General features: G+C 40.4%; 2 protein-coding genes across 2 annotated transcripts; one reads left to right on the forward strand and one right to left on the reverse strand.

Moving 5' to 3' along the window:
• Positions 1 to 4924: 4924 nt before the first annotated feature.
• On the reverse strand, positions 4925 to 33843 carry tbl1x (transducin beta like 1 X-linked). The gene is made up of 15 exons (XM_042494581.1): positions 33016 to 33843; positions 17126 to 17231; positions 15328 to 15473; positions 14819 to 15038; positions 12901 to 13033; positions 12588 to 12729; positions 12426 to 12489; positions 12187 to 12284; positions 10801 to 10861; positions 10525 to 10646; positions 10362 to 10436; positions 10139 to 10266; positions 8249 to 8414; positions 8044 to 8145; positions 4925 to 7035 (listed from the first exon to the last, which is right to left on the reverse strand). Exons 2-15 carry the CDS (start codon positions 17181 to 17183, stop codon positions 7009 to 7011), a joined length of 1542 nt encoding a protein of 513 aa, XP_042350515.1. The 5' UTR covers positions 17184 to 17231; positions 33016 to 33843; the 3' UTR covers positions 4925 to 7008.
• Positions 33844 to 49320: 15477 nt separating this feature from the next.
• Positions 49321 to 107822, forward strand: LOC121949032 (anosmin-1). Its single transcript, XM_042494621.1, has 14 exons — positions 49321 to 49555; positions 56363 to 56410; positions 80483 to 80545; positions 80869 to 81091; positions 87176 to 87360; positions 87718 to 87847; positions 91010 to 91215; positions 94041 to 94185; positions 95315 to 95461; positions 99604 to 99692; positions 100849 to 101020; positions 102648 to 102868; positions 103576 to 103717; positions 106626 to 107822. Exons 1-14 carry the CDS (start codon positions 49364 to 49366, stop codon positions 106682 to 106684), a joined length of 2022 nt encoding a protein of 673 aa, XP_042350555.1. The 5' UTR covers positions 49321 to 49363; the 3' UTR covers positions 106685 to 107822.
• Positions 107823 to 124747: the final 16925 nt, after the last annotated feature.

Genomic DNA, 124747 nt, shown 5'->3' on the forward strand with positions numbered 1-124747 from the left:
AACAAAAGTTGCAAAAAACATCCCAAAACACCATAAAACGGCATGTGGAAACAATGACCCAAAAAGCAAGGCTATAGTAAGGCGAAAATGTCAAAAAATGCCATGTCCCAAAAACAGCTTGAAACAGCTGAAAACTGCATAAAATAGCGTGCTGAGACACGCCATAGCAACAAAAGTTGCAAAAAACGTCCCAAAACACCATAAAACGGCATGTGGAAAAAATGACCCAAAAAGCAAGGCTATAGTAAGGCAAAAATGTCAAAAAATGCCATGTCCAAAAACAGCTTGAAACAGCTGAAAACTGCATAAAATAGCGTACTGAGACACACGCCCTAGCAACAAAAGTTGCAAAAAAACATCCCAAAACACCATAAAACGGCATGTGGAAAAAATGACCCAAAAAGCAAGGCTATAGTAAGGCAAAAATGTCAAAAAATGCCATGTCCCAAAAACAGCTTGAAACAGCTGAAAACTGCATAAAATAGCGTACTGAGACACGCCGTAGCAACAAAAGTTGCAAAAAACGTCCCAAAACACCATAAAACGGCATGTGGAAAAAATGACCCAAAAAGCAAGGCTATAGTAAGGCAAAAATGTCAAAAAATGCCATGTCCCAAAAACAGCTTGAAACAGCTGAAAACTGCATAAAATAGCGTGCTGAAACACGCCCTAGCAACAAAAGTTGCAAAAAACGCCCCAAAACACCATAAAACGGCATGTGGAAAAAATGACCCAAAAAGCAAGGCTATAGTAAGGCAAAAATGTCAAAAAATGCCATGTCCCAAAAACAGCTTGAAACAGCTGAAAACTGCATAAAATAGCGTGCTGAAAACACGCCTAGCAACAAAAGTTGCAAAAAACGTCCCAAAACACCATAAAAAACGGCATGTGGAAAAAATGACCCAAAAAGCAAGGCTATAGTAAGGCGAAAATGTCAAAAAATGCCATGTCCCAAAAACAGCTTGAAACAGCTGAAAATTGCATAAAATAGCGTGCTGAGACACGCCATAGCAACAAAAGTTGCAAAAAACGTCCCAAAACACCATAAAACGGCACGTGGAAAAAATGACCCAAAAAGCAAGGCTATAGTAAGGCGAAAATGTCAAAAAATGCCATGTCCTAAAAAACAGCTTGAAACAGCTGAAAACTGCATAAAATAGCGTACTGAGACACGCCCTAGCAACAAAAGTTGCAAAAAACATCCGAAAACACCATAAAACGGCATGTGGAAAAAATGACCCAAAAAGCAAGGCTATAGTAAGGCAAAAATGTCAAAAAATGCCATGTCCCAAAAACAGCTTGAAACAGCTGAAAACTGCATAAAATAGCGTGCTGAAACACGCCCTAGCAACAAAAGTTGCAAAAAACGTCCCAAAACACCATAAACGGCATGTGGAAAAAAATTACCCAAAAAGCAAGGCTATAGTAAGGCGAAAATGTCAAAAAATGCCATGTCCTAAAAACAGCTTGAAACAGCTGAAAACTGCATAAAATAGCGTACTGAGACACGCCCTAGCAACAAAAGTTGCAAAAAACATCCCAAAACACCATAAAACGGCATGTGGAAAAATGACCCAAAAAGCAAGGCTATAGTAAGGCAAAAATGTCAAAAAATGCCATGTCCCAAAAACAGCTTGAAACAGCTGAAAACTGCATAAAATAGCGTACTGAGACACGCCCTAGCTACAAAAGCTGCAAAAAACATCCCAAAACACCATAAAACGGCATGTGGAAAAAAATGACCCAAAAAGCAAGGCTATAGTAAGGCGAAAATGTCAAAAAATGCCATGTCCCAAAAACAGCTTGAAACAGCTGAAAACTGCATAAAATAGCGTGCTGAGACACGCCCTAGCAACAAAAGTTGCAAAAACGTCCCAAAACACCATAAAACGGCATGTGGAAAAAATGACCCAAAAAGCAAGGCTATAGTAAGGCGAAAATGTCAAAAAATGCCATGTCCCAAAAACAACTTGCCAAAAAATTACCCAAAAAGGAAGGCCAAAATTGATTAGGCCGTTTTGTTTCTTTTTCTTTAAAGCACACATGGAAAAACTGGAAGATACTGCATGTTTCATTTTTCATTTTAAACCAAAAACAAAAAAGGGGAAAACAGACCCATTTCCGTTTTTATTGTCAAAATTTCAAAAAAACGAAAAATGAGAATTCAAAAGATACTCAATTTGGTTTCCATAGTAATGCCCTATTGCTTAAATTAATGCAATGAATCGTCAAGCTGATTTTTATTCTTTCTACCAGTAGATGGCAGTATGAGTCTACTTACTGTCAGTGAATTTCTGACTTTCTTATATAGACCAATAATTCAATGTTGTTAAAAGTGATTGATACAGATGTAGTTTATTCAAACAGTTATATACAACATGTATTTACTTTGTAATTTTTGATATTTTTTCACATACTAATATGCAGTATTGGGGAGTAATTAACCAAATGTAATTAAACTATTAATTTCATTTATTTATTTTTGTCCCATTAGCTACAAAATCTACAAAGAATTTGGGGCCTCAGAAGGAGAGGGATGAATTTTATTTTGTATTCTCTAAGCCTGAGAGTCAGCTCACCTGTGGAAAATATCTGTTTGTAGTTTTTAACGATTTTAATCTGAATTTCGCAATTGAGTGCAATTGAAACATTTACACGACTCCATAAATGAGTGGAATTTGTGCTTATAAATATGAAATTACAGTGCCAGTAACAGCGGGCAGCAGCGTTACAACAACAATGTATGTGTGAACACCACATGCATGAAACAAGGAGCAGGTCACTGAATTTGATGTCTCGTGGATACAGAGGCGTCGCAACGGGGTAGGCAAGGTAGGCAGTTGCCTCAGGTCCATATCATGGGGCCGTGGGGGGGGGCCCAAAATGTCTCGAAACACCCCTGCATGGATATGATCACTGTTATCCGTTTTTTCCACATTTGATTTGAGCACAAAATCGGACAATGAAAAATTTGTGGTTTTTCAGGGTTTTTTGGAAAAGGAATACCAAAAATAGTCTAAGCGTCAGTTGGATTAGCTCTGAGTGGTTTAGGTTGTGATACTGAACTTTATTTAAATTTATCCTTATTTTAAAAACTGTTGTCAAAATGTGAGTGTCAAATAGAACATTGGACATGGTATGCCTGTTGGGAGGTTTGGCTCAGTGGGATAGATGGCTGGTTACCATGCATGAAATTGTGAGTTCAAGCCTTACTTGGAACATGTGACTTTCAAAAGTTTTAAATGTATCCAATGTGAACATCCAAAATGATAGAAATAACTGAAGTGTTGCTCAGGGGAAAAGATGGCAGATTTGAGTCTCCTAGATTGGTGGTTTGAGCCTAACAAAGCAACAGTATAAAGCCATGGGTGAATTTAAATGATAATGCCAGAATTGGCAAAGACATACAAGACAAGGACACAATTGTTACAAACAAACAAAATACCATACACATAAATATTAAAACATATCAGTAGTCTCTAATGGAAAAAGTTTGTTAATTACGTGACAGTTTCTAAATTACCTCAGACTTTACTTTGACATTTCTTTAATGATATTCCTTGATTTTGACAGACGCATTTGCCAGTACTGGTTTTACCTGTTTTGGGTCACCTTCACCTGATTTATCATCCAAAACAATATATCAGTCAACTTTATGTGCCTTAATTTTTTCTGCAATATCACAATCAATGTCCAAACTGTATGAATCTACAGCCAAATGAAATTTTATGGCATAAATAAAATAAAATATCCGCTGATATATCTCCCTGCTCTGCTGATAAAAGCGGGTGTTAAAACGCAAAACTCAGTATCAGCAGCGACGTCTGTCGAAAACTCGACTGATATATGAGTCAGGCCAATAAATCAACTATGTTTTTGGCAGGGAAAACTCTGTATTTAGTATGAAAATTCAGGGGATAAAGTGTGTTTTTTTTAACTGTTTTAAGTGTTCATTGCAAGGTACGTCATCGATGACTTACATCAGCAGAGCGGACATATAAATCAACCCATAATTTATTTCATTTATGCCATAAAAGTCAAATGTTACCTGTCCCGGATGAGACTTGAACCAGCCATCTCAGGAACAGTAACATTTTACACTCACTGAACTAATCCTACAGAGGATTGCACTTAATTTCGACATTCCCTTTAGCACATTAGGAAGCCACATCTTTAGAAAACTCATATATACACAGATATATGAGCCGACATTTTCTTTTATTTATAGCATAAAAATCAACTATTAGTTGACTCAGATGAGATATTAACCATCAAAACTTCAAACCTTCCAACTGCCTGATTTAGCCACTGAGCCAAACCTCCAAACACAGACTGTGATTCAACGTTCACTTCAGATCACTATCGCCAGTGACATCTGTTGAGAATTACACGCATTATATCAGCACAGAAGAAGTAATAACTCCATTCACTCCCATAACTCCCAGTAAGTTGTTCCACGCCATTTCATTTCTGTGGTTATTCTTATAAAAAGGATGTGTGGTGTCCTAAATAATTTTGTGGTTTTCCCCTTCTATAATTGCCTTCTCCTCGTCCATGTTGTCTGTACTGACCTCTGAAAACCTCTGACCTGTTGAATCCAGTCCTGGATCCGCACATTGTGACGGTTTGTTGATGTAGTTAAATGAAACTACACGCAGTTTTATTATGAAAATTAACCGGATATTTTAATGTTGTGTCGCTGTCTGACTTCCTGTCTGCTCTGTGCTTAATGCGGCGAGATTGATGCGAAGTGCACTGGCTTGCGTATACAGACTAAAGAGTTTAAACGATTTGTTCTGTCTACCGTGACGGATCGGAGCCGTACCGCACACGGATCTGGTGGAAATTAGGCTGCTCCACCTAAAAAATAAAAAAAACACACCTGAGCTTAGAAAACAGTCAATTAAGGACACAGGCTTCATGGTTTCTGATATCAAAATAGAATGATTTATTTGAGACACTGAATGACTTCAACGTTTTGTCTTGGAAACAGGTGACCGCACCCTGGACCAGGGTGCAAGAGAGATAATAGCCGTCACAGCACTTATTCCATACTGGGCTCCTTAGTGTGCCAAGAATGGCCACCAACCCACAGCCCAATTCTCAGTCTGACACAGACAATAATGGCTCTCAGCAAATGAAAAAGTCAGAAAACAATGAACCACCCATTAACATCCAATTGTGACATTTAAAACAAAACAAACAAACAAACAAAAAAAAAAAACATTGGCCCTTCAACTTCCAGCAAAATCTGATCTTTTGCTGTACCCACCATTACAAAAGTGCACTTCACATTGCTCTAGTAGAAGTTGACTGAAAGGGAAAGGGACCGGAAAAAAAAGGCAAATCAAAGTGGTGGCAAGTTAGTTTTAAGATACTGTCTTTTATATGAGATCCCAGTAGGCAGATGGAGCCACGCTTGTAGAGCACTGATGTCTTTCCATCTACAAGACAGGCATTTAAAATCTGATCAGCCGGCAGCTTTTGGTGGTACTTAAAAAGAAAATCATACCTTCTTTTTAAAAAAAAAAAAATTTCATTTTTTTAGCAACAGCAGGATTTTGCTTGACCTCCACCTTAAGGTCAAAATGTGCTCTGAATTTTCAGTAGATTGTTCAGAGGAAAGTGCCAAAGAGAAACCACGGTAATGAAGCTGTAGTTGCTTTCCCGCTCAGGTCTGCACGATACTCTTAACATTGATTCTGTGATGTCCTGTTCAACATATAAAACAAAAAGTATAGCAGACACCAAGCAGGAGACTGTGCTGACTTTTCTCTCCCATATTGTTGACCAGATAATTCCCTAAATGCCGGTGATGAGGCACATGTTTCCTCCATGGCTTTCAGGGATCAATAGTGGAAAGCAAAGCTGCTTAACACATCTGTGTCAACACCATTTGTGACTCACTGATAAACAACTTGATGCGTTGGATATGACTGGCTCAGATGAAAAAGACTATTAAAAGAAGCTGATGACACATGCACTTCATTTAAAAAGGAACTCTCGTCACGTTTTATGAGCAAAGTCGTGACAGCTCGAGCCATTAATGAGCCCCTACAGGATGGCAATAAAGTGTACTGTATATAAACATATATACACAGTATATAAGTCTGTGTATTAATCTAATTTACATAACTTTACATTCTCAAATTTACATCCAAAAAAGGGAGAAAATTCTCTTTGAAAAACCACACTTTTCACATCTTGTCCCCAAAATGACATTTTTTCTAATCTCGAGTGAATTGAGCAGGTCATTTCAGGAGGTTAGGACTGTTTCTTGGCAGGTTTTCCTTTTGTTGACCTGATGTTAAACGAGAGTTAAGAACTACCTTGTAGCGGCACATTCGATTTTGACTTTCAAAAGTCCATCTGTGGGAAAAAAAAAAGCAAGAAGTACTCTTGAAACAAACTATTCTCCACTGAGAAGAAGTTAAGCACCCTGTCAACGGACAATACCAGTGCTTCAGCATTGATGTTACGTTTATCACGTCCACAGTTAGTTCATTTGGACATGAGGTAACATTTGCTCAGAGGAATTCTAAAACCACAACCTGTCTTTCATAATTTGTTGCCTTTTCCAGCCAAACACGTGTCTCATTAACACTTTTCTCTTTATATAACACTCATCTTTGTTTCCACCCTTACCACCCTATAACAGCTGGACCAGTGGCCCGGAGGGATCGCAGCACTTTCTCATTAGAAACCTTTTAAAACGCGGATGCACCCAGGGAGTTGGATTCAGTCCAGTCTTGGGGATCTCTTAACCAGCTTCCACTATTTTTCCAATAGGCGTATCATAAAACACACGTCAACAAACTGTAAGGTGCACTGAAGTCAGTTGGTGTTGGCTCCTCGGAGGCTGCTGCAGTCATCTGGTTGTACTCCTGTGAGGGGGTTTGTTTTGCTCCACCTTACAGCTCGTCTTGAGCAATGAGAGTGTGTTTGCTGATGTCAGAAGAAGGCAATTTGCTGCACATTCCAGGATTCATCATCAAAGTCTCAAGTCGGCTATTTTCGGAGATCAAGAACACATACCTGAAAGGTAAAGTATTAGGTAGCATTAATAATACATTTGAACCAATGTGTCTTTTTTTCCAGTGTTTCCACACGTTTTTTTTTTTTACCAATGAATTTTCAAAACCTTTTCCTAATATTTGACCTCTTTTCCATGACGTTATTTAAGTGTGTAACATACACTCCCCAGACATTTGCAGACAAGCAAACTATTGGCACTTGCTAATTTTACTTGTTTCACATTTCTGCCGTTAATGAGCTGCACATGCAAATAGACCTGACTGGCACATATGGGTACTTGTCAAGGCTGCTCCCCTTTTTGGAAGTCATATACTTATATTTTGGAGTTTTTATGCATTTATTTGTTGCTCAACAAATGTTTGTTTTGTGAACATGTGTAATAATTGTTTTGCAATGTTGCCTGAACCTGAGGACACGCCATACTTTAATATTTAAGGTTAGTTGCAATCACGTCCCTTCAGACTTCCCCCCTCCAAATAGATGAATGACCTAACGTATATCTCTTCATGTACAGATGTCTGGATCACGACAACTGTCACCAGCATTATTTTACAATTTACCACACTGACAGAGAATACTCAGAAATCTTATGTGCCACAAACCTCAGTGTGAAAGCCTTAACCCGCTACACAACAACTTTTCAGCATTTTCCTGTTTCTCTGCTTGGGGCGTGGCCTTGGTGATGCTGGTCTGTTCTATGTGTATCATGTGACAGTAGTGACATTTCAACGGTCACGCAGTGCAGCACTAGATTCTTCAATTTATTTCAAGTAGGATTTTTATGAAAGTATTTCAAACCAAGTCAATGGACATCTAAACCATTTCTACTCCTGAAAAACAATTTTTCTAATTGCGCAACTAACCCTGTTTTTACTTATTGTTCTGAAAGTACTTGTGATGAGATCTTTCAGTCAATTTCAATTGATGGCAACAAGCCAAAAGAAAAGTGAATAAACAGAGGAGCTGAAAATTGGTGAAAATCACTACTTCATCATCACAATTTCTTACCGAGCCGTCTGATGCGCTGGCACCAACTTTGTCACCGGTGCTGTTCCAGCACACCTCGAAAATACCACCTGTACCTCTGTAGCTGTGTACCAAGGCTCCAGTCTGAAACAACAGTGCAAACAAATTAATGACCATCTCCATCGAGATTTAGCAATCAGAATAAATCCTCTCCCGTTGTTTGGATCAGTATAAATGACAAGCTTACCATGGTGTTCCAAATGTGGACGCACTTATCGAAGGAGCCGCTGGCCAGGTGCTTGCCGTCGGGGCTGAAGGCCACACTGTAGACGGGTTCCTGGTGCTTGGTCAGTGTGTGAATACAAACCCCTCGCTCCACATCCCACAGTCGTACTGTTGAGTCGAAAGAAGCGCTGTGGGTGTGAAAAAGACAAATGGTGGAAAGATGTAATTTGAGAGCAGGAACAAGAATTCCTACAATTATCTTCTAGTGTTTGGCCTTTTATTGTTAATAAGATAAGTCGATCAAAAGGAAATTTACATCACCATTTTGATAATTTATTAATCGCTTTCATTTTTCAAGCAAACGTGATAAACATTTCCAGCTTCTTACATGTGAGAATTTGCTAGTTTTCTTTGTCGCATAATTAAGAAACTTAAGATTTTGGACTGTTGGACAGACAAGAGAGATTTGAAGATGTCACCTTTTTCCCATGCTATAGACTAATTAGCCATAAGATATTCAGCACATTAAATGGTTATGAAAATAATTTTTAGCCGTAACCCTTAATTTGTGTGTATATATATATATAATTACCAAAATGATACCCACACAACTAGGTTATATTGAACCTGAAACTTGCCTTTATATAGCATTCATTATTTCAACAGATTTATGACGGAGTGAATGAACCCCAAAAGATCATAAACAAAAACAAAGGAGCCAATACAGTGTTCCCACACCCTCTTTAACATCAACTTCAAGGACTTTTAGAGGACCTCCAGGCCCTAAAATTCAAGGACCCAACACTGCATGGTTTGAGACATGGATCTAGCAATTAAAAAGAGATATTTGAATGTGTGAGCACTCTCCAACTGTGCTGTGTGAGAGTGTTGGCAGACTAAGTGGTCTCTAACCTTCTCTAATACAGTAAAACAATATATTGTATAAGTTGAGTGACAAAAACAGGCAATTTCTATTCTTGCATAAATAGATAAAGTCAAGCCCTTTCGAAAACCCATATCTGTAAAATTTTCAAAGTCTTGAATTCTTTCTAAAATTTGCAAACTTGAAGAATAACAGGGACCTGTGGCAACCCTCCAATTAACACATGTTTAAAAGCTACAGATAGTTATCATTTGCATTTTTGTTAGCATTAGAGCGTCTTGACCTGAGCAATTTCTTAATGCGAACAAGTAAAATACAAACAAACAAACTTGAAAACATTTAACCCTTCTTTATGGAGAAAAACTGCACAAAAGGGCCTCAGTATGCGTTAAAAAACAAACGTGAATGTCTAAAAAAAGTGAAACTGTGAACATCTGTGAACTGACACACTGTTGAAAGCAAATCATGATCAAAAGTAGGCTGATTTCAATTAGCATATCTTCGCCTCTAAGGTATAAATAGGCTCTTCTGGGTGCCCTTGGCAACAAATGAAAGTGAACTCAGATGGATATTGTGGCGGGAGCAAATTGAAGTCAATTAAAAATGTATTGAACATGAGCTGCTCAACGGTAGCATGTGTTAAAGGTGATCAAGTTCCTTCCCAGTAGCGGTGATAACGGCAGTTTTATTTCCAATGTGAGTTACAGGCAGGTATGCTGGGTTGTCAGTGAAGGCTGTAAATTCCTGCGGTATTTGACCTAGAACATTTACACATGCATGCACATCTGGGTCACAGCGTAGGGCTGTGGGCCACTGACGATAACTAGCACTGGGATTTTGTCTGGAACATGATTCCTTGTGAACGCGATGCTATGACAAGTGTCCGCTTCCCACACACACACAACACAAATGTACACCCCCATTTACACAGTTTGCTCCGAGCACAAAAACTTTTCTTTCAAAACTCAGCATCGTGGGTGGTTGCCCTGTACGGTACTAACTGTGAGCTATGTGTGAAAGATTTCCCACCTGGCGAGCATGATGTTGGAGTTGGGGTTGCTCGTGCCGGGGCCTGTGGGGCTCCACTTAATAGTGTAGATCTCTTTGCTATGAGCCTGGAGGTCATGGACACAGGACTCCTGCTTCATACTCCAAATCTGCGTGTGAGTGGAAACAGCAAAAATGTGACTGAATACAAATCACTGCTCAGGTTTTCTATCTTTTCCTCTTGCAGACTGAGGATTAGTTTTACCTTTAAGGTCATGTCATCGGAGCATGAGGCGAGCAGCATGCCTGATGGATCCCACTTAATGGCATTAACTTCATTCTGCAAAACACAAAACTCGTTAACAATATTGTGGAGGGAGTAAGTATGGTACAAGGTCAGAGGAGCAACACAGAAAAAAGCTGTTCACCGTGTGGCCCTGGAAGGTTTTGAGGGGCCGGTCGCTGCCAAGGCGACATACGTGGATGCACATGTCTGTGCTGCAGGAGGCAAAGGTGGTGTTGTTCTGCCAGTCGACATCCAGTGCTGGGGCTGTGGAACATTTAAATGCACAGGCAGTTAAGTGTTGGGAATGGTTTATGAGCCAACAATACAACCACAACTGAGCAGGAAACGTTTTGCATCCTGTTTATTATCTAAAATAATAAGCTTTTATTGTTATGGATACATAATGAACTCGCTTTACCTGAGTGGAAAGGGAACTGCTGTTTGGCTTCTCCTGTGTGTGCGTCCCAAATGATTGTCGTCTGGAAAATTAAATAGAACATTTCACACCACGGATGCGACATTTCTGAATGAATCATTATACAGAGAAGAACACATTAGAGGTTCTTTAAAATGTTCTTTGAATGACATCTAGGGCTTGAAATAAATTTCACCACATAGGGTACAAAAAATTTCAAAAAACACATATGCATCTAGTGACAGTCATTGTCCATGGTGTGTGTGCTTTTGTAAGATGAATTTCTGTTATCTGTCTGTTCATCTTCCTTGTGACAGTTAATTTTCAAAGAATCATCCACAAAATAAGCTTAACTGCAGTTCCTGTCTGTGTACAAAAACTTAAGCAAGGCTGTAGTATCCCCAGCGTGAGCTTCACGCATCAGAAAACACCATAATCACAAAGGCTCTGAAAATTGTCTCAGCACTTCATCGCGTACTTCTGAATTTCGAAACTAGGCGCCCACTTTGGGAATTGTGCTTTTCAGTTCAACAGGGAAAACTGGCCGTGCAGATTTGCTTGTACAGACATCTCTACAACTGTTCACTGAGACGCTAAAGACAATCAAACGGCCTTAAATTATTAGAAAGAATAGCGACCCCACTGGGGGAAAGAAAAGTCTTTCTGAGAGTTTGCTGTGAAACCTAAAAAACAGCCTTGGGGGCAAGAGTTGTGGTCTGGGGGAAACAGCAGGTAAGAGGTAAACAACATATATAATTACACTACACAAAAGCAATGTTTGGCAGTATGTCTGTGTTTATATAATCTATGTGTTCACTACTGTTGCCTGGCAGTCTACTTTTCCAGTAACATTTGATGACTTCTTGCTTATCCATAAAATCATTTTGTTTGTCAGCCCCTGGCATTTTGAAGCATACTACAGTAAGTGACACGATGAGCATAAATGCCTCTTTGTATGCTTGTAGCTTATAAACCATCTATAGAGGCCCTTGTTGTGGTGTTTCACACAAGTATAAACAGTTTTATGCAGATTCCTTTTTGCTTCACTTATTAACTTGTTAATCAAGTTGTATGAGATTTGGTAACATACTTAAATTATGCTATAATATAACTATATGAAAAATTTAACAATGTAAGTAAGATATATCAAATAATTTTTGCACTTCCTTTCTCTGTATCTGGAGTTTTCACTGAACAGAGGATTGAACGATAACAGTGCAGTTTGTATTGTAGTTTATGGACAAAAGAAAAATTATATGCTACAGATTTACACTTTGGCTGATGGTCACGCAAAGTTCTTTTCAAGCCCTATGACTGGTAAAGAAAAAACACACGAGGATAGTATTATTGTAAGACACAAATCAATGCCTGTGGGCCATTATGAAATACCTTATCTACACCAGCACTGAGAATAGAGTTCCCCTTCTTGTTCCACTTGAGTGCAAATATGGGCCCTTTGTGCTGTCCCAAGGTGCTTGCCAGATTTCCTAATGGATGAGAGCCATATCCATTTCTGTTAGAAATGATCCTTCAAAGAATTGTCACGCAGGTCACATTATTCACAGGAACAATGGCATAAACCTAATGACCGAGGAAACAACACCGTGCTGGAATGATGGAAGACGTACCATCCTTTGTCCATATCCTGGCGAATCCATCATAGGAGCCTGTTGCCAGGAGAGTCCCATCACTCTGTTGGATGGAAAGATAACAGGATTGTTACTTAACTGTCCTCAGCTGTTAACCACATGGTGGAAGTAGAAGATGTGGATGGATGACCAGAAACCTACATTCCAGTCAAGTGAGGTGACGTCTTTGTTGCTGGGGACGTCCTGGCCACCTTCTCGGATACAGTGGCGCAGCACCAGCTGGGTGGAGTTGGAGTTATTGTTCTCGTTCAGGTTCCAGATCCTGGCAGTGGAATCCCCCGAGCTGAATACCAACGCAGCAGGAGAGGGTCAGAAGATTGTTGGAATAGAAGCTGTCAGCGGTGGATCTTATGAGGCCGTATATCTTACAAAATAAAAGCCAAAGCGAGCATACAATATAGTATGACTCATCCAGTGCGCATTAGGATCTGTTTCAGCACAGACAGCGACTCACCCTGAGGCCAGGAGATCGCTGACAGGGTTCCAGGCGCAGATGAACACTTCAGACTCATGGCCTCGGAGCACTGTGGCTTTACTGGCTGGTATCTCCACATCTACATCCATCTCCATGGGCTCACTGTGGTTATCTGAGAGGAGTGAGTGCACACACAGATGGACAGATACACACACATATTTATAAATGCATCTACATATGCATGCAAATACGTGTATGTTCACAGTTATCCGCAGGCAATAAATACCATAAAGAAAATGCTGATAGATGTTCTCTAATAACTGACTACATTTACATGCCCAAAGTATTTTAGTTTTTGCCCTCAAAAAAAGACAATATCACTGCTAAGCTGTTTACAAGTGTGCAACTAAACATAGTTACTGTTTCTGAAGGTAAAGAGCTACATAAAATAACAAGAAGATATCAAAGAAAATCAATAATGTGTTTATGCTTTTGCTAGTTTTTATTTATCTCAGTCTGAAAATACTATAATAGTCAATACTGACCCACTTGGAGCGCACACAGTTTTCAGAGTATAATGTGCACCCAGGATATATGTGAAAGCTTTTAGATCATCTCTTCAATGTGAAAGCCACTGACACATTACTCACAGCCGACTCTTCCTGTTGCCATCCACACCTTCCAATTAAATTCCTTGAGGATGTACTCACACACACACTCCTCCTCTTCCCCTTGTCTAGAACTCCACCTGATCTACACCTCTCTGGTTTCACTCACAGGAGAAGCTAAAGAGCTGCTAATGATATCAAGTTCTGTGAAAAACCACACGGTTGTTTCTGTTTCTCAGTGTAAAACTGTGCGATAATTTAGACATGTCACCCAAAGGAGAAAAAGTGATGATTTGGTAGGTGTAAAAATGCAACTGCTAGGCTGCTTCAGGCTTCAGGGTGAGAAACTTCTGCCTGCAACTGCTTTGAAAAGGTTCCACGTGCAGATTCATACCAGAGTGCAGATGACATTTTTTTTGAAACAATAATGTAGTTGGTGCATGCTCACTTACAAGTCAAAACAGAGAAAACAAGGCAGCACTCAAAATCATAACTCTGCCTTTGCCATAATCATTTTGGTTAAAATAAACTAAACATATTGACTACAAACAAGGATGCTGCAGTGAAACGAGCCATTGTGTTCTGAAATGGAACAAAATGATGGTTCATTTTTGACCTGTTTTGTGCATAAGTTTCTTTACATCATCTAAGATTTCAATGAAAACATTCCTTAGATTCCTCATGAGCAGCAATTCTAGAAATTTACATGGGTGACAGACAGTGTAAAACGTACATAAGAAGAGTACGCAATGATTTGCAGATTTCAGAATACAGTAAGGGAAATAAGTATTCATCACATCAAATTTCTTTTTCATTAAACTTAGTTCAAATGGAGTCATTCACCTGAAGTTTAAACAAGACACTGGTATTAACTTAATCAAACTACACATATAAAGAAATTTTAATATTTCAATACATAAAAACTGCTTGAATTTACGTGGAAAGACGAAGGAAAAAAGTATTAAACCACTAACTGAAATCAATTTAATATACAGAGGTCTTTGCTTGCAATGGCAGCTTTAAGAAACTGTACGAAGTAACTGATCTCACAGTGTTGTCCCTATCCCAACATTTTTGTGGTATGTTGCAGGCATCAAATTCATAAGAGTTTATAGTTAAAAATAACAATTAAGTTCAGTTTGAACATTAAATATGTTGTTTTTGTAGTTTCACAATTGAATATAGGTCAAAGAGGATTTCCAAGACATTGCATTCTGCGTCCACACACAGTGTTCCAGATTTTGCGGATATACTTGTCTGTCCTTTTGTTATTGACTCCCATTTCAGTATATCATTTTTCTATCCTTTCTGAGATAACTGGGATGTCATATTTAGAAGATTAAACATACTCATATTGTGAGTGCCATTCTCCTCCCCATTGACAGTGGCTTCTCCGTTCTTTGGTGCGTTGGACTGGTTTCCAGAGGTTGATGCTGCCATTGCACAGGCTGCCTGCTGCTGGGCTAACTTGTCGCGGAAGGCCTGCTGTCGCGTCTGCACCACATCTGGCATCACTGCGTCAATGAGTGACAGCGACTCGATTGGCCGACCATCGAAGACAGTACCGTCCTGTCATGAAAACAGCAGTTAATAACACATCACGTTGCGATTTGATTTTTGATTTTTGACTTCTCTGGAGTCATGTTTCCTGATAATGAAAAATTTCAAAGGTGAAGAGTGTTTCAGGACTGGTAGACTACTACAAACATTTGTCAGTGTATCTTCCAGCATAAGGATCACTGAAAACGTTAAAAGAATTTGCAGTTAACCTGGAGTGTTGTCATAGGGATCAAAGTCTGTCTTTGTATCATTAAGCAATAGAAAGTCAGTGGGAATAACAGCAGGTCCCTGCACTCACCTCATTGATGCTGATTTCTGCCTCCACATACTGAAGCCCTTTCTGCAGGATGGAGATGAGAGCTGCAGGGGGCACTAGTGTTCCATTGATGTTTGACTGGCTGATGTGGCTCTCAATGCCAAAGGTGAATGCTGAGTGGGAGAAACCTGAAAACAAAACACCATTCACATTCATTAAAGAGAGAGTGCCAAGCACAAGATGTGCACAAACACAACACAAATATTCAGAGAAAAGTCTTGTCTGATCCAAACAAAGCTAACAGTAATTGAATACAGAAGCTGAATGGCATAACAAGTATGACATTTGAGAGTATAATAAGGCATGCAAATGGCAATGTTGACGTCTCAGGGATACTAGTGGCTTGTTTTATGCCAGACGGCTTCAGAAGCAGTCTCAGTAAAACAGTAATAAAACACAGGAGCTGGAATTTTTAATCACCGATCCAAATCCTATTGAAGAGTGAACAGCAGACATCTAAGAAGCAAGGAAATATTCTGGGTACCCACAAGATGTTCATGTTACAGGGGCTGCATGGCCTGTTTAATTCCATCCACCATAAGCAGAGGAAAAATATTTTCAGTTAAGTGACCATGTTTGATCGTGCATAACATAAACAAATGGTAGCATATCATCTAGGGGTGGGGGCAAAAATCAATTCTTAAATGCATCAGGATTCTCTCTTGAAAGATAGTTTTGCGATGCAGAAAAGTAAATTATTGGAAATTTAAAACTCAATTCCCGACATTATGATTGCAATGCCGGGCTGTATGTCCTCAATGCTGAACCAATTGGATAGAGCGACGTAACAGACACATACATGTGTGTTGTTTATGTTCTAAGTTAGGCTTCTTCATGAGTTTTGGTAAGGATAGCTGAGCATGAACAACAACTACACGTAGATATCCGAACTGAAACCCCCTGCCTTAAAAGCTAGCGTATGGAGGTATTCTATGACGTTAAAGGGATAAGGGACCTGGACAGCCGCCACAGCCTATGCAAGCTGTCTGGCATAGCCAGCCCTATCTACAGCTGTGCCAGAGTGGTTTTTACATCTTTCAACCAATCCCAATCATCTAGGGCAGTGCTTAGCTCAGGATGCTGCGACAGTGCACATTTGCAATATGATGTTGGGGGAAACTTGTTTTGGTGGAACATTTGCACATGGTGAGGCAAGATCTGGCATTAATATGGCTAAATCCCCACAAAAAAACACCACAAAAAACATTAAAATGCATTTGAATGTGTAGGTTGCTAGTTCACAAATTGTTGTTGTTTCATGAACAGTGCTAAAACAAAGTGTAGGGATGCATTTGATCTGGCTATGAGAGGCTAGTTTCATATAGTGAAGGACATTTTGAAAAAGGTGACATGCAGAAAGCAGAAGGGGAAGAAAATTCTGTCTGAAATAGATGGCCAATGGCAGGCGTATACCAGCAGTCTACATCCTGTGGCCAAGACTATGTCTTACTGAAATAAATGTATATAAGTTGAAATGTGTGAAATATGTTGGAAGAAATGTGTCAGCTGGAATGTTACATTTGCCATGTGTTACTTCTATTGTTTGCTGTTAATAAGAGATGACATAAGTAAATTCATTTATTTAATTATGGATCGTTACAAATGCACTATGTTGTTTAACATGATAAATGCATTTTCAATGGGCATATAAGATTTGCATAGTTAGTCAAACCCTGCAATACTGAGAAAAAGTAGCAATTAATGTATCAAGCCCAAGAAAATCCATTATTTTTCAGCATTAAATTGTATCAATCGTATTAGCAGATATTAGGAGACAAACCTGATTCTTGGAGATATCTGTAGACCAAGAAGTTCACTTCGTCACTGGTAATACTCATCTTAGACCAAAGACAGGGAGGAGGTATGTTGGAAGGCTGGGCTCACTCCTGAAAATATAAACAAAAACAAAAGTGGAGATTAATATTTAGGTCTGTGATCTTACACGTGGCATATTCTTACGCCATTCTAAAAATATATATATTTTTTTATCATACACCATAAAAACAGATTCCAATTTGGCACACTGCACAAATCTGTCCCAATCCTTGTTTAGCAATGCAAACATGGGCTGACATATTTTATTAGACACACACACACACACACACACACACAGTACAGCCCTGACATCAAGCCTCTACATGCTTACTTTGTCTTGCCCACTGCATGATTCCTTCCTTTGACAATGTCAATAGCTGGGTCACTTGACCTGTGAATTCATGTCTAGTACTGAATGCAAGTATTCCCAACCTCTCCTCTCTGGCCTAATGGGAGTGTCTATATCCATTTGGCTTTCACTGAGAACTGAATGGTGCGTCCCATTAGTGACCCAGCCAACCATCTCAATGGAAAGAGCCCTGATAAAGCAGTAAGGATATTAAATGCCTGTCCACTGCCCATCTAGTGAATTACAGAAGCGAGCAAGAAGCGAATTATCCACAGCAGACACCCTGACCTTCACTACTGAGTTATTTTCAACAAATAGTTGTGTTTAACAGAGCTTGTATTAACATTTCCATTGAGATTGTCTAAAAACTGAAGGGAGCTGGAGAAACAAAAAGGCAATTACATTTTTAATTCCATCGTTGCTTTTGTCCTCAGGCTGATGAACGCTGCAAGAAATACTGTGGAGTTCATGATTTCCCAATGGCTCACACATATGCTTTACGAGAGCAGGGAACATGGAGCAAGAATACTGTTTATACACCCACACACAAAATGTAAACACATAAATGTACAGAACATACATGAAGAACGAGATGGCTCTCTATGTAGGTTACTGTGAGTAACAATGCCCAACAAAAGAATCAAGCTGTGAATGAGTCATGACAAACTACATAACCATGTATAACGACATAACTGTTACTATTTCCTGCTCTCTCACTCGGAGATTTAGGGACAGACATTTTGCTGAGAACACAAAGAGAAATAAAGTGGGGTGGGGGTGGCGGTGTCAGGTATGAAGACTGCAAGGCTGTCCAACTTTCATTCCAAACACTGTCCAGGCCCACTCAAGTTCCCCTTTGGTAGCATAGCAACAAGAGAGATCGAGCAAAATAGACAGAGAATGGTGTTGTCCCAATTACCAGTGGGCATACAGCCAGAGGGGTTGAACATGTTACTCAACATGAATTATTCACTTTCACCTTGGTATATTCTTTCAGATGGAGTCTGCCTTTATTGTACCACAGCAGACATGCAAAGGGCCTGGTTTATTACAACCTCTGCAACTGGTGCAGCCACAAATTAGTCTTTTATATTTCCGAAGACAAAAAGAGCTGCTACTCAAAAGTGCCATGTGGAGTTTTCTTATCAAAAACCAAAGGTTTATTCCTATTTCACTGCTATTCACCAAAACTCAATGTGTGTATTCTAGATGGTTTTCTTTTACATTTTAATTCCTGTATCGTTTGCATTCATGTTTTATAGCTAGCATTGTTCTTTTTGTCTCATCTTGCCTTTGCTGGTGCATTACAGCCACCTGTAAGTCAGTAGCCCTTTTTACAGAAATCCCATGATAGGGCAGCGATGAAGACCCTTCATTACACCACCGTTGCTTTTTTTTAAACAGAACCAAACAATGTCACTGTAATGTCACCCTGGTATTTGATTTTAAGCCTCTTTCACACAAAGTTCCAGGTAAATCACTGGGAATACCTTTCAGGCACCACTAATTATTTTCATTGTTCACACATATAACTCCATTGCAGAATATTCCAGTCTTGTGCCTATTCACACAGTACATGATTTTTTTTTTTATTTTAAACAATTAGATGAAGCAGTACTATGGGACAAGGCCAAACAGTAGATGGTGGTATGCTTTAATCTGGTGAAGCTTTCTGCAGAAACACTTGAGTTTGTTTATGTCCTGGGCTTCTGCTTGTGAATGCCATGGTCACGAAGAATCTTTGTAATTTTCTAGTAAACTACAGTGTCTTTCATGGTCCCAGACAGCTGCCATTCAATTGCGTTCTCTGTGCGGACAGAGAGGAGCTCCCTTGTTTCTGCGTCTGTGGAGTTTCCAGCCATTGATGAACGAAATATGTCTGTGTCAACATTGGTTGTTGTTCACCCTGTCTTGCTGTAAACAAGTCACAGATTAAAATACGTCATCAGCGTCTTTTGTTACAGACATAACTCTTTACGTGTCCTCCCAGTAATATTCCTGCTTTCATTCACAACATAGCTTTATATTCCCTGTAATGCTACAACAAGTAGGTCTTGAGGTGGGAAACTGCCAGTGCAGAACCCCCCCCCCCAAATTGATTCTGGATCTCATTCACACGTGACACCTTCTTGTGAAAATGCTAGAACATTACTTAGAAAGTCTGCATGTGTGAATGAAGCTTTACATAATATGAGAGCATTTTGGAAGCAAACAAAGGTATGATGGGCGTGACGTGAAACAGCACTGGCCTCTGTTGTGACATAACATACACGCTGGCATTGCATGGCAATAACAATCATTAACCATTGCAGTTGATCTCGTCCTCAGCTAGCTTCTGGACCTCAGTGTCTCCCAGTTTTTAGACATTTTCGGTTCCTTTTTTTCTACTTTGACTTAGCTGCTAACAGCTATCAGCTGCTTTTAGAAATCTTTCGGTTGTGGGTCTCAAATAACACGTCTTTAAAACATCACACACAGCTTGTTTAGCTAGCTGCTCATTCTACACGGACGTCAATCATGCCGTTTATGCAGAACAGCGATGCAGAATAACACGAAACATTCCCACCTTGAACAGACAGTGTAAAAAGGGTTAGTAAAACAGTCTTAAACCACCGGCACGGCTGTGTATCCCATGCATTTGAATCCCATGCATGTGCATCCAAGTGTGTGTGCACAAGACAAACAAAACAGGGACTTGCACATATATTAACAGCTTTGTGTTACTGGAGGTCAAAACTTTAAGTTACCCCTGGAGTAAAAAAAACATAGCAACAACTGCAAAATGGCAAAACAGAATCTTCAGAAATCTTACTAAAAACAAGTGAACAGTTGTTTTATTTTAATGTTTTGTACATTTCCATTCTCATTTACATCAACAAACAAAACTTATTTAAAGGCAAATGCTAGATACTTTATTCTGCCATGAAACACAACAACACTAAGCCTGTCTACATTAGCCAATGTGCCCTGATTTGACCACTGCCACTGTGTTTATCTTCAGCTTACATATACGACTCGGGGTAGCCACATCAAAGCAAAGCAGCCGCTGCTCCCAAGGCTGCCTCAGCTACATACCAAACAACTAGAAACGTAATTAACAGGCAGTCTGGAGGGGCTCAGGGCCCGTTGGTGCAGGGCAGCAGCAATAATCCCTCTATCAGATGGGCCCATGATGCCACCATCCATTACAAAACTCCCTGGGCATCCAAGCCTCCTTTGACCAAACAATGTGCCTTCCGGGAAACCAGACAAAATGCTAACCTCTGCTACGGCTCTGAGGTTTATCCACTGAAGTGATAAGTGGAGTCAAAGCGTGATGATATGATCCCTCTGAAAAAAGGAAGACATCACAAAGGAATAAACACCTGCATATAAGGCTGCTACTACAAAAACACTGTTTACCAGCATAGATGTACCATGTAAAAAGTAGGGAATATATACAGTAGAAACAATATAAAACCACACATTCTTGGTTATAGTTCCTGTGATAACGTGTGATGTGTGATAAGAAGCTCCTGGAAATAATGCAGGTAACCTTCAAGTCCAACACATCATCTTTTTCAGGTAGCTCAAGATGCTTTAGAAAAATGAATCACGCCACACAGTGTAAAGGTTCACAGAGAAATCCCACCGCCATTAACACCTTTAACCCATCAAGAAAGCAAATTTAAAGTGTGTTTATGTTGAATGCTGACAGAATTATCAATACATCTGTGGGATAAAAACAGATTACGCATTGCATGCACCAAACTGATGCAATCTCATCAGTGGCAAAACAAGGTGTTATTCACACCTTGTGTATCGGAGTCAAAGACAGATGCATTAATTTAACACACCCAATTGTTAAATGTTTCACGTCTGTCCAGTACCACAGCTGTAACAGTAACATGTCAATTTATACTTAATTTTACCGCGGCCACAAAATTTTTAACAATGGAGCTGCCATGCACACTCTGCACTACATCTTGTTTACCAGCCCAGTTTGTTTTCCTCCCAGCACTGGCTGAAATCAGCACAGCATACAAATCTGTTACTCCTTCTCCTTTTTCTTTGGTAGTCCTTGCACTGTTGTAAAATGTCATTCTTTTAACTAATGGATTAGACAAGTGACTCAATAAACACACATTACAGAAATAAGCAATTGTTCTTGGCGTGACAAAACTCTGTTGAAAAACACTGAGTCTGAACCCAAAGATGACAACATTTAAGTGCAAAAATGGGAGCAATTAACAATTATTGAAGAATTTCTATTAACCCTGATAGGACTATACTCAACTTACAGATTCCTGTAGCTTGTATTATTATTTTCCTCTAATGAATTACAATTGAATAACAGTTCTTTAAAAGCAAATCATACATGCTTGAACATTACCAAATGCAAACAGAGGACAGCAGCAAAGACAGACAATAAATTGGACAGACTAATGGAAACCTGAATAGGTCAATGATGAAAACCCCCGCTGTGTTCATCTGGCTCATTAGAGTTAACTTTCAGATGTTTACGGCGATCTTGCGGCAATTACTCGACAATGTAAACAACACCACCATCACGCCGGGCCCTTGTCTATTCTTGCCTAAAGCTGTGGCCAAAAAGGCCCTCATACTGCAACAACCCATCTACACTGGACACATATCAGCTGTGTCTCACAGTCTTCCATTTTAAGCGCATCTGACAAACCGACTATATGATAATATTGGCACATCATCGATACTGGCAATATTGGCTTTAAAATGAAAAATCTGAATCATGTGGCTGAGTGTAAAAGCAGTGTAGAAACAGGTTTCGAAGATGTGTTGCTTTCACTACACAGGTAGACATAGTTTTGGCTACAACATTAAATGCATTATTTTTTGTAGAAAAAGTCCTTCTGGTATGGTGTAATGATGTTAAGATAAGCTTTCACATTAAGTTTTGAATCTGCAAATATTAAAGGATTCAGATGAATGGCCCAAGAACTGTAACAGCTCTCCTATCAAAGTCTGCAGTTTACCTAGTACAGGGACATTGTGAGGTCTCACTGCCAATAAGAAAGTGTTAACTCATATATGTTAATATATGGTGAGGAACAGAACTTGCTTGCAGCAACTAGTCTGATGGGAGGCGTAACTCGAGTACAGATGTTGAGCTTTTGTTTAACTCAAGGCGTAGACCAAAGGTCATGCTGCGAGCTTTTTAAAATTTTAAAAAGCCAGTCATATAGAATACCAAAGTATTTCTTAATAATCCAACACTGATTCAACTGAGCAATGCTACTACATTGTGTTAGTCATACCAGTGTCTGTATTTTAAAACATCATCACAAAAGAACATCTAATGAAGACATTTGATAATGCACACTAATTAAAACTGTACAAATGTATTAAGAACTGATATAATGGTTGGGCTTATTTGTAAAATATCTGAATTCAAGCCAGGCAATTTATTTTACAATCCAAAGATTACATGACAGCACATTTTAAACAATGTGCAAGTTGGCCATTGATATCATTAAGGCTTTAAAGAAAGGAAGTTCTGTCTGAGGTTTGAGCAAAAACCTTCTATCACAGTACATATTATCCTGTATCACCATAACTGTAGGTTATATATATTATTTCAACACTGTAATTGTTGTTTAAATTCAGTGGTTTAAAATAACTAGGGTGCTTTGTAACTTGATTATTTTCTTCTTTTTTGGAAATCTCCATGTAAAAAAAAAAAAAAGAAAAACTGCCTTACATGTAACAACACGAGTTAACACAAAACACTCAAAAAAGTAAAACTAGATTTTTTTCAAGAATAGAAGCTTTAAGGCTCCTGAGAACAAAAATTTCAAGTGTGACAGGTTTCTGTGTTTACAGTTTCACTCCACTCCTCTGTCTCTGCCCAAATTACATTATCTTGCGAGGCAGTTGGATTCTCAAGATCACAAGATCATGCAAGAATCCAGCCCTGATTTGTTACAAAGCCTGCCTCAAATAGCTCCAAGGGTAGAAACATTATTGCTAAATTTCTAGTGGAGCACCCGTTTCTACCTTCAAATGGCAAATACCAACACTCAACCCTATTTAATTAACATACAAACTTATTTTGTTGATGGCAATATCTAAAAATGAATGTGGCACTTAAAAGATATAAAGAACATGCTGAGAACAGTACTTATTCACTGTAAACAAGAGAAACCCTGAGGCTTTTTCATCATAGCTAAAAGGGTTAATTAAAGCTTTAACCTGATGGGTCTTACAACAAATCTCAAAGACACAACACTGATATTCTCTATATGGATAAAATTTATAATGATGATAGCAAAACTCTTAGATGTGCAAAGAGCTCCTAAAATGGCACTGTAAATAGGGCTTAGCTTTTAAAATCATCAATTCATCACTAAGAGCAAATAAAATGCTTTCTGTTCATAAGCATTAGATGCAAAAAATAATGGAGCGAAGTGAGCTGCACAACCAGCAGTCTCCTCCACATGCAGGTTTTAGAAAAGAATGATGTTGAAAACCGGCATACCAGGGACCCCATTTTCTCCTGAACAGTCACCTCCTGACAGATGTGCAAACAAGACCTGGAAACAGCAGCCATTTTCTCTTGAACTGCTCTGCTGAGTAAAACCCGCCTTTGAAGCTTCTGGTTGGGCTGCAGTCTTGAGGGGGGAGGGGAATGAGAGAGAGATAGAGTGGGGGAGGGGAATCGGAGAGGGGGGAGGGGTGGTGGAATCAGAGCAGGGTGATAAGTAACGATCCCCGCACAGGTAATCACAACAACCATTTGTGCATTATTTTTTGCCTCTCTCAATGAGTCACTTAGCGACATCCAATGTAGGTCGGCAAACGGTGGGGGATGGGAGCCTTCAGTCTCCAGGGGAAACACTTCTCCCACGCCATGAGAGACAACAGTCTGCAGGTTTTCATTCCAACCAAAGACACTACACAATGCCTGGCACTCCTTTAGGTAAAAGGGAAGAAGTCATTGAAGAAGTCAGTGATATTACCTGCTGAGATGATCAGCTGGAGTGAAAACATGCAGACTGACTTTCCACGCACACACACGCACAAGGCTGGCCACCTTTACAACCAGTAGGCCTAATCCACTGGTTCTTTCAGTAGTTAACAGTGAAAAGGTCACCAGGGTAACATATTAGTGGGGGTATTCAGTGCACTACAACTGATACTACAAACATACGCCCCTTCTGCTATCCTCGCAAGAATTACATATCTAAGGTATACGCCTTGATAGATTTGCAGGTTTAGATTTGAATTTTTTTTTTAGAAATAGAGAATTGCACATTCACAGGCACCACCATCAAATGTATTTTCTCCTTGGGGAATGAATGGGGGATGGTGACAGACAGCAAGGATCACTGAGAGGATTCGTCATGATGGCTTTTAATCAACAGCGTCAGGACCTAAGATCCAGCCTCATGCTGAAGCCATTAGCATCAAATAAAAATGACAACTCCCACTTGCCTTTTGGTGTCATTTAGTATTCTCAATAGAAACAAAAGAACATCAGCAGTCTAACATTGTTCAATAGGAGAGAACTCCTGCGTTGTTTGCCTATTGATGTGGACAAATGCATTCACAAATAGACAAAACATACCTATTAATATATCAATGAGTATATGAGTAGGGGTGTGAGAGAAACAGAATTATTACAGCCTGTCTTCCTGGGTAGAATTTCATCTTGTCCTTACATTACATAATCTCATATCATGTTTAATGTGCCAGCTTTGGTTAAAAGATATCACACAATGTAGGAAAAAATCTGACTATCCACCTGACAGCCTTTACAGTAACCAGGTTATTGCAGAGCATGAAAACACTTCAGTTTTCTCTAAATATCCTGGTTTCATATGTGCATGTAAGCACACAAAGAACTGGTCGCTGTAGGGCATGCATGTGTATATGGCTGTGTGGGGGCGGATGGCAAGTAAATACATTGTGCAGAGGAGATTGTGGGACACAATAATCTCTATTGATGCTCAGTGCAGCACATGCATACATACATACTGAAAAAAGTCCATCTCTCCTACAGCTTCGAGACTGAAGCTGAAACCAGCTTCATAGGCACTGTATGTGTTTTTTCTTAGTTCATACTTAGACAATTAATAACAATACTTCATTAAACACTATGCCACTGCATTCAGACAATTTTTACAGGATATTCTGTTGTTACAATTTAACCCACTAAGGATGCTGAATTAACCAGGGCTCCTACGGTATAAGGCAATGTAAATGTGATATTTTTTCAGACTTTTTAATACAACTCAGTATAAAATTTAACACCAATTTTACTGTAACTAAAACTGGGGGGAAAATATTCCATACAGTTTAGGACAATTTTGCCCAGCATTTATTATGAAATAAAACATTACATTTTTGGTCCAGTGAAAAAGTTAGATCTGGATAGACTAGGGAAATACATAGCATTTATTGAGTTTTATGAGTGGAGGAGGGATTCCATAAATTATATTTTTTTAAAAAAACCCATTACCTATTATTTTGACATTTTATGATGCAACTTTGGAAAAAGGAAATTTCCATGTCTTTGCATTTTAAAGCCCTTTGAAAGGCTGATTTAAGACTTTTTCAACCAATTAAGGCCTTGTTTCTAGATTAATGAATTCAATGCCTTTTAAGAATTTTTAAGGCTCCGCAGGAACCCTCTGAGCACAATCTCTTTTATCTAGTAAAATTCACTGTGCAACAATTACAAGTTATTAAAATGAGGTGGCTTCAAATCTAGGCCAGCGCATGCTTTGTGCTTCTATGTTGCATGAACCACAAGTTCCTGTGTATTGCATCTAAAATTGAGAGTAAATGATCCACACATTATGTCAAAAACAAACTGTGTAATCTGTCATCTGGCACTAGTCTTCTGTCTGTGTTGACATATCGTAGATGCAAGCATTGTCTCCACCACTGACAGGAACCGAAACTATCACATCTTTATGGGAACCTACAGTTTGTCTTAACAAGCATTGACGTAAGCAGTTTATTAAGAATTTTATAATTTTTGGCTATCTATTCGGTAGAGTAATGTATATTTCTGTGCTCATTCAATAACACCATGGTCAACACCGAGGCCTCAGCCAGGCAATCCTTTTTTTACAGCAAGATGAGGATTGCACAAATAAGCTGTAAACACAGAGACACACCAGTGTGGGCAATACAAGTGTTGCTATGGTGACCAGAAGATCTTGCTTCTCTGTCAACAGCTGCTCATGCCACCCTAAATACCCCCCACTCTCCTTGAGCTTTACTTCCATCTGACATCAGGGTCAAACAAACAAGGCAGACAACTGAAACACTGATCTTCATTCTAAGCTTTCCCTTCACTGTTTCTTTACCTAACATTTACACAGTGCGACACAGCATTAATACCACACACTAGAGATGTCCCTTCGCAGTGTGTGTGTGCGTCCTCTACACTGCTAAGCTGTTGACTCCACATACAGAATGAATGTTTTGAAATGTTTCCAATTTCTTCCTGTAACCAGAAAGAACTCAGAGTGCACACACCTCTGTTAAGGCTGTTACTTTTGAAACTAAACATGTGGACATTTTTAAATCAGTAAAGGGCTGAGTTAAAACAATTGATTCATCTGATTCAAAACAATCTTCAACTGAATGATCCGATATCGATTAAATAAAATCTTTGATCAATCTGTTAAATATATGCCTTTTCCAATGGATGCGTGAACCCTGAATCCATTAATCTCACCGGTATTAAACAGGCCCTGTGCTAAATTATTTAAGATCGTAGAATTGAAAAGCTCTGGCATTACTGGTTCTTTCATCTGAAACTGTTAGTTTACTTTTTAACATTGTGGTGTAATTATTATCATGCTGCAGCCCGTCCTTCTACCACTGTCTGTGCGTCAGGACTGATCCTCCAAATACACACACATACACCAACATACAAACACTGAGTAGATGCCGCGGTGGAGACAAAAGCCTGTTTTACACAGAAATCACGCTTTAGGGCCACTACAAAGTCCTTCTTAATGCCACCTTTATGTTCTCACACTGAACCAAATGACACTGGCATTGTTTTGCTACAGTTTGTGATTATAGACTGTTTGCCAGCATCGTGGAATCAAAAGAGGCTTGACGGGTGTGACATGTATCACAATAGCATCGGCCTCTAGCGTGACATAAAAGATGTACGTTAGCAGTGCTTTCTTGACAATAACAACAGCATAACACAGCAATAACAATCATTTACTGACTCTGTTATCTGTCCCCCCATTCTGCAATCGTATCCTATGTACAGAATGGTGATGCAACAAGACAGCATAACAGCACAATATTCCCGCCTTAATGGGAAGTGTAAAAGAGGCTACGGTAATGTTGTTTGTAAAGCAGCAGGGTTTTCCACACATTCATTTATTTGTGCTGGCCCTCCACAGTAAAAAATTCTGCTGCAACATATTGATTTTCTTTTTTTGGAGGTGGACCATTCATTGGAAGCACTGTTAAAAAAATGTATGTACAGTTCCGTTATTGTTGCACCACTTTCGGAGCACAGAGCGAAACCTGGGTGCAGACGGAGCAGCAGGACATCAGGCACAGTGGTTGTGAAATTTAACACTTCATTGCTGTAGGTCTTAAAGTTTGCTTTCACTCAACTTTGCAGCACCTGCTCCTCTCATCCGTCAATCCAATTAGCTCTGACTGGGCCAAAGCAAACATAAATTTTAATAATTTTATTTAATAAATGGCACTGGTCCAATCAGGCAAGTGGCTGACTGTATTTACTTGCCAAGCATGTTGGACCCTGTGTTATTTCCATAGGTTTCAATGTTTAAGTTTACAGTACAGTAAATGAAAAAAAAAAATGGACAGATTACTATTCAAAACAAGCATGTGGCCTGTTTTGACCCCTATCCTGAAAGAATCGGAATTTAGCATTGTTAAAATCCACATGATACCCAACCCTAACAGCTATCACTAGCTACCAAAAGCAATACACAAATAACTTACGAGATCTAAGTATGACTTTAGACAGAAATTTGCCGATTTCCATTAAAGTGTGGGTCTAGGATTTACCCTTGGTCTAGAAACTGTCCAATAATTTACAAAATTGCTCGAAATAGTCCAGTTCAAACAAAGACGTTTATGGGTCAGGTTATGCTAGAAAGGGAAATGAAAGGCCATAAAAGACAGGGAGGAGATGCTGTTACTGTTAAAATACAGCCCCTTGAATTTGATAATTAGAGAGTTGTGACAATAATGAGATTATGTACTGACTGAGCAACATTTAACATTTAATAAATGCACTTGTCAGAGCTCTCTGTTGGACAATGTCACAGGAATTTAACTACTGAACATACAATTTTACAACATAATATTTACAGAAGTAGTTAGGTGTCATGGCAAGGGATTTTTATATATATCTGTCCCATTCATTTATTTTCAATACACAATGTTAAGGGACTGCCAGTTGGAGCTCCTCCATTGCATGTATGGACATGAAACCCTCCTGATTAAATCATCTGTACATTATGATGCATAATTATGTTTCAGTAACATTTTTCAGATGCTGCTGTCTTAATGTACACTATTTGTGAGCAGTCTTCACCTTTACTCCACTGCTACACAATCACAAAGTATCTGACAGGGAAAGACAGACTGAGGGACAAAGCAGAACTCCCTTTAGTGAAGACATTTCTCACTCTGGCATGCATGAGCTTGCACAACTTCCTCAACAGTCATCCACCAGCAGTGATGGGGATGAAAACTAGTTAAAATGATCAGCCTACTTCAGAGGCTCACTAGAATTATAATCATAAGATCATGATCTTTTTCTTCAGAACATGTTCGCAATATTAAGATATAGGATTACCTGTTTGTACCTACAGACTGACCTTGTTATACAATGAGTGTTGAACAAGAGTAACCTCATATGACATATGCTCTAAAAAGTGCTTCATCAACAATAATCATCAATCATTAGCTATGATGGGTTCAGACAAAATAGAAACAGAAAGTGATTAGCTGCTAGACACAGTCGAAAACTTAACACACCCTTACAGGCATGTGGCTTCCTCCTACTTGTTTCATTTTGAAAACACACAAGGACAGAGTCAAGGCACAACAGACAAAAGTTCATACAACTATAAACAGAGCCGCCCTAAATCCAAAATAAATCCAAATAAATAACCATAGCCTTGAACTAGCCAGAACTTGTATGGGCGTTATTTCAGAGTAACCACTAGTCTGCCAGTTGGCTGGTAGCCCATGCACACTGTACGACTCTTTTGGAGGGAGAGAATGGCTCACCTCCCCCCATGGCCTATCATAAATAAATACTGCTACAGAAATATTTGGACAGCCCGATACAGAGCTTTGCAGCACCACAAGGCTGACATGGGCTTTCTCAGGGACTTCCTTGCCCTACTTATGAGCAGGAGATACATTTCTGTTTTGAACACACAGTCTAAGACAATGTACGTCGGATAGGCTGTTGCCTCCTCTGTGCTTGAATACAAATCATTATGATTCTTCACATATGAAGGCCATGCTATTGTGTCACAGCAATGAAATCAAAGACAATACACAAATCCTGCCACTGAACAAAACGCAGATAACCAATAACCTGAAGGTCAACATTATCAATTTATGACTTTGTGGACTCAGCATAAAAGTAACTGTTCAAATGGTGTACAAATTGTAAACTAGAAGGGACACAAAGGTTATGAAACACTGAGAAAACTTGCAAATACTCACTCTGTAAAAATTAGCCCATCTTCTAGAGCTATCAATGAGAGGTAGTAATGACTTTAGACACTGACAATGACATATTTAGGGATCAATAAATGGAAATGTGGAACGTAAAGTTTAAACTTGCAATTAAGACATAGTAAAACACCTATTGTTCTTTAAATAGGCAGCACTAAACCTGTTTTTGTAACTACTGCAATTAGGGTTGGCTGCAAGTACTTAACTCTGGTGACAAAACTGGTGGTAGGGCAAAGCAAAAAGGCTAAAATCAGTATCCCAGTGTTAACCGGAGCATTTGAGGTTGAAATAAATGTGGAAATAATAAGCAAAATTACATAAAATAATCAAAATTTAATGTAACACACTATGTCCCACTTTTATGAATCATTTATTTGTACAACAGAATTTGAAAAACAATAACACTGCCTGATTGAACTGTCACTATTTATTTATTTATCTTGACTTAAAAGTCCACATACTAAATTAAACAAATGCTAAACTGCTACCTGTACGATGTGAAAGTGGAACAACTTAGTCATTTTTGGCTCTCTTTTTGGCCCTTTCCCTACTGGACAAAGACACCCCAGTATCACCCACTAGCATCTAGCTTTTGCCTTAAGTGGGAAGGGTTTAAATCAGCATTCACTCCCAAGACAAATGACTCTGCAGTCGTCACAGTTATTTATCAGCTTCAGCTCCAATCGGCAGTGACGGAAACACAACACCAAGGTGGACATGCTAATTTTCGCCCCTTCTCTGGTACAATGGTCAATAATTTCTGCGAATCCTTGACATCTCAGCCCCAATTTCCAAATGTCTCCATGCAAGCAGGATTCAAACATCTTTCAGAATTAGACAGCATCAAGTTTGAAAGAGAGACTCAATAAATGACAAATATAAACTAGAAGTAGTCCGAAAATCTTAACATTTGCACTGGCCTCCATGCTGCGTACTAATGTTTGCTAACCCTGTTTAGCAGTGTGCTTGTGATGTTGAAAGTGACTCGCCAGTAAAGGAAAACGACCCCTAAAAAACACATTTTCATTGACAGACAATGGAAAAGAAGTCTATCACCTATTTAAGTAGGTTTCATATCTACCTTACAACACAAACTCCTCAAACTACTGTTGAGGAAAAGGAAAAACAAAAACTCAATATGAGCTTTGCCTGTGCGACCCTAACGGAACAAATTCTAAGAGGGGACACAGAATGTAAAAAGGAGACACACACAAGCAAAATTAACCTCCACACATTTCTTTTCTTGTTGGAAATACTGCATTCGTGCTAATTTTGGTGGAAAAAGGGTATTAGTTAACGCAAAATAGAGTAAACAAAACGCATCGAGGTATTTTGGATTCCACATCATAGATGTAAAAATATTGGATAAAGGTAACGCTCTGGGAAATGCTTTGACAACAGATCTTAAGTGATATATTGGGTTACAATGTCAACAACGTAACAAAATAACAAAATTTAGAATGAAATTACATGGGTGGAGTTCAAATTTATAAAACACTTAAGTGTTAGTTACGTTTAAGTGTTAGTTACAACCTTGATGAGAAAGTGATGCTCTGTTACATAATCATATTGTTGTTATTGTTCAATATTTATGGACCATGTAAATCTACACAACATGCATGGTGTCTTTGTGGTGATATTAGTAAAGAGCAGTAGTTGTCATCCAGTTTATGACCAATGGCTTACCATTCAAAACACCCAAAAAGGTAGCAGCCAAAATGTCAAATCAAGTAAAGTCACTGTCTTCTCCAGTGCAAGTTCTTTGTTAAATTGCTTTGTTCAGATTTCAGGAGGCAAACAACGCTGACTGATACTGTGAATATACAACAGCCACTAGGTCAAGAAGAAAATGGGAGCATCACTTTGGCATTAATTATTTGGGCCATTGAAGTAGAATCAGGCTAAGACAGCATTCAAACAGCAGTGTGGCTTAGCTGTTATTTTCATCTGAATTCTTCTCATGTTTTGCTTTAATGAAGATAATAAACACTTTGATGCTCAGAGGCTAGCCGAGACATCTTAACTGTGTCTGTACATGCTGTATCTTATTATTTCAACAACTACAGAGAGCAGTCGGGGTTACTAACTGGAAAATAAGAAGAATTTATAGATCCCTAAACTGATTTTATTAAGTGCTCTGTGGATATGAAACCACCATGTCCCCAAGCTTCACATTAAGCAGGGTTTCTTTTGAGAAACTGTGCTTTAATGCAGCTGACACAGTCAGGAAACAGCTCAACACTGTAGTTATACAGTAACATGAATTGTCCCTTGAAAACTGGTGTCTCAGTTGAATGTTTCCCCCCACTTCCCAAGTCTGCATAGCTATATAAATATTCATATTTCAGCTTGAACAAAAACCACTCAAACTGCACTGGTTCAACTTAATGAGGTTGAGGGTTTCCATTGTGTCATTGGGGGCAAAGTAGATATAATTTACCAAATTGGGACAACATTCAACCTCTAAAACTTATTATTTTGCAAAGAAGTCCACAGCTCAGCTTCTAAGGTTTAATGTGAGAGTGAAAAAACACTCTCAGAAAAAGTAGGTTGTTTGGATAACCGAAAGAGAGAAAATTAGAAAGACCCAAGCAGGAATTGCAACACACGTGTGGAGTTAAAGGGTGACTAAGCTATGTGCCGGCTCCTAATCAACGCCATAATCACCAATTTCTGAATGTCATTATCCTCTTCCGCGTATAAACCCCCCCAAACACACACATACACACAATCAGCCTGAATGCAGTGCAGCCTAAACCATGCCACTTTAACTGGCTTACCTTTTATTGTGAGAGTGAACTCGTGGTGTCCGCCGCCACCTCTTCCTCTTCCACAAGGAGAAACCTCCAACTTCAGCAAGCTAGCGACGACTTTCCTCCCATTTTGCTTACCGTCATATTTCAAGTTCCGACCGCTGCTGTGTATGACTCACTGTCGACTAATTTGGTGTGCTAACAAAGCAGTGGACACACTCACAAGTGGCGGTAAAGTTGGAATAAACCCGAGTTTCGTGGCTGGGGCTGCAGGCTAGTTACTCTGTGGAGTTTCACCGTTCACTGAGAACAGCAACGTAAAGAGACAGCAGCAGCAGGCGCTGATCGGCAGCGGGGGAGAGACGTAGACAGAGAGCGGAGAGAGAGAGGGGTGGTGGGGGGTGAAAGCTAACTGACCTTAAACCTGGATATTAAAAACAACACCAAACATTAAGGTTAATTAGTGAACTTACTAACAGTTCATATCGCGTATATCTCGCTGGCTTCACCGGCTAGCTTACGTGCTAAAATAGCAGTTTGTAAACACGAAGAGCTGCCCTTTCAACACTTCCAACGGCTGCGTGCTGTAACCACACAGCTACTGTATGTTTCCTATAGCATAAATATGCAGCTAAAATGGCGCTTTTTTTGAGACCAAAAATACAAACACGGTTGGTCGTTACAATAACACGCTCTCGAAAAACCGAAAGTGTATGGTTACTTTGATATTATGTTTCTAGTACAGGCAGTGTGAGTCTCACAGGCTACAGTCTAGTAGTGTGTTGCCTATCTGGCCTCTGAGCCGCTTCCCCTCCCCCACACTCCACTATTTTTCGCCTGCCCGGTCACACAGCGGTTGATTAATTCTCCTTTCGCCTTGCTCAGTCATTCAGATTTGGAAAGTAAATAACAAGTTGACATCATTACGGCTCTACACTGGTGTGACACATTCCTTTGGTTACCGTACACACTGCAGTATGCGCGCATGAACTATTTCAGCTTCAGCCTCTGTTTTCACCACAGACTGTAGATTCTCACCAACACCTCTTGTGTGTATATCTAACATATGACGCACATACTGTACACATTTCTTATTCGTATTTTTATAAATGTATAAATTTGTGTTGAACCTTCTAGCATTATACATAGGTTATTTTATATTCTGAAATTTCCCATACTAGTTTTATACAGTGTAATGTAGCATAATGCACATATTTTTGTATTTTTACACACGTAACTGACTTAGCACATTATACATATTGTATACTGATGATAATAATAATACTAACAATAATAACTATTTATGTAACGCCTTTAAAAACAGATTTTTACAAAGTGCTTTGAAATAAAAGCAAAGTTGAAATGGGATACATAGACACTGATACAACAGCAGAAAGCCAAACAGTCCTACCGAACACAAGCAAGAAGAAACTAGAGGATTAAACTGAAACCAGAGGACAAATACTGCAAGATGTAGGATGCATAATGTCAATATAAAATAATACAAAGAAATAGACCAAAAATAACAATAACAGAAACAATACAAACAATAAAACCACATATAAAAGGAAATCAATTAGATAAAACACAAATTAAAAGGGTAAAATAGATCAAAAGAAATAAAAACACGGAACAAAAAGACACCACATATAAGAAAGTCTATAAAAATGGGTTTTGATTCTGCCAGCCTTATCTCCTCAGGCAGGTCATTCCATGTTATTCTTAATATTCAGCATATAAGTGTTAAACATTGTAGCATAATGCACATTTTTATACTTACTATTCTGTACATTTACCTACTTCTTATTTTCATACTTATTTCTATTTTCTTCTTTTTTTTAATTTACACATAAACATTGATACATACACAGAAACCAAAATACATTACACATATCTAATTACATCTACATACATGTGGAGTATATTTCACTAACATTAGATCTCATATCTCTGTTTCCCAGGTTTTTGATAATCTCAGAAACTCCCATTTATGTTTATTTAAACTTTTTTCTTCACCTTTCATTATAAAATACTCTTGAAGATAATAATCCTTAAGAATTAAAAAAAAAAAAAAAAAGGTTTTCAATGCCAGCCTTTTTTGAGACTTTACCACATAAATTTTGCCAAGTACTACAATAATGTTCAACAACACATTTTGATCATCTTGAACACTCCAAATAATATTGGAATAATTCCTACTTTCTTATAATACTATCGGCTTTACATCAATGTGACTATAACACATCACGATTTCCTCTCGCATTTTTTATTCTGATTCCGAATTGCAATTTGGTGAACTGTATTCTTTGGTTCCTCGCCAAAAAGTAGGCTATTGTATGTATTATGTGAGCATGTTATGTTGTTGTTATTAAAGGAATACTTCACCCACAAAATGACTGTTTGTACATCAGATAGTCATGCTGTGTTGTCTTGAATTAGTGAAGAAAACTTTGGTTTTCTCACATGCCTCCACAACAAACAAACAGATTTATTGATTGAGTGGGAACCACCTTTAACAACAGCAAATCTATGTCAAAACATCTTTTTATGAGCTCTCACACTATTCTTGCAGTAAAATACGATTCCCATTTATCCAGTTGTATGCTCAGTACAGGGTTGCCACATTACCAATGAATTTTCAAAACGTTCCCATAACTTTTCTATAACATCTGACCTATTTCAGTGGCTTTATTTAATAGGTAAGCAAATAAATGTATGTAGTGAAAAATTGGTTGAGCACCAGTTAAAACTGTCTCGTAAATATGCTGATGTCTTAGATGGTTTTCCCCTTTAATGTTGCTGACCAGAGTAGCTTCCCCATCAAGTGTTTATGTGCAGAGCCGAAGCATCCAGTGCAGCGAGTGTCTGCCTCTCTCGAGCCTTGTATAATATTTGAAGTTCAAAAGCATACATAAGTAAACACACACTTTCCAGGCATTTGTTCATTGCTAACTTTACTTATCTATTAGACATTTCTGCCCCTGACAAGATGCATATGCCAGGGCATATAATCTGATACTAACGCTTCAACAGTTATGCAGCGCAGCCCTAGATTTTAAATTAGTATTAAAAGGAATATATTTTGCGTATCTATAGACATGTTTCGGGATTTTCATTGACCTTTTCTAACCAGCTGTCACAATAATGTAAATTCATATTTTTTTGAGGAAAACAGTGTTTCCAGTTTCATGATGGTGAGAGCCCTGTCAGCACTTCCCAAACACATTCATTATTGCAAAAAAAAACCCAAAACCACAAAAAACAACCTTAGTAGGCCTAATGGATTTTGGCTTTTAAAACGGCATAGATAAGTTTCACTTTTAGTTCAGTTTTAAATGGTAAGGTTTTGGCAAAAATGCTTGCACTTGTGAAAAAGAATACGACTGGATATTAGACTTAGATTACACTGAATGAGTTGTTGTCCCCCAATTAACGAACCAATATGTTCTTCAAACATAGTATAGTATAATCCAAGTGTTGGTAATCCAATCATAAACTCCGTACTTCTCAAAGACATGCATTTTTAAAACCAAACATTTATATCACTTCCACAAATACAGTCTCATGCACGGATGAGTAGTGTGCCTGAGCTGTTTATGCAGAAGTGCTTTAAAAATTTGCGTTTATTAAGCTGTGCCAGAAACCCTCACACTTCTTCTACAGCAAGCAAGAAAAGTTTTCTTCCTGAATTCATTGTAACATGGGGTAAGTAACTCACATACCAATGATCATTTGTAGGGTGAGGTATTTCTTTATTACCTCCTATTGCCAGCACTCACCCCCAGGCCCTTCCATTCATGCTGCAGATATACATTTTTCAAATAGATAAAAAGAAAAAGAAAGAAGATTTTTTTGTAAAGGCTAAGTATATTTTCATAAAACAGCCGAGCACTGTAGTTTTTGGCAAACACCAAAATTTAGTGTATTTCTTTGAGACAGTTTTCAGAAGAGGACTGATATCAGTTTGTGGGACAAATTTTGGCTGTTAAGTCTGTTTGTGACATCAAATGACAATGAGACAAATTTTGAATATCACCAATCCTCATGACTTCCTGCACATGACATTAACACTTTGAAACCTGAGCAAAAAAAATCTTTCTAAAACATAGGTAGAAGGCAATGAGCAATGAAAAAACAATTAAACCAAAAATTAGCAAGACATTAGTAAAACGTACCAGAAAATTACCTAAAAGTCAGTGAAAAAAAAAATAATAATGTAAAAAAAAAAGAAAGAAAAGAAAAAGAAAATTAATGATAAAATAGAAAAAGAATTTAGAAAAAACAAGAAACTAACCTGAACATTAGTAGGGGAAAAACAATGAAAAATAAAGTTTTCAAAAAAGGGAAATGACCTGGAAAAAATGCTGAAAAATATAAAAAAAAATGTTCTTAATTCTTTTCAAATGTGTAATTATGATATTTATAAATATAGCTTTCTAAAGCTAATTTTCTAAATCGCTGCTGTTTTCCTCTTTACATGTTTTTTGCAAGTAATAGCACCAACTTGCAAAGGGTTAAACATATTCTTTAGCATATTTAACATTTGTGCACCTCATGGCTTTGTCCATTGCAGGGCAGGCAGTTATAATCGGGAATGTTAGCTACTGTCTTTTACGCTCTGAATGAGAGACAATGAAAATAAACACACGCCATTCACAGTGGACGTGCAGGTGTCAGTCTGTCTCTGATGTGCAGATGTTGAAAGGCCATATGCTACAAAGACAATCTGTGAGAGCTGTTCTCTGGAGAAATCCATGTTTGATGAGCACAGGAAAATGGATATATGAGATCATCCCCTCAGCGTGCCGAATAACCGTCTGACGTCTGCTTCTTGACAGTAAATTATTATAAAGATTTCAGGGAGGAAGTGAGACATCTCATTTCCAGAAAATGAAAAAAAAAAGTCTTCATTCAAACATCCGGCTCTATTGTCAAATATAACCTGTGTGCATTTTACAACATGCTGTATGTTCCACGCTCAGTCCTTTGTCATTTCACTGTAACGTTCTTCTCTTAAATTTCTGGGTTTGATGGTGATAATTATCAATATATTTTGGACTCGATACTAACATTCCTAACTGAATGTAGTAGTGCATATACGTAAAATGCTTAACCCTTTGAAATCTGTAACAACAACACTTTAGTTATGCTGCTTTCAGACATCTTTCACAAGATCTCACCTGACATCATCCAGGGGAACTCCATGTGCATGAAAAAGGTGCCTTTTGGCGTCAGGTACTTACGAGAAAAGCCCTGAGAGAGTAAGGCTATTTTATGAGTTCGGATTGAGCATGGGCTAAAAGTCACATACTGGGTTAGCAGTATGCGGGTGTTATTTGGATCTATGTAAAAAAAACAGATCCGCCGTAATGAAGCATCTTTGTTGTGGCTCAGTTGCGGATATCTGTATAAAAAAGGATTAGTAAAACAACGAAGCTTGTAAAAAAAATAAAGTTTAAGAAACAAAGATAAAGTGGTAAATTGAAAGCTTTACCTTTACAAACATGGTCTGAAAAGCAGACTGTGTTATACTGCGGCTCTTCCCACTATCAGAATTAACCATCATTTATAAATATGATGCCACAACTCCTTCACTTAATATGACTGCTTCCCCTCACACCAATAAAACACTTTTTTTTTCCGCTAGAAAACAACCATCCCTTGGGATTGTAGAAGTGCTGAGCCACATCCCAACCCAGTCACAGTCGGCTGCAAACTAGCTGAGGTTACAGTCTGAAGAGCAACATCATCTGCAAATAGTAGAGGATGCACTGAAACTATGAAAGTTTGCTGTGCTGTTTTGTAGCTGGCTCCCTCTGAGGAAAAACTGTCCCTACATATTTATTTTAATTTATTTAAATAACCAAATATTCCTGCTTGAATTTCTGCCCCCCTCTCCAACTGTAAACCCTTGGAACTAGGTCTCCTCACACAAATACTCCTAATGTCATGCTTATATTAACTCGATCCAGACATTTGAGCCGACGCTAATAAAAACAGAGACCGGGCCTAAAATTGGTTCATGTATTTTTCTTTCTGTTACATCAGCCTTGTGCCATTTTAAAACTGCATTTGTCAAGCAAGCCTTAGCACTGTGCCATGTGGTTCCTGCCTGCGTGCTCACTACTGCATGAATGCTAAAAAAGTCAAGCTAAATCCCCCCACACTGCCTTCTGCCCCTTCTGCACATCTATTACATGCTTTATGGTAGGCGTGCTTCCTGCCATAGAGCTGGGGCTGACCTCCTAACAAAGAACAGGTTCAATCTGCCTCCCCTCCCCCAACCCGGGAAGCTGATGAGGGTCACATGACCTTTCTAGACAGCACTGAGGAGCAATGGTAATATGTACGGGTGGGGGAAGGGTGCAGCGAGTCACACGACTCTTGTTGTGTCGTTATTAGGCCGAGGAAGCGCGTGGAAAGCCCAGTTTGTAGCAGGGGAATATCCAGTTGGGTATCTATTCCTCATTGTGCTCTGGTGTCCATTGACATATTGGATTTAGTTCCCTAAGCCCTGCTGCTTTATTTACACTGTAAAGAGAATAGGAGCATGGGGGCCGGGCTGTCAGAGGCAGTCTGGAGGAAAAGGCTTCACTATCTGTGTGTATGTGAGAGTGTGTGTGTGTGTGTGTGTGTGTGTGTGCATATGAGCTTGTGGCATTAGAGAGAAAAAGCGAGCCTTGTGTACTCACTGTACAACACCACCCCCACTATCTTCCTCCCCTCCCCTCCCCTTCTGCAACCATCCACACAGGCTAGAAATGCAGGCGGCTCTCTGTGGTACACTGTTATGTCATAGCCTACAGACCTATTTTCCAGACAAAGCAAAGCAGAATAACAGAAAAAAACATCTTTATTTTCAGGTGCAAATGTTTTAAGCAAAGAAAAGTAGCTGTTGACAAAGTGGAGCTCCAATGAACTATACAGCAAAAGAGCTGCAACAAACACGCTGTTTACATATCACACTTGCTCACCGAGTTGAGATTGTTTTCTCAAGAAAATCTGAGTGTTAAAAAAAAAATGTCCCTTTTGGAAATCCCCCCCCCCCCCAACCATAATCAAATTCCTTTGACAGCAGAGGGGGAGGGAGGGAAGGCGGGAAAAGCAGACAGATGTCATAGATTCAAGGGTCGAGGACAGAGGTCAAGGGTTGGTGACCTGGGCATCCAACAGACTTGCCTTCCCCTTCCTCCCCCTCCGGCACAATGGCAGTCATTGACTTTACAATGCTTTTTTCTTACAGTGACATTTAAATCCTTTACTGACACAGTTTTGAGATTTCCGCCTTAGTTGTACGTAGATAGCGCAGTAGCTACATGTTCTTTAGTTTGTCAATGTTATCATCCAAATAAATGGAGAAACATTTCTATAGAATATCAACAGAATGATGCATCGCAGTTTGTTCATGTTAGGAAATAGGCTTATTTGGGTCCTTGTCAAGACTTTGCTGCGATTATTGTACATACAGTATGTATTAGCTTTGCCTAATTTAGCTTAAAGACTGCAAACAGGGAAACAGCAAGCCTAACTATATCTAAAGGTGACAAAATCAGCCGACCTGCTACTCTAAAGCTTATTTATGAATATAAACAACACGTTATAGTATGTACGAAGGTTATGCAATCTCTGTTCCTATGGTGGCAAGTTTACATACATTATTATCACCTAAAACTATAAAATGAAATTATGTTTTGCCGTCTTTTTATCTTTAGTAGTAAGCAGTTACTAGTTGTAAACTGAGAAAAAAAATAAAATACTGTGTCATGGTGGAAGGTGGAATGTTGTCTTGCGTTGTCACTCAGTGCGTGAGTTGACGGCACGAATCAATCAACACATCTTTAGTCCTTATGACAACCATGACATTTAGTTTTGATGGCTCTCTTGCATTACACGAAGCTCAAGTGATGATTGGACCTTCAGGCACTTAAAAAACATATATATATTTTAATTCTGAAAGTTGAGATTATTTTATTCTCTAACATTTACGAACACAGTGGCAAAATGTTGTTTCGATGCACTTTAGCACTACACTGCTGATGTTAAGTTTAAAGATGGAGGCAAATTTTAATTTAATAAATACACCTTGTACCTTGTAAAATGGACAGCGTCCACTGGTTGACCATCAAATGCTCCAAGCCAAGAAATAGACCGCCTCAGAGCCCTGCGTAAAACAGCTAATTTTTGTTTACACATTTCTAGTTTTGTACTAAGCAAAGAAGATATAACGTGTTAGTTAGTGAGCCGTGCGTGTGCTGGTAGACTTGTTTTGTTACCATAGGACAGAGCTGGCTGTTTCCCCTTTTCTCCAGTCTCATTGCTAAAGCTTATAAACGTATAAACAGATGTACAAATCAGTTGTAATCTGTAGATTTTATGCATAATGGAACATCTTCCAGCTAGGTATCACAATGTTTTAATTTAGCGGTTTAATTAAATGGCTCGATGGTGGAGTTGTGTAATAAATCATTGTATTTTTTACACCTAAAATAATTTCATTACCCTATTTTACTGATAATACCACCATTAATTTGCATTATGGTATAATCTGCTAGTAAAGCCTAATGGGCCATGCAAATGTCAGCTCAAAAATTTCCATACAATTTGTTTACCTGACATAACTGCCTAATTTATTTCTTTGATTTCTTTTCTAAGTTCATAATATTTTGTGTTGAGGTACCTCAAAACAAATTTACAGTATAGAAACCTGGCTGGTGAGCTCTGCTAAAAATGTTGGGTGGGGTTAGCTTTCAGTTTACAGCTCCAGGGCGTTATAAAGCATTCCTGCTGTATGATTTCTAGCCAGGAGAATCTCACAGGAGCCGTGATCTCCCAGTGACACTGTATTGTTAGCTTAGAGGCTGGGGGATGGGCATGTCTGCTGTGCAGTGGATCACTGATTTCAGCCTCCTGCTTTGTCACAGCAACATAATGCTGTGTAATGGGCCTCCACTCAGCTAGACATCCACTACTACAATGTGACATGTCACTCGCATAATCACTCTCCTGACCTCCAGGTTCAGGAGATGACATTTGCACAAGGCTGTCGTGGCTCTCGTTGTTCCCTCTGGAAATACGTGATGATGACAACGAGACGCATGGAGATTTACATGTGGCCGAGAATGACAGGGGTTGTATAACAGACAGGAAAGAACAAACTGTGTTATCACACGTCCCGATAAAAGTCACCCATATGGAGAAGTCAAGCACCTCGTGATCTGATATGTATGATAAAATGATTCAGAGAGCATTACCATCTGTTAACATTTCCCTACCAAATTAGGTTATAAAACATGAATATATCCTGCTTCACTATGCAAGAGTTGTGTATGCGTGTAAAAGCATCTGAATGTGCTGGTTTATTTGAGTGCATGTGTGTGAGAGAGAAAGAGACCCAGAGAAAGAGAGATTACATTGAGTTTCAAAATGTGTTCTATTTTCCATCATCTCTGATAATTGTTTGCCTCAGACGAGAGAACAAAATCCCCCTGATAAATTCCCTATTGTTGGGTATTAATGCTGGATCATCTCCTGGAAAATATTGTGAGAAAAAGAGAGTGAGAGAGATAAAGAGAGAGAGGCGTCAAAGTCCTGGTCTGGACCTAAAATTTGTCTGTGGACACATTGCCATCTAGTGGTACAAAAGGGTACACTCCCTATTAAAAATGCATTGAGATCATCCTCATTTGGATACCACGTTTTTTGTCCTCATAATACGAATAAATGAGTTCAAATCAGTGCTGTTTCATAACTCCCCCCTCCTCGTCTCCTCCTCTATTCATTATTTCCAACCTGAAAATAAACACCGGCGCACTTCGTAAAAAGGTGCAGTTATGATCATCCGGGCCTGCTTAACAACCACCGAGGGATACCCAGCTGTCAGTCAACCATCACTGTCTAAACTGAAACCAAAATGTAACTTCAACTCTGAGTGGGTGGTTTATATGTGAATAACAGCTTGTGCAGGTCTATCAACCCCCACCATTGCACAACGCTGCATTGTTTGGGGACGCCGCAAAAGAAGGAAAATATTTCATGCAGGCATCTATTTAGGAGTAGGGCTTTCCAGCCTCATACACAAGATAAATATTTTCACAGGGGATGTCAGAAAATTCTTGTGAATAGACTTTAAATAATCATGAATAGACAAAAGAGTGACTGTACAGCTGAAGGGTTTTATCTTTGAGAAAGCCTCTGTAGAGATATTTTCCACATTTTGTGTATATATATATATATATATGTAGAATGACTGCAACGGCACTTAAATGGCACTTTCTTTGTATCAAGCCCTTACAGCTCATTTAAAGGTACAGTGGCTGAATACGGACAGTGTGCTTTTCTCTGTGGACTGAGAAAATTAATATGAAAATCTGACTTTCTACATTATGGGACCTTTAAGGGTTAGCAGTGTAGAGCATCACAAGCATAAAGGCACGACTCAAAATAAAAGACCAACATCAAGTAATTGACTAATTTAGAGACAATGTAGTCCATCAAATCCAAATAATGAAGCTACTGAGAATCAATATTTGCTCCTCTCTCATCTGCAAGAGATGCTCACATTTCTTTTGAATTACTCTCCCTATGGCTTACATATTAATACTCAGTGGAGAAAAAAATCTGCTGAGGGGATGGAATAATTAAAACGCTTGCAATGCAAATCAACTTGCTCCGATTTTCTCAAATAAAATGACAGGAATAAGATTATGTGTGTGTGTGTGTGTGTGTGTGTGTGTGTGTGTGTGTGTGTGTGTGTGTGTGTGTGTGTGTGTGTGTTTCTTTAATGAACTGTCTTCATTTGAAGCCAGTGTCCTGCCATAACATGTTATTCACTTTGGTAAATGGAACAAAAGAGGATCCAAATTTTAAAATTGATTTCTTTGTGAGTGTGTATGTGTGATTTCTTAACTTGGCATGTGATGAAAGGTGTTCAATCAACCGCCTCATGAGTACTGGCTTGGGAAAAGATTTCAGCATTTTCTGCCGCTCTCTGACACTGGTATCAGTTACAATGATGTCATTGTTTTAGTTTGCTCTTAGAGATAGACCTCATGTTTTTTTTTATTTTGTGTTTGGCTGCTGATTTGCTATGAGCCATTTTCTTTGTATCACTCTGGTAATTTGATATTAAATTATAGCTCATGTAGATTAAACACTGATAATGACAGGGGTGGTGGAATTATACACTCAGTTTTGGCTGTCATCAAATGGAAGATCTTTGAACTCTATGTCTCGTTTATTAGTGGGCGTCAGCAGGTTAAATAAATAAATGTATATGTATATACATACATACAAAGAACATTCTTTTAAAATAAGAAAATTACCTTAAAATTACTAAGAAAAAAAAAATTAAAAAAAGGAAATAACCTAAAGATATTGCTTAAGAATATAATAACTTTGTAACATAATTTTAATACATAACTATGATATTTATGAATATGGTTTTTCCCTAGTGTTAAAAAATATTTTTCTAAATCTGTTAATTTTTTCGTGTAATTTGTGGAGCATTTCTCATCAAGTTGCTGGTTGCTTTTCCCACGTTTTTCAAAGAAATCTCACCGACTTGCTCAGAGGTTAAAAGGTTAGACTGATCTATGCACCTGTTTATTCTGTAAGCCCTTCCTTAACATATTGCTTCTGCTGACGATTAAAACAAAAAACACATAAATGCATTTTGACATTGTTACTGCACTTCCAGTTCATAACCCATGTTGAAATACCGCCTCCATCTGAGCTAATCTCCTTCTCCTTTTGTTTGCTGGTGTTCACAACAAAAGCCGGTGGTCTCCTCTGATCCGGGTGGCCTCTCATCAAAGGTGTGAACTATGAGTCCACCTGCACCTTTAAGGATCAAAGATACTCAAGTGTTTGATCACCATACATCTTCTTTCTCAGGAGCATGCGGGCTGAAAACTGATCCCGCCGTGTTATCCTTTTGAGATACCTTTTGTCAGGTCATGTGATAGAAACCCTCATTTTGGCGGCTCAAGGACTGCAGCCGGTCCTTTGCCACACAGTCCTCTGAATACCAGCTAAAGAGGGAGCGAAGAGGCTGCAGTGTAACTGAGAGTACTCTTGAACAAAGCTAAAAATAATCAGCTCCTGGTTAGCACTGAACCTGGGGATACTGGTTGGCTGTTTTACACTGATGTTGACGGTGCTATTTTGTGCGAAGGAGCAAATTGGGTCTGAAAATAGGGAATGAAATGAAGAGAAAGGCTCCAGCTGAGATAGTGGTTAGTAAAGAATAAGACTGGGAAATTAAAAAGCAATGTTAAACTGCTGGATTATGTTCAATCATTAGTTTAATTTGAGCAATTTTTTCAAAACCAGAAACACTCAATTTGCTTCGCTAAGTGCCACTTTTGAAACCCAAACACAAGGCCAGTCAAAGCAGCCCTGTGCTGGCTGCAAAGCTGCCTACCTCCGACTGGCTTACTCTAACCCAGTGATACTCAACCTGCAGCCCTTGGGCTAAATCTGGCCCGCAATAGGGTGCTGGGTGGCCCACCATACATTTTCCATTTCACAAAATGAAAATGTGAAAGTAAAAATGAACTTATTCACACTAGGATTTTTTTTGTACTTGGAATGTAAATTAGATGTCAGAGTGAACACAAAAGTATTAAAATAAAACTTGATTACAAAAAAAAAAACAGTTCAGATGGAGGATCCCCAAGATATTTAATCATTTATGTGAATTATCGTTTATCAACCCTTTAAAACCTGGAACGACGTCATTTTTCTTGTACTGCGTTCAGATGCCTCTCATAGGCATATAAACCTCTGAAACCTGAAAAAAATGGTTTGATTCATCTCGAAAACACGGGGAAAAAACAACAAAGTTCAACTTGAGGAGAAATGTCCAACAAAATGCAAAAAAACATAGTAAAATGTGACAAAAAATTGCCTGAAATATTATTAGATTTCATGAAAAATTGTCAAGAAAACTATATTTATAATTCTTAGATATTAGATTATTTTTTAAGCACTTTCTTAGTGTAATTAACTTTTTTTTTCTTTATTACTTTTTTAAAACTCAGTCAATTTTCTTAAAACATCCACTAATTATTTTTTCTAATTTCTTGCCAATTTTTGGACGATGTCTTCATAAGTTGCTGATTGCCTTCTTTTTTCTTTTCTTTTCTTGCCTAAGGGGAATAGGGCGGGTCATTCATACCAAATCGCAGGCCAAACTCCACCCTCTGCCAATAAATTGAGTGTTATTATCCTAAAGCAATAACATGGAATCATAAAGACTGGGTGCACCATGCATGAGAAGAGTTGCATGCTTTGTTGTGTACATGTTTTATTGGATCATGAACCAGATCATATACTCGAGGTCTATTTACATAAGTAAACACATGTTGTTAACGGTGACTCACTGTAAATATAGGTTTGGATTAATGCAGTGACGTAAGTGAGATGAAATCCAGTCAGACAAACATTCCCTCTCTAGATAGCTTTCACAATTTGCATAGGCTTTTCCCAGTGAATGAAAGCATGGCGTCGGAGGGGTACGTGTCCCACAGGCTGCAGGAGACATCAGGACCGCACACAGACAGTGTGTTTCCTTCACTGCGCACTATAAAACCCCCCCACCACACATGGCTGTAATAAGCCAACAAATTAAGCCATTATGCTGTTTTTAAGGTACACAGACATCCGTGCTTAAATATTTTAAGAGTGGCAAGGGATCTCTCACCCCAAGTTACATTGTGTGTCTGAGACCACCAGGGAAATGATCGCACATCCATCTTATCATTAGAGAGCTGTGAGATGATTTGAATGATAAATAGCTGCACTTTCGCAAAACTATGACAGGCCAGCGTTCCCATTACAGCGGTCTGCTTACTCTCAGCGAGCAGGACGTTGAGTGTTCATGAATGACATGGGAATTAGCGACTAATGGGAATTTTTCGTTTGACTTCACGATCTCCATCACAGAAATGGCTCCGGATGTGCTAATATGGGCGCATTACAGTTTCAGTGCAGAGGCATGGGTCGAAGTATTTTGGCATAATGCGTAATTGGCCCACGGCAAGATGGCGACTCAAGCCAAATCTAATGATGGTGTGTAAGTGTGTGTTCACTCCCACTCCGCACACAGTTTAAGAGCAACACCTATAAAACTTCATTATGCTGCTGCTGTAATGGGGTTCAGGGAAGTACTCCGTGAGCTGACAAAAGCAGGAGTGTCTTGTAAACCCTCAAGGGAACTTTCTAATTAAATACTCACTCTTTAACTCTAATAAATAGCAAGGATTTCGAGCTTTTCCTATATGTCATATTTTCTCCATACCTCAGGCCAGAAGTTGGGAGTCCAGCTTGAGGAATTTAGTCAGGATGGTTTTAATAGTTTTCCGAGTTGATTTGTTTTTCCAAGCTACTGTTAAACTGGGAGGTGAGAGCTAAAGGGAAAGGGCTTCCCTGGGATGTTGGCAAGCTTCACGAGGCCATATGTGAGGGTTTGATACAGGAAACCTGGCTTTTCCACATCTCTGATGAGTTGTGTCATCAGTAGATGGCAGTAGGGCTAACCCTACCTCCTGCTTAGTAGACAGGTGTGTAGACCGGGTTTTCCACTGTGCATGACGTGTGGGTATATTGTTGGGGCAGTTTTATGGACACACAAGCTGGTATGCTGCCAAATAATGAATAAATACATGAGATGAAGCAAAGAAGGATGGAAATAATATAAAAAAAAAATTATTCAGGCAAAATCTGAATTTTTCCATGTTCCTTGGCCCAAAAATTTGTTTATGGCTCTGTTATATGTCCTTTTTTTACCTTTACACTAAAATTAGTTAGTCAAGTTTCATATTAAAAGGGCACTCTATATGAACACATGATGATCTGTTCTGGAGGGAGCTTTAACTTACAAGTCAGCCCTCAATATGACCTCAATAAGAATTCAGAAAGACGTCTGACGCTTATGTCCAACAGATGTTAGAGTTTGTTTGAATGAAAATCAGGTTGATGATATTTTAAACATCTAGAGATGTAGAATTTCAAATTGTGTTAACGTTAACATTATGACATTTTACAGCGGTATTTTGTTCCACATACCTCACGAAGGAATATTTTTACACTACGTGAAGACGTCATTTAAGTGAGACTTTAAGAAGATGTTGGATTTTGGTTACGACATACCACAACTTATCAAATTCATCTGTCATCAGTCGAATTGACACTGGCATTAGACATTGTCCTTTTGAACAACTTCACAACCTAAATTCAACCAGTTATCAACGTCTGAGTAAGATGTTGGTGGTCCGCTGGACGAGGAAGTCGAATGAAAGATGACATATGCTGGTAAATAGGACAATCATGTTTTGTTTGTTTGTTTGTTTTTTTAAATAGTTAAATCCACTTAATAAGTTTAGTCATTAATTCATTAAACATTAAGCATTCTTGTAACCTGTGGTTATGTATTAAAAAAGATTGTCCAACTTTTCTGCCATGTTTTCCCTGTTCTGTCTGTTTCTTTGATGCCATATTGTTAACAGTTGACATATTTGTGTGCTGGCATGTGTGGAACAGGTATGACTAATCCAGGACTACTGTGACTGACATGGACTTGCTGCATCATCTTTAATATTTTACATGACAAAAATACTGAAAATCGATGTAATATCACATAATGCCAAACAATCACATAAGTCATAATCGTATGGCCCCTGGTAGCCTAAAAACATGCTGGTTTCACTGCTGGTTTTAATTAAAAGTCAATCAATATGATGCCACATCCTAAAACCGTTTCTATTATACCCTTATTATTTTAGGTGCAGCACTCTTATAACCAACACGAGCTAATCAACATGCCACATGTGCCCATACTAGCTATATCAGTTCAATAAACATGATTGTGTTATGTAAAGCGCATTTGTATTAACAATGTAATAACATTTTTGGAGCCTGGCTGTTAATATTTAAAGAGCTGTAGATGTAAAACCTTATTTTCTTCCCATTTTACCTGGTATCCCAAATTGTCTGACTTCACCCTACACCTTTGGATTAAAATATAATAAACATAATCACATATTTCTATGTATAACGCAGCTAATTCCATTACTGATTATATTACAGTTTATGATTGTGATCACGATTTCCATTCACACACCCCTTTCTTCCTCCTTTAAGGTCTCTACTAACAACCTGTCCCTGCTGTGAACAGTGTGCAGGACTATGCAGCAGCAGTCTACCTGCTCTAACGCTCCTCGTGCGTGTCAGTCACCGCGGCATCCTCCAATCGCAGGGCACGTGAGCCCGTGACTCCTCCCCAGTGTATAATTGAAGTTTCTTTAGTTTCTCCGGCGGAGCCTGCACGCAGTATTGTCCGATCCGTGGAGGGATTAAATACACAAACGGCGGGACCATGTTTTTTAGGAGCCTGAACGTGTGTGTGACCCTGTGTTTGTGGATTACGGCGTTAATGAGCCCGGGAAGTGTGTCCGCGAGGAAGCAGGACGACTCTTTCTTCACTGCCAGCATTTACCGAGCAAGATGCGCCTCGAGATGCCTCAGTCTGCACATCACTCGCATCTCCGCTTTTTTCAAGCACTCTCAGGTACGAGCATGTGGTCGCAGACTCAAACTTCTGCTGCAGAAAATCAGAAATAAACGCGGTGTTGTGATATTTAATAATGAATGAATAGTCTTGCCCACATAAGTCAGACCTGTTTCTCTTGAGCCCGTTGTGGGTAGACAGGAGCAGGTCACTAATGGTGCTCAGATACTTTCTTGTGTTTTTTTTTTTCTGTCACCAGAAAGTGTCACCAAAATAAAAAAAAAAAACAAACACCAGTTGCAGATATAAGTACCTATATGAAGGTTTTAAAGTTGCCACATACATATCATATAAAGTGGGGCGCTTTAAAATATATCTCATTAACACATTGCAGTATTTTTAAGACTGGGTGATGATGGACGCCTTTCAGTGGAGCCAGTTTCCATTCATTACTTGCTAATTAGTGGAAAATGAGACTGCCAGTGCAAATGGCATGGACTTAACTCCTCTTATGACTCCATATAGTGTTTCTGCTGCCCACTTATTCAAAAGGCATCTCATGTGAGGAGAAGCACTATATATTCACAGTGAGAATTTTACAGTAGTGTCCCCACACAGCATGTTGTGTTTGAAGCTGCTATAAATTAACCGTATTCTCTGCATGATTTGGTATCAGAAGTTGTTTTTCACCCTCCACTGGACACACTGTTCTCTCCCAGGACTCGAGAGAAAAGGACTGGTCACTGATCCTTCTCCCCTCTGCCCCTTTTCACCAGCTATCTATCTGGTGACCAGCCTTTATACTTACTTCATTTGCATTTGCAAAGCTCTTCTTTCTCAAGGTGCATTAATGAAACCCCAGTTGTAGGGAAACATTGTGGAGCAAGGTAGATTTGTAATTGGGTCTAATGTATCCACAGAGTGTGCTGCTTGTTTCTTTGTTACCAATTAACTTTACTTTGAAAGCACTTATTGATCTGGTTTAGTTCTCAGAGCATGTCCGTGGGACACTGAGACCTACTGCGGTTAATTCTAGCTTTTTTTTATTAAGGGGGAAAATACACCTGGGGTGCGGGATGAACGCAGTTAAGTGCAATTAAAATCATGGTAGGAAAGAAAACATTGGTGCCGTGCATCCAAAGGACACAGATTGAAAACAGTGTTTCTTAATTCACAACTTGGCAAGCAGTGTTAGGGATTTGTTTTGAGAGGAATCCAAGGGTATACTGCTGCCCTGGGTTGCAAAAGTTGGGGGGGGAATTAAATTAGTCACCAGCTGACAGAGAAGTCAAATAACTGATGGAAGTCTCACCTCTAATGAACAGCTAATAGTCTATATAATTGACTGCAGAGCCTCAGAGTCTGAGACAGCCCCCTTTCAGTGAGGGGAAAATGAGAGGGAGGTATTTGTCTAAAGAGAGGAGCATTTTTGTGGTTAGTGATAAGCAAGGTTTGCTTGAGCAAGCTTGTAGGTCTAAGAATAGAAAGCAATTGTTGATAATCTGCAGGGACTGTCTTATGTGCTGTGTTCTCCACAGTCCTTTCATGTGAAAATGGGGGGTCTGGTCAGCTGCAAAAACATATGCTGCACACCCCCCCGGCCCTCTACCCCCTGGCCCTGCCAATAAATGCCAGGATCACACCTCATAGGCATGTCGTGGATACACGCTGAGCTACCGATGCCGCTCCGCCGAGGTCACCTTCCTGCTAAATACTGGCGCCCAATTGTGCTAAATGTGATAAGCTCTAATGTACTGTTGCCACAACACTTGAGCATGCTCAGTCAGCACAACCTACAGGTGGATCTGCTTCCTCTGCCAGATCTGATTACAGCGACGGGCCGACAGGCAGCAGCTTGGAGCTCCACTCCAGTGATTGAGACGACAGACCTCTTAATTCAACTCGGACATCCTTCAGGGGTCATTTAATACCCGATAGGAAAACCAAGACACACAACACTTTCCATTTTAATGGAAATGAAATGCCTGGGCTGCATGTCAAAGCGGTGACTTTTGCCTACTGTTTCTTAATATTTTACTGTGTCTACTCAATATCTTGTAATCTATATGGACCACTACTTATTTTGGTCATGGTACAAGAGACAATTTGTCCTCTTAACACGTTTCGCAGCTGGAATTTAAAACTCTGTTTTTCATATCAGCTTTAATGTGATCATTCTGTGAAATACTGGAACGACGCGCGGAGAATTTAGCACTTGCAGATGTTACGAACACCCACACGTCTTTCCTTTTTATGTGGCTGAATCGGGAGGACAAATCAGACACTTTTGTTTTAATTGTCGCAATTATGAATAAGGGAGAAATGGAAACAAGCATGGAGTTGCAGAATTAGGAAACCCATGGGTCGTCCATTGGTTGTCAGATTTATAGCAACTGTAGATTTATTGATGTAATCGTGTTTCCAAATACAGATTTATTGACATTTTACTCCACATTTGGGGAACTTGTCACCCTAGTACAATAGACAGAGGGGAACACCCAACCGTAAATATTAGCCTCGGACACTTTAAAATATTAAGAGCGAGCTGGGAGCTCCGTGCAATAATGTATTCTGAAAGCATCAGCCTTGTAGTGGATTATTTATGTGGGAGACTGTGAAGCCAAAAACAAGGTGTGTCCATGCGGTCTTGTTATTACATTCAAAGCAATAAAAACATTTTAAATCCAGTCATTCATTTCTAATGTGCTGCGCAGTAAAGTCTAAGCATCTCACTTGAGAGATTTGTGTTCTAAGCGAAGGGAAGAAAAAACATTGGAAAGTAGTTTTTCCGTGTCCCCTTGTTTTCGCCTTTGATATTAAATAACCTGCGGTGGAATCAAACCTCAGCCAGTGCTCGTCTCATGTGTGGAGTTTTTCATTAGTGAAGACAGTGGATGAATAGAGGTCTATGCAGCTTGGCCTCACCTCTCTGTAAATGCTTTTAAACCATGACAGTCCTGTCTGTAAATCTGCGCCCGAGTGCTGCTACACCCTGAGCTACCTCATTTGACAAACAGCCTTCATTCCTAAGTGGGGACAACTCCACACCAGTGTTGTTTGAGATTTCTGTAACACCCTTTTATGTTAACATTGGATGAGCGCGGGACACATTAGCTCACTTTTACAGCCGTGTCAAATAATTCATATATAAGTGAATAATTGATGAGCGGAGTGACCACAGCCCTCACACCCACTCAAGTCAAAGCCTAAATCTTGAGGCCCTTTATTTTAGTGCTGCATGTGTGCCCTGAAGGATCAGTTATTTTGGTGTTGTTTGAGGACCCCTCGGCAGTCAAAGGACACACAGAGACACCAGGCTGCCCTTTGAAGTCCCGTCTCCTGTTAACTTGGCCAGAAATGTACAAGGTCTCTGCAGTTTTTCCCCCCCTGGTAGTTTAAAGGGACGGTTCACCCCAAAATCAAAATCGTTTTTTTTCACTTACTTGTTGCGCTGTTTATCAGTCTATATTGTTTTGGTGTGAGTTGCAGAGTGTTGGAGATATCGGCCGTAGAGATGTCTGTCTTTTCTCAAATACAATGGAATTAGATGGCAGTCAGATTTTTGGTGCTCAGACCACCAAATAAAGACATTTAAAAAACTCAACAGCAATGTCTCTTTCCAGAAATCATAACCTGGTTATTCAAGGTAATCAGCAGACCTTGTTGTGAGCAGTAGGACTTCAGCCCTTTATGTAGGAACATTTTCAGAAGGATGCTTGCATCTACTCATGGACGGGAAGCTTGTTGTTCTAACTAACAGCTTAATATTGCTAGCTCACCTGCGTTAACTAATACGACAGCTCAGCTGAGGAGGAAGCCATTCATGTTTACATCTTTTGCTGTCAGGTGCACCAGCCACATTGACTAGATTCACACCTCCTTCTGCGTGGTGATTTGGTTTATGGGTATTGATAGTTATAAAGAAAATTTGGTTCACATGAATCTGCTCACGACAAGGTCTGTGGATTATCTTGAGTCTTGATTATCATGATTTAGTGAAAGAGACATTGCTGTGTAGTTTCTCATATGTAATTGCAACTCAAGTGCCATGTAATTCCACTCAATTTGGAAAAAGACAGACATTGCTATGGCTGATATCTCCAACACTCTGCAACTCACACCAGAACAATTTAGACTGCAAAATAGCACTATAGTTGAGAGGCAAATATGCATGTTTGCTTTTAGAGGTGAACTGTTCCTTTAAAACACACAGGAAAGATTAGATGCAATTCAAACTGTGTAATCTGAGCTCCATTTAATCTGAATCACAGGCTCGTTGGAAACAAAAGATTTCCACTTTCAAAAGGTGAAATGCTCTCCTCAGAGATAAAAGGACTTTTTGTCCGTGTTCTTCTCAGTTGTCTAGACAATACAACACGCCCCTGGCCACCTGCTCCGTCTTCTCAGCTGACAACAGCCATAATGTATCTCAGTGATAAATCCCCTGTTTACATGACTCCACCGGTGTCACTAACAAAGCAGAGAGTTCACCTCAGCCACACATTCATATACCACTGTCTAGTCTCCTCTCCTCGACCCCAGTCACACAGGAGGATATCTGGAAAGCATTCATTCACCGGAGTCCTTGACAGTCCTCAGCACTGCATAATGTTCAGACTGCAGAGGAATGTCATGGTGAGTCAGAGGGATGAAGTCCTGACCTATAATTATTCCCCTGTTGGTCCCTGACATGGAGGGGTCAGGCCTGGACAGCTGGGGCAACATCCTGCTGAGCGTCTCTGCTACGAGGATGCTGTCACACAGCAAAATTAGCTCCTCTGTGGATCGGGCCCTGTCGCCATTGATAGATGGGCGAAGAAAGGTGTCAAAAACAGGATTGATGATTTAGAACATGGTCTAGAGTTGTGACAATCTGTATAAATTATCCCAAGGCGCTGGCTGCCAGTGTAAATGTCAAGGTTTTTATTTATGGTGTGTCACCAACGGGGCCTTTGACTAGGTTGGATTAATAATTTTTTATAAATTAGAGAAGCCCAAAAGGATTTTAATCATGCAATACTGCAGTGAGGAATAATTCACATTTTAATCAACATTCAAGCAGAGTGAAGGTGTTCTGCACAGCAAACTTGCTGATGCACTCTAAACTCCTCACACAAGTTAGTAGGGCTGTACCCAACTCAGAATTATGCCAGTCTAATCAGATTTGGCCATTTAATACTCATTTTCAATTCCTTTTTTTTTTCCAAAATAAAGATTCAACAGGACATTCGGTGTGACTGCGGCATTCATGTAATATAGCCTAGTAAACGAGCTAACGGCACTAACAGTGGATCAGCAGTGTACAAAAGCATTTTTGCTGACACTAACTTGCTGTGAGCTGCAAATTCACCACTTCGCAGCAAAAAAGAGAAGATAATGTTTTCTCAGAGCCTCGTCATGCAGAGCTCTCCCCCTCTGTATCGATGCCTGCATCTCTGCAGCAGCCTGTACCAAAGAATAGTGTGAAAGTCAAGAGCGCTCACTCCACTCCAAAATCTAGGGACCAAAACATCCCTAGAAGTACATTGCACACAAAACCCAAAACAAAATGACTGCTCGACTTGGAGTAAACTCAGCTCACTGACGCGTCTCTGACTGGTGATTCGAATCTCCAAAATTCAAGGCACAGCCCTACAACTAAGCCCTCATGCCCACTTGACTTTGGTAACAAAATGAAACAACCCCTCCTAGTCTCCTTGGCGCTCACACTCATATATTTTTCATCCTTATCTGCAGGTTTTTGTTGAGGAGATTCTCCCAAGACATGACCATACAATCATGGATTCCTTTGAAGCCATTTGACCATTATCCTTGACACTAAAAGCACAGCACTTACTGGTACTGGATGTCAAATTAAACCCTTTAATGATAAGTTCTCTCCTAAGGTCTCATGGGAAATTTCTTCTGGATTACATTGTGGGAAAAGGCTTTGAACTTGACATTGAACTGAAGCAGACTTTTTGCCTGCAGACCCCTAAAGTTCTGCTGTATCCAACTGCTACAGTTGCTTTCATACAGAAGCGAAGGGAACATCCAAAAGTGAAGCTCAGATTCAGGTCATTGACTCAAATGAATTTTGAGCCTCCGTTGAGAATATTTGCATTTTTATCACTTATCCAGAAGTGCAAAAGGTGGCCAAAGGAACTGTTGTTTCAGGGTTTTTAACGTCAGTCTCAATCACACATTTTCTGATACTCATCACTTCCAAACATCTCTTTCATGTTGACCAACTGGTCATTTATTTCGACACACTCGCCTTGCACTCGCCATCCGAGCACAATTATGTTTGCAGAGAATGACAGCATAATTCCTTTGCCCTAATGGAATTCAGGAAATGACCACTTGCACAGGCCATTTACCCCCACTGGTCCTTCACTCGACAACTCCCCATATTTACACGTAGACCATTTATAAATACGCAGCACTATTAGGACCAAATGTTTGCCTTGCTGGAGCGCAGAAGGTGGCACTTCCACGGCAATTAGAGGAAATTGGCAGTATCTGCAGTCTGCACAGGAGTGCTGACATCAGTTCTTGCCTCAGTGACCTTGGGGACGTCTGTTGAGAGATCAAACGGGCCCCTCAGAAAAGCTGAGGTCACCACGCTCTGCTGAAACTGACCAGAGGTTTGCCCCGGCCCTGGTGCCGGCGACCCCTCTTTCCTGCTAATGTTACATGCAATCAGCACGCAAAGCTGACTCTTGCAAATGTTCGCATTATTGTTACTGAAAAAGGCCTTGACTTAAGGGAAGGGGTATCAAGCTGTATTTTGATAGGAGAGGGTCAAAGCTGCATGTTCAGCTGATGAATGCTAATTGAAACTGTATTTCTCTGATGACTGATGATATTTTTCCTCCTCTTTTACAGAATAACGGATCCTTGGTTTGGTGCCAGAATCACAAGCAGTGCTCCAAGGTAGTGTGGTTTCCCTTCCTTCATGAATGAGGCACATGCCACATACATACATGCCTCATTATCAGAGGATAATACAACATAAAGTGCGCGAGTCACGACAGGACTAGTTTTATCATGCCTGCAGGAATCACTTGGAGAGCTGTTGACACAGACTATCACGAGGAAAACTCTTTTCTTTTCAGCTGGTCCTTACTGCATGCTTTTACTGATGCTGCTGTAAATGAGATATAATTAAATACAATTTTAAAGGATAATAAGCGTGTCGAATTATGAAGGCAAACCGTGATTGTTTTTCCTACTCCTGTTTTTGGAATTTGGGTAAGGATGCATTACACCTTCCGCAGGGCTTGTTTGTGTTTCGTGCCCTGTCCCAAAGAAGGTTGATACAAAGCTGGTGCTGACAGCTCCTCTGAAAAGATGGCGCTGACATATTCTATCAGACTCTCCCCGAGCTGTTGACAAGGCTCTCGGGGATGTGCCGTATAGACTGTAGACAGAGAACACTATGGAGCTGAAATAAGGAGCATGATACGCAAGCAGAGCCTGGTCCAAGTAGAAATGTGAACAATGCTCTCTGTGGCTTTCTGGGGCTCTCATCTCCTCACACACAGACCGTGAAACCAGGATTCAGTGCTGTTTGCCCATAAGGACTCAAAGTAGGACATAGATAACACATGTACATTGTCCAAAGGAAATACAGGAAATGTGTCTTTGTGGTTGTGATGACAAATTAGATGTAGTTCTTGGTTGTGTTCGATATCGCATACGAACGTACCGCCTACGTACTTAATCTGCATGTACTGCATGCTGCCTACTAAATGAAAGATGAAGTATCCATTACCAAAAGACTGTTCAGCTGAAGTTTGATTCAGCAGGACTGCATCACATAACTGATGATCGGTCTGACCTGAGCTGCGTTCAGCCTCGACAAAACTTAGCAAAATGTTTATTTAAACAGAAACTATGATGGGTTGAACACTCTGTTGTGTTACGCTGGCGCATCGCCTGTAATAACAGTGGGGTGTAATTCAATTCAAAGGACTTCTTCTTTGGCATGCAAAACATATGTTTACAATACCAAAGGCAGTGTAGAAATGTAAACTTAACATGTAAGTGCAATAAGTAAAGATCTACCCGGCATTTATTTGACTGGAGACCACTTCTGACACGCCCACCAAATGGGAGAAAACATACCTCAAAGCCTGTTGCACAGCATTGCACACCGTTTCAAAGAATCGTGTCGTTCAATCTAGAAACCGCAGCAAAACAGTGTAAAACATTATGAGATTGAACATGTCCCGGGACAGTGGCTTTCACATCTCCAAAAACATTACAGCAAATTTCCAAACAGGGATTTTTTTTTTTTTTTAAATGCTAATAATAAAGATCACTTATTTGCAATCTAAATGATTAATTTCTCTTCTGAAAAATTAGGAAAAATATTACAAATAGAGTGACTTATTAAAGGAATTCTTCACTTGCAAAATGACCATTTGTATATAAAAGAAAGGGTAATATTATTCATTAATTGAAACTAAAGGGAGTCCTCCTTAACAAAAGCAAAACTGTATCAAAAGATCTGTTTACAAACTCTCACGCAACTCCTGCAGTATAATCCAAGTCTCATTTATCCAGTTGCATGCTCAGTACTTCCCAAACACATGTGTTTTTGCCAAATATTATGATTTAAGACTAGTGCACCTGGGCATGCACATGCGTTTTGAACTCTGCTTAAGCGGAGCTCATACGCACGCACGCAGACACACACACACACACGCACGCACGCAGACACACACATGCTCAAGTATGGTCAGGGTGAGCCGCTTGTAAGTGTTTAATATTGTAATGTTTAGCGAAATGCATGTGTGTGGGAAGTACTAAATATACGACTGGATAAATGAAACTTGAATTATACTGCAGGAGTTGTTTTGAGTTCATAAATAGATGTTTTGACAAAGTTTTGTTGTTGTTACACAAAGTACCCGTTTACTTTAATCAATGACAAATGTTCGCCTCTTTTGGATTCTTCTTTCACTGAGGAGGCACAAGAGAAAAATAAAGTTTTCTTCATGAATCCAAGCAAAAACTTCGAGTAAACAATATGGAAATGGTTTGCAGGTGAAGTATTAGTTTAACAGCTTTTAGCTGGCTCAAAATGTCTGCCATTGTGCAGTGTGAGGAGATGCAGTGCATTGTGGGGCTGCTGACTATGTCCAGTAAGCTCATATCTCATAAGAAATTCTTGATTACATTTCAAACTTGCACACTACACACAATAAATTACAGAACCACAAATCCATACACTATGCTATGTTAATGGACTACATACTCAATTCTATATCACACTTAGCATAAATATTATGTTAGTATGTGAATTTGAAGGCAGCACTTTTGTGTATTTGTTTTTCACAGACCTTGATGTACTTATAGAGGAATGCACGCTGTGATTTGGGCAAATCACACAGTTGTGCATTGATTGTGATTAATTGGAAATTTAGCAAAATGCAGATTTTTTTTCTAAGGCTTACTTAACGCTGCCTCACATTCGGTGTTCGTATTAATCACAATCAGTGTCTGGTATCAACTGCCTTACAAAATGACCCATTGTGTTTGATTTCTAAATTCCTCTTTTGAATTTCAAATTGTTTCCTTGGCAATTTGCATTTGCCTGGGATACAGCAGGGCTATTGTTCTCTGTTTCCTACTACATCTGCAAATGTATAGGTTGCCTTCCTTAAACTCCTCAGCAGATGTTTACATCATTATTTAACCTGTCTGATCTGATCTGTGAGTTAATTGTTGTTGTTATATCGCATTACTTCTAATGATAAAGTTGAAGACCATGTGGTAATTTAAGAATCTCAAAATGAAGCCCAGTCGACTCAATTTTGTCTCTAAAACTAAATCTGTGATGAAGAATATGTCATATATATTGTTTTAAACATTTTCTGACAAGTTTATGTTTCGACACTTAAGAAGGCAACCCTGCTTTGTTTTCACCATCATGCCGTGATACTTGTTTCTTTCCTTTCCACTGTGATGGCCAGAATTGTCTCTTGGCACTCATCAGTCCCCAGTCATTCAGCAGAGTTTTATGTTTGAAAAAGCCTTTCGCTGGCTGTGAGTCCAAGCACAGCATACTGTTTTCATAATCAACCAGCTAACATTGCTGAAACTCTGCTGCAAATGTCCAAACTCTTTAATGAACTTCTTGTTCTCTGCGCTATAACAAGCATGTCAGTTAGCACTTCTTTATCCTACTGGTGGGCTGTAAATAAATGAGGCTGGATTTGATGTAAGCCCTTAAAAATAATGATATGCTTGTGTTACTGCTGCACAAATGTGGTGCTCTGCCACTCGCCAAAATCGTTTCAAGGGCTCTCTGAATTTAATTAATTTAATTGTATCCTAGGTTTTAGGCTCAGCCATTCAGGATGCAGGCCAGGGCACGGTGCTGAAGTTTAATTTGCGGCCAGAAGTCAATATTTTGGTCGCAAACACCACCACACTTCCACATCAATGAGTGGAGTGCACACTCAGGGCCCTGTGTGTAGTGTGTCAAAACACAGAGCTATTGTGGCCACTCTAACAATTGTACCAAATGGGCCCATGCTGTACAGTGGGTCCCTGTGAATAGCTCTACAGCCGCTGATTAGCCTCTTCACTTCATGAACAGCGCGCGGTCAAACAGAGAGACAAAGGCGGTGGCTCCCGGGGAGTGCGTTAGGGCAGAAGGCCTGTCCACCCAGAGCTCTGTCAAAGAGCGTCAGGGAGCTCCCTGCCTGGGAGGAAAATGCGAGGAAGGGCTGCCTAATAATTCAGACAAAGATGCTGTGACCCCGTCCATCTGTCTGCATTTTAGGAAATCAAAGCCTCCCGCTTCCATTTGTGAAGACAAAGTCATCCCGGTCATCTCGTATGCAGTGTCCAGCGTCCGCCCCGCTCTCAGTGTCCCCATTGTCATGGTAATTAACCTGCTTGCCCCTCTCTCCGGAGCGGAGCGAGGTGGCATTTGGAGAGCTGGGGAGTCATTATCATGCCATAACACTGGACCAGCAGACAAACTCCATTCAGCAGGGAGAACACACAGCGGGCGTTTTCAATGAGCTATTGTCATTTTGTCTCCCTACTGTTGCAGCTCCACAACTTGAGAAGTTTGGACGTGTTCCTTGAAAGTTTGCAAAACTCTAGGGTGTTCTCTTTTCCTGCTGGTGCAAAGAAAATAGATTATGTGCGTGCGCATGGGAGAGTGTGCAGAAGCAGCCAAGAAGCTTTCCACATTCAGGCTGATATTAGTGGGGTTTGCTTTTCCCCCATGGGTGTGATCCAGGCTCCAAATCAAATGCTAGGATTGACTTAAGGCAGCTAAATGCCGCTCTACAACAAAGCGGTGCGCTTCATTACTCAAACTTCTCTCAGGGAAGGAAGAGAAGAAAGGACATGTGCATTACGCCTGGATAAGTTGGCCTGCGGTGAGTCATTGGAACGTGGCCACCACTTATAACTCCTGAGGAAGAGAAGTGTCATATTTTTCTTGTAAACACGCCGAATATCCTGAACATTTTTTAAAATCAGTGTACTTTTTCCTCCGTGGAGACTGATCTCTCAATGAATTAGATTGAGTGGTGATAATTGAGCTGGAGAGAACTAAAACACAAGTCTGTAATAAAACATCTTTTAGCAGGCAGATGTTGACTTTGCTTTTCTCTACATCCCTGCCTTTTTATTTATCGAGAGTTTCTTAAGGGGGAAACCTTTAGAAAGCATCATTGTGTGGCTGCCATTTGACGTCAATGAGTCGTGCATGTCTTTCATAGATGTCACACATATCCCAGGTGGCTCTTTTTATACCAATCACACCCTGAGCTGCACATGCCAACACAAGAATAAGAAGTGTTTACTCTTTTGGATTACATGCGCCCTCGTCTTCACGTGTCGGATGCTTTAGAGCCTGAATAACAATCACTGGAATGCGACTATGTCTCATTCAAAAGTGTCTTTCTTGTCAACCCCCCCCTGCTACCAAACCCCACATTTTCTCACGCCAAAATAAAGTGGTCAAACTTCCCATCAGTTGTTCTTTTTTCCGGGTCAGTTGAAGCTATGAATTTAACTCAAAAGCACTGCCTCATTCTTGAACTCTTTACATGAATCTTAATTAAAAAATAACTTTCAGGAATGATCACTTTTGTTAGAGGCGTTTCAAGTGTGTCACTGCAATTTACAAGTCTTTTGTGTGGTCATCTTTTCTTTGGCGGTAGGTAGTATATTTTGAAAAGATGTGATAAAGTGGGTGCTAGTTGGTGGGTTTACAGCCGGGCAGGGCTGGGTTTGTTAGATGCTTAGAAGGACTTCAAAGCACCTTTTGGTCATGCTGAGGCCAGACGCTTGTCTCACCTCCCTGTGTTAGCCACATTACCAGCACCAACACCTCAAAGCAAGCTGGACCAGAAATCAATGTGTCAAATGGGCAGTGTGTCTGGATTGGCTGTCAGTGGGGCTGCTTAGCAGAGTGGAAAATCCAAAAAAAACAGTTGCCAGTTTGGCGTAATTGATTTTCTAAATTCATATATATATATATATATATACATATATACATATACATATATATATATGTGTGTGTGTGTGTTTGTGTGTATATATATATACATATATACATATATATGTATATATATATATATATGTGTGTGTGTGTGTGTGTGTGTGAAAGAATTCCATTGAGTTTATGAAAAGAGCCATTGCTGTACTTTCTCGAAAACCTTTCTTCTTGTGTTTTATCTAGTTTGAGGCAGTGTGTGTGTGAGTGTGTGTGTGTGGGTGGGTGGCGGAGGAGTGTGAAGCAGGGCTGGTCAGTCCCAGCAGGAAGGACCTGATCTGGACATGGTTGTTAAGTTTCATTGGCTGAAGGGGGGGTCGCTTCATTGGCTGCTATCTGTGGAGCTCATTATTCACATGGTGGGTGGCAGAGAATGAAAACCCCCCACAGCAGAAAACTAAAGATGTGGCCACAGGAGAGGAGGCGAGGAGGCAGTGGAACTGCAGTTTAGACTTCCTCAGCAGTGAAAACTCACATCTAAATCTGCTCTCTGTGAGGCTGTCTGCTCAATATCTGAGTGATGAGTGCTCGAGGTAATCCTCCACCAAGAAATACACTCTCTGTCTGATACCAACCTGTGTTTTTATTGATCCCACAGAGTAAGGCTGGGAAACGTGGCTTAAAACGTTATCACAATATAAAATTGTATTCATATTGGTCAATATCAATAAGTATCTACCAAGAAAGTCAAATCATTATTTCTATGAAGTTAAACGGCTGATTTTTGCTCCTAAGTGAGAGTTGAAGAAACCATACTGTCATAATGTGGTTTACACTGTTATTTATTGTCAGAATTTGACAAACATTTGCTAAATCTAAGGTTGATTCAAAACAATTTTTATCAAAATAACGTTAATAAATCAAATTATAAAGAGATGAAAAAAACGTTAATTCTGGCGAGCAACATGTCAAACTCCGTACAGACGGTTTTAAACATTTTGAAAGTGTTTTAGTATCAGAATAATCAGTATTATAAGTAGTACACCCACAATTTATCATTTCTGCCATTTCTTAAACAAAACAATAACAAAAAAAAAACTGACTTTGATGACGTCGTGAAGTAGCCATGAAAATCTACCTGACGCGACCAAGACAGAAATCATATTTACAGATGTGTTAATGTATTCATTCACATTACCTTTAGTCGTGTTATGTCATAGCATAGTAGAAATCAGGGGCTAGTCAGTCTTGTTAACTTGCTAAAATACTGCATTAGATGACAAAACTTAACAGCTACCGTAGCTAACCTTATGAGGCAAACTCTATCATGAAGTAACGTTATCCATGGTCAAATTAATCATACTAAAATTAACTCGATGCACATTTAATGTTCTAATAATGTTAAAAAGTTGTTGTACACACTAGTGGCTGTTCTCTTCTTCTACGGCTGCCTCTCTGTCTTCTTATACTGGTTATACTGGTTGGTTGTAACTGGCGTTTAAGATGCATTACCAATCCCCTCTATAGGCGTATGGGTGGTTTAATTAATTTATCGAAAATTTCTCTATATCTCTATCAAGGAAAATGATACTGAGATAAATATGGTTTTAGCACCCAGCCCTACCACAGAGAATAGGGGCCTTTTTTAAATAGTCGCTATTTATTTTTCTGAGATAATCAACCTTTCACAGATCAGCCTGATTTCACATGTTCTCCCCGTCTGAAGGGATTTCATTCCCTTGAAGGATTAATGTAATCAAAGCTGCTGTGAAATCCTCTTTTAGCAATAATGACCAGTCACACTGAGACAATCTGCTGTCATCCAAGTGTTTATTCTCTTTCTGAGGAGGGACTGGCTGAATATCATACATTACAGTGCACCTTTCATGATGTCTTTTCCCTCCCCGAGCTCACGTGTTGAGAACGCAAGGGAGTCATTCTGCTTTGTTTATGGTCCATGTTAATATATCGTTACAGAACTAATCGTGCAAACGGTCACATCGACGATGAGAAGATTAGAACTTAAGAATCTTAAAGCTGATGTACTTAGTAGATGTGGGCTTATCAATTTATTCCAGCTACACTCAAAGCTGCTGCAACCCGCTGATAAATCCTGCAGATTGTGTGTGACAGTTTCGGGACGATGGGAAACCAGAATGTGTGTCAAAGACTTGGTGATGGACAGCTCTCTTAACCTCTGCCCTGGATGTGACTACTTCAGCAGAGTAATTTTTTACTGAAGATTTCCAGACTGTATATTTGTCAGCGATAAAGAAAACCGCCTTCTTCTTTTGTTTGTTTTTAGTATAAATCCAAAAGTCATCCCACTCAGCTTGTTCAGGTTTGCCCCCTCTTTGTAAAGTCTTTGTTCTCAGGTTTTGAAATACATATAAAAGAGAAATCAATCATCGCACCGGGCGCATAGAATACATTTTCTCACTGTTATTGGACGGCACATTATTTCTCAATAAGCTGGTGTTAGGAGCCACTGGAGAAGGCTGGAGAGGGCAAGTAGGATTAGTGAATTTCAAGTGTTTCTGAGTCTCAAATAAACAAGTGGAGATAGTGGTGGAATGTGACTGCCGCATGGGATTAGGGCGGCTTTACTCCCCTCAATGACGCGTCGTGTTTTACATGTTGTTGGCCTACATTGAGACAGAATCTAAAGGTCTCATTTCATTTGGGATTGAGACAGCTTGAGTTGTCACTGTAGGAACAAACCAGCAAGGGTTGACGTGTTTTTATCTTGTTTACTATCTCCTCAAACTGCAGTGACAGAAATTCGTTTTTCATCTTCTGCGAGTTCATTATCGTCACTGTAAATCAACCGCATAGACAGTTTGAATAAATGGCTTTGGCCCTGAGGAAGTGTTTTATCATTTGATCGCATTTTCAACTCCGCTCCTATGCATCTGTCACCGTGACGTTATTCATCGTGGCTGTGTGGGAGTAAATACAGTAAATCATCTGCGGGGCAGATCGGACATGGGGTTTATGTCAGAGAACAGCGGAGAGGGTTTGGCTTTCCCATGCCACGTCACACAGAGAAAGGCCTCCTTTATCACCAATCTGACCCCACATGATGGATACATCCTGTTGAGTCTAATTGTCATGAAATGTAAACTGAGCCCAGAGGTAGGTGATAACTGAGGCTCTCGTTTCAGCCACTGTAAGTTTGACTCTTGTCACTGCAGAACATAACAACATGAGATGGCAGAGGACCTGTAAGAGGAGGCCTCTCAGAGGAGGGTGTGTGTGTGTGTGTATGGGGGGTGTCTGGGTGAAACTTCAGAGTCATTAAGTATTAAGCGAACTGCTATTGCATTCCACAGCAGACAAAGCACAATTCTGGCTAAGCTGTGTGGGCTTTTTTTGCTCATAAATAAGGCAGGCATCTCTGATTGTGGGGTAAATGTATAATTCATGCACTGCCCCTCCTGCTCCTCCTCTTTTTCTTCTCACTTTCTGCCAAGCTATTCCTTTTCAGCTCTTTGTTGTCTGCACCCTCAACTGCATTTAAATTAATAATTAAAGTGATGCTCAAAGAATGTCTGTGACACCACCTGCTAGGTTACTCACCGTCTCCGAGCCCAGTTTTGAAAAACAATACAGAAAGTCTTGAACCATATACGTTTCAGTTCAACCCCACTGGAGCTGGAACACTACAGTGTTTTAGTTGGTTGTAAATATGAAGGAATTATGACGCTGGCAACGTCCACAGAATTCGTCCCTCTGAGGGCTGTAAAACACTTGGAGATTTGGAAAATGTGTCATTACTCGTGTAAGAGTGTAAAAGTCTATATCAATCCTCGTCTGACCTAATTGGCGTTGTTATCACAACTGTTCTTGTATTACTTGTAATTAAAGGAGTATTTCACTGCTGGAAAGATGATATTTTTATCAAACTGGGATGTCTATGCAGTAGACACAAATACTTTTGAAACTGGTCCAACATGACAAGAGAAAACAGAAAACCTACAACTACCAGAATGCACTGCACCGCAATGGACCAATAAATGACTTGACTGTGTTTCAGTACAAGGCGGAAAACCAAGATGTTAAAAGCACTATCTGTTGACACCAGGTTAGCCACAGTTAGCAATACAAGTTGATAACGATGTCTTGTGCAGTATTTCGTACATACAGACACTTCAGCAACACGTCTACAGAAAGACGTTGGACAGGACCGTGTACGTGACTATTTTCAGTGAGACACATGCAAGACAAGTGCCAAAAAACAGTATATTCCGACAGCTCTCACTAATGTTGATGTGAGGAGCAGCCATAGTGATTTTACAGTTGGGGTTGGAAATCTGACTTCAGGAGTGTTCAATCTTAAATTTCCATCTGGGAGGTCTGAAATTCTGACTTTCCAGTACAAATGAAATTCAGAACATAAAGGCTTGCACTGGTGGGTGATGTAATGCAGCTTGGTCCTTCTCGACACAGGAAACAATATGGTGCCTGGCTGGTAACAGATGACCTAGAATTACAGTTAACAATAAGCTAATCTATGTTTCAGAAAACGTTTTAGGTGAGAAATAAGCAACGTAATAACAGAATCTTGGTTCATGTTTGACCGAAACTGTTTAGTTTTACTGTTTGATCACAGTATTTTCAGCTTTTGTTTTCACAATACAGGGAACAGCATGACATCTCATATTACAGCCAAAAAGTGCACTAAAATATGTTTCTGAAGTCATTTTAGGTGAGAAATAGGCAATACAGTAACAAAATCTTGGTTTATATTCAGTCAGCGCTGCCTTGTTTCACAGTTTGATGTGAGTTTGGTCTGAGTTTGAAAGAGAGAAGTGCTGGACTCTCTTTATCCGCTTCTATACTATTTGTGTTTGTGTAGCATGTGCACGAAAATGCAGAATACTTCCAGCAACAGCCTGGAGATAAGCAGAGAGATCTGGGAATAAGATGGAGGGAAGTTTACCACAGTTTACACATACTCACATCATCATGGTAAAAAGCTGATTGAAAATCGGCAAAGTATCCTGTTAGGCTACTGTTGCTGGCAGCCATGTATCTTATTCCATTTTTAGATAATTTCTCGCAAAAATGCTCAAAACCACGTTGACATTCTCTTTATTTCTCATGTGCTGCAGGATATTGCTAACAGATAACTTTTCCTTTCGTAAACCAGCTCTGACAGATGTGATAAACAAATACAGGAATGATAGGCATCTCCTGCACCTAATGCTGAATTTCCATGCAGTTTGGACACCGGACACCTTTAGGGAGACAAACGAGAGCAGACACCAATTTGCTCCACACACATAGTAGATTACCTGGCATCCCACACAGGCATCACATACCTCCAACACTTAAGCAGAGGGAGCAAATGAAGCTCAGGAGCACGAGCATGCTTTAATTGTTGTCTTCTCTCACTCTGAATACACTGTGAGCCATGTGGGTTTCCTGTTCGTTTGCAGAGGCTTATGTAATTGCAGAACAGAAAACCCCACAGCAACCACTGCGGTTTAATTGTATCTGTGCACCCCCTGAAATATCAGACCAAAACTTTGTATGAATATTTAAGATGCACTTTCATTGACACACACAGCTTTTTCTGTTGGTTTAAGTTGCAAATGAAACATCGACATTGACTGGGAATTACTCCAACAGCTCTAATGCGATTCCTAAATGAAATTGTGGCATTTAGATAAGCAACCTTCAGCTCAATGGAAAACCTCATTCCATATTTATCAGCACCCGTGTGAGCTCGCTGCGTATAGAGTTGCAGACTCACATCTTAAGTCAGCACGCCGTTAATCTTTTTGATCAACCTGATCCACCCCACTGTCTGCTCAACACACACGTGCTGATTTACAGCAGCGCAGAAATTAAATACCCGATATCTCATGAACTTAACACACTATAAGGTCGCATAAGGCTGAAGAAATGGCGTGACTAGTTTTTATAACGGCTCAGGACGGGGATATCTTTTTCCTGATTTATTCCTCATATTTTTACAGTACTTTGGAACTTAATGGGACGTCAGAGACATATTGGAAAGCCTCGCCAGCATATGATTTTACACTTGTTAAGATCACAGCTCCAGCGCTTGATGAAATATGTTTCAGTCTGGTTAACCTGGAATCATAGGCTCGGTGGGCATCATGTGAAAGGCGACTACAAAGATTTTAGGCTTGCTAGTCCTTGTTTGCCCTTAAAAGTAAATACTGGATGGAAATAAAGCTGAATTTGAATTCTGAAAGGCTGCTTGAAACAGAGCCTGTGCCATGAATGAGAATGGAGGAGAAAAAGGGAAAATCATCAAGAGTAATGGCCCTCATTGTGGCTGTCCATAGAGAACAGAGAAGCCGAGGAGAACAAGTGACAGACAGACAAGCAGCATGGAGCCATGTCCACTATAATGTGGATGAATTTGAAAATACTGTTTATATTTCTTAATTTTTTTTCTCCATTTTGTTGTTTTGAGATTGTTTTTCTGGCCAAAATTAATGAAAAACAAAAAAAAAATAACGTCTTTTCCTCATCTGCTATGTTAAATGATGGTTTTGAAGTAATGAAATGATGACCATCACCACAATTTGGAGAGAAATGAGCTTGAAGGTACTGTATCGCCTGGTTGTTTCTTGGTAGATTGGTCAGATAAAGCAAGTGATTTGAAATTTTCCCCTTGGTCTCTGGGAAAATATAATAGGCAGTTTTTCAATATTTTTTTGACATTTTATAAATAAAATGATTAATTGATAAGTTAGCTAAGTGCTGGTAGTTGCAGCCCTACCTCAAAGCTTAGTTTGGTCAATTCTGACTTCCTTTTAACCCTTAAACACCTCTATAGCCCTTGTTCTTGAATTAGTTCTGTTCAGGATTCTTGGATCTTTGTTGCTGTCTTGCACACCAGCCCACGTTTCCACCAGTTTTGCACAGAACCGTTGTAATCGGGGATGTAACATACCAAGGGTGTTGTATAATGCATAATAGAAGTAAACAGTAGTAGTAAAATAGTGAATTACATTCATTACCTGCAAACTTTTGTTTTGGTTATTAAGGATATTTGTTTTTACTAATTAACTATTAATGAGAACACTGTAAGCTCTTTTTTGTCTGTTGATTTCTGACTTCTCAGTCCTCTTTTTCCAACCTGTAGAATATGGCATGCCCCCTAATGTCGTCACAGTTCGCACTTCAGGTCAAAGAAAACCAGATATTTTTTGTTTCCTGCTGAGAACCAATTCTTTAGGTTCTTAACCATCTAAATTTTGCCGAAATGCTCTGAATGGTTCAAAATTAGGTGCAGGGACTGGAACAGAACCGGTTCCATGTTATTGGAAAAGGTGCATCAGTGGGACACATTGTCTGGAGTTGCCCTTTCACACTGTCGCCCACAACAAGAGGTCAGAAGTGTTTTCACCTAGTGGAAACACTCTGTTTGTTTTAGGTTAGGAAAGGAACCTGGGTAGAGCATGCAGGACACAGGACATGATGCAGATTATGCCGTGGTCACATAGTCGGTTCATAATTTGATTATTAACAACAGAGTCTCTTGCTCTGACTTGAATTTGTCTCTTGATTTCGGCTTTTGTCCTTACCAACCGAAGTTCCAGACTCTTGTCATCTCTCCTATTTCTCAACTGTAGAAGTTCAAAAATAATCTTGCGATCTGATTTGATAATTTCAGGTTTGCAGTGCATATGTGAAAGGGGCTTCAGAGTGCCCAAACTCCCAATACAATTAAGGAAATTTACAAATAATTCAGTTCTGTTTTTAATGAAAAATGCAGTATAAAAGTTAGGCACTTTATAAAACGAGTTTGTTTTAAAGTCTTTGTGCTGTTCAAGGCTAACTACAATAGTTGTGCTTATTTTGGGCATGCAGTGCTTTCTGCATAGACAGCGTTAGGTAACTGGCACTTCAAAGGGTTACAAAACTCTCCCAGCCACCATCAGTAAAGAGTCTCTTGATAAAAATGTTAAAGATATTTGGTGTCCAACTGCATGCTTGTAGTTAGCCTTAGTGGTACTGTTGCTTGCATCCCGAACTCAGCCCCAACCTTTCCTCCATTTTGGGTTGCGCCAAGATTGCATAAAATGATAAACTCAAATCCAGCCTTCAAAATGTCCATGTATTATCTGCAATCTGTGACTGACATATTAAATTAAATCGCTTTTTTGTATTGCTCAGTTGTCTTGCAACAGATACAAAACATGTGTCAGTGACATCACCTGTGTTACGTGGTTGGCTATGTCCTCGGAAAACACAAAAACATGGCCTTATAACATTGCTGGCAAGAGAAAGTGCATTGGCCATGTTTGTGAAAGATATATCACATGATAAAAAAGCTCAGTCTTTGTCCGCACTGCAACGTGAGCCTGGTGTTTTCAAATTTATCTACTTTGGAGGGAGTTTTGGAAAACATCCATTTTTTTGAGCATGATCTCGTCGGCTTAGTGCAGATGGAAGGTCAGAACAGAGAGAAAAGATGAGTTTTAAAATTCATCTGGATTACAGCGGACGTGGTCTGAGAGTGCGGGAGAATGAAAGGCAGATAAGAAGAAACTGGGGAAGTCGAGGGGAGATGACAGACAGCCAAATAAAAGTGAAAAAGAGTGAGAAGTGAGTGAATACGTGGAGTAAGTGCCTGTTTCAATAGAGGGGAGAGCAGAGCGCGGTGACTGGATGGGTCGATAGATATGAGCAGAGGGCTGAGAGCTGCTGGAATAATTGAGTCCGGTCAACAAGAGTGTGAAAAGCGCCGGGGCAGCAGAAAATAGCCATAACTCAATAAGATTGGAGGCGAGATTTACAACGTGTGTGATCAACAACAGAGATTTCTCCATATCTGAGGCTCTCAGAGAAGCAGACAGCTGCTGCTCCATCCCGGGGGGCCACAAAGGCACCTTGTAAATATATGTTGGCACCACTCGAGCTTCATGCTGACTGGCAGAGGTGGGATCAATACATTTGGCTCGGACAACAGAGGGAAAACATACTGGAAAATAGGTATGGGCGGTATAACTGTATAACCAGGGTATTAAGAGATCCCAACAGTGCAATTTAAAAAAACATGGACCTCTTCTTTCTATTAACTTCATACTGGAGAGTCTATATTGAGGATGTTTTGCATGCACTGTGCGTCACAAACCTTGGGGGTTACGGCTGAGCAACACTGCCTACTGTTATAACTACTGTATTTCCACAATTATAAACACATACGCCGCTCATTTATGAAGCTGTGCAAGCTACTACATCATCAACAACATGGTGCTGAAAATGTTTCACAGTAAAATGCCTTACGTCAACAACTCACGGGATTCTGTCCACAGAAATGTTGTCTTTTATTTTGAAACAGACACAGGAAAGGAAATTTGCATTGTGTCTGTGACAGATGAAAACACTGAAACTGTAGTAAAAGGTAGTATTGAGTCAATATAATTATCAAAAGATCATTTTCACTGCCTGCAGAACATAGCAAACTCGCTGTTTGGAGGGACCAGGGAAGTTGGCGCTGCACACTGACACGGTCATATACAGCGGTGAAATTCCAGGAGGGTATGATAGTATGAAAAAATAGATACTGCCCAAGCCTAGTGGTGAAGTCCATATTTTAGATGCCTGGGAAGCACAGGTGCCCACATGTATTGGTGCATGGTTTTGCGCCTGCTGAATTTCATTTACAAAATAACAGGATCAGTCATAGCTGTCTCATCTCCCTGTGACTGTACAAATATGTTCTGGCAAAATGGAAAATGTCATCTGCATCAGTATGAATTATTACCCATCTTTTATTTTGTATACACTGTGTATTGTTAAGCCAGGGGCAATCTCCACTGGTAGCTGTTCATGCTTCATTAACTAAAACAAAACCCTCGCATGACATTTTATTTATGCACTTTCCTCATAGTTAGCATTTTTGCATTGGGTGGAGATAACCACGCTCCAATGACGGAGAAAGGCACTTTTATGCACAACACCCCCAACCTCTCTCCCTTCCCTCTCCTCCCCCATCTTTCCCCTCTTCACTCCCTCCACCTCCCTCTGCCTCGTCCCAGCCATGACAAAGTGAAGATGGGCTGTGGCATTGGCCGCCATTCAGCCTGACTCTCTCATCGGCCCCACAGAATGCCTTTCAGGGTCCCCCAGAGTAACAACTGCTGCGTTTTATTACAGCGTGAAATGGGGAGTGAAAGACCGCTATGGATGTTCCTACTTAACCATGCAGAATGTGTCACTATTGGGGAGCTAGATAAGAGGACAAAGGGGAAATCAGCCGCTCAAATGCTTTTGTTAAGACAGCTCAAGTCCATAGAAACAACCCCGCGCTCTTGTTTACATCTCTGAGTAAAACCATTTGTGTCTTTTTAGGTGAAATTTGTCCAGAAATATGTTAACATCACATTGGATGGTTGCATGCATTCCTTACGCTATTCAAACAGATGGTAGCCCTGTTGCCAGCTGGAGAGATTTGCTTGCGGGAGACCCAGACGTTGGCACCCAAACCCAGCAGATACACTATGTCCAGCTCAATTATGTTCTCCACTCCAGCTCCATGGTGTGTTTTCCCAGATTAGATCTCAGAAGTCAAACACTAGCATAGCTATGGACAGTGCAAGAATTGCAGATGTTTGAGGTTTTCAAGCCTCAAGACCCACATATACTAACTGTTACACCACAGATATCTCCCGATGTGATACTATTTAAGGCATACTTCAACCCCCAAATGTATATCAATGTGTATCAATTACTCACCCAGTGTTACGCTGAATTTGTGAATCGAACTTTGTTTTTCTCTTGATTCCACAGTGAACTCATGAGAACAAAACTAGCACAAAACATCCATTTACAAACTTTGTGTTAGTTTGTAAATGGATGTTTTGTGCTAGTTTGGCTGTATAATCCAAATCTCATACTTCTCAAATCTCATACTAGTCACCGCAGTTACACAAAAACACAAACAAACTAACTGACAGAGGCAGCAGTAGACCAGCAGCTTCAGTGTTCAGTGAAGTAAAATGACTTTCGGTTAACAGAGTTTGGCTATGAAGGGAGCAAAGATAGGTTTCAATTTGAGTTAAGTTCTGCATTTTCTTTTTGGGAAGTATCGAGCATACAGTACAACTGGATAAATGAGACTTGGATTATTCTGCATGAGGCTTGTAAAAGGCAATATAATGTTTGCTTTTGTTAAACGTGGTTGTGTAAGACTTCAATTCTTAAATATTCTTTTTGTTTTTGAATTCTTCGTTTACCAAAAGCATGCCAAATAAAGAAAGAAACAACTAAGTTTTCTGTACAAATTCAACAAAGGGTGAGTAATTGACATACAAATGGCCATTGTTGTAATTGGCAAGTTTGTGGTTTTGCAACACATTTTTTTTTTAAATGTCAGCATCTAAAGATGAAATTGAATGTTTTATGAGGATGTGTATCTGCATGTGATCGGGAAAGGTGGCAGCCCCCCAAAAAAATTGCACAAGAGTTTATAGGAAATCTGTTCTGGCAATCTCTCAAGCATGCTTTTGGCGACGCTATGGTTTCAGATCAAGCACTAAACTGTGTAAATGCTGCCTTCCAGAAGAGACGGTCTGATAGGTCTGATGACTCTAAAGGAGTATTTTTTAGCAGTGTGCCACTTTGACTGATTTCGGAGGTATTTTCCTGAACTCTTCCTCCACCTGTGCACTCTGCTCTGTGCGACATGGCAGAAAGAAGTCATGAGTTGGCAGGTCCTCACCAGTTTTGTGTACGTCAAAGGTAAATTGACGACACTTCTATTCTCTCCAGGGGCTGAATGTCACGAGCCAGACCTAAATTTATTGATCTCACATTGGGGATTTTCACCAGCTGTCAAAAGGAATATTTTTTCTGACGTTTCTGATAGCTGTATGGCCAAACGACACCTTGATTAATTTTAGATTTATTCTTAAATTTCTCCGGTAGAACTAATATAGCTCATTTGTCAAATGAGGCTGACAAACTTTAGGTCAGAGTTTTTTTTTTTTCCCAGAGGTTGTCTAAATATTTGTTTTTGTATTAATTCACTTGTACAAATATGTATATTTTAGCATTATTTTTTCATAAATCTTTCCTATCTACAGAACCAAGTGTACTCAAGCCTGTTAGCTCACCAATTTCCTATGATTAAAGCATGTTTAGTTTAGAGTTTTCACACATTACATCCAATAAAACTGCTGCGTGTGTCTTCAGGGGAGCTTTTTTGGTAATTAATTAGTAATTGGAAGTTAAAGGAAAACAGTCTTAGTTTAATTAAAGTACTGTTAAAATGCTGTTACACAATGGACAATGTACAAGTTTTCAAAATGCTGGGTTTAAGATGATTGCACTTAAAATGCTTTACTGCTGAAGACTCCCCCACTGATCTGAAGTTTGGGGCAGATTGGACACTGGTTTGTTTCTGCAACTATCCTCAACGCTACTAATGCATAACCTCCAGATTTCCCAAACTACGGGACGGGTTGAGGGTCATAATTCCACAATGTGTGTGTGTGTGTTAATCACGCGTAAAAAAAAAAAAGAAGCAATAAAAGCATTAAAATAAAATTGCGTTACTACATTATTATTACAAACTTTTAAAGAAATCAGGCCACTTTATTTCAAAAATAAACTGGTACATTTCTTTCTAAACTACCATAACTTATACAATTTTATTTATACTGCATGTTTTTATTCAGTGACGCAGAAACAATTAACATTATTATTATTTTATTTATTATATTATTAATATTAATTTTATTAATTCATTTTTAACATGATTGTTTTGTGGGATTATACATATATATGTGTATATACATATACACACATATATATATATATAAATAAATAAAATAAAATGTATATAATATATATATATATATATATATAAAAATTTAAAAATCTATGAATAAATTATCCCCAATAGTCACATGAAAGTTCAGAATGTCCAATTTTTATGTTTTGAACATTTAATTGAACATCCATGTGATTGACATTTGGGAAAATTTAGTGTCCAATGATTCTGATTATTATATGTGGTTGAAATGTGGGAACCTGAGCACCAGGAGAAAACCCAAAAAAATGAACTAATTATTGCCAAACAATTAGTCACACAGAAGTTCACAATGTCCAATGTTTATGTTTTGAACATTTAATTAAACATCCATGTGACCGATAATTGGGAATAATTTAGTGTCCATTTTTTTTTCATGTGGCTGAAGTGGGGGAACTTCAGCACCAGTGTGTCCGTTTGACAGATAAACCTCCACCTGTCTGTCACAGACGGGTGGAGGTGTCTCTGTGAGGCTACAGTGCTGATCACTGAGCCCTGGTGTTATGGGGTGGGGTCGGGGGGTTGGGGAAGTGGGGGAACCCGAGCACCACTCTGTCCATTTGACAGATAGACCTCCACCTGTCTGTCACAGACGGGTGGAGGTGTCTCTGTGAGGCTACAGTGCTGATCACTGAGCCCTGGTGTTATGGGGTGGGGTCGGGGGGTTGGGGAAGTGGGGGAACCCGAGCACCACTCTGTCCATTTGACAGATAGACCTCCGCCTGTCTGTCACAGACAGGTGGAGGTGTTTCTGTGATGCTACAGTGCTAATCACTGAGCATTAGGGTTAGGGGGGGGTTGGTGGGCGCTGTTGTTGGTTGGCCTTGTGCTGTTTTGGGTATAGGGGGGTGGGACGTTATGAGTTACCCAGTTCCTGGCAAGGACAGCACGGCCAAAATCTGCAAACCAGTCTGGATTATAGGGGGGAGGGCAATCATCAACTATCCAGCTGGAACAACCAGCTGCCTCCTCCCCCTCCACCTGACTGTCGCAGACGCTCTCCTCTGCTGCCACCCTCTCTTCCGTTTTATTTTTCATCTGTTCCTTGCTCCTTTTGTCCTTCATTTTCTGCAACTCGGCCTGTCTGTCATCTGACGGCCTGTTGCAGAAGAACAGGAGGCGTCTCTTCTTTTTGTTCAGCGACAGACATATGTCTTCCAGCTCATCCTTCTCTTTCTGCAGATGTACTTCCTTTGATTCACATCTCTGGAGTGTTCCGGCTATGTGGTCGCTAAACTCCTTCAGGTCTGCATACTTGGTCTGCCAGTGCCTTTCAAGGCGGCATAGCTCAGCCTTTTTTTGGGTGAGCTCCTCTGCAGTCTGTTTGAGTTTTTGAGAGAGGTTGTCATTCTCTTTGCCACGATTCAGGAATTCGGAGTTCAGTTGGTGATACCGATTCTCCATAAGCTCCAGGTTACTCTTGTACTCATTCTGTTGAACTGCCATGCCCTCTGTTTTGGTCTGAATTGCCTTTCCGTATGTCACGTCCGGTGTTTTATCAGCCAGGCTTTGCTTGTATTTATCCTCCAGAGCGGTATATTTAGCCTGCCAGGCGTGGCAGGCGTCTTCGCTCTGGAGGAGCGCAGCTTCCCTGCTGATCAGGTCCTTTTTGGTCTCTTGCAGTTTGATGGTGAGTTCCTTCTTTTCCTGTCTGAGCTCCAGGATTTCCTTGTCACTCTTGCTGAACTCCTTGGTAGTTGCAATGAGTTTATCAGAGAGTACCTTCTTCTCCTGTTTGATATTCAGGATTTCAGTGTCTCTCTGGTGGACAAGTTTCTCCAAGTCAGACATCTTCTTCCTGTACTCAGCCAACTGGTTCTCCAAGATGGAGGATGCCCGAAGTCTTTCTTTCTCTGGCTCCTCCTTGCAAAGACTTCGGGCATCCTCCATCTTCATCTCTGGCTCCTGCTTGCAGAGACTTCGGGCATCCTCCACCTTCATCTCTGGCTCCTGCTTGCAGAGACTTCGGGCATCCTCCACCTTCTTCTCTGGGAGAAGGACAGTCTTGAGCTGAGATATTTCTGACTCATGCCTGGTGATTTCTTGAGTATTCAAGTATATCGCATGGGCGAAACCTCTCGTTCTTTCATCCAGAGCTTCTTCGACCTGCTGCACTCTGTCTGTTAATGTGGAAATGATGTGATCGATGTACACCATTTCATCCGTGGAAATCAGTCGGACATTAACAGGACAGGACTGTACATAGGGGAAAGATGCAGTGGATGATAGATATACGGGATAATCGCCCTGGCTCGTTTGTTGGTATCGCTCCATTGTAATACCAGTGGTAGGCTGTCGTGGGCAAGGAACTGGATGTTGGAGGGTGTCTATTGTCTGTTCAGGATGGTTTGTTGACTGTTGTCTGTTCAACACGAGTGCTGGAAGACTGCCTGTCTGTTGAAAACCTAAATTGCACTGAAGATATATTGCGATTGGACTGGTATTTATAACCTCTGCGTGAGAGCCATTGCATCAGTCCCTTTATGACATCATGAATCCATTCCATTGGTCCTTTATGACATCATAGATCCATTCCTCACTCATTCTTTATCCACTGTATGACATCATCACTCCGTTCATGAGCCCAGAGGTCCTTGAGATTCTTGATCTGTTTGAATGCAGGGGAAAATCAAGGCCTTGAAAGTTTTTGAAAATTGACAAGGGTCATTGAAAGTGCCTCCTTCAACATACTTCAACATAGAAACTCCATTCAAACATTAAAATATTCAGCTTAATTAGGGCATCATTGCTTGTATGTACTTTTTCATAACATTCAAACTTTTCGAAATATTTAAAGTTTTCCCATTTAAATGAATGGGCGGAATGTTGTAACTTGACAAAAATCAACTTTTTTCAGGTATGTTCAAAACCTATCTTTAAAAATGGAATGGGTGGGTGGAGGGAGGGAAAAGCTTAAATTAGTGATAAATTCTTATTATAAATGCCTTCCAGAAGAGACGGTCTGATAGTTAACAATTGTTGTACCACACCCTTCTCTACAATAGCTGCCTTTCCTCCTCCTTGAAGTGAGGCCACTCAGAAACAGCTGCCACCACAATCAGGCACTTGATTGATGAGAGCACCTTTGTAATTATATACAGCCGTCCCATTTGATTTGGCAAGACATCTGTCGTCGGCCTTCCTCTTCCCTACTTAAATGTCAGGTTGTGGGTGTGGCCGGGGAGAATCGCTGACAGATTGTCAGTTTTCAGCACACCTGCAGGGAAGCTCTCTCTGCCTTGACACAAAAATTCTCATCTCTTTTATAAGTGTTGTTTACAATGTATCTGCTCATTCAGCAAAAATAAATACCTAGATGATAATTTTTTGAAAAACTCAACATTCTGTAGAAATTCAGCAGTTTTTTGTTAGTTGAGAACTTTTGCCCTGAAGAGTTAAAAAAAAAAAAAAAAGAAAAACTGGGACTCTGGTGGTGAGACAACACTAAACACACAGCCAGCATTCTGATCTGTGTTGCAATATCCTCGGTACGCAATGTGCTGTGTTAATTCATGCTGCTTGGCACGCAAGCCTGAGCATCTCGAGGTAACGATGATTCTATTTTCACTTGTATAGTTGTGATTGTGGTGAACCGGAGAAAAGATTCGTCCTCATGAAAAGCCAATGGAATGCATTCAGTCCGTGCACACAGGATCTTTCAATGAGTAAAATGAGCTTGATCCCTTGGCTTATGTGTGTATGTTCAGTGATTTGTAGAAGGGATTTGGGGGCTTTAACATGTGCGTCTACTGGCAGAATGTCCTTCAGACACTGGTGCAGCACACAGTTATTGCCTCGACACCTCATTGTTCCAGCGCGGCGCTTGTGCAAGGTTGCTGAGGTTGCTGCTACTGCCCGTCTTCGCTGCAGGCTCCTCTCTCAGAGGACACAATTGAGAAGAGAATTAATGACATAAGGTCACCGTATTATTAATAGCAGATGATGATAAAACTCCGCAGACTGTCTGGACGGCGAGGCATAACTTGGACAGCGCAATTGAGCTCGTATGTCATCTTAAATCTCGGAGGTGTTGCAGTGGTTTCACCTGATCAGCTCTGTAGAAACCACATTAGTTTCTCTTGGAGCTCTCAGCTGTCATAACTATGTGCTCTCCCTCCGAGGAGTCCAATTTTTCCTCTGGCACTTTATATTTTATATCATCACTACAGGCATGTCTATATTGCTATGAAGTAATTAAGAAAATACCTTCCCTCCCAGCCTCCTCCACCCACAACACTCGACACACTGTCCACACACAGGAGATTCTCGGTTGCCCGAGACAAGGCTGGGCAAAGCCGAGCATAATTGAGTGCTGGCAGGAGCGCACGTGGTCCTGATTGCAGCATGTTCCTCCAGAAGCAAGGTTTATGTTTCATCATGCGCCCGTCCACCGCACTCCATAAAAAGCAAATAAACTTTTCACTGGCAATGGCATAATAATGACACAGTTGGCTAATGAGCGAATTAAAGAGTTGTAAATACAATTCTGCCCCCTGTCAGAGATGTGAAATTTCTTACATCAACTCTCCCAGTCAGTGCCCTCATTCAACCACTCGTCTGTACTGTTCCTTACATAACATGACATATTGTTCTGATTATAGGAGACTGAGCCAAAAGTGAATGTCCGCTGATGGCAGATCTCCATATCTACTTTATCATATCTCCCTCTCCCGTTGACCAACATATTGGACTGTCCCAGATGAAGTATGTCTCCGAACGTGTTGAAAATTTACTGCTGTGCCTTGTCTCAGTCCTGTAACTGGTGCAGGAGTCTAAATTAAATGGAGTTGAATGAGTGACTTTGGCAGGTCTCTGGTTGGTGTGGTTTGGGCTGCTCCCAGTGCAGCATAGAAGCAGCCTGGCAGTGGTTTGACTGTTTGACTGAGCCTGCTCTTCTCTTTCACACCAGCTCTCCGCGGCCAGCAACGGGAGCGTATAAAAACCCTCGCTCCTCGCAGTCCCATCCGAACATATTCCCATTCCTGCGGCAGCATCTGCCTGATTCCATTGGACATGCGTGGACTTTTGTGTTAAATTACGTTCACTTTTATTGAGTTTGATTCATCCAGGGTGAGTTGTAGTATTTAAAGCGAGAGGAGTATGACTAGATTGGTAAACTTTCATTTGAAATTTTATCATCCCATTATGTTTGGCAAAACGACTTTAAACTGCTGAGGTTTCGCTTTTATCCAGCGTCTATGCCAAACATTCAGTAAATCTGTTCCACGTGTTTGAAAAAGGGAATCCCAAGAACATTAAACCAAGTGTATCATTTATTAAGCACTCTCCGTTCAGCGTGGTAAAGAGAAGAGAGTTTGGTGCTGGTGCCAGAGTGTATCAGGCCCAGACATGAGCCGGAGAAGTGGCGGGATGACAATGAGGCGTAGACAGTATGGGAGGCGAGTAGTGTTAAGGCATGAAGGCGGATTTCTGCCAGGGCACACCAAATCCAAGCAGATTTCTAGACACAGCAAGGGTGTGTCTGTCTACTCATGACGGACAACCCCTGCCCCGTGTTGTAGAAGATAGTTTATATGCTTTGAAGGTATGCCAGGCATCCATGACAAAAAGGGGTGTGACTGGTCGTTGTGAACGTGCAGGGGAAGTGGCTGAGCGAGGTGCCTGTCAGGCAGCCAGCGCTCGCTCAGGCACAGGCAGCAGCATCTCTGCAGCGTTGGCTCTTTGATGTGGCTGCCTCTTTGAAGAACTGACACCCTTCTCTCCTTTTTCACAGTGCCTGGAGCCCTGCAAGGAATCCTGGGACCTGAAGGAAAACCAGTGCCAGGATTTATGCGAGGTATGTCACTGCCACAAATACCGTGGTCGCCTCAGACTCAAGCGTTTGAGCTTTTCATACTCGGTGGGAAAATTCAATAAGAGGAAAGTCTGAGAGGAGTGTGAAGTAACTCTTTCTGCGCTGTAATGACGCTCTCTGTGAGGCTGAATTAAAGCTGTTTAAATGTGCCCACCGCTCCGGTGAGTCATAAGCTGAAATGTAAACAGGACAATCCCTGTTAGCTCACAGAGCGGCCTGTTTGCAGGCAGGCAGGTTGGTCTTAAAAAAGTAATCTGACATATATTTTCCCTCTCCTCCTTCTCTCGCCCCCCCCTGCTCTTTAGCCTCTCTTTCCCAAGAAGCACTATGAGTGTCTCACGAGCTGTGAGTTTCTAAAGTCAGTAGAGGGAGTGAAGCAAGGCGACTGTCCAGCCCCAGAGAAGGCCAGCGGCTTTGCAGCGGCCTGCGTGGAGAGCTGTGAGGAGGATGGAGAGTGTTCAGCTGTGAAAAAGTGCTGCTCCAACGGCTGTGGCCACACCTGTCAGCTGCCCAAGAACCTCTACAAAGGTATACTAAAGTACTAAAAAATACTAAAGTTTAAACCCGCATCACAATGCATGAGAGTTTTAAATCTCCTCCCAAGCACAAGTGGGCCCAAACAGGACCGTTTAGGAAGGGCTTGAATCAGGTCCGGTTTGTGTAAATTCCTTATTTCTATGAGTTCACTAATACACGAGTTTCACTTCAGCACAACTGAGTGCCCAAACCCTCTGGTGTTAGTGCTCTGAATAACCAAAAGGTATACTTCAAGTGCATTTCGGCGCACAGTGACTATTTACGAATGCACCCTGTGACACAGAGAAAAGACTGCAATGAAAAGACTTGAACTGACTGAAGCTTGTAATCTTTTTTTTTACAGTGGAAATTTGGGGTTTTTAATCGAGCTCAGGAGGTGCATAAACAGCTGTTTGAGGCTTGCTGCTTATATCGCTCTTTATCTTTTTCTCTCTCTCAGAGGAAATCGATAGTTCTTTTAACATCTATGGAAAGCAAGCAGGAACGGAACAAAGTGACATTTTCTGTCTTTCTAGCAATCATTTCCGCTCCTTTTTAGTACTTACACACACCTACACATAGACACATCTACACACACACCCCCAACAAACAACGCTGAAATGAGCATGTCCTATTTTAAAAAAAACATTTTGGTACCAAGTCAAGAGGGAAAATTGTTTAAATGGGTGCTTCAGCTGCTTTGTCTGGTGGAAATGGAAAATGTGGAAAATGGAAACTTGAGTCGCAAATGGATCAATCAACAACAACAACAAAAACAAAAACAAAAACATGATTTGACTGACAAGCAAGACTTTATAAATCAAACTGGACCGTGTAAATTCGGGGACAACCCTACTACTGTTTAGCACCAAACAGCGGACAGGCAAAGTTAGCGGCTAGCTGCTGAATCTCTTGGAACATTTTGCAGTTAAAAAGTCAGACCACGTTGGTAAAGACCATAAACATTGTGAAGAAGAGAGTGAAACTTCGACTTACATTCAGCAGATTGACATAATGACTGTAAATGAATAATAATGTTTCTCCATAACGTTGGATGTGTAAATAAGCCACTGTTTGCTGACATGTTTGTGATTTTAACTTAAAATGTGATGATATGACAGTGTTGTGTTCACAACTTGTTGCCCTGAAGTGCCCAAAAACAGCCTTTGCCAAGAGGTTATCTTCAGGTCTGAAAAGTGAAGCCAATGCAGAATTGCCTTAAACCTGCACTCTTTCTCATAGCCAGCAGGGGGCGACTCCACTGGTTGCAAAAAAAAGTTCGCTTATGTATTTGTATGAGAAAATATTCACACATGATTTATTACCTTAGTAAACATTTTCCTGAAGAGTTTATGATCTCAATCGCTAGTTCTGAGTCTTCTTTAATACAGCGTCATGGTGATTTTGTAGTTTTTGGTCCCATTTATAGTAAAATAGATAATAAAGAAGGGTATGTTTTAGGGTGTGGCTACCTTGGGATTGACAAATGGCGGTTTCCACGGGTTCTCAGTCAGATCAAGCCCCACGCTTCTCCACAGCGCCACTCTCTCGTCCAAATAGGGTCACTTCAGACCAGAATTGAAAAAAACAAAACAAAAAACAATTTAGGCCAATGAAGAGATAGAGGGAGAGAGAGGGGTATGACATGCAACAAAGGTCCCAAGGCTGGAATCGATTGCTGGACACTGTGGCCCAGTTAATGCAGTTTTAAATGATCATGCACAATACAAAACACATATTAGAAACATCACAATTATTAATTAGAGGAAGAGGGAGGTTCAACAGCAAACCAGGGTGGCAGTCTAGGATGCACTAAGTGTCTAAACATTAGACTGTGTGCTCTGATAAAGTTGGTTAATTGTCCATGCGCTCAGAAATTCTTCTTTTCATTTAATCATTGCTCATTACTGTTCCCGAGAGGGACCAGATTAACACGGTTCATCAGCTGAATCATGGATACTCCCTCCCTCCCTCTCTATTTATCCTCCTCAGTAAATGACATTTCATATCTGTTAATGCTCCAGTGCAAACGTCATGTGTTTAATGTGATTAACTGTTGCTGTTTGCATCGTTTTCATAAACAGCGTCGAACCAATTAATCCGTCCCTGTCAAACATTAGCTTTAAATCTCAATGACGCAAATTGCAGATTATCTTGAACATTTTTTGACAACTTGCTCAGAATCATAAATCTTAAATTCATCTCTTCGTATTGCACTTCACCCACACATCATCCCTCACAGTGTTGCAAATTGGAATATATCTCCAGCCTTGAATTTGCTGGATAAGCTTGAGGGTTTCACAGACACAGATGTACCCAGGAATCTTTGCTCCAGTAAAACAGTTTAATAGCACTGCCCAAGGCGGCCTGATGTTCTGAGGGTGCTGAGTTGTTATGTGAGAAAACCAAGAGCCTCTGAACTTGGAGATGGGAGCTGGAACTACATTATATACACTATCAGCACACAATTGCTGGCAGCCTGAGGCCATAACAAAGTTGAGGAGATGTTGAAGTGAGAGCAGTGGAAGATGAGTCTAAATCAAGCCATGAACCGCAGCAGCGATCGACTGTAGCTGTGTATGCTTTGAATCACACTGCAGTTAGTGTAAGCATGTTTTACTGTGTGGAGTGGAGAGAGGCATGTGATTTCAGGTTTGAGCTCATGCACACAGAAGAGCATGCTAGCATTTATATTTGATTTGGAAAAAATCCTGAGGGACTTCATGGTGGATGTCGTGCTCAGAAGGTGAACAGCACATTAATCGGGGGAAAGATGAAAGCAGGCGTAACCTTGGAAATTTCAATACAGTGACCCAGTCAATGAAAACCATTCACCGCACTGCGAGACCTTCAAATCAAGCAGCCTGCACGCTGATTTTTAGTCCAAACACTGAGCTCATGACGGGTCGCCTTCAGTGCCGCATTTACACTGAATTAGACTGAGCGTTTTGGTGAAAGTCCGGATGGAATTTCGGTCCTGGTCCTCAGTGTTAAAGGTCTAATTAGCTGCTCATGGCTTGAAGAGCGTAATTGTTTCTATGTGTGCACAAGTGTGTAGTCTTTGCCATGATGAGCCATGATGCTGGAAGCCATTAGCAAACACAAGCGGGGAGAAATGGAGCGTTTCCCCCACTGAGATCACTCTCAGATGTGTGTGTGTTTGTGTGTGTGTCTTCAGGTTAGGGTCGCCAGCCCTCGTGTGTGTCCCTGATAGGGAAAAAGTTCAGTGTTCAGGACTGGACCCCCACTGGGCTTTTGATGAGTAACAAAGAGTCTTCTTTTTTAACATCAATAGAGCCTGATGCTGGTACACATCATCCACTGCTCTGTGATGTTGTCTCAAAGCTGTGTTTGTAAAACGTGCCTCAGATAACAATATGTAGTGCACATATGAAAATATGTGCTTTACAGGGTGGCAATGGTGTCTTTAGAAGTCTTACATTTCTTAAGTACATATTTTTGAATAGCAAGCATTAAAAGTATTAAGTTTTCTTAAATTCAGATTAGATGAATAGTAAATATGTTTGCACTCCTACTGATGCACACAATGCCCATATTTTTGCACCCTCTACGCATTCAGATAACGCATTTTTAGCGTAGTTTATGAAAATGGGAAAATGCAGATTTAACAACACGTGGCTCGAGATAGCAATCACTTGTGTTGGTTATAGCCACTGCGCTTTATGTCGAAGGTGTTTCAAATTTAGGACAACGGGGATCAAGGCGGTGGAATAGCACATGCAAAATAGTAAGCACAGAGAGCATCAGTGCTGACAGAAGTAGTCAAATATTAAATCAAAGTTGCAATACCACAGTGTAGAAATACTATGTTACAAGTAAATGGAGGAGGAGGTTTTATATTTAGAAAACTTTCCTCAAGCTGAGAAAATCTGTGACATCATCCAAATGAAAACTCTGATGTTATTATACATCTATAGTGCACAGCGTGTTGAAGAACTACAATGGCCCTAGATCCAGTGTTTGGTTTGTCCGTTCAGGGCTACTGTAGAACAACATGTTGGACTTTGTGGAAGAGGACCTGCTCCTATCTAGACATAAAGGGCTTATTCTAAAATAACAAAAACAATTTCTTTTTCAGGTGATTATACACTAAAGAAAAGACAGTTATAAAGATAGTTTTGAATATAATATAACATTTCTGCCAAGAGATGCCCCTAAATACTACACTCAGGGCCTTTAAAATCTCATTTTCAGTGGTATTAAAAAAGGTCTTAAAGAGTCTTGAATTGTTTATACTTGCCCTGGCTACCCTAGGCTTATTAGGCACTTTGACTTCGTTCATTTTTATATCTTTCTCCCTAGTTCTCTCATTTTATCTGTTCCTTGGAAGAAACAGCATCACCACATGTGATGAAACCCAACTTGTTATGCGTGTTTTCTGATCAAAAGCAGAGCAAAGTCCTAAACTCCACTGTAAGGGAAACATGCAAAGGAGCTGGAGGGGTGAGTAAATGAAAAGAATATGTGAAAAATGTAGATGTCGCAACGCAATTGAATTCTGCGAGAGTTATCTCCGCACTGTCACAACAAGTCAGTCTGCTAATCGGTCCATCAGCCCCCCTCAGTTCACGGTATGTCTCTTGCGCTACAAGCTGTATTTGTAGTGTTTTCCTCAACCCCTGTAATTACAGCAATCATTATGACAGTATGTGCGTGAGTATTGAGAATTATATTCCTGGAGTGTAATTGTTGGCATGATTAAGACATGAATGGACGCCGTCCTCTTGCTCCAGCAGCAGTTACATCACGCTTTTTGGAGGAAGCGAGCAGCCATTGAAAAATGAACGCTGTATGATTCTTGGAGCGAACCCGACCTAAAAGTTATCTTTGGAAAGAGCAAAGCTGAGAGAAAGTGTATTCATTGACCTCCCACATATTGCAGAAGAGAGAGGTTATGTGTGTATGTATTTGTATTTTTGTGTGGTTTGCGCTTTGCAGGAGTGCTGGAGTGGCTTTGTGGGAGGATGAGCTAAGACAGAGGGAGACGAGGAATGCTGTGGTTACCTTGCCGTTCAGTATTGCGCAGGAAATGTGACACGTTTGTTTCGCGCACATGCACACACACTCGACCGTGGAGCTGTGAAACCACAGCACAATGACCCCCAGCTGTTAGTGTGCAGAAAGCTGTTATCAGCGGCACAAAACAAAGTACTGTCTCCATATGCATGTGGCTCAAGGACCCTCCTCCATCTCTGAGGATTTTATGTGCACCGATCAATCACTTTTACATGCCCTGTATGAAGACTGAATAGAGATATAAGTAGATCAAGCGCTGTGCATACAAAACACAGTCTTGATTATGTTGTTTACCGACACAGCGCGCAGTAGCCTTGAGCGTGTGTTGATGCTGTTTATAAATGCGGAGCAGTGGTGGGCCGCTCAGCAGCGACAGAGGTCCAACATAATGGTCTGAAGTGCTAGGTGATTTATTGAGAACTGTGGGATGTATTCAGCCTTCTCCTGTACTTTCAAACTTGCTTTTCCAATCTCCATCTCATTATCACTGTGCCCGGCGCTCAATCAACAACTCACTACGTCTCCGCTGCAATAAATTTACCCGAGAGAGTCAGTCTGACTTGGCTGAGCATTTGGCCCAGTCCTGCACTTAATAAATCTCTAATTTATTGCACATGGCCACATCGACTTCGTCTGAGAGGCTGAATGTGAAGTACAACGATGAAAATGGACTTTACATGCATGTGTGCATGTTTGCACTGGTGGATCTTGTGTCTGCAAGAGAGGGAGATGTTCCGCAGGCCATCTCGCATACCAAGATGCAAACTGTGTGTTTCATTACTAAGAAGCGCAGCTACTAAAACACATCACTCTGGCCAGGAAATATCACAATCTGTCACAGTAGAAAGATGATGCTGTTGACCCGCAGTGTGTATTAAATCTATTGCGGTGAGGTCATGTCTTATTTTCAAATCTGTATCTGTTCAGCTGTGATGGTGTCATTTATCTTTCCACCTAAAAAAAAAAGGAAAACGGCAAATTTCATGTTGAAGTTCACCTACAATGTTCCGCACTTATCGAGTCCTGTCACGGCATCGGCTGTGTTGCTTGTACTTTTAGGAGTCCCACTGAAGCCGAGGAAAGAGCTGGTGTTTTTGGAGCAGCAGTCAGGTCAGTTGGAGATCCGCTGGTCATCCAAGTTCAACATTTCCGTGGAGCCAGTCCTCTATGTGGTGCAGCGCCGCTGGAATTATGGCATCCACCCCAGTGAGGACGATGCCACCGAGTGGCAGACTGTGGCACAGGTAGGAATCTGTATGCCATGCATGCAAAATACTGAAGCATGTCGGTAAGATGAAGTTTTCCTCTTTGGTTCCCATCAAATGTTATGTGAGAGATTCTTTTGATCAGACATTTGGGATTTGCACAGAAATGTCAGTCTCACATGTCCCAGCGTGCCACATGCTACAGCTGTGAAAGTGCTGCATTGCGCTGACAGACTGTTGCACACGATTGCACATTCTTCACAGTCGCAGTGTCTTTGAAAGTTTAGCAAAGAGAAACACACAGATGACTGATGTGGCAGCAAACTCACATGGGGCTGTGACCCTGCGTGAACCCTGACCCCTGTGGTTCTCTCCCCCCCCCCATCTGTCCCTCAGACTGCAGAGGAGCGCGTCCAACTGGCCGACATCAGAGCCAGCAGATGGTACCAGTTCAGGGTTGCTGCAGTCAATGTCCACGGGACCCGCGGCTTCACTGCTCCCAGCAAACACTTCCGCTCCTCCAGAGGTCTGTGTGTGTATATGTGCATATGCATGTGTGTGTGGCCTTAAGTTCCTGTTTGACACCCAATGCCCTCCATTTGTTATGGTTAAGACCTCAGAACAGGTGGAGCCTTGGAGAAAGAGTTAGGACCTGATTTGACTTCTTAACTGAACGTACAAGTAGGGCTGCACCCGATTCAGCATTATGCCAGTCGAATCTGATTTGGCAGTTCAATACGAATATTCAATTATTCGTTTTGTTTTTACATACAAACTTTTAGAATTAAACCGGGCTCCACGGGACCTTCATTGTGATATCAACACGAACCTCTGATAGTACACAAGCTATCGGCTAACGATGGGTCGTAAATGTGAAACAACAGTTTTTGCAGACACAAGAAATCAAACAATAGCCAGAAACAGCAGAATACTGTGAGCTCCAAATTCACTATTTTAAAGCAGAAGATTTCTCCTTTCTTCTCCCCTGTGCCCAAAGGGTGGTGTGAAAGTCAAGAGCACTCACTCCACAGCAAAATCAGGGGACCAAAACTTCCCCAGAAATACACTGAAAATACATGCTGTCTAGCAAAACAAAAAAAACAAACAAACAAAACACTGCTGCTCTACTTGACACGATCTCAGTCAACTGATGGTCTCCAACTGATGATTCGAATCTCTGACTTTTAAGGCACAGCCCTACATCAAAGTGTATGTGGTAAACATTTTTGTCTTACCACCTCAAAGAAATTGTGTATTTTGTTTCTCAGTTTGCACCTTGCATTTCTTCAGAGTACAAAAAGTACTCGTTTTTAGTGAGTATCCTGAGCTGTTCAGGCCCATTGCTCCGTGAAACTGCAGCAAACTGATTATGATTTGCCAAGTCATGCATGGGTGCAATGAAAGGGATAGTCTGGCACTTTTGAAGTGAGGTTGTACGGGGTACTTATCCATAGTCAGTGGGTGCATCTACATGGACATGAATTGAACTAACTGAAGGAAGCAGCAATAGAACAGCAGCTTCTGTGTTAAGCAAGCCAAAATTACAGAATTTGTCAATGGAGTCTGGTGGCTTAGAGAGGGAACTGAAGTCGTTAACTGCCTTCCCATCGAAAACAGCTTTCTGATGGAAAGGTAAATACTCACAATGTTGAAGGAGTTTTTAAGATGTGTTTTGCTGTGGTCCCTATCCACAGCAGTACATTGCTTAGCTTCGGTGTCAGTACTCTTACTAATTGGGCTTGTGCTGACATCTAAGTGACATCTACTATATGCGATATACTGACTATGAATAAGTACCTCAAACAGCCCCACTTCAAAAAATCCAAACTATCCCTTTAAATATGAATAGTAAAATTCAGCATACCTTTATCACTATAAACTAATGGTGTTCACACTGCTTAGATGTGTTTATTGATGTATTTTGGTAATAAACATTCTTATGTTTATCTTGTTAACCTGAATTGTAAATAAGTGTTTCCCCTCCACAGATTCTTCACATTTACCCAGCAAGCTAAGTGGAAAGGGTAATTCGTGTTGATGCCAAGTAGAACGCAAGTAATTAGGAGGGACTGGGTGTTTTTCTGTGTTGTAACCAGATCTTCATTTATGTCTTCAAAGCTGGGGTTTCCCCATCTTTACAGTCATATAAAATGTAATATGTCTGAATTAGTCAGGATATTGCAGGTTTCAAATGAATGCAAGTGTTGTCTTGCTTCCAGAGGGAGTGACGCAATCGAGGCGCGCTTCAGATCTTTGCCACAGATTAGCAAACAAGTTCTGATGGCATCCTGCGTCGCTGCTCTGCTCCCGCACCCTGCACTTTCAGCGCTGAATGACACTAAATCGCAGCGTTGTGCTGCAGATGGCATTTGTTAAAGCAACTGCCAATTGTTGTACAGTTCCCAGGGATTACAGATTTGTGAATATAATATTGTGTCTAGATTGAATCTCATCCAGATCAGATACGGTGTGTTTGACATGTAGAGGCAGAGACAAGTGCCCGCCAGTTCAGCACTGACATCAGTGTCTGTAAATGTATGTTTTGTAAATAAAAAAAATAGCGTCTGCATTGGTAAGATCACTTTAATTCATCTAGTGCACATCAACATAATTTACGAAACTTGTGTTATTTATTTGTTGATGTAAAGTTGTTTAGTAGCGGAGCACTGGCACTAAGTACTTCTATGTTCTGCCAAATACTGAAAAACAATGCCAAATGCAAGAAGTATTAGTGTTTGTCGGTGTGTTGACCTGCCCTGTCAGTCCTTCGTCATACATTCAGTCCCCAGAGCGTTCTGGATGGCTGTCAGATAGAGCCAGAGACCAGGTGGGAAAAGGATTCTGCTGCAGGGACTGAAACCGATCTCCAATCAGGCCAATCAGTGCCAGAACGGTGATAGATTGATGGGAGCTGTCATGGATTTGATGAGCTCCTGGCCATTCTGTCATGCCATTGTTATTTATATAGTCCGGCCATATCATCTGATTGCAATTTTGCACTACTATACTGCGCTAAGGCAATTTGTAAGAACTGACTGCTTATTTATCTTGCGCGGCCGACATCAGCTGGTATAGAGAGCTGGTATGTCCATTTTATGTTGTTGGACTGGATTAAATGTGTTTCAGGTGGGAGAGGGCAAGAGGAGAGGAGAGCCAGCAGTGCTGTGGCGTGAATCATTTTCTCATTACGGAGGCGATTCCCTCCGGTCTGGCGTCTGGCATGTGGCCCTGCCTCTCCTCCTGCACCGGGCTGACATCAGCTGGGTCACAGCACACATGAATAGGTTCAGAACCAGCCTCACGCACACACACACACATTAGTTGGAGCACAGGAATGTCGAATGTGGAGCCAAAGTGAGCAGCATGTGTTTGTTAACCCTTGACCTGCGCTCTGGGTCCTGCCAAACGCTGTCATGGACGTGACATGACACCTGTCATAACATCTCATGGCAGATTGTCAGTGGCCGACTAATTACTTTACACAGTGTCGTACCAGTTCCCCCCTCTTAAATGCTACACTAACCCGCAAGTGGTGAAAGGTGTCTTGGCCTGTGCTGCATTTTGAAATTACAATTGCAAGTAAACTGGCTCAAGATTTGTCACATATGCGAATCAGCGGCCCTCTTCCGCTCTAAATGTCTGCAGATGTACTAAAATCTGTTGTTCCTTGTTGTTGCTATGCCCTCAGATCCGTCCGCCCCTCCCAGCCCGACTAATCTGCGGGTCAGCAATGTGACGCTGGGTGACGACGGCCTGGTGACAGCCCGTCTCAACTGGACCCTGCCAGAGGAGCCCGATATCCCCATACATCACTACAAAGTGTTCTGGAGCTGGACTGTGCCCACCAAGTCGATGGTGCCATCCAAGAAGAAAAGGAGAAAGACCACCAACGGGGTAATCTCCTCACCCTGTCTCCAAAATGTGTTCCTCCTCTTTCTTTCCCCTTTCCTCTCTCTAAGACGACACGGTCTTGTCCAGGATTATCTCAGCATCTTCTCCTCCTCAGCCTCAATACGTCACTGTAAATATCCACGAAGAAAGGATAAACATGGAATGGGAGTTGCATTTATTTATATATACTTGCACAGACATCAATCATGCACAGATTGATACAACGTGTTCTACATTGTTTTAGTTCCTGATATACTGATGAAAGAACTCTTAAACGCGCCGTTAAGCTTTGAAAGAAAACACATTAAGTGTGATAAATAGCCGTATTTATAGTTATAAATCATGACTTCAAGGTCTGTGTTGCTTAGGTATTTGAATTTGTACCATTCACTTTTTTTTTTCCTTTTTTTGCAGTTGGTATTTTGCAGCATTTGTTTTCTCCTATCTGATTTTGATTGTGTTACTCAGATTTATTGGCTGTATTTAATTTATTTGTTGTAGTTTAATATAGATCTCTGTAGGGCTGCGTGATTTTGAAAAGATACTTTTTTACGATGATTTTGACCGATATTGCAGTTATGACATGATTTGCAATGAGGGAATGATATTTTTTCCCTCATTATTCTCTTTTTTTTTTTGATAACATTAAAATGATTATGGTGTGATTTTTGCAGCTTCCAAACAAGGAAAGGTGTTTTTTTTTAAGTGTGTATAGGATGATGTGTAGGTCGAGACTTCCCTGCAGTGTGATAATATTTAAGTTCAAATGGCATTTTTACACACTTTTCGACTTCAACTAGTATTGCACCTCCTGTGATTTGATAATTGCAGTAGGTCATATTGCAATTTTGATAACATTTCGATTAATTATTGAGCCCTAGGTCTCAGTAGTTTCAAAGTCAAGAGGTTATCTACTCACAATTCCCATCCTAGTATTCATTCATTCATTCATTTTCCGGAACCGCTTGTCCTCGCAAGGCTCATCGGGCGGAAGGCGGGGTACACCCTGGACAGGTCGCTATACTATCGCAGGGCCAACATGTATAGACAGACAACCATACACGCTCACAGTCACACCTAAGGGCAATTTAGAGTCACCAATCATGAGCTGCATGTCTTTGGACTGTGGGAGGAAGCCGAAGACCCCCGAGACAACCCACGCAAACACGAGGAGAGCATGCAAACTCCGCACAGAAGGGCCCCCGCCCACAGACCGAACCCCGTTCCAACCCTGAACCAGGGACCCTCTTGCTGTGAGGCAACAGCGCTAACCACAACGCCACTGTGCGCCCCCCATCCTAGTATTATCTTTTATATTAAATATTATTTAAATTAAAGTGTCGTCTAGTGGTGAGTTTGCAAAACTGAAACTTCTCCTGTGTGCAGTGCAGAGAGATATATTGGCCGATGCGAAAACACAAAAAGGCAAATGGCCCTATCTAGAGCCAGTCTTTGGTTTGTCCATTCTGGACCACTGTAGAAACAACATGGTGGACTCCGTGTCAGCAGACACGCTCTGTATGTAAACATGAAAGGCTATTTCTAAAGTAACGAAAACATAGTGTTTCTTAATTTCAGGTGATTATTAACTAATAAAAATATAGCTATATTATGCAACATTCCTGCCAGTAGATGCCCCCAAAACCTTCAGGATAGACATTAATGCCTCCAGTGTAATTGATCTAAGGGAAGATTCAGTAAAAAAGGACAGATATAGGACAGATCAGCTTAAGACATCAAAGAAACATTCTTTACTAATACCATAAATATACTATTTAAAGGAAAATACTCTTAATTCCCATTGGTAATGCTTTGGAACATTTAGTTTGCATACTGGAACATTCAGTCCAGCCATGACCAAGATTTTTCATGGCCCTTTGTCTGGGATGTCACATAGACAAAGCCCCCTACTTGCAAACACAATGAAAGGATAAATACAATTTGGTTATAAAAGCTTGGACAAACAGGCAAGCTAAGAGCTCACAATGTTAAACTTCCTGGCTTGGACAACTCTGAAAACCACAGAATAATATTTTCATTGTATTGCAAATTTGTTTTTCTTGCTTCTACATAAAAATCGTGTATGCAAACATTTATTCAAACAGATTAAAGTAATGGGTCCACTCGCACATAAATTGACCTTATAGATAAATCATATGGCGAGATCAATGACTGTCATCATAAATTAGACTCTTCTGCGCATAAGAGAATAAATTTGGTATTAAATGTTTTGTGAGCCATCTGCACAATACATCTATTAACTAACGTGTGACATGAAAGCACAAACCCGTGGCTCGGAATCTGTCTTGAGCCGATAGACAGATTGTCTAGACAGTGCACACACCTCTATAGTGTCTTCTTCTGAATTAGTGTATGAAATGCATAGCAGATGTGGCACAGAGGAGATAGAGGTGGGAGACACCAGACACCCATTGACACATGTACTACTGGTTTCCACTTTGGCACCTCGGGGCTTTGAAAAGCAGCCTGCTGGTAGAGGAATGTCAAAACACGCACAGTCAATAACAAGAATTCATCGAGCTCACGCTGATGTTGGAATGCTGCAAGTCAAACACAGTGAGGAAGCCCTGGGAGGCTCTGATAACACGGCTCCCTTGCAAGGCCCTGAAGGCTATCTCCTCGCCACGATACCTTCCCCAGCTCCACATGTGTTCTTAATAAGCAGGGCTTTCCCACAGGCCCGCGTTGGCCCAGGCTGAGCTGAGCTGGAACTGTGACTGGGACAATGACAGGGCTTTGAAAGGGGCCTCAAGTGACTGTGTGGTGACATACAAAAGCCAACATGCAAGTGTTTTGTGTTGTTGCAGGCTCAGAGCTGGGTGGATCTGGAGGGACTGCAGCAAAACAGCAGCTACACTGTGGAGCTGCAAGCTGTCACATACTGGGGACAGGTGCGCCTGAAGAGCTCCAAAGCTTCCCTCCACTTCAGCACCAGCCAGAATAATGAGTCAGGTAAATATTGGTGCTAATTTCTATCAGTAATGTCAGACTTTTTTTGTCATTTTAGCAACTAGGGATGGCAGTGTCGGTTGCTTACTCTTCCACTTTGGTTTGCGTTGAAAAATCCTCACAGCTTTTGCATTGTTTGCAAACATTTATTGTCTCCAGAGGATGAATCCTGATGACTTTGGTTACCCTCTTACTTTTCCACTATCACTACCATGAGGTTGAAATGTGTGGCTTTCAAGGGAAATGTTTTGACTGCCACTGGATGGACAGTCGAAAACAGTAACATTCAGTACAGATATTCAAAACCCTCTACGCATTAATTATTATGATCCCCTGACTTTTCATCTTGAACCATCATCTGGCCAAATTTTCACTTTGTCCCCTTTTTGACTAAATCCCTGCCAAACCAATGACATCCCATCATCCTTTGTTGTACTTCTTGTTTAGTGCTAATTAATTAATCATTGGTTGATACTGTCATATAACATATACTCTGGCAAAGTTTCAGGAAGGTATGAAGGTATGACAAAATGCATACTGCCCAAGCCTGATAAGTAGCTCATTGAACTCTACTTCAAATTACCTGAACTAGCCCTTTAAGAGTCACATGCGTGGGTCATGCACTACCTGAAATAGAATAAAAACCTGGATGAAGCTGCAGTGTCGTGATTGCAGATCCATGCGTGATCGGCTGAACCACTGAAGCAGAATCCAATTTTCTTTTTTTTATTTGTTTGCTTTCCTGGAGAGTTAAATTTTCCTAAATTACTGAGAGTCTTCAGGCAAGCAATCATCATGCAAAAAGCAGGAATGGCCAAGGTGCGCTGACAGCACATCTGCATTCATTCGAAGCTCCTGCGTGTTTAGGAATCACAGATGAAACCCTCTGCGCTGTGAGGGTGTACATTTTAAGCATGTGTGGCTCTACAGGGAATTGAACCCCTAACCTTGGCAATGTTATGCAGTACTGTGTGTACCCGTTGAATTACACCACATTCATGCATTAAGTGTTGCAACTGCTGTGATATTACAAAGAAATAATTGTGTGTTTCTGTTACCATGCTGCAGAGTTTGCCACAACACAGTCACTGTCTTAGCTACAGCGGCAAACATTTCTCCTTTCTCTTCCCAGTAAAATCAGTGCTCAAGTCAAAGAAGGAGGAGATATCCCCTCTTGGCTCGACCTTGGCCAAACGCCCCTCTGGCCCTCTGGAGGTCGGCACGCCCTTCTACCAGGACGGCCAGCTGCAGGTCCGAGTCTACTGGAAGAACCGGGGAGGTAAGCACTCTACTGTATTGATTTACAGCTTTGTTAGAATCTAATTAGCACCCCATTATGCCCATCAATCACTCTGACTCACCATAATAAAGTGTAATGACTGACTCTCAGTTAAACAATGGAAGATTCCTTTTCCTAAATGTGGTATCAGATGGTGTAAATGCAATGAAACAAAACAGTGTGTCATTATGAGAGCTGAGTAATGTGAGTGCAGGGCAAACTGGTGTAAACCTGGACTGGTAAAGCGGAGCCACCATTTAGTGGAGAACAATAAACACACCAAGCCGGAGCCATGCGATGGGATTTATTGACAGCTGTATCTGATAGAGCGTCCCAGGAATGATGTTTTTCTGTAGGCCGACCAGGAAGTTAGTGTCACCCTGGTTCCCTCGTCAAAAAGCCTATGGGAAATTTCCACTGGATTTTGGATTATTACAGGTAATAAGCTTTATGGTAAACAAACGAACACCACTTTCAGGATTTTTGAATCCTAAATGCAGTCACAGAGAGTAAAAAGCTATTTTTAGGCTAAAATGAACTACACCACAGTCGCATGGCTGCCGCTATGAGGCTGTACAGGTGTGTTTGGCGTGATGACGTTCTGTAGTCTCATTAAGCCACTTGTTAGCAACTGCCTTTTTAAGACAGACAAAAGCTTTAAAGTTTCCAAGTGGGATACGTCTTAGAGAAAAACGTGGAAGTCTCTTAAGCCAGTGTCAACCACAGACCTTATTTCAGGCTTTTCATTTTTTTTTGAAAATCATTCACTTTGAGTCAAGAGAACCAGAAGGTCTGAAATGCTAATTTATTTTCGGGTTTTAGGACTCATTAGTGGGGTACTTTACGGATCCTCGCCCTTACATTATCGTCAAAGCAGCCCATTTTATTTTACAAGACCTGATGTCATTGGGAACAGAGACGGTCGTGGGTTGCAGCACCGCAAGGGGTTAAAGCCTATAGGAATGCCTGTCCCAGCGGCGTCCATTCCCCCAACCCTCCTGTTAATACCGGAGTGGAAATATGGAAACCTTGAAAGCCATGCTCTCAGGGTAACCTGTCAAGTCCCATTCACTGGTCTATGTTATGTTACTAATATATGTCATCGCCAAAGCCAAACTCCACATCTTAGAGTCAAGAATGCAAACCCTGGCTGAAGGAGAGGCCTGGTGAGACACCAACTGCTGAATCAGAGTGCGAGAGAGAGCAGGGGAAGATAGAGTTGGCCCAGAGCTGTTAGCGAGGTTGGCCCGGGCTCAGGGAGCTGAGTGATGCTGACGGGGATCAAGCGTGGCTTGGGAATCACAGTGTTGCAGTGCAGAGTTAATCCTGGTCCGGCTTCTTTTTCTGTGTCTTGTTTGCAGCGCTGGTCTGCAGTGTGTGTGAGACTGCCACTCATTAGTCTGAGGGATGACCCTGGCTTTGACTCTGACAACCTGGGTTCCACTACTGTAAACACACAGACATAAGGATGGCCTGGAGAGTTGTAGTCTATGGACATCTGGTTTGTGTGACAGAGAGAAGGGACAGGTTAACTGAACCATGATTAAACTCTCACTCATTGTCTCTGTGATACAAAGCAGCCCAGCCTCTGGGTTGTCTCCAGCAGACGAAAGGGAACCTTACTGTACACCAGCTCAGATAATATATCGCCTGTCTGCCCAATACCCAGACAATAGACAGCAGTCCAGCGGTGGCGGCACTTCTGAGGCTCGCTTCCAGCTATGATTTATCGAACACCGCTGAGGTTCTGTTCTCTACCTGATTTCCATGTCCCATTTCTTGTTTTACATACCACTTCCCCTCTCTGTCAGACCCGGCTAAGCATATCTTGTTTATTTTTTCCCGATTTCCCGCTTCCCTGTAATTCCTCTCTTCTGCTTCCAAAGAGCTCAGGGGCTCCAAGTGCCAGATCTGTGTCTAAGCCTTCAAAGGACCCCTTTTATCTCCCCACTACAACCCAGGCCCCCGCCGAGGGGCGAACATAACATAACTCAATTATTAATTGGAGAAGTATTTCACATATCCAAGCGACACAGTTGAATGAATAATAAATCTAGTAACATAAGATGAGGGTGATGGGCAGATAAACAGTGCTGATGAGGAGCTACTGTACAGTAATGAAGCCAACAAGAGCTGCTGTGTCCCAGCATGACCACAGCTCCACTGATGAGGACGCAAATCCTTAAAGTTGGAGCAGAAAAGTTTGGGTTTATGAACTAAGCCCTCAACGAACAAAAGGAAAGGTTTAGGCAAACAGGGAAATCATGTTAATAAACTAACGCTAGGATAAAGGAGGAAGTGCTTTCATGTTTCTTTTTTATTCTCAGAAACAGAAGTTATCGCCATCATCAATAATGGAAATTGAGATATAAGACAGGCACTGTTGTAATTTCTGAGATACCCATCAGTTAATCATTTCAGCCTGTCGGATTGTCTTTTGATATCCGATTAATGTTCAGTGGTTGCAGGGGTGTTACATAACTGTGCATTTACTCATGTACTGTACTCAGGTACAATTTTAGGATTTCCAAGGCTACTTAATACTTTAACCTCACAGAGGTAGAGAGGTAGAGAGAGAGGTAGAGTTCATACTCAACTACATTTATTTAACAACCATATTTATTTGATGCTTTGGTCTGTAAAATGCAAGACAATCGTAGAAAGTACCAGCCTGTAGTCAACTTGTTTTGTTGTCTAATGCATTTTGTGCCAATAAAAAGAGAAAAGCAGCAACATTTGCATAGTAAATGTTTGCTATCTTTGTTACATGAATAAACTGAATGCATTTTTCTTAGGTATAAAAATGCTAATTAATTAAAAAGTGAATTTTCTGTTGATTCACTAATCCTTTTGATAAGAGTACATAATGCAATCCCGCCTTAATATAACACTTGAAAGGGATATTCTGCTGGGTGATAAATACATGTTTAATACTTCAGTAAGCAGTAGGTTACTCTGTATGGGTAACAAATTATGCTCAGTTAAATCTATTAGCGTTAAATTTCGGTAACTGAGTACATCTGGGTGAGAATGTCATACTCAGACACGAGGCAGAAACGCCCAAAAACTGGTGACAGCGCTTCGTGGCCGGCAGTGGAGCTCTGCAGAGCTGCTGGGTTCAGGAGGCAGAAGCATTCAGAAGCTGAGCTCTGTCTGAAACTATTGTTGCAGCACCAATCTGCAGCAGTACTTTTAACATGTGGTCTATTTTCTTTTGCATTTAACTTTAGAAATAGCCTAGCGTCACTGCTGTTTGCATTTTGATTAACTGAATACTTATATCACATCTATGTCAGCTGTTTCTAAACAGAAAATAAGAGAGGCGAGCAGACACACAGAACAACTCGTTCTCACTCCCGACGCGTCAAATATGGCTGCTTTAACAGTGATGTTGCCGGGGAGGGGCGGCGGATGGATTTCACGCGTTACTCAGCTGTTCCCATGAGAATGTTAAACCAAGCTGGTTTTTATTTATTTATCTTTCTCAACTTAACCACGTGCTGTGGTTGCCAAAACCTATGGAAATAAACATAAAAAAAGTGTTTTTCCTACATTGTAAGTGCATTTTGAAAAACAGACTGCATGCAACTACTGAGAAGAAACTGTACCTTTCCTATAAAAACAAGTGTATTTTGAAAAGACACAATGCATATAACAAGTGACAGACGGTCCCAAAACATCCAAAACAGATGCTGGAGGATGCCCAGTGAGTCATATTTATGAGCTTGAAGGTCCACTGTATTTGATGAGTTTGGATGATAATGTGTTGCACACAAACAAACACACAAGCATGCAGACAGACTGCCAGACAGATTAGCTGTTCGTGTGATTGGAAAAGAGCAGAGGAATGGCATGGCTTGTCGAGCACGGTGGAGTCTCTTAGAAACAAAGAGAAAGGTTTTACTACATCACCTCTGCAGCTTATTCAAAAATTCCATTTTTTGTACCTCGGAGAGATTAAACTACCAAAAAAGGTAGCCAGAGGTACAAAATTCCAGGTACTGGAAACGAGTACCAGTACTAATGAGATCAGTACCAAACCCCAATAAACAAGTCTGGCCCTTTAGTAAAAGATCTGAATCCTGAGTTGTGTCTCTTTTGTCTGATGTGACTTCTGCTCTCTCATCATCCCCACATTTCAGATCCCTCCGTGAGTCGCTACCACGTCCAGTGGATGCCAGAGTACTGCAGCCACAACGAGACCCGAGGACCGGAGAAATCTGTCACGCAGGTTAGTATCCAGCAGCCGTTTCACACACCTTCCAACCGACGCTCCAATCACAGAGAGCACGGCACAGAGCTATGGCTTGATCAGCTGCTCTCTGCTATGCAAAGCACGTGCCTAACCTTTTGTCTGATGCTTAGAGAGGACAGCTCCGCTAAAGAAAACAACTCAGCTGAGTGAGCCCGAAGCCCTGTTGCGTTGGATTTGCACCGGGCTGATCACTGGCTGTTGTTTTGAATATTATGAGTCAGTCGTGTGGTCAGGCATGTGGTGTGTTGGCCAATAAAACGCATTTACTTAAACAATGTTTCCCGGAATGGGGGATCATTCACCTCCAACTGGCCCAGCCCTGCTTCTGCATGGGGTTTTGTCATAGAGTGCAGTGCAGGTCTGTAGAGGCTGGGAGCGTCTGGGGGTGGGGGTGGGGGGGTGGGGGTTAACTGCTTGGGCTCAGGCTGATACAGGATGGCAGAGGCCTGGCAATCAACACATTCTTCGGGGACTGGCGCTCTGGTTGCTAGGAAATATACATCCATTTTCTATAGATCGCTGGGAAGGTTTCCAGGCTTGTGCTTTTATGTGAGCACAGCGCCTCATTCACTTTTAATCAAAGCTGTTTCATATCAGAGAGAATATACACACACCCTCTCCCAGGGGACTGCCTATTAATGTAGAACCTCTTTATTACAAATGCAGGATCTAAACCCACTACTCAGCAGGTTTTTTGTTTTTTTTTTGTTTCCTCGAATGAGATGAGAAAGGTGTTTTTTTTTGTTAGGATCAATAGATGATTAAAGTTTGAAATGTGTAAAGTGTAAGACTGCAGCGCAGAATTCATTAACCGGAATTTACAAGCCATCCTCTTTTTAAAATTACACATAAATCCACTTTGGTCGCTGCTCCTTAATTAAGTCGTGTTTGTGCCACATGTGGAAGCTATAAAAAATCATTTATATTGTACGCCGAATGGAAGGATAGTGGTCTAACCCCGACCATGTGAGTGTTCAAAGTGGTCCTGTAATGTGGGGCATGTTCCTGAGGCCTGTGCGGGAATGTGATCTGCCCCGGCGCTGTGTATTTAATTATCTCTGAAGCTCCATGGGACCTGACCTGGGTGACATGTCAAAGTCATCAGGGCTGAATAATGTGTTTCTTGGCTCAGGAGAACTACATCAACCTCCCGGGCCTGCTGTTCTCCTGCAAGTACAAAGTCACTGTTCACATGCTGAAGTCCAAGAGACGCTCCAAGGACGAGAGCACCACCTTCCTCACCCCATCCTGTGCCACCATCCGCAGCAAGACTCACAAACACATCCCCTGCCCGGGGGAGGGAGGTGAGCAGTCAGATGTTTGATGCGTAAAGGGCATATTGAAATCAATCTCATTTGGTGCAGACACAGTAATCATGCACCGATTATAACACTACTGGACAAAATATCTATGCTCTTAAAGGAATAGTTTGACATTTCGGGAAACTGGCAAGAGTAAGACGATGAGATACATGACACTCATGTCTGTACAAAGGTACTGTCAATAGGTTGTTAGCTTAGCTTGGCACAAAGACTGGAAACGGGGGAAACGGCTAACCTCGCTCTGTCCAAAGGTAATAAAATTCACCGACCCATAGCCCTAAACAGGGTTCCCACATAATTTGATAGATACAATTTCAAAACTTTCCCATGACTTTTCAATGATCAATTCTAAAATTTCCTTTTTGAAAAAGCATGTGCTTCTTGTTGTCTGTGGCCACCCTGGTTACAGTACTTTTCTCACTCAGTTGAGTCTTGCTTTCCCATAAGAAATGCCGCCACGCTATGTTACATATACAGGTAACCTGTATTTAAGTGGAAAACATGGTCAGCATTAGTCATGGAAAATGAGAACCACATTGCACGTTCTTCAATGAGATATTGCGCATCGTAATGTCGATGCTGTAATGATATATTGATATATTCGAGTCGAAACATATTAGAGCTACTTTACGTCAACAGCTTACTTAAAGAAAATAAATTGGCCATTATGTCACTTTACATGAAAGGTTATGTCCAGAAGATTACTGTAACAATCATATTACACACAAAAAAACTGGTAACTTTTTAAAAACTTTCGATGATTTTGGGCCTGGAAAATGAGATTGTGAAATTTCCTCGACAATGGGAACCCTGTCTAAAGCTCTCTAGTCATGTTTTAACAAATTAACACAGGTCTCAATTAGACACCTGATCAAGTTGTGTCTGGTTCTTTGGATGTGTAAACCCTCTTAAAGTCCACCGCGTCATCAGCTCCTAACTTAGCCATTGCTAAGCTGCTACGATTACACTTACAAATACAAAAACTTAAACTTTTGCCATTATGGACATGTTACATGCTGTTAGCTTGGTTACATTCAACACATTTCAACTGCTTAGATCATTTATTGAATCCATTAGCACCACAGTATAATGCATTCAGATTTGCCAGCATCGTAAACAAGAGAGACAAAAAGTGGTGACTCCCTTCCTCTGAAGTGGTCATAAAGTCTAAATATATTTTTTTAGTCCAAAAGAGTCCAACTATTAAAAGAATCACCACAGTTAAAAAAAATAAATAAATAAAAATCAGTCCAAGTTATGAATGTATTGTCATATGAAGTCCATTGCTCACTTTGTTTATTTAGACTGCAGTTTAACTGACTCTCTCTTGGCATGGATCAACATTAATGATTAGTAATTATCATGTTATTCTATAGCCTCATTTTTAGACAAGTAATATCCATGTTAATTCAAATAAACAATTTTATAGTTACACATCTTTGCTGAGCAAGTCATTTGTGCAAAATCAGCAAAAAGCCTTTCCCATATAAGCGCAGGTTAAGTTTAGTGACTGAAACAAATAAAAGTTTTACTGTATGTTCATTTCCCAAAATATCAAACTATTCCTTTAATATCATGATCCTGACTGACACCACCTTTCTCCTAACAGCTTCAGGGCTTCCAAAGGTTTTGGCAAAGCCAGAGAACCTGACAGCCTCTTTCTCCATCATTGAGGGAAACATCACCGGCAACTTCCTTTGGCGTGTGTCGAGGGTGGCTCCCCATCAGCGAATCACAGGCTTCCAGGTCACCTGGGCCGAGATCACCACAGAAAGCCGGCAAAACAGCCTGCCCAACAGCATCATCTCCCAGTCCCAGATCCTGCCTCCAGTAAGTCTATTTTCATTCAAAACAGGATTAGTGTTTTTCTAGTTCTAACTCCTATAATAGCCACAGAGTAAAGGCTGTTTTCAAACGCTGCAGATTGAATATCCATGTCCCATAGGGACCATGCCGTAATGTATAGTCTGTAAATTGGCCTTTGTAGTAGGAAGATGCGTTCTATTTTCAGCATTTCATTTCACAGCGTCTGTCAGAGGTGAGGGTGATTTGAGGATAACACTGTTGTGGCCTCTTTGCATGAATTTTGTGATAAGCTGCGGTGTGCAGACAGACGCAGGGAGAGATCTGAGGAAGTGTTGTGTCCTGCTGGAAGTTTCTCCTCCTCTACGTTTTCATCTGCCTTCACGTCTTTCCCTCTTTCATCCTCCGTGAGAGCTCCGAAAAAGCCGCTCTTTGACATAATCTGCTCCATCAACAACACGTTCCGCCTATCTGCACCTCCCAGCCTCTGGAGCTCGTCTATAAATAACACCACCCACCTCACACTTTATCAAGCTGGCAGCAAAAAAAGGGAGAGACAGCAAGCCTTATGAAAACAAAGTCTTTGTTTTTGTCTGTGGCTTGTGCAAAGACAGCTCTGCCGCTGATACTTGACTGGTTTACGGCCCATTCAAATTCAAGTCCTGTCAAATGAGGCACGTTCTGTTGTATTTCAGCTGATTGCATGTTCTGTGCTCTCCTCCCTCTCTTGGCAGGATCATAACTTGCTTGTCGTGTCAAACCTGAGGCCATCAACCTATTACAGACTGGAGGTGCAGGTCATAACAACTGGAGGGGAAGGTCCTGCCACTGTCAAAACCTTCCAGACCCCGAACATATTACCCGTTATTCAACACCGTAAGTCACCGTCAGCTGTTGCAAACAACCTCTTATCTTAGTTTAAGTGACTATCTGCTGGATTCATGAATATCTTTTGTGCTGCATCATGTCCACAAATGTGGTTTCTTTTGACTATTTATTTAAGTTTGCGGTTGCTGTTATTGTTCTTTTCTAACAGCATACTCCAGATCTTTCATTTATCCTTAAAGCAACTGTTTGACATTTTAGTTTTAGTTTTTAATTTGTCCATTTGCTTTCTGGAGAGAGCTACACAAGAAGATCGATACCACTCAAGTCTGTGCAGTAAATATAAGGCTACAGCCAGCAGTCAGTTAGTTAAGCACAAAGACTGAAAATCAAGACAAAACAGCGAGTCTGGCTCTGTCAGACGCTAAAAAGTATGATCAATATAACAATGGATTACATGCCTACTTGTATGTGAAGGAGAATTACAGCAGTTTCCCTCCGCTGAGCATTTTGGCTTCTTTCACCTCAATATTTTTGTTTTCCGACCACACATGCAGGAACAGATTTTGGCTGAGGGGTTCTGCACAGTATTAATGTGCGAGCACGGCTATATACAGTACTGTGCAAAAGTCTTAGACCACCTTAAACTTTGTTATTTTAGCAAGGCTGTAATGATCATACATATTTAATTCTCAGTAGTCTCTTTAATAAAATACGACCAGAACATACAGGAAGTATCTATACAGTATTAAAAATGCAAATATTTCAGAAAAAAAACAACTTCAACAGGCTAAAGTATTTAGTGTGACCTCCCTTTCTACTTTGCATTTTCTTTTTGAACGTTGTTAGACATCTAGCTGTCTCTTCGCTGAAGCCACCGAGGTACCCGGGGCAAATCATGCGTCCGCTCCGTCACGATGAAATGTCCCCGCACTTTTAAGTCCCTAGTGTCCAAGTAGGCTAATTTTATGGATCTAAAAGCAGCTCCAAAACTGTCCTGGCAATTTTCTGGTCTTTTTCAGCCTGTTTGTGCTATTGATAAGCTCCCGCTACTGCAAATCTGTCCCCAAGTTAAACTGACCCATGAGCTAACCCTGACCCCTTGCACTTTGGTCTCACCTGACGTGATGATGTTGTCGAATTATCGTAGGAAATCATTACGTTCACAAATATCCAGGTTACTTATCACAAATTAAATTTTTACATAACCCATTAATTATAGTAAAATTAGGGCTGTCAAATGTTTAATTTTTTAAATTCCAGCAAATCCCAGAATTTCAATAGTTAATTACGATTAATCTCATTTTTTTTAATCACATTTTTTCAGTTTCATTATTTTTGCATTTTAAAATAGTTATGGAGTCCATAATGACATGGTGAAGCAATTCCTACCAGACTGTCTTGATTAGGAATCTAATGACAGCAACAAACTGCATGGGACTTACATAAAGTGGGTATGACCGTAAAAGGGACACTCATGGGTACTCTTAGAGCCCGTTTTCATTTAGGTATCTTGAGTTCAGAGGTCAAGAAACCCTTCTGAAATGACTATTCTGTTTTCCCATTGCCAAAATTGAACCTAACTTTGGAGCATTATTCAGACTTCCTCCTGAAAAGCTACCATGACATCCATTCCTTAGGTCTCCTAGTTTCATATGAGATGAAAACTCAGCTCGGTTCAGCCTCTTATAAGCAGAAATTTTGGCTGATGATTGAAGCTACTAAAAAAAAACCAAAAAAAAAACAACACATTATGTACGAACCTCAATCACATCCCGATTAATGCATTAATGCCCTAGATAAAGTAGCAAACTCCTTAGCAGCTACATGACCTGCCCTAGGGCTAAATAACTTGTCCACCATTATTGTTGTGCTTGGCCTTATGTTTATTTACAACAACGCTTCAAATAACCGTCACGTGCAGTTTGTCAAAGCATGTCATGTCAGCTCAAACGGCATGTGGCTGCAGCTTTACATGTCTCGGCTATTTACAGACTGTTTCGTTCCACCTCTTGTCTTTAGGGAGTGCTGCAGCTCCCCCAGAACCCACCTTCCTGCACCCATATTTTTACCATTTAGGTTCACTCTCACTGCGCTCATTAGCATAGCTTTACCAGATGCAACAGGCAGCTGCTTTCGGTGAAGAGTCTCCGAAAAGCTACTGTACAGCTCAGTGGAGCTAAATTATTGGGCAGTAAAAATTAAACTGTGCAACACATTCTTTATTTAATTCCTACCAATCTACTCTTGCATCTATATTTGACATACTTGGAGTGCAATGCATATATTTGTACATGTTTTATATTTATGTTTCTTATACAGCATATCTTTTTATGTTTTTCTTATATTTTTACCTTTATATGTATACAATATGTTATATTGAAGCATAGGGCACTTTTTTTGCATACTTCTTATTTCTATTTCCTTTTAATTTCTTTGAGCCTTTATACAGATAAGAACAACTGTAACATTTCCAAATTTAAGAAGATTTTCCTCATGAATTGTTGGAGAAAGCTAAAAGCTAAAAGTTGAGTGGTTACTGATCCTACATTAATCCAGCTGCCAAAATCACTCACAAAATAAATGCTGTTGTTGCTTTGTATCTGGTGTATAGGTGGCTAACAACTTCACCTTATCAATGTTAGAGGGGGATAATATATCAGTGTTGTGTAACAGCTTATTTTCCGCTGTCCCCAAAATCAGCAGTTTTAAGAAAAGATGTTGTACTTCGGCCAAATTACTTTGTGTAAGGCAGCATTAAAAACGCCGCACTTAAGTCTGAGTGTTTAGCTCAGCAAAAGAACAGGGTGTAAAATGACCCAGATAACAGGTTAAATACTGCAACAGCAAGAAGCCAAGCAAGCACATTTATACTATATGAAAGAGTCGTCAATTATTACTAAGGCCCAAATCTCTGAAGTGATATCTGACACATCTCTGATACTGTGTGTGCCTCTAGGACCCAGACTCCGGCAGCACCACTCTCACCACCAGAAGCCATCAGTAGAGAGGCACTGAGCTGCGAGTCGAGGCAAACCCAGTAGGGAGAAGCACCGGTGGCTCTCTGTTCCTGTCTGTCAGGGAAGGAATGTGTGGAACCAAACAGAAACACAGCGCACCAGACCATGAACTGACCCCCTCTGCTCGTGAAATATGGGTCCATCCACTCCAGGCTCCACAACACATCAGCCATCCCCTCTTAACCCCTCTCCCTCGATGGATACATGTCAGCGGACGGGTTGGTCTGTACAGTGAAATTTATACTGCAAGGTCTCATATTCTGCGTTGGTTAGTACACAGCTCCCTCAAACACATCCCCAGCTCATCAAGGAAGTTAGGAAATGACCCAGGATTGAATTATTGTGATCCGGATGTCATTACAATATAAAAAAAAATTCAGTTAAATCAGTTGATCACTGTCAAGCAATTCAGTCGCAGTTTTAAAGAAAAACAATTACTTGATCAAAGATGGTTGAACATGGATGGCAGGAAATGACAGAACTGTAAGACAATTGTTTATCCATGAAGAACAAAAAGTAGAAATTCATCTATTTATTTTGTGGTACCCATTAAAGAGGCGCTTAGGCAAACAGTCAGTACTGATGGATAATGTAACTAAAGTCATCGTTGTCTAACCCAGAATATTTCACATAGTATGTTGCATGTAGTACATTTGATTTTTTGAAACTGTAAATGAATTACTTGCTTCAAATTGAAAGCTCGTAATGGTTTTGCATGACAACCGTTAGCATTCTGTTGGCATGAAATAACGTCTGTGTTACCTCTTTTCAGTATGTTAGCAATATTTCATTAACAGATTAACAAAGAATTATATTGGGAGTAATATGTAATGTTTATTAATGAAATTATAACTCGTGTGGAAATGATGAATTGTACATGTTCTTGGCTGTAGAAATATTTGTCGTGGAGCAGTCAGTGAATGTCTATATTTATTTATGTGTGTATTACAAAGTTTGGTTTGGATGTGTGTGAATGTGTATGTTTCATGTGCTCTAGTCTCAAGTTTTTGAACCGGCAAAAAAAAAAAAAATCTTGTAAAGACATTTTGTAAAAATGGAATTGTAAATACAGTCTTATGTTACATGTTATTTTTCCATGGTAGAAACTGTAAAAAATGCTAAGTAATAAAATAATCCTTAACCAGTTCCCTTTGCCGTTTGTTTAATTGAGCTGCTCCGAGTGGTAAATAGACATGCTTCTCCTCCCAGTGCTCAACTATTTGGCAGTTAATGTTGCTTATTTTGGCTGTAAAAGCCATCATGGCCCACTCTCTGTACAGCATGTTCACTGATCGGTCCAGGAGCCTAAGACATGCGCTGTGCAAGTCCAAATAAACAGGTCATCTAGCTCAACAGCCCGAGCGAATTTACCATCGCTGAGGTCGGCACCCCTCGACATAATGCTCTGCTTCTCAGAGCACTTGTGTGTTTGAAAAGCATTAAATCCCTCCTCTGCTCAGCAGCCTTTCGGCCTCGTAAAATGAAAAGTGGAAATGTTTATAAGAAAATAAAGCTCAGAGTGACATTGTTAGAGTTAATCCTATATGTGTGGAGTGTATGATTTTTGTGTTTAAAACCGCAAGCTGAGTTATTTGTGTGTCGGATGGAAACTTTTTTTAGGACGCATTCAATAATCCTGAAAGGAGTGCATGCAAAATATGTTTAAAGCTGTAGCTGGTAACGTTTATAAAAACTATGTTTTTGTCATATTTGCTGATACTCACTGTCCCTATATCCACTTGACACAGAAAATCTGTGAAAAAAAAATCATGTTCCTCTGCCTTCTCTTGGTGCCTCTAATAGCATTTGCAAAAATCTGCGCACGTGAATGAAAACAACCAGTAAGAGCCAAGGAGTCTCGAATGCAGCTGTCAGTTATGTCAATCACTGCTCGTGAACTGTGGTCAGATTGTCAAACAAGACAGCGCTGATCAAATATGAATCAATATTCTGTTACTATGTTGCCTTTTTTTCACCTCAAATGTTTTCAAAGAATATTTTAGTGTACTTTTTAGCTGTAAAATGAGAACAGTCAAGCTGAAAACTAAGCATCCCAAACTAAGGTCGCAAAGTTTCTTTTCATTTTTTTCTGAAAACATCTAACACAACAAATAGGCAATGCAATAACAGAATCTTGATTCTTATTTGATCAACGCTGCCTTGCCTGTTCAGACCTCCTGTCCATTCAAATGGACATGACTTCTAGGATATCTAGAGCTATAATTACTGTCATCTGACTCCACCCAAATGCACAGACTTATCTGATGGGAAGTGTATAAGTCAGCGCTCCACATAATCTTAAGTGCACTGCAGTAAATTTTAACAAGCATGGCAAACTGTAAAGCAAGGAGGAACAGAAAGACATGTTTTAGTCTATTAATGATATTGTTAGATTACAGAATTTGTGTATAAACTGTGGTTAAAGTAAACATGAGATGTTATATTACTTATACATGCTATATTATCCTATGAAAGATTCTTAGCTTTTACTCAGGGTTTTCAGTTTCAGCAAATATGACAAAAAGTTATTATATTAAAGTTACCAACTGTGGCTTTAATATTGCATATCGTTTGTATGTTTTATCATGTGTATCCAGGCAAGTCAACATAACGTTCTTCTTAACAGTAAATTTAATAAGACAGAGATTTATTTACACAAGATATATACTGTTTCGTGTTCGAGGTCATTTTCATGACATTTAAGTTCATTAAGCACATATTTTTAACCAAAGCGACTTGATCACTGCATGCATCTGTCCAAAGCAACAAGAGCTGTTGTCAAAAACTGTCTTGCATTGTGCTAATGAACATCAGTATCTCCACTGGTTGGGTATTCAGAGTATTTATATCACTAAATCTGCCAAATCTTACATTTTGGACTTCGAAAAAAAAAAAAAAAACAGTGTGATGTTTTTGTTATAATGGCAACATGCAGGGATTTCACCAGTTTATTTCTATTATTTCATAGATTTAAAAAGAATAAAGTAGAACAAAAGAAATGGTGAATTTTGATCAAAATTCATTCGAATTCAGTTCAATTACATACATTATGACATTTCCAAAAACTGACATAACAGAAATGTTTGTGTCTGAGGATTCACACAGAAAAAACAAATAAAACATGGCAGTTGGTATTAACTTTTCCAATACGTGCAATTGGCTTTCCATTCTCAGATGAATGCATTTTAACAAGTTGTTTTCTAACCCCCTTAGACATGTGCAATTCTAATTTGATTTTCTAAAATACACTTAAGGAAAATTAGTGTATCCACTGATGAGGGCTTTGAGCCGAGACATGTTCATTTTTGTTTTGCCCACATTAAATGAGAAAAACAATCCATGAGTGCTGGTGTTCTATTTGTTTTGTCCCCGAATAGACAGTTAATATTCCCGTGTGGCACTGGACAGGGATGGGGGGGGGGGGGGGATCAGCTTGCACAGTATTGCAATATTTTGTGTGGAAAGATTGTATCAGTCCACAGACGCCAAGTTTAGTTTTTTAATTATGTAAACGCTGCACCTGGGATATTTATACATTATAGCAGCTCAAGAGTCAGAAGAAAGAGAAATAAGTAAAATAATGATTGAGTGCCAAATACGATAAAATATTATAAAAATACAAATTAAATCAAATCAAAATAACATAAAATCTATAAACACTAAATACATCTTTCTATTACACAAATGATGTATGTCGATGATTGATAGATGCACAGGATAACTTTAATACACACATGATGTGTAGTATTTATATAAATACATAGAAATATATTAATATGACTGATATTAGATAAAGTGAAAACAGATATTGACAAAGTTTTTCTCTGGGGACATAATTTGTGGTAAATCATAGCATAAGTTAGTGCAGTACTCAGCATACTGCACTGTTAAAATTGCAATAATACAATATTGTGACTTAAGTATCGTGATAATATGTCACCTCTGCTGATTGCCACCTCTAGTACGGACAAAATCATAGTTTCCTATTCTGTCTGCAGTTCATGCCGATGTTAAAAAAAGATGAGAAATCATGCACTGTATTATGTGAAATGCTTGGGGTGTAGGCATATTTTTGTGTGCTTGCTTTTATAAGTGTATGTCTGCGCTGAGATGTCACCGCCCAGATGTTTACATTTCAAGTCTGTCCTCGTCACCACTTTCCGCAGTGAGCGACAAATTATTCTGAGCCCTTGTTTTCACACACTCAGCCTCTTCAGTCAGTCAATGCTTCGCCGCTCACTTCTCAGGGATGTTGTTTATGTACAGTTCTATTATGTCACAGGAGATTAGTTCCTCTTGGTCTGTGCACGCTAATCCCTCTCTCTTTTCTAGGAGCCGGGCCAGTGTTTAGCCAAGGCTCCTTTCTGTGCGAGCCAGCCCAGCCCCTCTCCTTTTCAGGCTGTCACAGTCCCTCTCTACACACACCAAATACCATGGCCCTCAAGTGTGAAAACCTCAAAACAAAAGGGCCTCTAGCCTCTTTTGAGGCATGTTGCAAGACGTCCAAGTCTGCGAGCACATAAAAGAAAGGGAAAAAAATGCAACAACTAAATAATAGGCCGGTCGTCAGTACAAAAGCTTTGTCTCTGATGGTACAAGGCCAGTGAGGGCTTATTCACTTTGCATGACATTACATCCCTATTGTGAAAGTCAGGCAGGGGATATCGCTTTCAAATTTGAACACATATTTCTGAAAACAATATTATTCATTTGGCTCTTGGAATAATCCTGGTCAGTTAAATATTTACCCGTCTCCTGGTTGACATTAGCCCCCATTTTATTAGAATGGAGAACAACACAGAGAGTCCATTCAGAGGAGTGCAACAAAGATAGGCTGTTTCTCCCACACATTTCCTCTGACCCCTTTGCACCCGTTCTGCAGATTAACATCGCAATGAGCCGTGCGTTACTATTTATCAAAACTAAGCCACTTTTATGGGTCATCCTGCAATAGTTGACGGAGCGACTGTAACATTACTCTTTAAAGGACGGGTGGAATTTAAGTTTTGATGATGGGTACGATCCAAGCTTGACTTTGAAGTATGAGGCAAATAATAAAATGGATGGACTTCACTTTTCAGACGACACCGATCGTAACCTGAACGATTTGAAAGTGAATGTTACTCTCATGTGAGTTTCAGGTCAGTGAGATCATCGAGCGGAGCCAAGCATTCGCTGCAGATTACTACCACATGGACTACATCCATTTACACTGGTAGTCCTTCAATATGATGAGATGGAATATATTGTCTGTGAGATTGATGAAAAATAACCAGTGCGCCCCCCCCCCCCCACTCCATTAGGAAAGGCAATGTTGCTTTAATGTTGTGGTATGGTGAGAAATCTGACCTTGCCCTGGGCAGTGGCATGTTTCTGGTTAGGCTCTGGTGAGTGGGACCAGGCAGGGGACACATGAAAGGATCCTTCTGTCAGGCCGCAAAAGATGTTCAGTCTAAGTCTAATGAAGACCAGAACACATGGACAGACCTGAGAACATGCCACACATTACACACGCACGAGAGCTACAACACTGTTGACAAGCTTTGTCTCCTGTTCTTTAAAGGCTGACAAAGTGAGAAGTTTGATAAGCGCTTGTGTATTATGATTAAAAAGCAGGACCCTGAAATAAAAACATCGCCACCTCCGAAGACAGACAGATAATGTGTTTGTCTTCACAGCCTTTCATTTTAGCAACAATTTCCTTTGCCTCTGTGTCTCCACAGGGAACGTTATTTCCTATTCTCTGCGCCTGGAAAAGCTTTCTTGGGTTGAACAAGTCAGCGGTTGAGCTGCAACAATAATAGCGTAACAAAATTCTTTTGTACAAACAACATTACCAGCTTATAAGATACACCTGTGCAATCAAACGCCATCCAATACAACAGCTCTCCAATAACTTAAATCTCATAATGTTCATTTTTGTTGACATTGTGTCACAGAGTTGTTGATTCAGCTCTTTTTTAGAGTTGTATTGAAGATATTGGACAACTTTAGAGAGTTGTGTTGTGGGAAGCAAAATATTAAATCATCTCTTAGTATAATCATTTGTGGAGGACATACTGCAATGCAATTGACAGGATCAGTACTACAACATATAAATACCCCCTTATGGGAGCTCTGTAGATTATCAAAGGAATACTTCACTCATAAAATGACCATTTGTATGTCAACCTGTCATGCTGTGGAACCTTAAATTCATGAAAAAACATTGAATGAAAATGGCCAACATGTTGGTCTATCGCTTGATTTGGGAACTCTTACACAACTTGTTCCGTATAATCCAAGTGTCATTTATCCAGTCATAAACTCAGCTTTCTCTAAAATAGCTTTGTATTGAAGTCTTGCTTTAAAGAGAGCATAGATAGTTTTCACTTTCAGTTCAGTTAGAAATAGTAAGGTTTCGGCAAAAATTCAGTCGTGCTAACTCTGTGTGTATAGTAATCCGAGCTTCTCTGTTTTTGGTTGAGGCAGATGGCCTGGCGGTGAATGCTTTTTAGTGCATGAGTGTCTCCAAGTGGTTAGCTAAATTCCACTGCTTTGCACTGCATTTACTGCTAATAATGCTGCCCTGATGGAAGCGTGAGGCCCACCCTCCCGTTCCCCTCCTCCCTGGTTAACACTGTTAGCTTTGTCAGCACTGTTCACGCTGTTAGCACTTTTAGCTGCTAGCTACCGTCTATACCTCCTCCGTGTTAAGAGCCACGTGCAGGCAACCTGAATCCGACTCTGAATCACAGCTATGCTCTGAATGTCGCAGAGAACTCCCTTCAAAGTAAAAGTCATGCTGATATGTTGACTGTAGGAACTGGGGATCAAACTGCCAACCTTCAAATTAGAAGATAATCTGCTCTCCGACCTGAGCCAAATCTGCATTCAAGTAAAAAGTATTAAAAGTATGAAAAGTAAAAGTAAAAATATGGCAGACCAAGCTATTTCATAGTGTTAAAAATATTATAGCCTGAACATGTAAGCAGCTGGTTGACCTGGAGCTAATTCTAACTGCTTACTGCTGGATGTCTTGATCTATAACAATGCTTTCTAATGTTTTTTGTAAACTAACCAAATGTTTTGAATGTAAAAATTCCAAACTGTAAAGTAACAAAATTGTAATTTGTCAGATGAATGCAACATGACAAAATATGTCCCACTGAAATGTAGTGGGGCGTAAGTATAAAGTTGAAAAAAAAATTGGAAATATTCAGGTGAAGTACCTCAAAAATGTGATATGGGTATGCAGTTCAGTAGACAGAAAATAGTTCCTACATAAAACTGCTTACAACAAGGTCTGTGGATTATCTTGGGTAGCCAGGTCTTGATTTCTAGAGAAATTTATGGCACTTTGAGTGCCATCTAATGCCATTATATTTGAGAAAAGGCAGACATCTCTATGGCCAATATCTCAAACACTCGCCAACTCACACAAAAACTATTTGGATTGATAAATGGCGCAGCAGACAAGAGGAAGAATATGTATTTTTGATTTTGGGGTGAACTGTCCCTTTAAGTATAATGCTAAAACAGCTCCTTTCTATCACTAGGTACATCATAATGCAGTGTGATACGACAACAAGGTTAATTACAGCCTCCAAAACGACTATAGACCTCTCTGTAGTGCCGACACATAAACACTGAGATTTTAACAGAGACAAACATTTTTCCCTTCATCCTAAACTGAAACACACTTTGTTCAAAGGACTTGCATCTCTTCAGAGTTTGGGTCAAAGGTAAGCGAGAGGTCCAGTGTGTTTGTGTTTACAAAGAAAACGTCACCAGAGGAGTCATTATCCAGATCCCTCTCTCCAAACCAAACATCCCTCTCCACAGGCGGACAAAGTGGAGAGATCAGGCAGGAAAGTACCATCCAGCTGGGTAATAGCTGCTTATAATCCCCTCTGATTAGTGTTAATCCCCTTAATGCTCCTTCCTGAGAATAAACACATGTTGACCCAAGTGACCCACTCCTAATTAATGAAGTTTGGTATGCTATCATCTCTTCACTGTGGTCAACTCAGTGTTACATGAGCTTGTATTGTAGCACTTAATGATACAATTTATAGGTAATGACTCAAAATAACAGCTGACACTTTTACATTGGGATCCAGCTGGTGTCAGCTTTTTTCACAGTGAGCCGCACCCTCAGGCGTGACTAGCGACGAGAGGCAACTTTCCATCTCGTGTTCTTTTCTCCTGTGAAGTCAGTGCGCGGGGTCGGGAGCCGGTCTCAGAGGCGAGGCAAAGTTCACAGGTCAGCATGTACCCAGGAGGATGGACGGCAGCGCGAGGGCAGGGCCCAGGCTCGGGGACAAGGGGAAAGGTCAGGAGCTGAGTTCAGATGGAATCCACACGGAGGATGTTGAAATAGATATTGTCATGGGAGGGCAGAGCTTCCTCCACTTTTCCTGCTGGCTAAAGACCCCACAAGGCAGGAAGAGCAGCATCAGAGACCGTAAATACATCTCCGGCTCCGAGCGCTAATTTAAAGGTGTTAATAAGATGATGCATCTGCCCTCCAACGTGGCTGTTACAGTAGAGGAGGAAATTATGACAGGCATAATTTGATGTGTAAACACCACGCTCCAGCACCTCTGCTTCCGCAGTATGTCGAATTATACTTGCGTGAGAGGAAAGGCAGCTGTGAAAAATGTGTTCGAAAGGCATGTTTGGAGATTAAAATCCATGAACTCTTCTTGCAGGAAACAAAAGAATCAGATTTTTGCTTCAGCTCAAACACAGTTGCACATTTTAATTCAGAGTTTTCTCTGAAGAAAATCTGCTCTGTCTCCATCTTGATTGTTCCAGATTGGCAAAGACTAAACAGTCAATCCGCTCGTCTGTCTGCTCTGCTGTCTCTCTTCATGTGGAGGGGCTGCTACGGATCAACATCTGGTTTATACCCAAAATAATAAATGTACCTATTTGTTTACATAGAGAAAATGGCATCAGTGGTAATTATTGCTTACAATAGAGGCACTGGGATGTTTTGGTTTTTTTTTTAAATTTTAGTTAAATCCATTTGTCGTCCTGAGAAAATCAAAATGAGGCATGAGCTGAAAAGGGAGCATGAAATCGATTACGCTGTAAAAGGACGGCTTATATTTGCAATCACAAAAGCTTTTACAGGCCCCCAAAAACATGGAGCAGCAATTGACTCCACAAATAAATTAGCACCAGGATAATATGATTTTTTTGTTTTTATTTTGTATGAAGACGTTGATCTAAATACATTAAAAACAAAGCCGGCACATGGCTCAGCAAACCACAGTGTTTATATAATGAATATGCAGTATTTCATCCTGCCTCTGTGTGTGTGTGTGTGTGTGTGTGTGTGTGTGTGTGTGTGCTCCAAGGCTAAGAGCTCATTTCCACCCTTGATGATCACAGGCACCATTGATTGTAATGCTGACGAGCAGGCTAGTTCTGCCCGTGGCGTACAAAGGAATCTGGACATGTTTAAAGCACTAACTTTCATGTTTTTTTATGCTGGTATGAAGTTGAATGCTGATGTTGCGGGCAGCTGGCTCTCATTAACAAAACATGATGTCAAACAGAGGGCCTGGCTGGTGAGAGTCAACTGCTCTCCCGCTCTGGTCGTCGGCGTCTCTCGGCGTTCAGCAGCCGTGCTGAGAGCTGTGCGTCCTGGTGGACTTGATATTTCCGCTTTGGTCAGTGATGTGATCAAAAAATAACTGAATAATGGCTTTAGGTTTGGGGAATATCATGCGAACTTTTATGAATTCAGGTTTATATAGATAGCTAGATACTGCTTTAAATTGATAGCAGTCCGCACTAGGGTTTCAAATTGTAAGCACTTCTTCTTAATCGGTTATAAATTAACATTATCAAATGCATTTTTCCTAAATCAAAGCTCACAGCAACATATTGCATATACTTTGACAGCATTGCATAGCCTATCCATTGGTCCATTAAATTTCACATGTTCAATAAATTCTCAACTGATAAATAGCTGGTTAATTAATTGCTATCATCACTTGTCCACACACTACACTGATACACTTGCCATTAATACTATTTTGATTCCATATATCTGCAGGTTAAAAAACTGCAGTATTTTCTTATCGGACATCAGTTAAAAGAGGTTTATAAAAGTTAATAGTGTTACTATAAATCATTATTAATGCTTCATAGATGATAAGTTACCATTTGTAAGAACACATTATTTAATTAATTCTTCAAAGGGAAAATTCACCACTTTTTATAGGGATGTCCAGTTAGTGTTGATGGCAAATGTAGTCAAGTGAAGTGATAAATTCCTCATTGCGTGCTATATTGGACAAGAAAGCTGTGTTTTCCTTGTGCTCGTGGAGCCATATCAGCAGTGCATACATGTACCAGGATGCATTACATGCAAGCTTCCGTCATACACTGGGATCCCGAAGTTAGTAGTAAACTTTCATGCACAGTAACGCACAAACCTGCTCTCTCAGCACCAGTGAGAGCATCTAACAGAAACTGCTTGAATTCACTGCAGCAGAATGATTCAGCTTGTTGGCATCAGAGATCTATATTTGAGCAAAGGCACCAACCAGTTGGTATTTGCTCTCAGCTGCTCAGATTCTGGAGGGTCCACATCGGCCATATATTCTTATGCAGCCACAGCCTCAGTTTCTCGTTTCTCAGTTTCTTAGGCCATATGGCTCAAATGAATGTGTCTGAATATCTGAGTCAGCCATAACGCTGTAAAATGTGTCCTCATCTATAACATCCTCTGAACTAATATTTTTGGATGCCATTTTTGCTGTAGCTAATTTAAAATACAAGTGAAGGGTACAAAGTACTTCTGTTTTTGAGCGGCATCTAGAGCAAACCTGGCTACCCGAAGGCTGAAATAGCCTGCAGTTCTTTCTTGCCTCAATGTACGTCACTGTCGCGTTAAATCACAGTGATGGATGCAGAAAGACCAGCACATTTTGTGGCTGCAAACTCACTTGTCTCGGTCAATATCACAATTTATTTCTGACTACCATCAACATGAATTGGACATTCACATAAAAGTTGGCACATTTTCAAGATGCACTGGTCCCCATATGATTACAGAGCCAATCACGTCCCCAGTTTGCTTACAGCTGAGGAAATATATATTGCATGTCATTCCCCGTCACTCTCCCTTTATGTCTTTTCATGTTTCTACTGATGTCTATCCAACGATGGCATAAAAAGGCAAAAAAAAAGGGAAAAATAATTAAAAAAGAAGACTTGATGGACCATTATTACTAAGTCACTTAGAGGCTGCAACTATGCTACTACAACATACCTAAAAGTTAACAGCTTTTTAAAAACTTTCTGTTTAGGCTTCAAACTTGGCCAAACGCTTTTATTATAAATATGTCATTACTGAAAATGATTTAATGACTTACAAACTATGAACAAAGCCCTTGGAAGCCACTAGAAAATGGTGCCTTATCACCAAACAATGCACAGTACATCTAATACTTTCATGGCTTCGATTTATGACCTCAGTGATGGCTGACCATTTCCTGTGCCTCCGCATGCTTGGAGGCACAGCCTGCCTGGTCTTGTTTGTCTCAGAGGGTGCGTACAACAGCGAGCAGAGCATGATGGTACATATATCTCAGTCACACCACTGAAGCATCTGTTCTATTTCACAAGAGGCTGCAGATTATTTAAGCGATATCTGCGGTGGATATGAACAGACATTAGGTGTTAATATCTGGAAATAGTGCTAAACGTGCACCAGCAAAGTCAAGTAAAACGGTAACATCCTGTTCATAAATCTCTTGTCGAAAAGCACCGTCACAAGTGTGCCTGTTTGCAACATAAACAGTTCCGTTTGTGTTGAGGTGTTGAGTGGACTCGAGATTTAGGCGAGCTGAGGGAATCCCGTGATTCAGTGTCAGGACAGGCCACTGTGCCCGCGCAGCCTGTAACACGTTTATGACACTCAAGAGGAGAAAAAAAACATATGGTATACATGTTAGGAAGGTTTTCACAGCACGGCTAGACGAGGGATGATCTCTTTTTCCACGCTTTGATGGTAAGTGGCTGTTAACCACGTTCCACCTTTGGGATAAATGACATTATCAGCTACTTATCTGAGGCCAATCTGCTTTTCATCACATATGACAGAAACCTAGAGCGCGTTTTCCAGGCTCAGTTCACTCTCCAATCCTTTATACTGACATCTGATGACTGCAGCAACATGTTTGCTGGTTTTTTTTTCAATTGCTTGATGTTCAATTACTCTACATAAGAGGTTCTCCTCTTGACACATCGGCTGTGATTTGGCTAAATCGGGGCACCTCCAGAGAGATGATTCCTGACAGTTCCTGTTAGGTTCGTATGTGCTAAATAAACAAACATTTTCCTCTTTCGAATTCAGAAACAATTCACTGCTTCGTGTGATTTGTGCCGCGTCTACCGGCACGTTCTCTTCTCACGCCTGCGAGTATACGATGTTACCAAACATCCCCCTAAACTCAGCTCGTCTCTGCGCTCATCTCTTCTCATATTCACAGTCCTTTCAAGCAAAGCTCCAAAAGACAATGAAATATTGTGCAGATCTGATTGAAAACAGCCGTCATAATGTGAAGCTAGCGATCTCTCAGACTTATGTCATTCCAGTTTCAAAATAGACTGTTTGAAACATCACAGTAATTTGATTAAAATGGATTGACAACCCGGTGAGTTACTGTCAGTGCGCCAGTGGGAAAAGAGTGTTTCTGATTTCTCCTGAGGAGAATCCTTCACCTCCCCAGCAGCTCTTTTAATATAAGGGCAGTGCCTTTCATCTGTTCCTCCGAGCGAGACTCTTAATGCGTTGCAGATTCTTTTCAGCTCTGACAACATTTTACCATCATCTTTTTAGTGGCTTTCTGGATTGCATTTCAATTAATCTCACGTAAAAGCAAACTTTGTTTCAAACAAAATTAATCAACGGTTATGTAGTCATATATGTTGAAAAATAACACTGATTTCAGATTTTAACGTCTATAGGTTACTCAAAACCTTAATCTTTGTTAAAGTACCACACTGTACAAATACTGTTACAGGTAAAAGCCATGCATTGAAAATGTTACTAGAGTGAGAGTCTAAGCATTAGCATTAAAAATATACTTAAAGTAACAAAAAATAAAAGCACTTGTTATGCCGCATGCCTATTTCTGAATCATGTATGTTACGTTATTAGATACTAATTGTTCATGCACTGATGTTTTCTTCATTTTAATGCAGAAGCTGCTAAAGGTGGAACTCATTTTAACGACTTTCTCTATTCCATCAGTCAATCAGCTTAGCATAAAGACCGGGAACAGGACTATTTCCTGAACAACAAAGTAAATTTATGCAGAGCTAATTGGCACACAGTGTCCTGTAAAATCACAACTCAAGGTTTTTACACTAGAGTTTCTGTAGGGATTAAACAAACAGTGGTTTTTGTGTGTGTTTAATTTGCACGTCAACATTTCTTTTAAACTGTTGTTTGAATGTGACTACTATCATGTGGCAAAGAAGTGATGTAAGATTTTTCGGAACATTTTTTCTAAGCTTTCACACGGCAAAAAAAGGCAGAAGCCAATCACACTGTGCGAAATGGGTGTCATGTCAAAATGTTATGACTTTTTGCAACTGATCGCTGCAGATATGCATAGTTTGACGGAAATATTTCATTGTTTATTCATTATGTCCCCAGCGTGTAAAGTAGGATGATTGCCTGGATGATTATTGGAGCTGATAATTGGCATTTTACCGCTTATCTGTATCTGTGTTTTATTTTTATGATCGCCAATAAAACTGTAAAGAATGTGCCATAATGGGAGGAAGTTTTAATTTGTAAAACATCAGGGGGATATTTTCTCTTTTTTTTTTCATTTTTTGGTTAAATTTTCACTTGACTTTATAAAAAAAAAGTTGCTGGGGAACTTGCTGTATATTATATTGAAAGTTTCAGTTTTGATTAAACATTTGCTAAAGATCAAAGTTTTGTGTTGGAGTTTGTTATATTCCAAATTCTTAATATTGACAGAAAGTTCTTTATTTTTATTGTAAGTGCACATCAGCTCCAAATATCGGTAATCAGTCTCATTAACTACTAATAATCAATGTTGGTATCAGCCCTGAAAAACCGATATCTGTTGACTTCTAATGTAAAGGCCTTGAAAGCTTTGCTACCTTTGGACAGACCTCGGCTCGCTGTTTCCACCTGTTTTCAGTCTTTTTGCTGAGCTAACCACCTCCTGGCTGCAGCTTCATGTTTAGCTTACAGATAAGAGTGGTATTGATCCTCTCATTCAACTCTTGGCAAGAAAATGAATAGATGTATTTGCCAAAATGTCAAACTATTCCTTTAATCAAAGCACAATGTTACTGCACTCTGACTGGTCATCCATCAGCTTTCTGTGTGTCTCTATATTCCTTTATAGTTTTTTGTGTTCATAAGAGTAAATCAAGCATTTGCTGCAGGGCACAGCACTCTGATCCTTGATTAACTTAATTAGTATGACCAAATCAAGAACAGGAAGCCACAATATGTAAAGATAACACAAAAAGCAAACATTACATTAACTAACCACTGTAGTGGTTGCTGTAAAATCCCTCTAGTAGTCCTCTGGCCTTGCTGCACGATCTGTCTTTCATAGTCGACCAGTGCCGGCTGCCAAGAATAGCACTCTGGCTGATGTGTCTGGCTCTTGTTAGCGGAGGATAGGTTTGTGTCAAGCACAGCTTCTCTGCAGGCTGAGCCATGTTGTTGTTGTGGTGGAAAAAAAGATCATGGCACTGTTGTGTGCAATCGCTCACTGACAGAGATGTCGGGGCTGCTAAATGACACACTTCCAATCAACTGATCCTGTGCCAGTGTGAGTCATCTTTTTCTCATGGCAAAGGCTCGGGAGAGCAGTCTTTGAACAGGTGTCCAAGGCTGTTGTTTTTCTTTCTCACTGCTCTTTTCTCATATATATCTTTTTTTTTTTTTTTTTTTACTGTTTGTGTATCTGATCCCATCTCACTCCACCCCGCCCACTCTCAGACACACACCCACACACTCGCTTTCTTTTGCTCTGCTCGTACAAAAGAAAAAGTGTTGGCCTCTGGCATTTATCAAGGATGAAATGTGTTCGGAGAGAGAAAGTGCCTTTGAATTTGAGCCTATTCAACATACTTTATGAGAAAATACTGAATTGAGTTAAACTTTCATACTTGGTGCTTTTTTTTTTTTTTTTTTAAACCAGAAAAGGGGATTATATTTCTTTACCGCAAATTTTCTCCTGTATTCTGATCCTCTTTCAATTGACTAAAACTTCTTATGAATTTCTTCCAAGTGCTGTGTCACTGAGCATAAATCCAGCGACTTTCTTCTGTTGAATGTCTGCCAGCTATTGAGGGGCTGTTTTTAATTGACTCATTGTCCACATGGTTGGTGTTTTCACGGGCATTGCCACGGGCAGAATTTCCTCTCATCAGAAGCTGCTGTTGGTTGAACATCTCAGATCTGAGGCCAGTAATTGAATAGATAGGGTTTTGATTGATGTTTAGAGGAAGTCCCTTTCCTATTTAAATATTCATGGCTCTGTAGCCCGCAGGGGTGAGACAGGAATCCAAAGCAAACCTGTGCACAACAATAGCAGCTCAGAGTTCCTCCTGTCTGCTTCTCATTACAGTAAATACACTCTCGGAGCTACCATCCCTGCTACATTCCTGCTCCACCTAACGGAGGGTATTTGGCCTCTGAAGACTAAATACATGGAATGAAAAGACAAATTTCCCATCATCATCACTGTTTTGGTAAATAAAAATCACCAGAAACATAAATTACAGACAGCATGGGAAAGTATTAGTAGGTTTCTGTTTCTCAGGATTTAGCTCTGCTATGCTTCATTTTCTCGCAGATTGAAAGTGACTGTAATGCTACTTTGTTTAAAGCACGCAACTCATATTACAGGTGTTGCCTTTGGCGCCGTGTCTCCACTCCAAATGCACTCATGGTCTTTCAATCCCTCCACTTGAAATGTGTCAATCACAACCGGCGTGTCGCAGCATCTATATTTCATGCGTAAACAGTTCAGAGTGGACAGACCTATATTGGTCCTCTTCTGCCTCCCACTTGTAGAGAGTATTTCGACTTTCTGATCTATTGCCTGGTATTCTTCATTGTTGGTAAGCAATAAAAACAAACTGCATGAGATGGTCAACATTTCCAGTAATAGCAGCGAAACAGCATGACGGTGGGGGTGGACGATAAATCGAATATACTCGATGTATCGTGGCTCCACGTGTATGTATAAAATTACTTTATCGTGAACATCAAGTTTAAATTGTCATGTTGCTTTTTAAGCCATCGGCATGAGACTTGCTTCAGTGTTTCATTTTTCCCGCTCTCTCCTACTACTCTGCCTACCACAGAGACGTACACACACACACACACACACACACACACACACACGCACGCACACACACGTGAGCGCACACACACACAAAGCAAGGCTTTTGCAGAACTCCAAAACTATGACTATTTAGCCACATTTTGTGAACATGGAGCACAACTATGACTTAAAAATACTATTAATTATGAATAATTATTATTAATTATTAAACTTTATCACAACAGTAGTTTATGTAACTTTATTTTATGGCAGTAGCTACTTTATTTGTAACTGTAGTTCATTTTTGTATTTTAGTAGTTTACAATATTTTAGAGGAGATTTCAAAATATTGACATGTAGATCGTGTATCGCGATATAGCCTATAAATATTGTGATATTATTTTAAAGCCATTTCACGAGCCCTACATGACCATGTCCTGTGAGTCCTGAGGGGTGAGGAAAGGGAAGGTGATTACTGAAAAGGTTTCACGTTCCCTATTTATTGTATGAACTGTTACCAACAAGCAGAAGGTACAAGGTACGAATTGACTCCATGAAACGTGCAAGAAAGCATCATGCACAATTGAGTCTTTGGCTTTTCGCTCTTGGATCAAGGCCCCCAGTATGATAATACAGTAAGAATGTCTTTAAACTTCATATCAAGTGGCTTTAAACAATTATTTTCGCCTGCATTAGCATGTGATGACATCCAAACCATTAACAGCCGCTTGAGAGCTAAATGTAAGCTAAGACAGATGAAGCAACCTGCTAGAAACAAGAGATAGATCATTTTAAAAGTGATTATATAGTAATGTCCAGCATGATATAAGGTGCTAGTCATGAGCAAACACTCAATCTTTTCCTCCTTGGGAACAGAGGTAACATTACATACTTCATCTTAGCTTTACAAAAAACAACCATTTGAAAGACATGAATCATTAGAAGTACTGAGAGCTGCCAACAACCCAAGAATTCAACCTTTTCCAAGGAAACGCCTCCTGACCTGAGTAAGAAGGATGCCTCATTAGTGTTATGAAATCCCACCATAATGTCAGGTATGAAATCCTGGATGTCTTGAGTATTTTAATTGCCGGGTCTCTGTTTGACTGTCAGCTTACAGCAGTGTAAAATTCCACCTCAGCCTTGCAAGACACTGACAAGATGAAGAAAAAAAAGTCTGTTGGAAATAAATTCACCCACTTATATGCCAACAAACACAGACACAATCTGGGTTGGAGTGAGCGCAGCCCTCTTTGGGAAAACAAAGGGCCATGAATAGTCTGCAAAAGTGTTTTCAGCACGGAATATCTCCTTTCTTTCCACAAACACATTTTCAATCGAGGATTTAATTAAGCGAGTGTGAGAGTTTGTTTGAGGAGAGCCGGGAAGAAGCAGAATAATAAAAGCTGTGTTATGGAGCCAGAGAGTCAAACAGCATGCTGCTGAAAACACAGCTCACATTTCTGTCTAATTTTCTTTTTTTTTTGCCATCATGTGTTATTTGTCCACAGCATTTAATTTATGAGGCTTGTAGATATGAAGCCAGGACATTCCTCCCTGATGTTGATGCTCAGGGATAATACGCAGCCATGGGAAATAAAGATCCATAAGTAGGATCTGAAATTATGTTTTTATTGCTTGCTGGGTTGTGTGGATTTGTTCTATTTATTATAATAGAGTTGGAATTAAAAAAATATCAAGTGATACTCTAACAAATACATTAGATA

This window comes from Plectropomus leopardus, chromosome 10 (assembly GCF_008729295.1).
Source record: "Plectropomus leopardus isolate mb chromosome 10, YSFRI_Pleo_2.0, whole genome shotgun sequence".
In the NCBI taxonomy this organism is placed as follows: domain Eukaryota; kingdom Metazoa; phylum Chordata; class Actinopteri; order Perciformes; family Serranidae; genus Plectropomus; species Plectropomus leopardus.

Coding starts and splice junctions, on each gene's coding strand:
- LOC121949032 (XM_042494621.1), top strand. CDS start 49,364: ATGTTTTTTAGGAGCCTGAACGTGTGTGTGACCCTGTGTTTGTGGATT. Junction 101,021..102,647: donor CCCCTGCCCGGGGGAGGGAG/GTGAGCAGTCAG, acceptor TTCTCCTAACAG/CTTCAGGGCTTCCAAAGGTT. Junction 102,869..103,575: donor AGTCCCAGATCCTGCCTCCA/GTAAGTCTATTT, acceptor CTCTCTTGGCAG/GATCATAACTTGCTTGTCGT.
- tbl1x (XM_042494581.1), bottom strand. CDS start 17,183: ATGAGTATTACCAGTGACGAAGTGAACTTCTTGGTCTACAGATATCTC. Junction 10,267..10,361: donor CCGATGACATGACCTTAAAG/GTAAAACTAATC, acceptor ACTCACACGCAG/ATTTGGAGTATGAAGCAGGA. Junction 7,036..8,043: donor CCAGCGCATCAGACGGCTCG/GTAAGAAATTGT, acceptor TTTACCTTTCAG/GTATGTGTTCTTGATCTCCG.